General features: G+C 43.7%; 1 protein-coding gene across 4 annotated transcripts; it reads right to left on the reverse strand.

The window, feature by feature from the left end:
• Positions 1–18,586: 18,586 nt before the first annotated feature.
• LOC139539489 (lysine-specific demethylase 4B-like) lies at positions 18,587–121,651 on the reverse strand. Of its 4 annotated transcripts, none has more exons than XM_071342490.1 (23): positions 121,509–121,642; positions 118,901–119,116; positions 114,986–115,269; positions 114,611–114,786; positions 114,115–114,229; positions 110,791–110,984; positions 79,371–79,420; positions 76,971–77,074; positions 72,891–73,028; positions 63,282–63,478; positions 62,111–62,376; positions 61,444–61,691; positions 59,062–59,188; positions 58,633–58,793; positions 56,114–56,330; positions 38,633–38,712; positions 38,121–38,176; positions 37,737–37,845; positions 32,965–33,150; positions 23,727–23,897; positions 23,318–23,437; positions 19,742–19,834; positions 18,587–19,389 (listed from the first exon to the last, which is right to left on the reverse strand). In XM_071342490.1, the coding sequence occupies exons 2-23, from the start codon at positions 119,052–119,054 to the stop codon at positions 18,733–18,735; spliced, it is 3,903 nt and encodes a 1,300-aa protein (XP_071198591.1). In that variant the 5' UTR covers positions 119,055–119,116; positions 121,509–121,642; the 3' UTR covers positions 18,587–18,732. The 4 variants fall into 4 exon arrangements, with proteins under 4 accessions (XP_071198591.1, XP_071198590.1, XP_071198593.1 ...); XM_071342489.1 differs by having other exon boundaries at positions 59,062–59,191; XM_071342492.1 differs by lacking the exon at positions 118,901–119,116 and having other exon boundaries at positions 121,509–121,651.
• Positions 121,652–121,896: the final 245 nt, after the last annotated feature.

Raw genomic sequence — 121,896 nt, forward strand, 5'->3', positions numbered from 1 at the left:
GCTATAATTAGAGACCCCCTCAGTATACCAGCTATAATTAGAGACCCCCTCAGTATACCAGCTATAATTAGAGACCCCCTCAGTACACCAGCTATAATTAGAGACCCCCTCAGTACACCAGCTATAATTAGAGACCCCCTCAGTACACCAGCTATAATTAGACCCCCTCAGTACACAGCTATAATTAGAGACCCCCTCAGTACACCAGCTATAATTAAACCCCCTCAGTACACCAGCTATAATTAGACCCCCTCAGTATACCAGCTATAATTAGACCCCCTCAGTACACCAGCTATAATTAGACCCCCCCCCCCCCCCACCACCAGTATACCAGCTATAATTAGAGACTCCCTCAGTATACCAGCTATAATTAGACCCCCTCAGTACACCAGCTATAATTAGACCCCCTCAGTACACCAGCTATAATTAGACCCCCTCCGTACACCAGCTATAATTAGAGACCCCCTCAGTACACCAGCTATAATTAGAGACCCCCTCAGTACACCAGCTATAATTAGACCCCCTCAGTACACCAGCTATAATTAGAGACCCCCTCAGTACACCAGCTATAATTAGAGACCCCCTCAGTACACCAGCTATAATTAGACCCCCTCAGTACACCAGCTATAATTAGACCCCCTCAGTATACCAGCTATAATTAGACCCCCTCAGTACACCAGCTATAATTAGACCCCCCCCCCCCCCACCACCAGTATACCAGCTATAATTAGAGACCCCCTCAGTATACCAGCTATAATTAGACCCCCTCAGTACACCAGCTATAATTAGACCCCCTCAGTACACCAGCTATAATTAGACCCCCTCAGTACACCAGCTATAATTAGAGACCCCCTCAGTACACCAGCTATAATTAGACCCCCTCAGTACACCAGCTATAATTAGAGACCCCCTCAGTACACCAGCTATAATTAGACCCCCTCAGTACACCAGCTATAATTAGACCCCCTCAGTACACCAGCTATAATTAGAGACCCCCTCAGTATACCAGCTATAATTTGACACCCCCTCAGTATACCAGCTATAATTAGAGACCCCCTCAGTATACCAGCTATAATTAGACCCCCTCAGTACACCAGCTATAATTGGAGACCCCCTCAGTACACCAGCTATAATTGGAGACCCCCTCAGTACACCAACTATAATTAGAGACCCCCTCAGTACACCAGCTATAATTAGAGACCCCCTCAGTACACCAACTATAATTAGAGACCCCCTCAGTACACCAGCTATAATTGGAGACCCCCTCAGTACACCAGCTATAATTAGAGACCTCCTCAGTACACCAGCTATAATTAGAGACCTCCTCAGTACACCAGCTATAATTAGAGACCTCCTCAGTACACCAGCTATAATTAGAGACCTCCTCAGTACATCAGCTATAATTAGAGACCCCCTCAGTACACCAGCTATAATTAGAGACTCCCTCAGTACACCAGCTATAATTAGAGACCCCCTCAGTACACCAGCTATAATTAGAGACCTCCTCAGTACACCAGCTATAATTAGAGACCCCCTCAGTACACCAGCTATAGTTAGACCCCCAGCTGTTTTAGAGACCCCCAGTATACCAGCTATAATTAGAGACCCCCACACCTCCAGTACACCAGCTATAATTAGACCCCCTCAGTACACCAACTATAATTAGAGACCCCCACACCTCCAGTACACCAGCTATAATTAGACCCCCTCAGTACACCAGCTATAATTAGAGACCCCCTCAGTACACCAGCTATAATTAGAGACCCCCTCAGTACACCAGCTATAATTAGAGACCCCCTCAGTACACCAGCTATAATTAGAGACCCCCTCAGTACACCAGCTATAATTAGAGACCCCCTCAGTACACCAGCTATAAGTAGAGACCCCCTCAGTACACCAGCTATAATTAGAGACCCCCTCAGTACACCAGCTATAATTAGAGACCCCCTCAGTACACCAGCTATAATTAGAGACCCCCTCAGTACACAGCTATAATTAGAGACCCCCTCAGTACACCAGCTATAATTAGACCCCCTCAGTACACCAGCTATAATTAGACCCCCTCAGTATACCAGCTATAATTAGACCCCCTCAGTACACAGCTATAATTAGAGACCCCCTCAGTATACCAGCTATAATTAGACCCCCCCCCCCCACCACCAGTATACCAGCTATAATTAGAGACCCCCTCAGTACACCAGCTATAATTAGACCCCCTCAGTACACCAGCTATAATTAGACCCCCTCAGTACACCAGCTATAATTAGAGACCCCCTCAGTACACCAGCTATAATTAGAGACCCCCTCAGTACACCAGCTATAATTAGACCCCCTCAGTACACCAGCTATAATTAGACCCCCTCAGTACACCAGCTATAATTAGAGACCCCCTCAATACACCAGCTATAATTGGACACCCCCTCAGTATACCAGCTATAATTAGAGACCCCCTCAGTATACCAGCTATAATTAGAGACCCCCTCAGTACACCAGCTATAATTAGACCCCCTCAGTACACCAGCTATAATTAGACCCCCTCAGTACACCAGCTATAATTAGAGACCCCCAGTACACCAGCTATAATTGGACACCCCCTCAGTATACCAGCTATAATTAGACCCCCTCAGTACATCAGCTATAATTGGAGACCCCCTCAGTACACCAGCTATAATTAGACCCCCTCAGTACACCAGCTATAATTAGACACCCCCTCAGTACACCAGCTATAATTAGAGACCCCCTCAGTACACCAGCTATAATTAGACCCCCTCAGTACAAAGCTATAATTAGAGACCCCCTCAGTACACCAGCTATAATTAGACCCCCTCAGTACACCAGCTATAATTAGACCCCCTCAGTATACCAGCTATAATTAGACCCCCTCAGTACACCAGCTACAATTAGACCCCCCACCCCCCCCCACCACCAGCATACCAGCTATAATTAGAGACCCCCTCAGTATACCAGCTATAATTAGACCCCCTCAGTACACCAGCTATAATTAGAGACCCCCTCAGTACACCAGCTATAATTAGATCCCCCCCACCCCCAGTATACCAGCTATAATTAGATCCCCCCCCACCCCTCAGTACACCAGCTATAATTAGATCCCCCCCCACCCCCAGTTTACCAGCTATAATTAGATCCCCCCACCCTCAGTACACCAGCTATAATTAGATCCCCCCCCACCCTCAGTATACCAGCTATAATTAGACCCCCTCAGTACACCAGCTATAATTGGAGACCCCTCAGTACACCAGCTATAATTAGACCCCCTCAGTACACCAGCTATAATTAGAGACCTCCTCAGTACACCAGCTATAATTGGAGACTTCCTCAGTACACCAGCTATAATTAGAGACCCCCTCAGTACACCAGCTATAATTAGAGACCCCCTCAGTACACCAGCTATAATTGGAGACCCCCTCAGTACACCAACTATAATTAGAGACTCCCTCAGTACACCAGCTATAATTAGACCCCCAGCTGTTTTAGAGACCCCCAGTATACCAGCTATAATTAGAGACCCCCACACCTCCAGTACACCAGCTATAATTAGACCCCCTCAGTACACCAGCTATAATTAGAGACCCCCTCAGTACACCAGCTATAATTAGACCCCCTCAGTACACCAGCTATAATTAGACCCCCTCAGTACACCAGCTATAATTAGAGACCCCCTCAGTATACCAGCTATAATTAGAGACCCCCTCAGTATACCAGCTATAATTAGAGACCCCCTCAGTACACCAGCTATAATTAGAGACCCCCTCAGTATACCAGCTATAATTAGAGACCCCCTCAGTACACCAGCTATAATTAGAGACCCCCTCAGTATACCAGCTATAATTAGAGACCCCCTCAGTATACCAGCTATAATTAGAGACCCCCTCAGTATACCAGCTATAATTAGAGACCCCCTCAGTACACCAGCTATAATTAGAGACACCCTCAGTATACCAGCTATAATTAGAGACCCCCTCAGTATACCAGCTATAATTAGAGACCCCCTCAGTACACCAGCTATAATTAGAGACCACCTCAGTACACCAGCTATAATTAGAGACCCCCTCAGTACACCAGCTATAATTAGACCCCCTCAGTACACAGCTATAATTAGAGACCCCCTCAGTACACCAGCTATAATTAGACCCCCTCAGTACACCAGCTATAATTAGACCCCCTCAGTATACCAGCTATAATTAGACCCCCTCAGTACACCAGCTATAATTAGACCCCCCCCCCCCCACCACCAGTATACCAACTATAATTAGAGACCCCCTCAGTATACCAGCTATAATTAGACTCCCTCAGTACACCAGCTATAATTAGACCCCCTCAGTACACCAGCTATAATTAGACCCCCTCCGTACACCAGCTATAATTAGAGACCCCCTCAGTACACCAGCTATAATTAGAGACCCCCTCAGTACACCAGCTATAATTAGACCCCCTCAGTACACCAGCTATAATTAGACCCCCTCAGTACACCAGCTATAATTAGAGACCCCCTCAGTACACCAGCTATAATTAGACCCCCCCCCCCACCATCAGTACACCAGCTATAATTAGAGACCCCCTCAGTATACCAGCTATAATTAGACCCCCTCAGTACACCAGCTATAATTAGACCCCCTCCCCCCCCACCACCACCAGTACACCAGCTATAATTAGAGACCCCCTCAGTATACCAGCTATAATTAGACCCCCTCAGTACACCAGCTATAATTAGACCCCCTCAGTACACCAACTATAATCAGAGACCCCCACACCTCCAGTACACCAGCTATAATTAGACCCCCTCAGTACACCAGCTATAATTAGAGACCCCCTCAGTACACCAGCTATAATTAGAGACCCCCTCAGTACACCAGCTATAATTAGAGACCCCCTCAGTACACCAGCTATAATTAGACCCCCTCAGTACACCAGCTATAATTAGAGACCCCCTCAGTACACCAGCTATAATTAGACCCCCTCAGTACACCAGCTATAATTAGAGACCCCCTCAGTACACCAGCTATAATTAGACCCCCTCAGTACACCAGCTATAATTAGACCCCCTCAGTACACCAGCTATAATTAGAGACCCCCTCAGTATACCAGCTATAATTGGACACCCCCTCAGTATACCAGCTATAATTAGAGACCCCCTCAGTATACCAGCTATAATTAGACCCCCTCAGTACACCAGCTATAATTGGAGACCCCCTCAGTACACCAGCTATAATTGGAGACTCCCTCAGTACACCAACTATAATTAGAGACCCCCTCAGTACACCAGCTATAATTAGAGACTCCCTCAGTACACCAGCTATAATTAGAGACCCCCTCAGTACACCAACTATAATTGGAGACCCCCTCAGTACACCAGCTATAATTAGAGACCTCCTCAGTACACCAGCTATAATTAGAGACCTCCTCAGTACACCAGCTATAATTAGAGACCCCCTCAGTACACCAGCTATAATTAGAGACCCCCTCAGTACACCAGCTATAATTCGAGACCTCCTCAGTACACCAGCTATAATTAGAGACCCCCTCAGTACACCAGCTATAATTAGAGACCCCCTCAGTACACCAGCTATAATTAGAGACCTCCTCAGTACACCAGCTATAATTAGAGACCCCCTCAGTACACCAGCTATAGTTAGACCCCCAGCTGTTTTAGAGACCCCCAGTATACCAGCTATAATTAGAGACCCCCACACCTCCAGTACACCAGCTATAATTAGACCCCCTCAGTACACCAACTATAATTAGAGACCCCCACACCTCCAGTACACCAGCTATAATTAGACCCCCTCAGTACACCAGCTATAATTAGAGACCCCCTCAGTACACCAGCTATAATTAGAGACCCCCTCAGTACACCAGCTATAATTAGAGACCCCCTCAGTACACCAGCTATAATTAGAGACCCCCTCAGTATACCAGCTGTAATTAGAGACCCCCTCAGTACACCAGCTATAATTAGAGACCCCCTCAGTACACCAGCTATAATTAGAGACCCCCTCAGTACACCAGCTATAATTAGAGACCCCCTCAGTACACCAGCTATAATTAGAGACCCCCTCAGTACACAGCTATAATTAGACCCCCTCAGTACACCAGCTATAATTAGACCCCCTCAGTACACCAGCTATAATTAGACCCCCTCAGTATACCAGCTATAATTAGACCCCCTCAGTACACAGCTATAATTAGAGACCCCCTCAGTATACCAGCTATAATTAGACCCCCCCCCCCCCCCACCACCAGTATACCAGCTATAATTAGAGACCCCCTCAGTACACCAGCTATAATTAGACCCCCTCAGTACACCAGCTATAATTAGACCCCCTCAGTACACCAGCTATAATTAGAGACCCCCTCAGTACACCAGCTATAATTAGAGACCCCCTCAGTACACCAGCTATAATTAGACCCCCTCAGTACACCAGCTATAATTGGAGACCCCCTCAGTACACCAGCTATAATTAGAGACCCCCTCAGTACACCAGCTATAATTGGACACCCCCTCAGTATACCAGCTATAATTAGAGACCCCCTCAGTATACCAGCTATAATTAGAGACCCCCTCAGTACACCAGCTATAATTAGACCCCCTCAGTACACCAGCTATAATTAGAGACCCCCTCAGTATACCAGCTATAATTGGACACCCCCTCAGTATACCAGCTATAATTAGAGACCCCCTCAGTATACCAGCTATAATTAGACCCCCTCAGTACACCAGCTATAATTGGAGACCCCCTCAGTACACCAGCTATAATTGGAGACCCCCTCAGTACACCAACTATAATTAGAGACCCTCAGTACACAGCTATAATTAGAGACCCCCTCAGTATACCAGCTATAATTAGACCCCCCCCCCCCCCACCACCAGTATACCAGCTATAATTAGAGACCCCCTCAGTACACCAGCTATAATTAGACCCCCTCAGTACACCAGCTATAATTAGACCCCCTCAGTACACCAGCTATAATTAGAGACCCCCTCAGTACACCAGCTATAATTAGAGACCCCCTCAGTACACCAGCTATAATTAGACCCCCTCAGTACACCAGCTATAATTAGAGACCCCCTCAGTACACCAGCTATAATTAGAGACCCCCTCAGTACACCAGCTATAATTGGACACCCCCTCAGTATACCAGCTATAATTAGAGACCCCCTCAGTATACCAGCTATAATTAGAGACCCCCTCAGTACACCAGCTATAATTAGACCCCCTCAGTACACCAGCTATAATTAGACACCCCCTCAGTACACCAGCTATAATTAGAGACCCCCTCAGTACACCAGCTATAATTAGACCCCCTCAGTACAAAGCTATAATTAGAGACCCCCTCAGTACACCAGCTATAATTAGACCCCCTCAGTACACCAGCTATAATTAGACCCCCTCAGTATACCAGCTATAATTAGACCCCCTCAGTACACCAGCTATAATTAGACCCCCCCCCCACCACCAGTATACCAGCTATAATTAGAGACCCCCTCAGTATACCAGCTATAATTAGACCCCCTCAGTACACCAGCTATAATTAGAGACCCCCTCAGTACACCAGCTATAATTAGATCCCCCCCCACCCCCAGTATACCAGCTATAATTAGATCCCCCCACCCCTCAGTACACCAGCTATAATTAGATCCCCCCCCACCCCCAGTATACCAGCTATAATTAGATCCCCCCACCCTCAGTACACCAGCTATAATTAGAGACCCCCTCAGTACACCAGCTATAATTAGATCCCCCCACCCCCAGTATACCAGCTATAATTAGATCCCCCCCACCCCCAGTATACCAGCTATAATTAGATCCCCCCACCCCCAGTATACCAGCTATAATTAGATCCCCCCACCCCCAGTATACCAGCTATAATTAGACCCCCCCACCCCCAGTATACCAGCTATAATTAGATCCCCCCCACCCCCAGTATACCAGCTATAATTAGATCCCCCCCCACCCCCAGTATACCAGCTATAATTAGATCCCCCCACCCCCAGTATACCAGCTATAATTAGACCCCCCCACCCCCAGTATACCAGCTATAATTAGATCCCCCCCCACCCCCAGTATACCAGCTATAATTAAACCCCCTCAGTACACCAGCTATAATTAGACTTGGCTCACATCAAACAACTACAATCCCCCTCACCCCCTACAACCCCCATCATCCCCTGCCTGTCAGAGAGAGGGGTCACTCTGCACAGTGGAGACTTCGGCCCCTTTGACAGTCGGCCAGCTTTCATCTAGCAACTTCAAAACAAGTTTCTTTCTGTGTAATGCCAGATGAGCAGGGCAGTACGAGGAAAACAACCTTCCAGCCAGACAAAGGCTTCAAAAGATCAGGGCAAAAAAAAATCCTTTGGTCGCAGGGCTAGATGTGGTGGAGAGGAGAAACACAACAGTCCCTGCACTAGCATTTTCTTCAGGTTTCTGATCCCCACTGCAGTTGCACTTCCTATTCACATTCATTTACACTTCAACACTAGGACGATAATGAGGATTTGGCACAGACCAAAGGCTTCTGATTTAGCTCGACATGATTAGCACAGAGACTGATAGGGTGAGGGACACAGAAAATATCATAATATCTAAACAAAGACCATACACCCCTCCCCTCTGTCATATTGACCCATTTCCAGGCCGCATCATGAAGTTGTGAGCGCAGTTCGTCATTAGAAACCTATTTGTTTACCTAGCAGTGGATACAATCGCATGCAACTTCAAATGCAGCTTGTGCAAGTTAACAAACACGTGATCAGATGGTTATCTTCTACAACATCACATACATCATCAGAAGATTGATTACCTAGCAAGCCAGTGAGGCAAGGTAAAATATCACAAATAAAGCTAGATAAAGCCAGAAGAATAATATACTGTTTTAACATAGATATAGGCACCAGTCTTGCGTGTTTTCATGGTCATCACTCACTCACTCACTGTTGAGTTTGTCAAGGTCCGGACGTCAGTGTTAGCTATCCTGCTACAGAGATGTTTGATGTCGGGATGAGTGCGCATCACTTCAACGTGACGTTTGATGGTAAACAAAAAAAATGTCTTCATACCCTCTAAACCGAGGTTCCCCGGGAATCCTGCTTTAGAGGGTATAGATCATTAAAAAATATATATTTCAGCTCCAAGTGATTTAAATTGTGGAAACCTTTCCCGAAGTATTCCCACACATAAGAGATATGTGATTGTATACTTTGGATGTAAGCAAGGTTTGAAATGATTATGGTTCTAGCCCCCTGACCATCCGTTTAACTTTTTAAAAATTGTCCCGCAGCTGAATCTAGTTGATAATCCCTGCCCTAAAGTGTGTAGGGTAGTGGTCACCAACCGGTTGATCCCGATCGACTGGTCGATCTATAATGTATTCCTAGTCATCACCAAACATTTCTGTAAAAAACCCAATGATAAAGCCTTGCGTTGGTATTTATTTGTATTCTTCTCCCGCTGTTGGCGGTAGGTGCAGCTGCCCAGTGTTCCCATTTTGAACCATTTCATGCACCTGAAGGTACAAACTCTTTCCAGCGGGCCCAGAGAGCAAATCAAGTATACTATAGGCCTACCGCTGGCCAATCGGATGGCTCAGATTACCGTGTCTGCAGTAACATAGCAGGCATAAAAGAAAGCTACAGCAAAGTTGACGCTGAGATTTCAAAACGTTTAAAACCATGACTAGAAAGAGACTGTCAACAAATACAGCAAAGAGCTGCTGTTTTGATGAGTGAGTTCATGTTTAAGTTCTTACTCAGCACTGTCAACACTTTTTATTCAACACTTTTATAAACCATTTTTTTTTGTTCTTCCTACTTTCACTCAGCGCTACAACCAGCACTGCAGCTGTAATGAATGAGTAGGAAAGAGCATCGGTAGACTTGCGTTGTTATTATTAGTGCGGTGTGACTACAGTTTTGCTATTAGCTGGAAGGTGTCTCTTTTTGGTCAGTGTCAGTGGAGGAACGTTGAGAGGTGGACCCTCAATCCTCATTACCCATAAGCATTATTTTACATTGCGCCAGATGTCATGCATTTCAAATGGGGACGTCCACAACGGAGTGGAAACGCAACGCCCCCTGCGGATGAAGGCTCCATTGCGAGATGGACGCTGCATACTTAGACATTTTTCTAACTTTGCGTCGTGTTCAGTCCAACCAGAGTCTATCGAAGAACAGGAAGTTACCAAACTACAGAAGATGAAAATACGTGGTTTTAGGTGCTGGCTTTATGGGATAGCTACCAACTTGTAAACAATGATCCATTCCTATAAGCCAGTACAATTTTTGTTGTTGATTTTTACCCCCTTTTTCTCCCCAATTTCAATCTTGTCTCATCGCTGCAACTCCCCAACGGGCTCGGGTGGCGAAGGTCGAGCCTATTTTAATAGTAATGTTAAATAATACACATTGGCTTTTAAGCCAATTATATTATGACTTTTGCCTCCTGTTTAAGGTTTTGATGGTAATAACGTTTGTTTTTTATGATAATTATTAGGTGATCGCTAGCGACAATGGTATCTTCAACATAGCCTAGTTTTGAGCTAGCTAGCTGCTCTGCAGTGCAAACTAGCTTGACTTGTTATGTAGTTAGAGAAAAAGTAACTAAACAAAACATGTTTTATTATCACCTGAAACAGTATATTTATCCTGTCTTGAATGAAAATGTCATATGTTGCAATCTCCCCAAAATAAATGTGATCTCTGATGAGAGACAGGCTCCTCCATCTTGCATTACAAACACTACACGTGTCCATTCAGTAGCAGGGCAAGACTCCGTGAAGATGACGTAGGACGTAATGAGATACATCACGATGTAAAGGGGGGAATCCATCTGCTGCCATTTCCCTCCGCTGAGACTGACCATCAGATGCAGGCACCATCAGCCCAGTAAAATAAAAAACACATTATTTAAAATGTAGCTGTGCCTCACAAGCAATACAACTTATATATTACCGGTGTGATCATGTAGCCTACAGCAATTTATTTTTTATGTACATTTTTTTTTAAATGATCTGAACAATGCTTTGGCAGGGCAATTCAAGCCAATATGCAGTGATAATGTATTGGGCTTATAGCCTACTGCACAAACCTCATTGCTACAGTACTGTTTTTAATTATTTAACGTTGCAAAGGGTTACGTTTCTGAAGTCAAGTAAAAAAAATAATAATAATAATAAATCTGAGCGATAGATCTCTGCTTGCATTTTGACTCAGAAAGTGATCTTGACCAGGAAAAGGTTGGTGACCACTGGTGTAGGGGGTAACAAACCAGGGGCAAGGTTTTTGTTTTGGTATTTGCTGTGTTGTGATGAGAATGAACATACAGTACATTTTACATTTGACATTTCCAGCAGCAATCAGGGTTAATTGCCTTGCTCAAGGGCACATCAACAGATGTTTCACCTAGTCGGCTTGGGGATTTGAACCAGCAACCTTCTGGTTACTGACCAAACGCTCTTAACCGCTAGGCTACATACAGGCAGCATGGCATCTTGTAAGATCATAATATGCATGTTCCATTAACAAAAACACCTCTATATGAGTCACATCTCAGGGAACGCTATGAGCAGATTTATGTACCAACCACACATGCTAATAATAATATTCATAAATCCAGCTCTACACAGCAAGTCTCATCTAATAGGAACACCACATTGTTTATGCATTCGGCCTACATTCCCAACAAATGACGTGCGAAGATCAGCAATAATACCAGCGCTCGTGTTTACATTAGCGTTAGGAGGAAAAGCATTCACAATCAATTCTTTAGCAAGGTAGATGGAAATGACTACCGAGTGCGGCCCTTTAATAACCTCTACACGAAATACATTTCTCCTCAGTGTCCCTGAAACGATAACATCTCACGTTATTAAGGGCCATGCTTGTTGAAAAGTTTATATAAATTAACACATTTGAGGGGCAAGAAAGACCTTCAATAACCATTCAATATTCCGGCGCCGAAAAGAGATGGCCGCCTCGCTTCGCGTTCCTTGGAAAATATGCAGTATTTTGTTTTTTTATGTGTTATTTCTTACATCGGTACCCCAGGTAATCTTAGGTTTCATTACATACAGTCGGGAGGAACTACTGAATATACGATTAACGTCAACTCATCATCGTTCCTACCAGGAATATGACTTTCCCGAAACGGATCCAGTGTTTTGCCTTCCACCCAATACAATGGATCTGATCCCAGCCGGCGACCCTGTGCGACGCCGAAAACGGGGCAAACGAGGCGGTCTCGTGGTCACGCTTCGGAGACGGGCACATCGCGCTCCACTCCCTAGCATACTACTCGCCAATGTCCAGTCTCTTGACAATAAGGTTGATGAAATCCGAGCACGGGTAGCATTCCAGAGAGACATCAGGGATTGCAACGTGCTCTGCTTCACGGAAACATGGCTAACTCAAGAGACGCTAACGGAGTCGGTGCAGCCAGCTGGTTTCTTCATGCATCGCGCCGACAGAAACAAACATCTTTCCGGTAAGAAGAGGGGCGGGGGGGTATGCCTTATGATTAACGAGACGTGGTGTGATCATCATAACAACACACAGGAACTCAAGTCATTCTGTTCACCTGATCTAGAACTCCTCACAATCAAATGTCGACCGCATTATCTACCAAGGGAATTCTCTTCAATCATAATCACAGCCGTATATATTCCCCCCCAAGCAGACACATCGATGGCCCTGAACGAACTTTATCTGACTCTTTGTAAACTGGAAACCACACACCCTGAGGCTGCATTCATCGTAGCTGGGGATTTTAACAAGGCTAATCTAAAAACAAAACTCCCTAAATTCTATCAGCATATCGATTGTGCTACCAGGGCTGGAAAAACCCTAGATCATTGTTATACTAATTTCCGCGACGCATATAAGGCCCTCCCCCGCCCCCCTTTCGGAAAAGCTGACCACGACTCCATTTTGTTGATTCCAGCCTACAAACAGAAACTCAAACAACAAGCTCCCGCGCTCAGGTCTGTTCAACGCTGGTCCGACCAATCTGAATCCACGCTTCAAGACTGCTTCGATCACGCGGATTGGAATATGTTCCGCATTGCGTCCAACAACAATATTGACGAATATGCTGATTCGGTGAGCGAGTTCATTAGGAAGTGCATTGACGATGTCGTACCCACAGCAACGATTAAAACATTCCCAAACCAGAAACCGTGGATTGACGGCAGCATTCGCGTGAAACTGAAAGCGCGAACCACTGCTTTTAACCAGGGCAAGGTGACCGGAAGCATGACCGAATACAAACAGTGTAGCTATTCTCTCCGCAAGGCAATCAAACAGGCTAAGTCCCAGTACAGAGACAAAATCGAGTCGCAATTCAACAGCTCAGACACAAGAGGTATGTGGCAGGGTCTACAGTCAATCACGGATTACAAAAAGAAAACCAGCCCCGTCGCGGACCAGGATGTCTTGCTCCCAGACAGGCTAAACAACTTTTTTGCCCGCTTTGAGGACAATACAGTGCCACTGACACGGCCCCCTACCAAAACCTGCGGGCTCTCCTTCACTGCAGCCGAGGTGAGTAAAACATTTAAACGTGTTAACCCTCGCAAGGCTGCAGGCCCAGACGGCATTCCCAGCCGCGTCCTCAGAGCATGCGCAGACCAGCTGGCTGGTGTGTTTACGGACATATTCAATCAATCCTTATCCCAGTCTGCTGTTCCCACATGCTTCAAGAGGGCCACCATTGTTCCTGTTCCCAAGAAAGCTAAGGTAACTGAGCTAAACGACTACCGCCCCGTAGCACTCACTTCCGTCATCATGAAGTGCTTTGAGAGACTAGTCAAGGACCATATCACCTCCACCCTACCGGACACCCTAGACCCACTCCAATTTGCTTACCGACCCAATAGGTCCACAGACGACGCAATCGCAACCACACTGCACACTGCCCTAACCCATCTGGACAAGAGGAATACCCATGTGAGAATGCTGTTCATCGATTACAGCTCAGCATTTAACACCATAGTACCCTCCAAACTCGTCATCAAGCTCGAGACCCTGGGTCTCGACCCCGCCCTGTGCAACTGGGTCCTGGACTTCCTGACGGGCCGCCCCCAGGTGGTGAGGGTAGGTAACAACATCTCCACCCCGCTGATCCTCAACACTGGGGCCCCACAAGGGTGCGTTCTGAGCCCTCTCCTGTACTCCCTGTTCACCCACGACTGCGTGGCCATGCACGCCTCCAACTCAATCATCAAGTTTGCGGATGACACTACAGTGGTAGGCTTGATTACCAACAACGACGAGACGGCCTACAGGGAGGAGGTGAGGGCCCTCGGAGTGTGGTGTCAGGAAAATAACCTCACACTCAACGTCAACAAAACAAAGGAGATGATTGTGGACTTCAGGAAACAGCAGAGGGAGCACCCCCCTATCCACATCGACGGGTCAGTAGTGGAGAAGGTGGAAAGTTTTAAGTTCCTCGGTGTACACATCACGGACAAACTGAATTGGTCCACCCACACAGACAGCGTTGTGAAGAAGGCGCAGCAGCGCCTCTTCAACCTCAGGAGGCTGAAGAAATTCGGCTTGTCACCAAAAGCACTCACAAACTTCTACAGATGCACAATCGAGAGCATCCTGTCGGGCTGTATCACCGCCTGGTACGGCAACTGCTCCGCCCACAACCGTAAGGCTCTCCAGAGGGTAGTGAGGTCTGCAGAACGCATCACCGGGGGCAAACTACCTGCCCTCCAGGACACCTACACCACCCGATGTCACAGGAAGGCCATAAAGATCATCAAGGACAACAACCACCCAAGCCACTGCCTGTTCACCCCGCTATCATCCAGAAGGCGAGGTCAGTACAGGTGCATCAAAGCAGGGACCGAGAGACTGAAAAACAGCTTCTATCTCAATTTTATGGCAAGAACAGCTCAAATAAGCAAAGAGAAACAACAGTCCATTACTTTAAGACATGAAGGTCAGTCAATCTGGAAAATGTCAAGAACGTTGAAAGTTTCTTCAAGTGCAGTCGCAAAAACCATCAAGCACTATGATGAAACTGGCTCTCATGAGGACCATCACAGGAAAGGAAGACCCAGAGTTACCTCTGCTGCAGAGGATAAGTTCATTAGAGTTAACTGCACTTCAGATCGCAGCCCAGATACTTGAACTCTGAAGCATTTAACAGACACATCAACATCAACTGTTCAGAGGAGACTGTGTGGATCAGGCCTTCATTGTCACGGATTCCCCCGGTACTGCTGCTCATTCCGTTCACCAGCTCCGGAGGTCTACGTCACTGGCCTTCTAGGCGTCACTGAACTGGATCATCACCACCAACCCCGGACTGTCTTGTCTCATTATGCACACCTGGTTCCCATTCCCCCTGATTAGTATGTGCCCTCTGTTCCCCATTGTCCTGGTCGGTTATTGCTATCATGTCCGTTGGTTCTGTGAGTACCTGTGCTATTGTGTTGGCTTCAATGCTACGTGTTATTGTGCACTTGTTTTACGGGTCTCGTCCCATGTACTATTTAGATGTTTACGCATCGCTCTTTTGTTTGGATGGAGAAAATAAAATCCCTATCATGTATTCCTGCATTTGCCTCCTATCATTACACAGCATGACATTCATGGTCGAATTGTTGCAAAGAAACCACTACCAAAGGACACCAATAACAAGGAGAGACTTGCTTGGGCCAAGAAACACGAGCAATGGACATTTAGAACGGTGGAAATCTGTCCTTTGGTCTGACGAGTCCAAATTTGAGATTTTGTGTTCCATCTGCGTGTCATTGTGCCTACTTTGCAAGGCACAACAGCGCAGATGGTTTTTAAACACAGCTTCAGGGTAAAGTATAGGGCTGTAGGTCCAAAAACTACTGGCGCTTCTCCTGAACGCATTTAATAGGTGAACTTAAATCTTTTTTTGTGACCAACATCACAAGGCGTTACTATGACATATGAAGTATGGGTATGCCACTTTTTAAAATAGAAATTGTGTGAGCAATAATAGGACCAAAGTGTAGTTTACATTGTTTAAGGGATATATCAGTAAAGACCACCTCTTCCAGGGAAATAAGAGACACCATATTTTTCTGTCTAAACCAATTGAAGATGTGGCGAAATGCTAACGCCTGGCAATACAATCTAAAGTTAACAATGGATAGTCCTCCTACGTGTTTCCCTCTTTGAAAATGTGTTAATTTTATCTGGGCCCGTTTTACCTTCCCATATACATTTTGAACACAATTTTATCCCAATAGCCAGAACAAAGTTTTCAGCGGAACACAGATAAACTGACAAGCCTCTATTGAATTTCCCGCCATTAGGCTAATTACCTGTAGTCCATCACCAAAGACAGTAGGCTCTGTGCTATCACGTGCTGCACAAACTGTATGCCTGCAGGAGGTGGTCTATAGCAAGGTTATCGAAATGCGGTCCTGCTTTGGGAAACCCTGGTTTACAGGGGGTGGTCTAGGGGTAGATAAAAAATAAAAATAAACTAATAAAACAAACAAATCTATATCGCCTTCTACGTTGTGATTTGCCGATGTTGAGTAAACTTACCATGTGGTAGCTAAAAGGCTGTACATTTTGGGACTACAATAAAAATAAAATAAAAATGTTGTCACATACACTGGATAGGAGTAGTGAAATGTGTTGGTAGTACAGCGCCCCTGGAGAAAATGAGGGTTTAGTGCACAGACATATTTAGCTTGTCAGCTCGGCTATTCAAACCATCGACCTTTCGGTTACTGGCCCAACGCTCTAACCGCTAGGTTACCTGTCACATACAATTAAACAAAATTATTGTTGACTACAATAAACTCATCGTTCCACTAGTTTCAATTCACAATTTAATAAAACTGAATTACATTTGTAATCTACTATATTCATTAAGTGTTGCTTTATTGGGTTCATATTTTGTATAATAACAAAATTATTGCAATCTGAAATAAATATAGATATTTTAATCCACTCTTCAAACTTCATTGCTGAAGAGAGCATCAACACCAACTAGATTTTCTTTTTCACATTTTATCCAAGTCAAGACACAGGGGTTTAAAGGCATTGGATTGGGGCACAAATATGGTTGGAGGGAGTTTTCACCATATTCTTCACATCAGTCCATTACTTAAAAGCCACGAAGGGGAATGTATGAGCGCACAGTTTTAGAGAAGGGTAGAGAATTCGACGGCAAGATACACTTGGCAGATGAAGAGAAATACACTTAAGGGCAGTAAAAATCAAATGGTGACCCCCTATGGGCTTTGGAACACTTTCCCCCTCCTTTAAAACACGAGCCTCTTTGGGATTCTGCTTGTGTTGTTGCCAGAGAACAGGGGAGCAGTAACAGCCGTAGTTATACCTCCGCTGAGCTCAAACCGCATTGGCCTGCAGGGAATGAGCAAGGACAGACAGACGACGGAGGAGGAGAGCGGGATAAGAGATGGGTTATAAACAAGCAAAAGTAAAGGAACACTACACAAGCTGGCTATAACAACTCAGTTTAATTCCTATGAAATAAAGCCTCTTCACAGTTGGTTTCCACATAGGAACATTGATCTGTCATGACATTCTATTGTAATAACAGTTCAATTACATGGCTAGTATGACATTAACAGATTTGATTCACACACAAGGCTTGCACTATGTATAATGTGACTGTGGGTATGAGAAACATGCTTCCTCAGTCATCCAGGATAGCACCTCTATAAAGATAGTTAACATACCATTTGAAAATGCAGGTTTTGTTTACCGGAGTAGAAATTCAATTTACGCCTCTAAAATCTCAAAAAAATAAGGATAATAATTTCATAATCAAAGCATTTTCTCAGATCACCTCGTGAGGTTAATATATTCACAAAATAAACAAAGAATAGTCATACGAACATACAACGTCGAATAGTAACATTGATTTTACGAAGAATGCTACAAAACAAGCCCAGAGAAGTTCTGGAGTTGGAAAAAGTGAGCCATGTGAACATTATGGTTTTGGGTTTGTTCGATACAGGGACACATTCAGAACTACTGCAACACATCTTCACAAAATTCAATGGTTCTGCAGACAAGATTACAAAGTGTAACTACCATGGTTGCATTCCCCTCCAAAAAACGTTTTCTTTGTACAAGGATTTTATATCAATATATGAATAAGACATTTAAATACTTGTCAACCCCCCTGTAATACATCCCCACCCTTTTCCCAGGACCTCTCACAAACAAAAATACATTATTGAAACTGTACACAAATATTCTGTCCATATGCTGTTCTGTTTCATTGTAAGCAGTTGGTATAGCTTCTATTAAAAAATAGTTCTTGCTGGTTTCATAGATGAACACAAAAAAGCTGACGCACGTAGACTGCTGACGTCACCGTTCTGTAAAAGCGGGTAAAGTGGGTAAATAAATGGATAGAAAGAGGTACGGTGTTGATGCTTGTGAGTCTATTCATGTCTATACATTTTGCGTTTTGCACAATGGCAGAGACACACAGAAGTGGAAAAGAAGCCTCCTCTTCTGCTGCAGTTCTAGGAACAGCCCATAACCACACCACAGCAGTGAGAACCACCCCACCCACCCGAAAAAAAAAAAAGACATGCAACTGAGGAGTGCTTTATCTGCATTCTGTAGCAGATGCTACTGTCTATCACTTAGCCTCCTTTAGCATAGATTACATTATCTTTCCTAGTGTTAGCTTAGCTCCTGTTAGCCTAGCTATCACGGCAGAGTGGTGCGTCTCATTAAAACAGGGGCCCGGGGCCATCTTCCTGAGGGGGGAAGTGTGTATTGAGCAGCGTCTCCATGTAGGACACGTAGCTGGAGCTGGGCGTGTATCCTTCACCTTGGTTCTGGAAGGGCACGGACCTGGCTGTGTAAGCTTCACCCTGGTCCTGGAAGGGCACGGACCTGACTGTGTAAGCTTCACCCTGGTCCTGGAAGGGCACGGACCTGACTGTGTAAGCTTCACCCTGGTCCTGGAAGGGCACGGACCTGACTGTGTAAGCTTCACCCTGGTTCTGGAAGGGCACGGACCTGGCTGTGTAAGCTTCACCCTGGTCCTGGAAGGGCACGGCTGGGGAAAGGGGCAGCAGAGGGGCGGCTAGGGCCGACGGTGCTGGGAGAGGATCAGTGAGAGTTGGCATTGGGGTGAGGGTGGGCTCGGAGATGGGTATTGCCAGAGCCTGGGTGAGGGTAAGGGCGCTGATATCAGTGTTGGAGGGACCAGGAGCATGGCTGGGTGTGTGAGGTGTAATACTGTGAGGTACAGGGCCTGTAGCTGGGGGTTGGCATCCGGGGTCCATGGGGACTTGAGGTGTGGGGTGAGGGGCGGGGAGGCGAGGCCTCTTGGCTGCCTGTGGTTCGTCGCCTGACAGAAGGGCTTCCTGGGTTGGTATTGCCTAGACAGGAAAAGACAGCTGATGGTAAAAATAGTGGCATGACATCCACATGATCACTTCTTTCCTATGTTGCGCTCCTACACCCTTCAAACCCCTACAACCAGACAGTAAGGATGGATATTTCAGGAGCATCACATAAAATATGCATTTGATAAAAGGGCTCAACACAGCCATGACTGACAACACCATAATGTAGTGTGGAATAACATGATGAATCTCCTCTCCCCTGCCCACCCCTGCCTCCCTCCCTCCCCAGCCCACCCCTGCCTCCCTCCCCAGCCCACCCCTGCCTCCCTCCCTCCCTCCCCAGCCCACCCCTGCCCTAGTGGGTGGGCGTCAGGTGGTCTCGTACCAGGCGAGTGCAGACTCTCTTGGGCAGGTCCTGCTCCAGCGAATGGATCTCTGTTTGCTTCAGTAACAGCTGGGACGCATCTTGGAACTCCACCTGAAAAGGGGAGAGAGATGGAAAGAGAGAACGAGTGGGAGAGTTAACTAAGGGTCATACTCAAAACAACACAAAAAACAACAAAGCCCAGGATTGTCAGGAGGACAAAATCCAGTAACAGAATTTGAAGACACCCTTTGTGCCATGTTGTCTTGGTGTCGTGTGACTCTGTCGTGTGGCTCTGCCGTGTCGTGTGACTCTGTCGTGTGGCTCTGCCGTGTCGTGTGGCTCTGCCGTGTCTTGCGGCTCTGTCGTGCATACAAATGTGTATGTGAGAGAGAGCAGGTGATTAGCCAGCATCATTAGCATGAGAGAGAGTGGGAGTGAGTGAGAGAGCGATGGAGAGAGAACACATACAAGCACAGTGAAACTCTGAGATTAGCGCGCACACAGACACACACATCCTCCTCCCCAGTCCCATCCTGTGATTAGAAACACATACACACAGAGGCATAACCATATAGTCACATGCATACTACATCCAGTCAGAGCGACACACATACAATGACATTCTACATGATTCTGTGCTTCTAACTTTGTGGCAACAGTTTGGGGAAGGCCCTTTCCTGTTTCAACATGACAATGCCCCCGTGCACAGAGCGAGGTCCATACAGAAATGGTATGCTGAGATCGGTGTGGAAGAACTTGACTGGCCTGTACAGAGCCCTGACCTCAAACTGACTGAACACTGACTGCGAGACACACCTAATCGCCCAACATCAGTTGCCTGACCTCACTACTGCTCTTGTGGCTGACTAGAAGCAAGTCCCCGCAGCAATGTTCCAACATCTAGAGGAAAGCCTTCCCAGAAGAGTGGAGGCTGTTATAGCAGCAAAGGGGGGGGACCAACTCCATATTAATGCCCATGATTTTGGAAAGAGATGTTGGACGAACCATGTAGTGTATGTGGGTGTGTGCCATGTGTCTTGTCATATCACGCATCGCCCAGGCTGAGAGTGTGGAAGAGCTCACAAGGCTCTGTGTGTGTGGTGTACACACACCATGTGTGTTCAGAGGAGTTGTGTTCCTCCAGTACCAGGGACCTCTCCTCTAAGCTTTATACCTCGTAAGCACTCTGTGCGTCGCACCATAAATCCTCCACACGCACCTGCAATGCTAACACTCTCGACTACGTTTGAATGTCCGCTGCAGCAAGATACTCTGCCATAATCTACAAGAGTGCCATCATTTTCAGATAAACACTGTGCTGGAAACAGTCAGATAAACACTGTGCTGGAAACAGTCAGATAAACACTGTGCTGGAAACAGATAAACACTGTGCTGGAAACAGATAAACACTGTGCTGGAAACAGATAAACACTGTGCTGGAAACAGTCAGATAAACACTGTGCTGGAAACAGTCAGATAAACACTGTGCTGGAAACAGATAAACACTGTGCTGGAAACAGATAAACACTGTGCTGGAAACAGTCAGATAAACACTGTGCTGGAAACAGTCAGATAAACACTCAGATAAACACTGTGCTGGAAACAGTCAGATAAACACTGTGCTGGAAATACTCAGAAAACACTCAGATAAACACTGTGCTGGAAAGTCAAAGTCATCTAAGTTTTGGTGTAAAAAAGGCTTCCGCTGTAGAACCAACTTGGTGCAGGGCTGGGGGTTCAATGTAGATGGAGTGGGACATTATAAAGACTGCCTAAAGTTGTCATAAGGACATTTTAAGGGAAATAAATAGTTCTTAACCCATCCATGCATCCTAGAATATATAATGAAAATATACAGTGGCACCACCTTTTTATTTATTTAAAATATATATTTCACCTTTATTTAACCAGGTAGGCCAGTTGAGAACAAGTTCTCATTTACAACTGCAACATGACCAAGATAAAGCAAAGCAGTGCGACACACAACCCAGAGTTACACATAAACAAACGTACAGTCAACACAATAGAAAAGAAAAATCTATGTACAGTGTGTGCAAATGTAGAAGAGTAGGGAGGTCGGCAATACATAGGCCGTAGAGGCGAGAATAATTACAATGTAGCATTAATACTGGAGTGATAGATGTGCAGATGATGACGTGCAAGTAGAGATACTGGGGTGCAAAAGAGCAAGAGGGTAGGTAATAATATGGGGATGAGGTAGTTGGGTGTGCTATTTACAGATTGACTGTGTACAGGTACAGTGATCGGTAAGCTGCTCTGACAGCTGATGCTTAAAGTTAGTGAGGGAGATATAAGACTCCAGCTTCAGAGATTTTTGCAATTCGTTCCAGTCATTGGCAGCAGAGAACCGGAAGGAAAGGCGGCCAAAGGAAGTGTTGGCTTTGGGGATGACCAGTGAAATATACCTGCTGGAGCGCTGCTACGGGTGGGTGTTGCTATGGTGACCAGTGAGCTGAGAGAAGGCAGGGCTTTACCCAGCAAAGACTTATAGATGACCTGGAGACAGTGGGTTTGGCGACGAATATGAAGCGTGGGCCAGCCAACGAGAGCATACAGGTCACAGTGGTGGGTAGTATATGGGGCTTTGGTGACAAAACGGATGGCACTGTGATAGACTACATCCAATTTGCTGAGTAGAGTGTTGGAGGCTATATTATAAATGACATCGTCGAGGATCGGTAGGATAGTCAGTTTTACGAGGGTATGTTTGGCAGCATGAGTGAAGGATGCTTTGTTGCGAAATAAGAAGCCGATTCCAGATTTAATTTTGGATTGGAGATGCTTCATGTGAGTCTTGAAGGAGAGTTTACAATCTTACCAGACACCTAGATATTTGTAGTTGTCTACATATTCTAAGTCCGAACCGTCCAGAGTAGTGATGCTAGTCGGGCGGGCGGGTGCGGGCGGGCAGCGATCGGTTGAAGAGCATGCACTTAAAATAACACCTAGCCTTCTGATATGCACTGTTGACTTTCTGATCGCCTAAATCTGTCATGTGTTTTCAAACCTCCAACGTAGTCTCATGTGGAGATGAGCTACATTGATTTGAACCCATTTACATAACCAGTCCTTTCACATCTACAAGGAAGTACACAGGGTGTGCAGGCACTAACATCCCCGGATTCAACCAATCAACTTGACCTTAGTGAACATCTAGTCAAATGTCTATCCAGACTATTTGTATTGCCCCCCCCCCACTCCCCACTCTCTGTTGTCATCTATGCATAGTCACATTAATTAACTCTACCTACATGTACATACTACCTCAACTAACCGGTGCCCCTGCACATTGACTCTGTACCGTCACCCCCCTGTATATATTGTTGTTTTTTACTGCTGTTCTTTAAATGACCTGTTACTTTTATTTCTTATCTGTATTCTTTGAAACTGCACTGTTGGTTAGAGGCTCGTAAGTAAGCATTTCACTGTAAGGTCTACACCTGTTGTATTCGGCGCATGTGACTAATACGATTTGATTTAGTACTGGAACACAGGGCTAATGGGCTAGTTGGTTGACAAGGTAGAGTGAAGGGAGTGTACGGGCGGGGGGGGGGGGGGCAACGCTCCTCTCACCTGGTAGTACTTGTGCACGTGATCCTTGACGTAGGAGGCGTTGAGTGCCTGGCCCTCCATGTTGTGGACCAACATCAGCTCGCTGGTCTCTGGGGGGCCGTTACGAAGACAGTCGTGACTCTGGAGGGAGGGAGAGAACGGAGTGATTGATTTGAGGAACAGGTTAGGATTTGATGCATCTAACATTCACTAGATATATGTCATTCTATAGCCACTGCTTTGATTTGTCAGTTGTCACTATGTCAACACATATCATGGTCACCTCACCATGGCTAAGATCGACAGACGTGTAGAGAGAGGCTAACAGACGGAGAGAGCGAGAGGCTGAGAGAGCGAGAGGCTGAGAGAGCGAGAGGCTGAGAGAGCGAGAGGCTGAGAGAGCGAGAGGCTGGCTGACAGAGGGACTCACCACAACGTTCTCGGGGAAGATGTTGTCACAGTAGGAGCCGTCATCATAGTTGACCTCGTAGAAGGTTTGTGAGGTCATGCCAATGATGGTGCAGGGGTAGAACCAGCCATCGATGTTCCGACCAATTACCTTCTGGCCAAGAGAAAACTCCCCCCTTGGCCCCGCCCTTGCCTAGAGAGAGGGAGGAGTGTGAAAATAGAAACTATTTGAATTTAATCTATAGTCATTTTATTTCTATGGTGTTAGAGCAGTTATAAAAGACAGTGTTATATATTTCATGGCACATAGTGGACAAAACATCAAGAACACCTGCTCTTTCCATGACGAAGATTGTCCACATGAATGCTATGATCCCTTATTGATGTCACTTGTTAAATCCACTTCAAATCAGTGTAGATGAAGGAGAGGAGGCAGGTTAAAGAAGGATTTTCAAGCCTTGAGACATGGATTGTGTATGTGTGTCATTCAAAGGGTGAATTGGCAAGACAAAATATTTAAGTGCCTTTGAACGGGGGGGGGGGGGGGGTATGATAGTGGGTGTCAGGCGCAGCGGTTTGTGTCAAGAACTGCAACGCTGCTGGGTTTTTCACGCTCAACAGTTTACCGTGTATCAAGAATGATCGACCACCCCAAATACATCCAGCCAACTTGACAACTGTGGGAAGCATTGGAGCCAACATGGGCCACCATCCTTGTGAAACGCTTTTGACACCTTATAGAGTCCATGCCCCGACAAATTGAAGCTGTTCTGGGGGCAAAACTCAATATTAGGAAGCTGTTCTTAATGTTTTGTACACTCAGTGTGTGCGTGTGATTATATACAGTACCGGTCGAAAGTTTGGAATATTTTGGACTACTCATTCAAGGGATTTTCTTAATTTTCCCCCTATTTTCTACATTGTAGAATAAAGACATAACAACACATATGGAATCATGTAGTAACCAAAAAAAAGTGATAAACAACTCAAAATATATTTTATCTTTGAGATTCTTCAAAGTAGCCCCCCTTTGCTTTGATGACATCTTTGCACACTCTTGGCATTCTCTCAACCAGCTTCATGAGTTAATCAACCGGAATGCATTTCAATTAACCGGTGTGCCTTGTTAATTTGTGGAATTTTTCTTTCTTAATGAGTTTGAGCCAATCAGTTGTGTTGTGACAAGGTAGGGGTGGTATACAGAATATAGCCCTATTTGGTAAAAGACCAAGAACAGCTCAAATAAGCAAAAAGAAACGACAGTCCATCATTACTTTAAACACATGGTCAGTCAATCTGGAAAATGTCAAGAAATGTAAAAGTTTCTTCAAGTACAATCGCAAAACCCATCAAGCGCTATGATGAAACTGGCTCACATGAGGACCGCCACAGGAAAGGAAGACCCAGAGTTACCTCTGCTGCAGAGGATAAGTTCATTAGAGTTACCAGCCTCAGAAATTGCAGCCAAAAAAAATGCTTCACGGAGTTCAAGTAACAGACACATCAACTGTTCAGAGGAGACTGTGTGAATCAGGCCTTCATTGTCAAATTGTTGTGAAGAAACCACTACTGAAGGACACCAATAAGAAGAAGAGACTTGCTTGGGCCAAGAAATATGAGCAATGGAAATTAGACCGGTGGAAATCTGTCCTTTGGTCTGATGAGTCCAAATTTGAGAATTTTGGTTCCAACTGCTGTGCCTTTGTGAGACGCAGAGTAGGTGAACAGATGATCTCTGCATGTGGAGGCCAGGTCATCTGTGGAGGCCAGATGACCTGGCCTCCACAATCACCCGACCTCAACCCAATTGAGGATGATCTCTGCATGTGTGGTTCCCACTGTGAAGCATGGAGGAGGAGGTGTGATGGTGGTTTGCTGGTGACACTGGTATTTATTTAGAATTCAAGGCACACTGAACCAGCATGGCTACCACAGCATTCTGCAGCGATACGCCATCCCATCTGGTTTGCGCTTAGTGGAACTATCATTTGTATTTCAACAAGACAATGACCCAACACATCTCCAGGCTGTGTAAGGGCTATTTGATCAAGAAGGAGAGTGATGGAGTGCTGTATCAGATGCGCTGGCCTCCACAATCACCCAACCTCAATTGAGATGAGGTTGGGTGATTGTGATCTACTACACATCGACGCTACTCCAACGAATCCAGTGACCACCAGAGACATTCTTCAAAGGACAGAGGTCTCAGGTTGGCGATACGGTCGTCCATCTACCACCAACCTACTGAAGCGCAGCTCAGAGTAAATATTTATTGCATTTTCCTTTTTCAAATGGGCGGTAATTTAGAATGCATAAGATACTGTATTTGCGATAACACAGCTTCGCCTATGTTCCAGTCTCCCGCTCTTTCACTAAAACCCAGCCCCCCCCTTTCCTTTGTGTAACAAGCTGTCATGTCTATTCCGCCCGCTAGGGACGTTTGCCTTTATGACGGCAAGTTTGTGATTCAAGTTATGATTTAATTGGATATGTGTGATTCTGTGTGATTAGTTAGGTATTTAGTAAATAAATAATTAAACCCAATTTTGTATTGCTGATTCAACTTGTTAGCCAGGATTCTTGCAGATAACCAAGGATTTACCACTTTCAGATGAGACTGAATAAAATGACGATTAATGTGACTGCTATGGATGTAAAATATTACTAAATCTTTAAGAGTTTATTCGGAAGATAACAGCTCTATAAATATTATTTTGTGGTGTCCCTCTCTAGTTAATTACGTTTACATGATTAGCTCAATCAGGTAATATTAATTACGGAGAAATTATTTTATAGAATAGAATGTCAAAGCAATTAATCTGGCATAGTCAAAGACACGACAATGTGTAGACTTTACCGTGAAATGCTTCCTCACGAGCCCCTTTCCCAACAACGCAGAGTTAAAAAGTAACAAAAATTTGCTAAAGATTTATAAATAAATAGTTACACAATAAAATAACAACAAGGCTTTATACACAACGAGTACCAGTACCGAGTCAATGTGCAATGGTACAAGGTAGTGTAGTTGAAGTAACATGTACATGAAGGGTCAAAGTGACCGGGCAATCAGGAGAGATAATAAAGTAGAAGCAGTGTGAAAGTGTCTATAAGTGCGTGTGTGGCGTCAATATGCATGTGTGTGTTTTGTGTGTGTGTGTGTGAGCGTATGTAGTGTGTGCGTTGAAAAGGCATTGGTGAGTTAGTCTCCAACATTTCGCTACACTCGCATTAACATCTGCTAACCATGTGTATGTGACAAATAACATTTTATTTGATTCGTTGGAGTGTCAGTGTAGCGTTTGTGTATATATATATATATATATATATATATATATATATATATATATATATATATATATATATATATATATATATATATATATATATATACAGTGGGGAGAACAAGTATTTGATACACTGACGATTTTGCAGGTTTTCCTACTTACAAAGCATGTAGAGGTCTGTAATTTTTATCATAGGTACACTTCAACTGTGAGAGACGGAATCTAAAACAAAAATCCAGAAAATCACATTGTATGATTTTTAAGTAATTAATTTGCATTTTATTGCATGACATAAGTATTTGATACATCAGAAAAGCAGAACTTAATATTTGGTACAGAAACCTTTGTTTGCAATTACAGAGATCATACGTTTCCTGTAGTTCTTGACTAGGTTTGCACACACTGCAGCAGGGATTTTGGCCCACTCCTCCCTACAGATCTTCTCCAGATCCTTCAGGTTTCGGGGCTGTCGCTGGGCAATACGGACTTTCAGCTCCCTCCAAAGATTTTCTATTGGGTTCAGGTCTGGAGACTGGCTAGGCCACTCCAGGACCTTGAGATGCTTCTTACGGAGCCACTCCTTAGTTGCCATGGCTGTGTGCTTCGTGTCGTTGTCATGCTGGAAGACCCAGCCACGACCCATCTTCAATGCTCTTACTGAGGGAAGGAGGTTGTTGGCCAAGATCTCGCGATACATGGCCCCATCCATCCTCCCCTCAATACGGTGCAGTCGTCCTGTCCCCTTTGCAGAAAAGCATCCCGAAAGAATGATGTTTCCACCTCCATGCTTCACGGTTGGGATGGTGTTCTTGAGGTTGTACTCATACTTCTTCTTCCTCCAAACACGGCGAGTGGAGTTAGACCAAAAAGCTCTATTTTTGTCTCATCAGACCACATGACCTTCTCCCATTCCTCCTCTGGATCATCCAGATGGTCATTGGCAAACTTCAGACAGGCCTGGACATGCACTGGCTTAAGCAGGGGGACCTTGCGTGCGCTGCAGGATTTTAATCCATGACGGCGTAGTGTGTTACTAATGGTTTTCTTTGAGACTGTGGTCCCAGCTCTCTTCAGGTCATTGACCAGGTCCTGCCGTGTAGTTCTGGGCTGATCCCTCACCTTCCTCATGATCATTGATGCCCCACGAGGTGAAATCTTGCATGGAGCCCCAGACCGAGGGTGATTGACCGTCATCTTGAACTTCTTCCATTTTCTAATAATTGCGCCAACAGTTGTTTCCTTCTCACCAAGCTGCTTGCCTATTGTCCTGTAGCCCATCCCAGCCTTGTGCAGGTCTACAATTTTATCCCTGATGTCCTTACACAGCTCTCTGGTCTTGGCCATTGTGGAGAGGTTGGAATCTGTTTGATTGAGTGTGTGGACAGGTGTCTTTTATACAGGTAACGAGTTCAAACAGGTGCAGTTAATACAGGTAATGAGTGGAGAACAGGAGGGCTTCTTAAAGAAAAACTAACAGGTCTGTGAGAGCCGGAATTCTTACTGGTTGGTAGGTGATCAAATACTTATGTCATGCAATAAAATGCAAATTAATTATTTAAAAATCATACAATGTGAGTTTCTGGATTTTTGTTTTAGATTCCGTCTCTCACAGTTGAAGTGTACCTATGATAAAAATTACAGACCTCTACATGCTTTGTAAGTAGGAAACACTGCCGATTTTGCAGGTTATCAAATACTTGTTCTCCCCACTGTATGTATGTACAGTGGCTTGCGAAAGTATTCACCCCCCTTGACATTTTCCTATTTTGTTGCCTTACAACCTGGAATTAAAATAGATTTTGGTGGGGATTTGTATCATTTGATTTACACAACATGCCTACCACTTTAAAGATGCAAAATATATTTTTTTGTGAAACAAAAACAAAGAAGAAATAAGACAGAAAAACAGAACTTGAGCTTGCATAACTATTCACCCTTATAAAGTCAATACTTTGTTGAGCCACCTTTTGCAGCAATTACAGCTGCAAGTCTCTTAGGATATGTTCTTTATAAGCTTGGCACATCTAGCCACTGGGATTTCTGCCTTTTCTTCAAGACAAAACTGCTCCCGCTCCTTCAAGTTGGATGGGTTCTGCTGGTGTACAGCAATCTTTAAGTCATACCACAGATTCTCAATTGGATTGAGGTCTAAGCTTTGACTAGGCCATTCCAAGACATGTAAATGTTTCCCCTTAAAACCACTCGAGTGTTGCTTTAGCAGTATGCTTAGGGTCATTGTCCTGCTGCAAGGTGAACCTCCGTCCCAGTCTCAAGTCTCTGGAAGTCTGAAACAGGTTTCCCTCAAGCATTTCCCCGTATTTAGTGCCATACACCATTCCTTCAATTCTGAACAGTTTCCCAGTTCCTGCCGATGAAAAACATACCCACAGCATGATGCTGCCACCACCATGCTTCACTGGGGGGATGGGGTTTTCGGGGTGATGAGAGGTGTTGAGTTTGCGCCAGCCGTAGGGTTTTCCTTGATGGCCAAAAAGCTCAATTTTAGTCTCATCTGAACAGAGTACCTTCTTCCATGTGTTTGGGGAGTCCCCCACATACCTTTTGGCAAACACAAAACGTGTTTGCTTATTTTTTTCTTTAAGACATGTCTTTTTTCTGGCCACTCTTCTGTAAAGCCCAGCTCTGTGGCGTGTACGGCTTAAAGTGGTCTTATGGACAGATACTCCAATCTCTGCTGTGGAGCTTTGCAGCTCCTTCAGGTTTATCTTTGGTCTCTTTGTTGCCTCTCTGATTAATGCCCTCCTTGCCTGGTCCGTGAGTTTTGGTGGACGGCCCTCTCTTGGCAGGTTTGTTGAGGTGCCATATTCTTTCCATGTTTTAATAATGGATTTAGTGGTGCTCTGTGGGATGTTCAAAGTTTCTGATATTTTTTCATAACCCAACCCTGATCTGTAGTTCTCCACAACTTTGTCCCTGACCTGTTTGGAGAGCTCCTTGGTCTTCATGGTGCAATCTTCATGGAGATCATGTGACAAATAAAGTTCACCTGTGTGCAATCTAATTATGTGACTTCTGAAGGTAATTGGTTGCACCAGATCATATTTAGGGGCTTCATAGCAAAGGGGGTGAATACATATGCATGTACCACTTTTCTGTTTTTTTATTTTTTGAAACAAGTTATTTTTTTAATTTCACTTCACCAATTTGGACTATTTTGTGTATGTCCATTACATGAAATCCAAATAATAATCCATTTAAAGTTAGATTGTAATGCAACAATAGGAAAAACGCCAAGGGGGATGAATACTTTTGCAAGGCACTGTACATTCAGAATATAATTCTCAGATAAAAAGGAACCAAGTTGTACATTTACCAAAGATTCAAGAATCTTTGCTAGACAAGAAATCCAAGACATGGCATGATAATGATGAATAACACTAGTGTCCCCAACCTTATGGAGTAGCAGCCACTGTCATAGGAGCTCAATCGCACAAGTGAATGAATCTTTGCAGATTTCACTCGTTGCTTTGAAAATACAGTATTTGTCAAATAAATACAAAAGTTATTTATTTGAGTTCATGTTGGAATTGCAGAAGCTTTTCTACATATACAGTGCATTCGGAAAGTATTCAGACCCCTTGACTTTTTCCTCATTTTGTTACAGCCTTATTCTAAAAGGGATTACATTGAGGGGAAAAACAATCTACACACAATACCCCATACTGACAAAGCAAAAACAGGTTTAGACATTTTTGCTAATTAATAAAAAACAAAATCACATTTACACAAGTATTCAGACCCTTTACTCTGTACTTTGTTGAAGCACCTTTCGCATCGATTACACCCTCGAGTCTTCTTGGGTATGATGCTATAAGCTTGGCACACCTGTATTTGGGGAGTTTCTCCCATTCTTCTCAACAGATAATCTCAAGCTCTGTCAGGTTGGATGGGGAGTGTCGCTGCACAGCTATTTTCAGGTCTCTCCAGAGATGTTCGATTGGGTTCAAGTCCGGGCTCTGGCTGGACCACTCAAGGATATTCAGACTTTTCCCGAAGCTACTCCTGCATTGTCCTGTTGGAAGGCTAACCATTGCCCTAGTCGGAGGTCCTGAGCGCTCTGGAGCAGGTTTTCATCAAGGATCTCCCTGTACTTTGCTCCGTTCATCTTTCCCTGTGAGTGAGAGGTGCTTCTGAGCACTCAGGGAGTAGGGAAAAACGGCCACTGGCAGCAAAAGGCATGGATTTGTTGGGGGTGCATTACAGCCACACAAAGGGGATGCCGCTGGGAAATGTGAGGCGTTATCATGTGCAAAGCTCATGCTTTTCAAATCATCATTAGAGTCGCATCATGCAGCCTTAAAATGTATAACAAATCTAAACATATAGCCCAACATTAGTAAAACAACTAAAGTTACATTAATAACGTTAAATGAATCATATAGGAGTACCTATTTCTTTGTTAACCGCTCAACACAGAATATCTACATGCGCCTACTCCCTCAAATCATTGAGAAAATATCCTTTCTATTTTATTCAGCTTTGGTCAATTGTATTCTTCATACTATAAAATAATGCCATGGAATCTAACCAAATCTTATCTGCTCAATGAACTAGTGTAGCCCACAGCCATATGGCATAGCATAACATAAGAGTACGCTATTCTGTTCTTCTGAAATAGACTACATTTTCTTCATATCATGCTTCTTTAGACCTGTCTAAAATAAATAATGGATTCATTGTGAAGGTGTAGGCTATATAACAAGGATTTATTAGATATTTTAAAATGTAGACGTTCCAAAGGTCTGCATCAGTGGCTTGTAGGAAGCCAGGCGACGCTAAATGTGTTTGTCAATTACCGTGAGAACGACAGTAATTTGCTTGACAATCACCGGCTGACGATATTTCGTGGCCGCCACAGTCCTATTTCCTATTTCCTCCAGACGTGACGCTTGGCATTCAGGCCAAAGAGTTCAATCTTGGTTTCATCAGACCAGAGAATCTTGTTTCTCATGGTCGGAGATTCTTTAGGTGCCTTTTTGGCAAACTCCAAGCGGCTGTCATGTGCCTTTTACTGAGGAGTGGCTTCCATCTGGCCACTCTACCATGAAGGCCTGATTGGGGGAGTGGTGGAGTGCTGCAGAGATGTTTGTCTAACTTTATTAGCCAGCTAATTTTCACAACATAAACTCAATGATTTGATCAGTTAAGTTGACTGTTGCTCAACATTTCTCTGGCTAGCTAACGGAGAATTAATTCCAGCTAGCAAGATATTTAACAACGCTAACAATGCTTGTTCCACCACACTTTTTCCCTCACCTCAAACTTTCCAAATGCCAGTAGTTTTTTGGTTACAGCTCATGAAGTACGCTTCATCACCTTCTCACCCCAGTCTCCGCGGTCAGGCTTCTCGCCTACCTCTTCGTTATCGTTCAGGGGAGGCGCTGCTGTAACTGGCAAACTGCCTTTCCACTCTCCTGCTGTCTTGGTACCTTATAGACAGGTGTGCCTTTTCAAATCTTTTCCAAACAACTGAATTTAACACAAGTGGACTCCAATCAAGTTGTAGAAATGTAAATAAGGGATATTCTTTTTAATACATTTGCAAACATTTCTAAAAAAACGTTTCTCACCGTCAACAATATGGGTTATTGTGTGTAGATCGATGAGAAAGAAAATACATTTAATCCATTTTAGAATAAGGCTGTAACGTAAGAAAATATGGAAAAAGGGAAAGGTCTGAATACTTTCCAAATGCACTGTACATAGTACAGACCCCTGGCCATTGCATAGATAGAAGGCTTCATCAGAAAATCATACAGCTTAACAGTGCAGTTAATACTTATCTTGATATCATACATCATTACTATACAGATTATTATTTTGCTGCTGTTTAACGTTGCATGTAGAAATGTGGCGAATAGACAGAAGTTTTCATTCTACATGCCAGAGAAGCATGCATGTTCTGCATAACCTATGAATACCTGAACATTATACAATGTTGTGCCCCTACTGTACCTTGTGATTGGTCTTCTTATGCTTGTGGCAGGTGACAGACACCACGTAGGGCCAATCGGCTGGCTTCATGAGCACACCGGCGATGTGGGCGCAGGTGACGTGGAAGGAGGTGGAGCAGTTGTCGTGGGAACACTGGATACACGCGCCACACATCTGCTTGGTGTTCTTGTGGCAGTACACACACTTCTGCAACACCAGAGAGGTGTGGTAGAATCAACACATTAGATTAGTCTGTGTCTAAAGGCAATATCACTTTTCTATACACTATTGTCAGATAAAAAAACTAAAATTTCAGGAGTAGGTTTGTAAAAATCAGTTGGTTAACTTTGAGATATTTGATACAGTATGAACAGTTTACTCGTTGCAGTGTTTCCCCTATATGCATTAGCAGCGGCGTTGCTCCCTCTGCATCAATCCATCTCATTCTCTGTCGGTCCTTCTTCAGTTGTTTTAATCTTCCTTCCGCCCACCTCTCCTTCACTTTCAATTAGATTTTTCTAACTCCTCTCTCTATTTCTCACCATCCCTCCTTTCCTTTTCCCTACTCTTTCAACCCCTTCCTGCAGGTCTCTCCGCCTCAAAGCCCCCCATAGGGCCCTGGCTCTGAGGTATGTCAGCGGCCCCACAGTCTCCCGATTTTAATATTCCACTGGCCAGAATCACGAGATGGACTCCACAGACGGAACAACCAAAGGGTAGCACGGGGGGGAGATTTATTTATCTGTTTGCTAATTTCCCTTTTTTCCTTCAGACATTGCCCTGGGGTAAAGCCATTACATAACATTTCCTCCGAGTTTTTTTGTTTCAATTGTAAAGTCAACTTTATAAAAAATTAAAACAAACGCGGCAGACAGAATTCTCAAAAATGTTAGGGTTGGGGCCAAACATTCTAGAAAGTTTTTTGTAGCTAAGGAGCATAAATTGGAGTAGAAGTGCTCACCAGTCTCTGCACTAATGAATGAATCGACGCAAAGTGTCCCATTCGACTTGGGATATATAGTGACTATTTTACATGAGGAAAAACTAAAAAAGGTACCGTGGTGTTCTTTGAGGGTTTGTGCTGCGTTCCAATTAGTTTAAACCCTTCCATGTATCCCAGAACTTTTAAAAAGGAGGACAGACTCTGAATCACTTTTCTGAATAAAAGCAAATATCAACGGGTTAGGACAAAACATGTACCACAGAGACAGGCCCAGTCATCCAATCATTAAGAGGGTGGGACGATTTTTCACAGCCTTTGGAAACGCGGCTTTGACAGCGGGTGGATGTAAATTATTCAAAAGACAGTCCTCACTTCCTTTCATAGATTACAACAGTACTTGTAGATTTGTGACAATGCCACTGCAAAGGCTGTGCAATTGACTCTGAAGTCTATTTGGATTAAGCGAGGGATAAAAGTAGGGAAGAAAGCAGTTTGTTCAGCAGCGCGGCAGCGATGGGAAATTGCCTCCTGCCAGCAGGATCAATGCAGATCATTTAGCGCAGTGAGAAATTACTCCTGATTTATTCAGACAGTTTTGCATCTATTATTCACCAAAGTTCTCCTGCTCCTCGGACCGCAAACACACAATCCATCCAGGAGGAGGAGAGGGACAGAACAGATGGAGGGTAGAAAACGGAGTGACAGAGAGAGAGGGAGAGAGAGGACAGACGATAGAACGAGCGATAGAGAATGAGCACGAGAGAGCGAGACGGAGAATGAGAAAGCGAGAAGAGACACCAAGAAGGAGAAAGGAGAGAGAAGAGGTACACTCAGAACCAATAAAGTCAAGCAGCAGACACTAACTGAGGAGTCCATAAACACAAACAACTTCTGGCAAAATGTAAATAAATAAAAATCTAAACGAGGAATTAGCGATACAAAATGGTGACATATGGACAGCCCATTTTAACACACTACAACACCATTCAAATGGATGCAAACGCAGAACAATGCCAAATTCATGAGAAGTTGAATGGCGCAACAAAGGACAATCAAAATCCATTGGACTCCTCAATTCCTGACCAGGAGCTCTATAAGAAACTTCAGGCCTGACGGCATCCTAAATGAGATGCTCGAATTCACTAGTGCGAAATGGCTATATTAAAACGGTTTAATTTGATACTGAGTGTAGGTTACTTCCTTGACATCAAGGACACACAACCCCAATCTTTAAGAACAGAGACAAATTTGACCCTAACAATTAGAGGCATTTGTGTTAACAGTAACCTGGAAAGTATTATAGTAGTATTATAAATGTAAGAGTTGTAAAATGTCTTTAAAAACACCATGTCTTGAGTAAAAGCCAAATTGGATTTATACCAAAACATCGCACGACCGATCATACAGTCGGAAGTTTACATACACCTTAGCCAAATACATTTAAACTCAGTTTCTCACAATTCCTGACATTTAATACTAGTAAAAATTCCCTGTTTTAGGTCAGTTAGGATCACCACTTTATTTTAAGAATGTGAAATGTCAGAATAATAGTAGTGATTTATTTCTTTCATCACATTCCCAGTGGGTCAGAAGTTTACATACACTCAATTAGTATTTCGTAGCATTGCTTTTAAAATGTTTAACTTGGGTCAAATGTTTCAGGTAGCCTTCCACAAGCTTCCCACAATAAGTTGGGTGAATTTTGGCCCATTCCTCCTGACAGAGCTGGTGTAACTGAGTCAGGTTTGTAGGCCTCCTTGCTCGCCCACAAATTTTCCATAGGATTTGAGGTCAGGGCTTCGTGATGGCCACTCCAAAACCTTGACTTTGTTGTCCTTATCCATTTTGCCACAACTTTGGGAGTATGCTTGGGGTCATTGTCCATTCGGAAGACCCATTTGCGACCAAGCTTTAACGTCTTGAGATGTTGCGTCAATATATCCACACTTTTCCTCCCTCATGATGCCATCTATTTTGTGAAGTGCACCAGTCCCTCCTACAGCAAAGCACCCCCACAACATGATGCTGCCACCCCCGTGCTTCACAGTTGGGATGGTGTTCTTCGGCTTGCAAGCCTCCCCTTTTTCCACCAAACATGACAATGGTCATTATGGCCAAACAGTTCTATTTTTGTTTCATCAGACCAGAGGACATTTCTCCAAAAGGTACGATCTTTGTCCCCATGTGCAGTTGCAAACCGTAGTCTGGCTTTTTTTATGGCGGTTTTAGAGCAGTGGCTTCTTCCTTGCTGATTGGCCTTTCAGGTTATGTCGATATAGGACTCGTTTTACTGTACGGTACTTTTGTACCCGTTTTCTCCAGCATCTTCACAAGGTCCTTTGCTGTTGTTCTGGGATTGATTTGCACTTTTCCCATCAGAGTACGTTCATCTCTAGGAGACAAAATGCGACTCCTTCCTGAGCGGTATGACGGCTGCATGGTCCCATGTTGTTTATACTTGCGTACTATTGTTTGTACAGATGAACGTGGTATCTTCAGGCGTTTGGAAATTGCTCCCAAGGATGAACCAGATTTATTTTGATTTTTTTGAATTTTGATTTTCCCATGATGTAAGCATGGTAGGCCTTGAAGGTAGGCCTTGAAATACATCCACAGGTACACCTCCAATTGACTGATGTCAATGATGTCAATTAGCCTATCAGAACTTCTAAAGCCATGACATTATTTTCTGGAACTTTCCAAGCTGTTTAAAAGGCACAGTCAACTTAGTGTATGTAAACTTCTGACCCACTGGAATTGTGATACAGTGAAATAATCTGTCTGTAAACAATTGTTGGAAAAATTACTTGTCATGCACAAAGTAGTAGAGTCCTAACCGACTTGCCAAAAGTATAGTTTGTTAACAAGACATTTGTGGAGTGGTTGAAAAACGAGTTAATGACTCCAACCTAAGTGTATCAATGTATACTGGCAATACATGCAGCAACCCTTCGCCAGGGTTGCAATCTGAGCCCTGCACTCTTCAATATTTACATCAACGAATTGGCCACTATTCTAGAAAACTCCTCAGCCCCTGGTGTTAGTCTTCACAAGTCAGAGGTTAAATGTCTGCTCTTCGCAGATAACCTGTGCCTGCTGTCACTCACAGCAGAGCCTGGACCTGCTGGAGCAGTACTGCCAGACCTGGGCCCTGGCCATAAACCCCAAAAAGACTAAAACAATGATTTTCCAGATCTCAGGGAATTAGATCAAAGTTCTCAATTGGTACAAAATATATAGAGTACTGCACTCACTACAATTACTTAGGTTTAAAAATAAACTCAACTGGATACCTAAATGAGGAAGTGAATGAACTGAGAGCGATGCACTGAGGGCATTCTACGCCATTAAAAAACAAATTCAATGTGTCATAGAGAGAGAGAAGTGACCAAAGAAAGTGAGACAGTGAGAGAGAAAGAGGGAGAATGAGATATGGGAGTGGGAGAAGATAGGTAAGCATGTGATGGAAAGAGTGTGAGACCAGGGAGAGTAGTTACAGTTTAGGAGCATGTTAGGGGGTGCATAGGCCTAATCCTAGCCAATCCAGCCTCCTGGCTGGCATTTTGAGGCTCCTCAATACAAGGGAGGGTTGTGTGTCAATACAAAGGTTTTTGTGTGTCTGGCTGAAATGACTGTGTTAACGCGTCGACAATATAAAACACAACACAAAAAAACAATGGACCAGGGCGCTGTTCATTAGGGAAAACATTTTAAAAAGATTCACAAAAAAAAAAAGAAAAAAATCTTATTGGACAACTCCAGGTAGTCCCTCGGCATTAGTTATTTTGTCTACTGTTTGGTATGTAATAAACATGACCCAGTGAGTTTGCCTCCCTCCCTCTCCACTCACCAGACTCTTCCTGCTATCGGGGATGGCGCTGATGTCCACCGGCTCCCTTGCGATGGCGTTGACGAAGCGAGCCTCCGCCACGGCGATGGCACAGATCACATGGACCCACCTGGTAGAGAGGAGAGGACACACAAATCGACGTGCGCCCCCGACTGTTCTCAACACCTAGGGTCACGATGCCAGTATCAAGTAGGGCTATGATGATGATAGACTGTTTTTTTGGGAAAGGGGGGGATAGTCCCAGTGTCGCCCAGAGTCTCGTGTTTATTTCTGAGCTACACACTATGATACTGGTATGGTGACAACACTACACACAGTGAATGTCATAAGTAATGCATTTTAAAGTAACATAGCGGTATTAAGAAGGTAGGAAAGGCCACTGACCGGTTGTCTGTGGTCATCTTCAGAGCCCCTCCCCGTAAGTTACACAGACAGCAGTCCTGTGAGAACACAAACACAGAGGTCAGGATGTGGGTAGGCAGTGGGCACAGACCCGGGGGGATTCACAAAATGTGCGACTTAAGATATCCTCAGCCAAAATGAATGACAGACTTGAGTTATTTTAGATTAATTCGGACTATTCTGAGGAAGTGTGTACTGGCTTCAAAATTCTCAAAATTGACAAACGGTACTATTGCTGCCTTTTCCTCGTTTTTAAGGGAAGGTCCCTACTGTTGACCAATCACAGACGAAAGGACGTACTGTTGACCAATCACAGACGAAAGGACGTACTGTTGACCAATCACAGACGAAAGGACGTACTGTTTCAGAGTGACCGATGTTCCCACATATACGTTTCCAAAACGTTGAACAGATGGTCAATAGAGAAAGCCCAGCGGTTTCAGTCTGTAGGAACTTGTTTCAGGTGAAGGCATTGTGTTGAGTGAGGGACTCACCGCTGTCCAGGCGAGCGCTGTACATCGCGAACACATCCAGGGCTGATTGTGTACCGTGTCCAGACTAACACCATAACAACCTGGAGAGAGAGAGAGAGAGGAGAGAAGTGAAGAGAGAGGAGAAGTGAAGAGGGAGGAGAGAGAGGAGAATGTAACTTAACTAGGCAAGTCAGTTAAGAACAAGATAAAATAAATCAACAGATAAAATGAATCTTCTGGTCTGCCTTCTACACTTAGTGGTACTGAATCTACTGAGCCATGGGAAAAGGACTCCATTAATGAAAGCACATCCTCCATTCTCATACAAAAATATCTTCTTAAAAATCCTCACATCTACATGTCATTGGTTGTTCTGCAGTAGTCCCTTATTAGGCACCAAAATATATTATTTATTTCATAGCATTTACATCAACTACGCACAACCTTCCATTTTATTGCATGACATAAGTATTTGATCACCTACCAACCAACCAAGAATTCCGGCTCTCACAGACCTGTTAGTTTTTCTTTAAGAAGCCCTCCTGTTCTCCACTCATTACCTGTATTAACTGCACCTGTTTGAACTCGTTACCTGTATAAAAGACACCTGTCCACACACTCAATCAAACAGACTCCAACCTCTCCACAATGGCCAAGACCAGAGAGCTGTGTAAGGACATCAGGGATAAATTGTAGACCTGCACAAGGCTGGGATGGGCTACAGGACAATAGGCAAGCAGCTTGGTGAGAAGGCAACAACTGTTGGTGCAATTATTAGAAAATGGAAGAAGTTCAAGATGACGGTCAATCACCCTCGGTCTGGGGCTCCATGCAAGATCTCACCTCGTGGGGCATCAATGATCATGAGGAAGGTGAGGGATCAGCCCAGAACTACACGGCAGGACCTGGTCAATGACCTGAAGAGAGCTGGGACCACAGTCTCAAAGAAAACCATTAGTAACACACTACGCCGTCATGGATTAAAATCCTGCAGCGCACGCAAGGTCCCCCTGCTCAAGCCAGCGCATGTCCAGGCCCGTCAGAAGTTTGCCAATGACCATCTGGATGATCCAGAGGAGGAATGGGAGAAGGTCATGTGGTCTGATGAGACAAAAATAGAGCTTTTTGGTCTAAACTCCACTCACTGTGTTTGGAGGAAGAAGAAGGATGAGTACAACCCCAAGAACACCATCCCAACCGTGAAGCATGGAGGTGGAAACCTCATTCTTTGGGGATGCTTTTCTGCAAAGGGGACAGGACGACTGCACCGTATTGAGGGGAGGATGGATGGGGCCATGTATCGCGAGATCTTGGCCAACAACCTCCTTCCCTCAGTAAGAGCATTGAAGATGGGTCGTGGCTGGGTCTTCCAGCATGACAACGACCCGAAACACACAGCCAGGGCAACTAAGGAGTGGCTCCGTAAGAAGCATCTCAAGGTCCTGGAGTGGCCTAGCCAGTCTCCAGACCTGAACCCAATAGAAAATCTTTGGAAGGAGCTGAAAGTCCGTATTGCCCAGCGACAGCCCCTAAACCTGAAGGATCTGGAGAACGTCTGTATGGAGGAGTGGGCCAAAATCCCTGCTGCAGTGTGTGCAAACCTGGTCAAGAACTACAGGAAACGTATGATCTCTGTAATTGCAAACAAAGGTTTCTGTACCAAATATTAACTTCTGCTTTTCTGATGTATCAAATACTTATGTCATGCAATAAAATGCAAATTAATTACTTAAAAATCATACAATGTAATTTTCTGGATTTTTGTTTTAGATTCCACCTCTCACAGTTGAAGTGTACCTATGATAAAAATTACAGACCTCTACATGCTTTGTAAGTAGGAAAACCTGCAAATATCGGCAGTGTATCAAATACTTCTTCTCCCCACTGTATATATATTTTTACACTTATTTAATATTTATTTAACTAGGCAAGTCAGTTAAGAACATATTCTTATTTTCAATGACCTTACAGTTAACTAGTCCAACGCTCTAACCACCTGATTACATTGCACTCCACGAGGAGCCTGCCTGTTACGCGAATGCAGTAGAAGCCAAGGTAAGTTGCTAGCTAGCATTAAACTTATCTTATAAAAAACAATCAATCAATCATAATCACTAGTTAACTACACATGGTTGATGATATTACTAGTTTATCTAGCGTGTCCTGCGTTGCATATAATCGATGCTGTGCGTATCGTTGCTCCAATGTGTACCTAACCATAAACATCAATGCCTTTCTTAAAATCAATACACAGAAGTATATATTTTTTTAAACCTGCATATTTAGCTAAAAGAAATCCAGGTTAGCAGGCAATATTAACCAGGTGAAATTGTGTCACTTCTCTTGCGTTCATTGCACGCAGAGTCAGTGTATATGCAACAGTTTGGGCCGCCTAATTTGCCAGAATTTTACGTAATTATGACATAACATTGAAGGTTGTGCAATGTAACAGGAATATTTTGACTTATGGATGCCACCCGTTAGATAAAATACGGAACGGTTCCGTATTTCACTGAAAGAATAAACGTCTTGTTTTCGAGATGATAGTTTCCGGATTCGACCATATTAATGACCTAAGGCTCGTATTTCTGTATGTTATTATGTTATAACTAAGTCTATGATTTGATAGAGCAGTCTGACTGAGCAGTGGTAGGCAGCAGCAGGCTCGTAAGCATTCATTCAAACAGCACTTTTGTGCGTTTTGCCAGAAGCTCTTTGCTGTGCTTTAAGCCTATCAACTCCCGAGATTAGGCTGGTGTAACCGATGTGAAATGGCTAGCTAGTTAGCGGGGTGCGCGCTAATAGCGTTTCAAACGTCACTCGCTCTGAGATTTGGAGTAGTTATTCCCCTTGCTCTGCATGGGTAACGCTGCTTCGAGGATGGCTGTTGTCGATGTGTTCCTGGTTCGAGCCCAGGTAGGGGCGAGGAGAGGGACGGAAGCTATACTGTTACATTGGCAATACTAAAGTGCCTATAAGAACATCCAATAGTCAAAGGTATATGAAATACAGATGGTATAGAGACTACAATAATATAATAACTACAACCTAAAACTTCTTACCTGGGAATATTGAAGACTCATGTTAAAAGGAACCACCAGCTGTCATATGTTCTCATGTTCTGAGCAAGGAACTTAAACGTTAGCTTTCTTACATGGCACATATTGCACTTTTACTTTCTTCTCCAACACTTTGTTTTTGCATTATTTAAACCAAATTGAACATGTTTCATTATTTATTTGAGGCTAAATTGATTTTATTTATGTATTATATTAAGTTAATATAAGTGTTCATTCAGTAATGTAATTGTCAAAAAAAATATTTATTTTAATTTAAAAAAATTAAAATAAAAACATCAGCAGATTAATCGGTATCGGCTTTTTTTGGTCCTCCGATAATTGGTATCGAAAAATCATAATCGGTCAACCTCTACTCTAGAGACAGCAGGAGCGGTAGAGATACTCTCAATGATCGGCTATGAAAAGCCAACTGACATTTACTCCTGAGGTGCTGACCTGTTGCACCCTCGACAACTACTGTGATTATTATTATTTGACCATGCTGGTCATCTATGAACATTTGAACATCTTGGCCATGTTCTATTTTAATCTCCACCCGGCACAGCCAGAAGAGGACTGGCCACCCCTCATAGCCTGGTTCCTCTCTAGGTTTCTTCCTAGGTTTTGGCCTTTCTAGGGAGTTTTTCCTAGCCACCGTGCTTCTACACCTGCATTGCCTGCTGTTTGGGGTTTCAGGCTGGGTTTCTGTACAGCACTTTGAGATATCAGCTGATGTAAGAAGGGCTTTATAAATACATTTGATTTGAGAGTGGGGGGGGTGAGAGGAGTGAGATGAGAGCGTGGGGGGTGAAATGAGAGCGTGGGGGGGTGAGATGAGAGGAGAGCGTGGGGGGGTGAGATGAGAGAGTGGGGGTGAGAAGAGAGAGTGGGGGGGTGTGAGATGAGGAGAGTGGGGGGGGGGGTGAGAGGAGAGTAGAGTGGGGGGGGGGGGGGGTGAGAGGAGAGGGGGGGGGGGGGTGTGAGAGTGGGGGGGGTGAGAGGAGAGAGTGGGGGGGGGTGAGAAGAGAGAGTGGGGGGGGTGAGAGGAGAGTGGGGGGGAGAGAGGAGAGTGGGGGGGAGAGAGGAGAGTGGGGGGAGAGAGGAGAGTGGGGGGGGGGGTGAGAGTGGGGGGGGGGGGGTGAGAGTGGGGGGTGAGAGGAGAGGGGGGGTGAGAGGAGAGAGGGGGGGTGAGAGGAGAGAGGGGGGGTGAGAGGAGAGTGAGGGGGGGTGAGAGGAGAGTGAGGGGGGGTGAGAGGAGAGTGAGGGGGTGAGAGAGGAGAGTGAGGGGGGGTGAGAGGAGAGTGAGGGGGTGAGAGAGGAGAGTGGGGGGGGAGAGAGGAGAGTGGGGGGGGGGAGAGAGGAGAGTGGGGGGGGGGGAGAGAGGAGAGTGGGGGGGGGAGAGAGTGGGGGGGGGAGAGGGGGGGGTGAGAGTGGGGGGGTGGGGAGAGGAGAGGGGGGGGTGAGAGGAGAGAGTGTGGGGGGGGGGGGGTGGGGGGGGGGGGGTGAGAGGAGAGGATTTTGTTCTGGCACTCTACAGCCCTGTCTTCCTCACCCTCCTCAGGGGACCTAGGGTACAAAGAGATGTGTGGTGATAGGCATTGGTGAGTTGGTCTCCACAGCATGTCCGTACCTGACCTCTGCTGACCTCCGCAGCTGGTGAGGGCCGAACGTAGCCCCGGCACGGGGGCGGCCGAAACGGGTCAGACAGCTGCTGGGGAGGTGTGTGTGTACACATGGTAAGATCGTACTGTAATTAAATTCAACCAAAGCTGGGGAAATAGTCCAATTTGGAGTAATTTGTTGGCAGTAAGCCATATTTATCATGGTCAAAGAAGAATGAGATTTTTGGAGGGTTGAAAATCAGCAAATTAATTGTACAGTGGACAGTACTATGGAACTCAACTAATACTTCTCACTGTCTATGATATGGATTCTGTTGGTTGCAGCCAGGTTTTGCAGCCAATATTCACAATTGATGTCCTGGTTAAATGAAAATAAAAATGCCACGTAGCTCTAATGCAAAGTTTTCCAAGACCGTTCTGCAGTAATCAGAGTGGCGTCACTTAGCTGGCTGCACAGTCACACACTAACCTCTCCCTGTGTGTCGCAAGCTAATACATGTTGTCATGACCCAACTTGTAAGTCGCTCTGGATAAGAGCGTCTGCTAAATGACTTAAATGTAAATGTAAAATGACGTTGGCCTAGGGGTAGGTTTATGACAGTCATAAATACCTCTTTCCCCCCTTTTCCCTCTCCCTACTATAACTGATGTGACATAAGAAAACCCCTTGGTTAACATAGAGATTCTGGGAACATCAGAAGTGGGGGGAAATGAACTATATTCTGGTAATCCGACCAACTGAACATATGCGGTGGTACTTAAGGTATATTATGTCAGTTCGGTTGCCCTCTGACACATTCTCATCAATGATAGAATGACAAACTCTACTGTGGAAAGTCTAAACGTCAGAGGTATCGGATTCACATGGAATTGTTGTTTAATTCAAATGTTTGAATATGAAATTATTTGTGAAGAGATTAAATGTAATTTTAGCTTCCAAATGAGAGATTTGGATTTTCATAAATTTGGGCTTCTGCTCAACTAGGGGCCCGCCCCTGTGAAGAGACATGGGTTATAAACTTTTCAGACACACCCCTCTCCCTCCACTATAAAAGCCATTGACAAAAATATAACTTCCTGTTCCGGGTACATTTAGGATGACGATCCGATGTCAGAATGGTTCAGATAATAACTACAGAACTAAGCCAACATCAGCATGGACTTTGGTTGTAAATGGTATGAACTTTGAACTCGTATTCACTACAGAAGTGATACCTCCTAGCCGTTGAGTTAGCAACAGCTGCTACAAATGCAGGTTAGGAAGGACAGTCAGAGTATCCCGTCTACTACACATCGACGCTACTCCAACGAATCCAGTGACCACCAGAGACATTCTTCAAAGGACAGAGGTCTCAGGTTGGCGATACGGTCGTCCATCTACCACCAACCTACTGAAGCGCAGCTCAGAGTAAATATTTATTGCATTTTCCTTTTTCAAATGGGCGGTAATTTAGAATGCATAAGATACTGTATTTGCGATAACACAGCTTCGCCTATGTTCCAGTCTCCCGCTCTTTCACTAAAACCCAGCCCCCCCCTTTCCTTTGTGTAACAAGCTGTCATGTCTATTCCGCCCGCTAGGGACGTTTGCCTTTATGACGGCAAGTTTGTGATTCAAGTTATGATTTAATTGGATATGTGTGATTCTGTGTGATTAGTTAGGTATTTAGTAAATAAATAATTAAACCCAATTTTGTATTGCTGATTCAACTTGTTAGCCAGGATTCTTGCAGATAACCAAGGATTTACCACTTTCAGATGAGACTGAATAAAATGACGATTAATGTGACTGCTATGGATGTAAAATATTACTAAATCTTTAAGAGTTTATTCGGAAGATAACAGCTCTATAAATATTATTTCATGGTGTCCCTCTCTAGTTAATTACGTTTACATGATTAGCTCAATCAGGTAATATTAATTACGGAGAAATTATTTTATAGAATAGAATGTCAAAGCAATTAATCTGGCATAGTCAAAGACACGACAATGTGTAGACTTTACCGTGAAATGCTTCCTCACGAGCCCCTTTCCCAACAACGCAGAGTTAAAAAGTAACAAAAATTTGCTAAAGATTTATAAATAAATAGTTACACAATAAAATAACAACAAGGCTTTATACACAACGAGTACCAGTACCGAGTCAATGTGCAATGGTACAAGGTAGTGTAGTTGAAGTAACATGTACATGAAGGGTCAAAGTGACCGGGCAATCAGGAGAGATAATAAAGTAGAAGCAGTGTGAAAGTGTCTATAAGTGCGTGTGTGGCGTCAATATGCATGTGTGTGTTTTGTGTGTGTGTGTGTGAGCGTATGTAGTGTGTGCGTTGAAAAGGCATTGGTGAGTTGGTCTCCAACATTTCGCTACACTCGCATTAACATCTGCTAACCATGTGTATGTGACAAATAACATTTTATTTGATTCGTTGGAGTGTCAGTGTAGCGTTTGTGTATATATATATATATATATATATATATATATATATATACACAGTGGGGAGAACAAGTATTTGATACACTGCCGATTTTGCAGGTTTTCCTACTTACAAAGCATGTAGAGGTCTGTAATTTTTATCATAGGTACACTTCAACTGTGAGAGAAGGAATCTAAAACAAAAACCCAGAAAATCACATTGTATGATTTTTAAGTAATTAATTTGCATTTTATTGCATGACATAAGTATTTGATACATCAGAAATTCAGAACTTAATATTTGGTACAGAAACCTTTGTTTGCAATTACAGAGATCATACGTTTCCTGTAGTTCTTGACTAGGTTTGCACACACTGCAGCAGGGATTTTGGCCCACTCCTCCCTACAGATCTTCTCCAGATCCTTCAGGTTTCGGGGCTGTCGCTGGGCAATACGGAGTTTCGGCTCCCTCCAAAGATTTTCTATTGGGTTCAGGTCTGGAGACTGGCTAGGCCACTCCAGGACCTTGAGATGCTTCTTACGGAGCCACTCCTTAGTTGCCCTGGCTGTGTGCTTCGTGTCGTTGTCATGCTGGAAGACCCAGCCACGACCCATCTTCAATGCTCTTACTGAGGGAAGGAGGTTGTTGGTGTAGATCTCGCGATACATGGCCCCATCCATCCTCCCCTCAATACAGTGCAGTCGTCCTGTCCCCTTTGCAGAAAAGCATCCCCAAAGAATGATGTTTCCACCTCCATGCTTCACGGTTGGGATGGTGTTCTTGGGGTTGTACTCATCCTTCTATTCCTCCAAACACGGCGAGTGGAGTTTAGAGCAAAAAGCTCTATTTTTGTCTCATCAGACCACATGACCTTCTCCCATTCCTCCTCTGGATCATCCAGATGGTCATTGGCAAACTTCAGACGGGCCTGGACATGCGCTGGCTTGAGCAGGGGGACCTTGCGTGCGCTGCAGGATTTTAATCCATGACGGCGTAGTGTGTTACTAATGGTTTTCTTTGAGACTGTGGTCCCAGCTCTCTTCAGGTCATTGACCAGGTCCTGCCGTGTAGTTCTGGGCTGATCCCTCACATTCCTCATGATCATTGATGCCCCACGAGGTGAGATCTTGCATGGAGCCCCAGACCGAGGGTGATTGACCGTCATCTTGAACTTCTTCCATTTTCTAATAATTGTGCCAACAGTTGTTGCCTTCTCACCAAGCTGCTTGCCTATTGTCCTGTAGCCCATCCCAGCCTTGTACAGGTCTACAATTTATCCCTGATGTCCTTACACAGCTCTCTGGTCTTGGCCATTGTGGAGAGGTTGGAGTCTGTTTGATTGAGTGTGTGGACAGGTGTCTTTTATACAGGTAACGAGTTCAAACAGGTGCAGTTAATACAGGTAATGAGTGGAGAACAGGAGGGCTTCTTAAAGAAAAACTAACAGGTCTGTGAGAGCCGGAATTCTTACTGGTTGGTAGGTGATCAAATACTAATGTCATGCAATAAAATGCAAATTAATTACTTAAAAATCATACAATGTGATTTTCTGGACTTTTGTTTTAGATTCCGTCTCTCACAGTTGAAGTGTACCTATGATAAAAATGACAGACCTCTACATGCTTTGTAAGTAGGAAAACCTGCAAAATCGGCAGTGTATCAAATACTTGTTCTCCCCACTGTATATATGTGTATAGAGTCGGTACAAAAAAAACTAGCAGGGGGGGGGGGGGGGTCAATGCAAATAGTCCAAGTAGATATTTGATTATAAGACTGTTCGGCAGTCTCGCGACTTGGGGGTGGAAGCTGTTCGGCAGTCTCGCGACTTGGGGGTGGAAGCTGTTCGGCAGTCTCGCGACTTGGGGGTGGAAGCTGTTCAGGACCCTTTTGGTCCCAGAGTTGGTGCTCCGGTATCTCTTGCCATGCGTTAGCAGAGAGAACAATCTATGATTTGGGTGTCTGGAGTCTGACCATTTTTAAGGCTTTCCTCTGACTGGTATCCAAGAATGGCGTAGCAGTCGGATGTGTCTTTGTCCTGTCTTGTCCCGTGTAAATAGTATTCGTATTTTTCGTATACATTTCGTATTTATTTTAATTTCACTTTCCATCTAGGAACTGAATATACATTCCTACATTCCGCCTCACCCAATGTGGTACGGACCTGCTATTTTTTATATACTTTTGAACCGTAACCCCAATCAGAAGCTAGCCAGATAACTAGCTACTAGCTAGTAGTCAGTTAGCCACTGCTGCGGTCTTCGCCCTTAACTCGGACACAGCCAGCTTCAATACCGGGCCGATACCTGCCAGTCTGCAAGCGCGATATCAACCCAGAGCATATAGGACTGCTTTTTCTCTACCACATCACCGGATTCCTGACGCAAGCTCTGGACAATTACACCGTATTATCACAGCTAGCTAGCTGCAACCGAGTGGCTACTACTGGCTAACACCTCTGTCCCGAAGCAAGCACCAGTTAGCCTTGAGCTAGCCTCGAGCTAGGCCCATCTGCCGGCTAGCTGCAGCGCGATATCAACCCAGAGCATATAGGACTGCTTTTTCTCTACCACATCACCGGATTCCTGACGCAAGCTCTGGACAATTACACCGTATCATCACAGCTAGCTAGCTGCAACCGAGTGGCTACTACTGGCTAACACCTCTGTCCCGAAGCAAGCACCAGTTAGCCTTGAGCTAGCCTCGAGCTAGGCCCATCTGCCGGCTAGCTGCAAGCGCGATATCAACCCAGAGCATATAGGACTGCTTTTTCTCTACCACATCACCGGATTCCTGACGCAAGCTCTGGACAATTACACCGTATCATCACAGCTAGCTAGCTGCAACCGAGTGGCTACTACTGGCTAACACCTCTGTCCCGAAGCAAGCACCAGTTAGCCTTGAGCTAGCCTCGAGCTAGGCCCATCTGCCGGCTAGCTGAAGAGCTAGTGCCACTGCCACTGCCACGAAGCTAGCACCAGTTAGCAAACACTATTCTACAATTCACAACCTCTCTTTCGCCATCGCCATCTGGCTTGGATTCTCTGTCGACACAACCACGTCTGAGCAGACCCCCTCCGTCTGAGCAGACCACCCCCCGGGCTACTAACTTTACACGCCGCGTGCTAGCTTAGTGGAGGCCTCCTCTGCTCCATCTACGGCTGCCCCCTGGACACTATGATCACTTGGCTACATAGCTGATGCATGCTTGACTGTCCATTAATTCACGGTACTCCATTCTGTTTATTTGTGTCTTATCTGTCGGCTCTGTGCTTTAACTCAGGATCTGTGTGTAGTTAATCCGACCCTCTCTGCCTAGTCATCGCCATTTTTTACCTGTTGTTGCTGTGTCAGACTAGCACCCTGTTATTGCTGCTGTTATCTTACCTGTTGTTTTAGCTAGCTCTCCCAATCAAGACCTGCAATCACTTTATGCCTTATTGTATGTCTCTCTCAAATATCAATATGCCTTGCATACTGTTGTTCAGGCTAGTTTTCATTGTCATTGTTTTGGTTTGCAATGGACCCTGTAGTTCCACTCTCCGTACCTCTGATACCCCCTTTGTCCCACCCCCCACACATGCGGTGACCTCACCCATTGAGACCAGCATGTCCAGAGATACAACCTCTCTTATCATCACCCAGTGCCTGGGCTTGCCTCCGCTGTACCCGCGCCCCTCCATACCCCTGTCTGCACATTATGCCCAGAATCTATTCTACCACGCCCATAAATCTGCTCCTTTTATTCTTTGTCCCCAACGCTCTAGGCGACCAGTTTTGATAGCCTTTAGCCGCACCCTCATCCTACTACTCCTCTGTTCCTCGGGTGATGTGGAGGTAAACCCAGGCCCTGCATGTCCCCAGTCACCCTCATTTGTTGACTTCTGCGATCGAAAAAGCCTTGGCCTCATGCATGTCAACATCAGAAGCCTGTTTGAGTAAGTTTGCCTTACTCACCGCTTTAGCACACTCTGCCAATCCTGATGTCCTTGCCGTGTCCGAATCCTGGCTTAGGAAGGCCACCAAAAATTCTGAGATTTCCATACCCAACTATAACACTTTCCGTCAAGATAGAACTGCCAAAGGGGGAGGAGTTGCAATCTACTGCAGAGATAGCCTGCAAAGTTCTGTCATACTTTCCAGGTCTATGCCCAAACAGTTCGAACTTCTAATTTTAAAAATTAATCTCTCCAGAAATAAGTCTCTCACTGTTGCCGCCTGCTACCGACCCCCCTCAGCTCCCAGCTGTGCCCTGGACACCATCTGTGAATTGATCGCTCCCCATCTAGCTTCAGAGTTTGTTCTGTTAGGTGACCTAAACTGGGATATGCTTAACACCCCGGCAGTCCTACAATCCAAGCTTGATGCCCTCAATCTCACACAAATCATCAAGGAACCCACCAGGTACAACCCTAAATCCGTAAACATGGGCACCCTAATAGACATTATCCTGACCAACCTGCCCTCCAAATACACCTCTGCTGTCTTCAATCAAGATCTCAGCGATCACTGCCTCATTGCCTGTATCCGCCACGGGTCTGCGGTCAAACGACCACCCCTCATCACTGTCAAACGCTCCCTAAAACACTTCTGCGAGCAGGCCTTTCTAATCGACCTGGCCCGGGTACCCTGGAAGGATATTGACCTCATCCCGTCAGTTGAGGATGCCTGGTCATTCTTTAAATGTTACTTCCTCACCATATTAGACAAGCATGCTCCGTTCAAAAAATGCAGAACCAAGAACAGATATAGCCCTTGGTTCACTCCAGACCTGACTGCCCTCGACCAGCACAAAAACATCCTGTGGCGAACTGCAATAGCATCGAATAGCCCCCGCGATATGCAACTGTTCAGGGAAGTCAGGAACCAATACACGCAGTCAGTCAGGAAAGCAAAGGCCAGCTTTTTCAAGCAGAAATTCGCATCCTGTAGCTCTAACTCCAAAAAGTTCTGGGATACTGTAAAGTCCATGGAGAACAAGAGCACCTCCTCCCAGCTGCCCACTGCACTGAGGCTAGGTAACACGGTCACCACCGATAAATCCGTGATAATCGAAGACTTCAACAAGCATTTCTCAATGGCTGGCCATGCCTTCTTCCTGGCGACTCCAACCTTGGCCAACAGCCCCGCCCCCCCCCGCTGCTACTCGCCCAAGCCTCCCCAGCTTCTCCTTTACCCAAATCCAGATAGCAGATGTTCTGAAAGAGCTGGAAAACCTGGACCCATACAAATCAGCTGGGCTTGACAATCTGGACCCCCTATTTCTGAAACTGTCCGCCGCCATTGTCGCACCCCCTATTACCAGCCTGTTCAACCTCTCCTTCGTATCATCTGAGATCCCCAAGGATTGGAAAGCTGCCGCGGTCATCCCCCTCTTCAAAGGGGGAGACACCCTGGACCCAAACTGTTACAGACCTATATCCATCCTGCCCTGCCTATCTAAGGTCTTCGAAAGCCAAGTCAACAAACAGATCACTGACCATCTCGAATCCCACCGTACCTTCTCCGCTGTGCAATCCGGTTTCCGAGCCGGTCACGGATGCACCTCAGCCACGCTCAAGGTACTAAACGACATCATAACCGCCATCGATAAAAGACATTACTGTGCAGCCGTCTTCATCGACCTGGCCAAGGCTTTCGACTCTGTCAATCACCATATTCTTATCGGCAGACTCAGTAGCCTCGGTTTTTCTAATGACTGCCTTGCCTGGTTCACCAACTACTTTGCAGACAGAGTTCAGTGTGTCAAATCGGAGGGCATGTTGTCCGGTCCTCTGGCAGTCTCTATGGGGGTACCACAGGGTTCAATTCTCGGGCCGACTCTTTTCTCTGTATACATCAATGATGTTGCTCTTGCTGCGGGCGATTCCCTGATCCACCTCTACGCAGACGACACCATTCTATATACTTCCGGCCCTTCCTTGGACACTGTGCTATCTAACCTCCAAACGAGCTTCAATGCCATACAACACTCCTTCCGTGGCCTCCAACTGCTCTTAAACGCTAGTAAAACCAAATGCATGCTTTTCAACCGTTCGCTGCCTGCACCCGCACGCCCGACTAGCATCACCACCCTGGACGGTTCCGACCTAGAATATGTGGACATCTATAAGTACCTAGGTGTCTGGCTAGACTGCAAACTCTCCTTCCAGACTCATATCAAACATCTCCAATCCAAAATCAAATCAAGAATCGGCTTTCTATTCCGCAACAAAGCCTCCTTCACTCACGCCGCCAAACTTACCCTAGTAAAACTGACTATCCTGCCGATCCTCGACTTCGGCGATGTCATCTACAAAATAGCTTCCAACACTCTACTCAGCAAACTGGATGCAGTTTATCACAGTGCCATTCGTTTTGTTACTAAAGCACCTTATACGACCCACCACTGCGACCTGTATGCCCTAGTCGGCTGGCCCTCGCTACATGTTCGTCGTCAGACCCACTGGCTCCAGGTCATCTACAAGGCTATGCTAGGTAAAGTGCCGCCTTATCTCAGTTCACTGGTCACGATGGCTACACCCACCCGCAGCACGCGCTCCAGCAGGTGTATCTCACTGATCATCCCTAAAGCTAAAACCTCATTTGGACGCCTTTCCTTCCAGTTCTCTGCTGCCTGCGACTGGAACGAATTGCAAAAATCTCTGAAGTTGGAGACTTTTATCTCCCTCAACAACTTTAAAAATCTGCTATCCGAGCAGCTAACCGATCGCTGCAGCTGTACATAGTCCATCTGTAAACTACCCACCCAATTTACCTACCTCACCCCCCATACTGCTTTTATTTATTTACTTTTCTGCTCTTTTGCACACCAGTACCAATATCTCTTCTTGCACATGATCATCTGATGATTTATCACTCCAGTGTTAATCTGCTAAATTGTAATTATTCGATTTATTGCCTACCTCATGCCTTTTGCACACATTGTATATAGATTCTCTTTTTTTCTACCATGTTATTGACTTGTTTATTGTTTACTCCATGTGTAACTCTGTGTTGTCTGTTCACACTGCTATGCTTTATCTTGGCCAGGTCGCAGTTGCAAATGAGAACTTGTTCTCAACTAGCCTACCTGGTTAAATAAAGGTGAAAAAAAATAAAAAAATAAAAAAATGAAGGACGGCAGGGAGCCCGGCCCCAGTGATGTACTGGGCCAGATTCACTACCATCTGTAGCGCCTTATGGTGGGATCCCAAATAGTTGCCATACCAAGCAGTGATGCAGCCAGTCAAGATGCTCTCAATCATGCGTAGCGGAAGTGTTGTTGCCTACTCGTTAGAAAGTCCAGGATCCAGTTGCAGAGGGAGGTGTTTAGTCCCAGGGTCCTTAGCTTAGTGATGAGCTTTGTGGGCACTATGGTGTTGAACACTGAGTTGTAGTCAATGAACAGCATTCTCACGTAGTGTTCTTTTTGTCCAGGTGGGAAAGGGAAGTGTGGAGTGCAATAGATAGAGATTGCATCATCTGTGGATCTGTATGCCAATTGGACTGGGTCCAGGGTCTCTGGGATGATGGTGTTGATGTGAGCCATGACCAGCCTTTCACAGCATTACACGGCTACAGATGTGAGTGCTAAGGGGCAATGGTCATTTAGACCGGTTACATTGGTGTTCTAAGGCACAGGGACTATGATGGTCTACTTGAAACATGTAGGTATTATAGACTGGGTCAGGGAGAGTTTGAAAATGTCAGTGAAGATACTGGTCAGCCCTGTGGCCTTGTGAATGTTAACCTGTTTAAAGGTTTTACTGATATCGGTTACGGAGAGCTGTTCTCCTGCATGGTTCACTGTTGCTTGCCTCAAAGCGAACATAGAAGGTATTTAGCTCGTCTGGTAGGCTCGCGTCACTGGGCAGCTCTCGGCTGGGTTTCCCTTTGTAATCCGTAATAGTTTGCAAGCCGTGCCACATCTACACCGGCTCTGACGCTCATCAGTAGGATTCGATCTTAGTCCTGTATTGACGCTTTGCCTGTTTGATGGTTCGTCGGACGGCATAGCTGGATTTCTTATTAGTGTTCCGCTCCTTGAAAGTGGCAGCCTGAGCCTTTAGCTCAGTTTTGATGTTGCCTGTAATCCATGGCTTCTGGTTGGGATATGTACGTATGGTCACTGTGGGGACGACGTCATCGATGCACTTATTAATGAAGCTGGTGACTGATTTGTTAAACTTCGATGCCATCAGATGATTCCCGGAAGATATTCCAGTCTGTGTTAGCAAAACAGACCTGTAGCTTAGCGTCCGCTTCATCTGACCATTTCCACATTGAGTGCGTCACTAGTACTTCCTGCTTGAGTTTTTGCTTGTAAGCAGGAATCAGGAGGATAGAGTTATGGTCAGATTTGCCAAATGGAGGGCGAGGGAGAGCTTTGTATGAGTGTGTGTGGATTAAAGGTGAATTGTAGTTGTTTTGTTTTGCCTCTAGTTGCACAGATGATATGTTGGTAGAAATGAAGTAAAATGGATTTCAGTTTTCCTGCATTAAAATCACCGGCCACTAGGAGTGCAGCCTCTGGATAAGCATTTTCTTGCTTATGGCCTTATACAGCTCGTTGAGTGGGGTCTTAGTGCCAGCTTCAGTTTGTGGTGGTAAATAGACAGCTACGAAAAATATAAATAAATCTTGGTAAATAGTATGGTCTACAGCTTATCATGAGGTATTCTAAGTCAGGCGAGCAGAACCTTGAGACTTCCTTATTAATATAGAGATTGTGCACCAGCTGTTAACAAAAGACACTGCCGTTCTGTTCTGCTTATGTATAGAAATAAACAGCTAGATGTATATTTTCCATGTCCTTGTTCAGCCATGACTCAGAGAAACATAGGATATTACAGTTCTTCAGACCACGCTGATAGGATAGTGTCGAACGGCGCTCGTCCAGTTTATTTTCCAGTGATTGCACGTTCGCCAATAGAACAGAGGGTAGAAGCGGTTGATCCACTCGCCGTCGTAGTCTCGTCATGTATCCCCGCACGCTGGCTTTTAATGCTGACTCTTCCTTTTTTACGAGTGTCAGAGATTTGGGCCTGGTCCAGGTTGAGCAGTATGTCCTTCGCCGCAGGCTTATTGAAATCGAGGTTAGTGACCACTGTTCGCCATTCTAGTCTAACCGCTCCCTGTGTGTTGCATGCTAACCCCTCCCCACCATACAGAGGCTAGCCTAATTGGCTACGCAGCCTAGGCTGGGCGAGTAGAGAAAGAGGCGCAAAACTACTTCCTTTATCTCTTTTTGGGCAAGGGAACAGTTTTGGGAGACACTGGCACAACAATCCTGGGAAGTTCAGGGTGAGCGGCAGTAAATTAGCTAGAACAATTTGATTGGCATTTTGATCCTTGTGGAGAGAAAAATCCCCGCTTTGGGCCCAAGGGGGTGAAAATACATAATGGGAATTTAGATAAATACGCCGTGCAAACACTACAGACCATTAGCTTTGTGAATAAAAACCAGACAGGAAAACAAACACAGTAAATATCCTCTTAGGTAAACATGGAGGGAGACTTGACTGACTGGTATTGACTGGCTGGTACAGAATGGGAAGAACACAGTAAATATCCTCTTAGGTAAACATGGAGGGAGACTTGACTGGCTGGTACAGACTGGGGAGAACACAGTAAATATCCTCTTTGGTAAACACGGAGGGAGACTTGACTGGCTGGTACAGACTGGGGAGAACACAGTAAATATCCTCTTAGGTAAACATGGAGGGAGACTTGACTGGCTGGTACAGACTGGGGAGAACACAGTAAATATCCTCTTAGGTAAACATGGAGGGAGACTTGACTGGCTGGTACAGACTGGGGAGAACACAGTAAATATCCTCTTTGGTAAACACGGAGGGAGACTTGACTGGCTGGTATTGACTGGCTGGTACAGACTGGGGAGAACACAGTAAATATCCTCTTAGGTAAACACGGAGGGAGACTTGAATGGCTGGTACAGACTGGCTGCCTGGAACTGATTTGTTTGTTTGGTGAGGGCCTGGTTGAAAATATAGACTGTTTTTGTCTGGCTAGTAGTTGACTAAAGTAAACATATTATTTTGTCTGGCTGGTGCTGATCTATAGAAGACAATGCAATTGTTTTGACCGACTGATCTATAGAAGACAATACGATTGTTTTGACCGACTGATCTATAGAAGACAATACGATTGTTTTGACTGACTGATCTATAGAAGACAATGCAATTGTTTTGACCGACTGATCTATAGAAGACAATACGATTGTTTTGACCGACTGATCTATAGAAGACAATGCAATTATTTTGACCGACTGATCTAATGAAGACAATGCAATTGTTTTGACCGACTGATAAACAGACTGCCTGGCTTTCTACCCATCTATCCGTCCATCTGCCTGCCTGCCTGTATTAGTCAATATCAATGTGTCTATCTTTCTGTGGGCCTACTTACTGGAGTGGACCTGCAGGCTGCAGGAGGAGCAGGAGATCAGCGGGCTGGTGCAGTCTTCTCCCGTGTGGGAGTTGGAGGGCAGCGGCTCCGTGTTGTCCGGCCCGGCGCTGAAGCACATCTCTGGGACCAGCGGGTGGGTGCGGCTGCCGCAGCGGGGAGTGTGAGGGTGGTTGGGGGAACTGGGGCTGTCGGATGGGTACAGAGAGTCCTTCTGGGGCTGGATGGAACAGAGGAAGAGGTTACATATATTCTGGGGCTGGATGAAACAGGGGAAGGAGGTTACATATAATTCTGGGGCTGGATGAAACAGGGGAAGGAGGTTACATATATTCTGGGGCTGGATGAAACAGGGGAAGGAGGTTACATATATTCTGGGGCTGGATGAAACAGGGGAAGGAGGTTATAATATATTCTGGGGCTGGATGAAACAGGGGAAGGAGGTTACATATATTCTGGGGCTGGATGAAACAGAGGAAGGGGGTTACATATATTCTGTGGCTGGATGAAACAGAGGAAGGAGATTACATATATTCTGTGGCTGGATGAAACAGGGGAAGGAGGTTACATATATTCTGGGGCTGGATGAAACAGGGGAAGAGGTTACATATATTCTGGGGCTGGATGAAACAGGGGAAGAGGTTACATATATTCTGGGGCTGGATGAAACAGGGGAAGGAGGTTACATATATTCTGGGGCTGGATGAAACAGGGGAAGGAGGTTACATATATTCTGGGGCTGGATGAAACAGGGGAAGGAGGTTACATATATTCTAGGGCTGGATGAAACAGGGGAAGAGGTTACATATATTCTGGGGCTGGATGAAACAGGGGAAGGAGGTTACACTGGGTGGAGTTTAGAACTGTCACATTTCCCCCCAAAATCTATATTGAACACGGGACCACTCCCACAAATGTGTCCAGATTACATTCATCTGAAACATTTCCATCAGAAGTCTTAGTCAAAACTGATGGCAGTCATAGTTGGTGGTCTAATGGTCTGATGCCTCTATATCTACTAATATGTATTAACTAGCAGCTTAAACACCAACTTTTCATTCTCTCTGTTCATTCATGCATCTGTTGCCCATTTAGCGTATGCAGCATGGTTAACATGACTCTCTGTAATCTGCAGACTCAGCCCTGTGTCCAAGACCACTGTTGTCCGATTGTAACATTCACTGTGTTTGTGGCATAGAGACATGTTATAATATATACAGTACCTCCCCAGCTGTGTCCATGGTTTGTACCCCCTACCTGTGTGTCCATGGTTTGTACCCCCTACCTGTGTGTCCATGGTTTGTACCCCCTACCTGTGTGTCCATGGTTTGTACCCCCTACCTGTGTGTCCATGGTTTGTACCCCCTACCTGTGTGTCCATGGTTTGTACCCCCTACCTGTGTGTCCATGGTTTGTACCCCCTACCTGTGTGTCCATGGTTTGTACCCCCTACCTGTGTGTCCATGGTTTGTACCCCCTACCTGTGTGTCCATGGTTTGTACCCCCTACCTGTGTGTCCATGGTTTGTACCCCCTACCTGTGTGTCCATGGTTTGTACCCCCTACCTGTGTGTCCATGGTTTGTACCCCCTACCTGTGTGTCCATGGTTTGTACCCCCTACCTGTGTGTCCATGGTTTGTACCCCCTACCTGTGTGTCCATGGTTTGTACCCCCTACCTGTGTGTCCATGGTTTGTACCCCCTACCTGTGTGTCCATGGTTTGTACCCCCTACCTGTGTGTCCATGGTTTGTACCCCCTACCTGTGTGTCCATGGTTTGTACCCCCTACCTGTGTGTCCATGGTTTGTACCCCCTACCTGTGTGTCCATGGTTTGTACCCCCTACCTGTGTGTCCATGGTTTGTACCCCCTACCCGTGTGTATGGTTTGTACCCCCTACCCGTGTGTCCATGGTTTGTACCCCCCTACCCGTGTGTCCATGGTTTGTACCCCCCTACCTGTGTGTCCATGGTTTGTACCCCCCTACCTGTGTGTCCATGGTTTGTACCCCCCTACCTGTGTGTATGGTTTGTACCCCCCTACCTGTGTGTATGGTTTGTACCCCCCTACCTGTGTGTATGGTTTGTACCCCCCTACCTGTGTGTATGGTTTGTACCCCCCTACCTGTGTGTATGGTTTGTACCCCCCTACCTGTGTGTATGGTTTGTACCCCCCTACCTGTGTGTATGGTTTGTACCCCCCTACCTGTGTGTATGGTTTGTACCCCCCTACCTGTGTGTATGGTTTGTACCCCCCTACCTGTGTGTATGGTTTGTACCCCCCTACCTGTGTGTATGGTTTGTACCCCCCTACCTGTGTGTATGGTTTGTACCCCCCTACCTGTGTGTATGGTTTGTACCCCCCTACCTGTGTGTATGGTTTGTACCCCCCTACCTGTGTGTATGGTTTGTACCCCCCTACCTGTGTGTATGGTTTGTACCCCCCTACCTGTGTGTATGGTTTGTACCCCCCTACCTGTGTGTATGGTTTGTACCCTACCTGTGTGTATGGTTTGTACCCTACCTGTGTGTATGGGCAGAACAGAGTGCATACGGCACAGTAGGGTTCCAGGGTGGCCACGGCCGCATTGAAACTCTTCTCAGCCAGGATGTTGGGAGTGCGGTTCTGCCACAAGTGACCCGCCTTCTTCACATGGCCATCCAGTGGCAAGGGGGAGAACAGCTCTGATTAGGGAGACAGGAGCAAACACACACACGCGTCAGATCAGTCTAGATACACACAGAATGCGCATACAAGCAAGAATATAGGCTGTATCGGGATATAGGCTGTATCGGGATATAGGCTGTATCGGGATATAGGCTGTATCGGGATATAGGCTGTATCGGGCCTGCAATGCATGTAGCACAAGAGCCAGAGGAATCCGCAATAGTGTGTTAGACCAGAACAGAGAGAATACAGACTGTGCTACAATGTCATCCCCTCAGAACCAACCTTCATCGCTGGACATTTCCTGCTTGACGATGGATAGCGGAGAGCGCATAGGCGGCTTGCTGAGGGGGTGCCGGCGACTCTTCTTCACCTCCATCTTAATCTTCAACTGCTTAGAGTAGTACGATGACTGCTGAGGAACCCCAAAAATGAATCAGCAAAATCCTGGGTTTGAATAAACATTTTCCACCGCTGATAATTAGTCCAGCTGTATAAGAGCATCTAAATTAATAACATCTAAAACGTTCAAATGGAGGCGTTGATAACCTGTGTTTTGAAAGCTTGAAGCTAGTGTTTTGGTTGTTCTATGCTCCAGGGTGAAGTTTCCCTTAGGTACAGATCTAGGAGCAGCTTCCTCTATACCAGGTATTCCCAAACTGGGGTATGCGTACATTTGGGGGGTTTCTCGCCTGAGTAGCCTCATTTCACTGCCAAAAATAAAATTAAACCATCTAGTGTTCAGCGAAATAACAACACAATGTCAAATACAGGTAGTTTAGTCAAATAATTAACATCAATTCACATTAATTAACTGTCACTCTCTTGCGGGAATTACACTAACGGTCCGTATATAGCCAAACGTAGCTGCTGCTCATGTTGGCATCTGTACTGATGGCACAAAAGCCATGACAGGGAGACATAGTGGAGTGGTAACGCGTGCAGAAGCAGTTGCTCCCGACGACACTTGGGTACACTGCAGCATCCACCAAGACGCTCTAGCTGAACTCTCGTGTATTTTCTGCATTATGCAATGATATGAGCAGTGACCATGTAAAACTTTTACAACATACAGAAGTGTGCTGGTTATCAAGGGGCAAATAACCATAATTTTCACTTGTCTGACCGCTTGCATGATGATGAGTTTCTCACACGACTGGCCTGTCTGGGCGATGTTTTTTCTCACCTGAATGATCTGAATCTAGGATTACAGGGACTCTCCACAACTATATTAAGTGTGTGGGACAAAATTGAGGCTATGATTAAGAAGTTGGAGCTCTGTCTGCATTAACAAGGACAACACACAGGTCTTTCCATCATTGTATGATTTTTTGGGTACAAAAGAACTAAAGCTTACGGACAATGTCAAATGTGATATAGCGAAGCACCTGAGTGAGTTGGGTGTGCAATTACGCAGGTACTTTCCCAAAACGGATTACACAAACAACTGGATTCGTTATCCCTTTCATGCCTCCAGTCCACTTACCAAAATCTGAACAAGAGAGCCTCATCGAAATTGCAACAAGCAGTTCTGTGAAAATTTAATTTAATCAGAAGCGACTGTCAGATTTCTGGATTGGGCTGCGCTCAGAGTATCCTGCCTTGGCAAATCGCGCTGTTAAGACACTGATGCCCTTTGCAACCACGTACCTATGTGAGAGTGGATTCTAGGCCCTCACTAGAATGAACACTAAATACAGGTACAGACTGTGTGTGGAAAATGATCTAAGACAGACTCTCTCCAAAACAACCCAACATTACAGAGTTATGTGCATCCTTTCAAGCACACCCTTCTCATTAATCTGTGGTGAGTTATTCACAATTTTCAATTAACAAATAAAGTTTTATATGTAAGATGGTTAAATAAAGAGCAAAATTATTGATTATTATTATATGTACCCTGGTCCTATAAGAGCTCTGTCACTTCCCACGAGCCAGATTGTGACAAAAACTCACTCATTCTTATATTTAATAAATGTATCGTATAGTGTGTGTGTGGCAGGCAAAAAACAACATTTGAGAGTGCGCTGACCCTGGTGCTAGAGGGGGTACGCAGCTGGAGGTTGAATGTTTGAAGGGGTACGGGACTACAAAATGTTAGGGAACCATTGCTCTACACCAATCCTAACCTTAACCATTAGTGGGGGAAAATGCAAAAACTGACCCAAGATCAGCGTCTAGAGCAGGGCTCTCCAACCCAATTCCTGGAGAGCTACCTTCCTGTAGGGTTTCACTCCAACCCCAATTGTAACTAACCTGATTCAGCTTATCAACCAGCTAATTATTAGAATCAGGTGTGCTAGAGTAGGGTTGGAGTGAAACCCTACAGGAAGGTAGCTCTCCAGGAACAGGGTTGGAGTGAGAATCTACAGGAAGGTAGCTCTCCAGGTACAGTAGGGTAGCAACCCTACAGGAAGGTAGCTCTCCAGGAACAGTGTTGGAGAGAAACCCTACAGGATGGTAACTCTCCAGGAACAGGGTTAGATTGAAACCCTACAGGAAGGTAGCTCTCCAGGAACAGGGTTGGAGAGAAACCCTGCAGGAAGGTAGCTCTCCAGGAACAGTGTTGGAGAGAAACCCTGCAGGAAGGTAGCTCTCCAGGAACAGTGTTGGAGAGCCCTGGTCTAGAGGCAACGTCATCCTACACCTTGTTCCAGCACTGCTTACCTGCTGCATGCCTTTCACATCAAGCCTGTCCTCTGCTGGTATTTCTGTGTCATTGCTGCCTTGGGGCTCCTTTGGTGTCTGGGGCATGTTGAATGTGGCAAACTTCTCAAACGCTGCTTGGAAGGAGTTTATAGGGGCCAGCGGCAGGGTAGGTTGCTGCTGCTGCTGCTTCTTCCTCTTCTTCTTCTTCTTCTTCTTCTTCTCTCCATTCACCGTCAAGTGCTGTGGGTCTGCCTGGGGGTCGTGTACTGGGTGAGAGAAATAAAAGGGAAATGTGGAACCTCCCAATTCAATAAGGTAAAAAAGAATTATAATAATCGGTGTCCTAATATCTCTGTACCACTTGTTGGTTCTAATAGCCATTTCTTCTGATACCCATTTGATCTGGTACCTTGCGATATCATGTAGCTCACGTCTAACTCACTTTGGAAGTTTGAAACTGGGATATCAATTAAACTCCTTAATTGACCCAAAATTGAAATGGAATTTCATCCAACTGGTGCCTTGTGAAACATCCACCCCCCTCACTCTGACCTCCTGCTCTTCACCCTAACGACCTCCTCCTGACGCTCACGTTCCCCTCCTCCCCTCGGGCCTCAATCCTAAACCAAACAGTAGCAAAGACAATGCAAAACTAATCCAAGCCCCTACTGAGCCCTACACCAACCTCTTGTGGCCTTGGCGGCAACGGCGTCCTGCCTCTCTCGGTCCTGCCTCTCCCGTTCTTCCCTCTCCTGGTCCTCTCTCTCCATGGCCTCCAGGGTCTGAAACGCCTCCCGGGCCATCCTCTCCTCCCTCTCCTGGCGCCGCTGGGCCTCGCGCTCCTCCACCTGACGCTGGTACTCGGCGGCATCCATCTCAATGCCTTCCTCCGCCAGAACCTTGACCTCCTCCAGTTTCAGCCGCCGCAGCTGCTCCTTCTTCTGTAAAGCTCTGGGGACGGAGGGACGGGGCAAACAGGGACATGAGTGAATGATGACACTTACAGTACTTCACTTGTATTTACACATAACTCAGTACCTCGCTCCTTTACCTGTATTTTACTGTTCAAGTTTCCCCTGTAAAACATTCATGCTTTTAAAAGACACAAAGATGGATAGATAGAAATGTAGGACCAAAGAGTGAGAGACCTGAAAGTGAGAGACACTGGGTATAGTGAAAGGGGAGAGAGCCATAGCCTGGTTCCTCTCTAGGTTTCTTCCTAGGTTCTGGCCTTACTAGGCAGTTTTTCCTAGCCACCGTGCTTCTACACCTGCATTGCTTGCTGTTTGGGGTTTTAGGCTGGGTTTCTGTACAGCACTTTGAGATATCAGCTATTGTAAGAAGGGCTTTATAAATACATTTGATTGATTGATTGAGAGGGGAGAGAGCGGAGCGAGTGAGAGGGGAGAGAGTGGGCAGTGTGACTAGCTACACCAATTGGAACACAACCAGAAGCATGGCTGACACTGTTACACAAAAACATTATACACATACAAACACAATCCATGTCTCAATTGTCTCAAGGCTTAAAAATCCTTTAACCTGTCTCCTCCCCTTCATCTACACTGATTGAATTGGATTTAACAAGTGACATCAATAAGGGATCATAGATTTCACCTGGATTCACCTGGTCAGTCTACGTCATAGAAAGAGCAGGTGTTCCTAATGTTTTGTACACTCAGCGTATATTTATATCTTGGTAGTGAATGTGGTAAGCATGTAGGTATACATGTATCAGGTAGTGTGGGGAGGACGTATACAATTATACTCTTGGACAATGATGCCTTTCATCTTGACGGGTCGATGAAATTCAATTGTAAAGCAAGTGTACTGTCATCTCCCTTTCTCCCCCTGACCTCTGAAGCAGTTTCTGGCGGTAGGTGACCCGGTTGGCCCTCCAGTGCTCCAGCTCAGGGCTGGTCAGGGTGGTGGGTCGCTGGTGGTCCAGCACCATGCCGTCCTTTCCCTGTTTCCACTGGACGTAGCGCTCTGGCTGCAGGCAGCGGACAAACACGTCCATGGAGATCTTCACCATGTCCTTACGACATGTACACTGACCGAGAGGAGAGAGAGAGGGCATTGTGAGTACACACACATATATCAGGTCCTGGGGCTCTGTTCACAAACACACCCCACAGAGCCCCAGGACAGCAACACAATTAGACCCAACCAAATCATGAGAAAACAAAAAGATCATTACTTGACACATTGGAAAGAATTAAGAAAAAAAAGAGCAAACTAGAAAGCTATTTGGTCCTAAACAGAGAGTACACAGTGGCAGAATACCTGATCACTGTGACTGAGGAGAGAGCAGTGTGAGTATATCACAGTACACGGGGGTGGGGGCAGTTTGACTAGATACACGTACACTGGGGGAGGGAGAGGAAAAAGAGGGGAGAGGATAAAGGGGAGAGAGAGAGAGAAAATAGGGGAAATGGAAAGAGAGCAAGAGAAGATGAAAATAAAAACTAATTTTCTTTCTGTGCCCCGGTTGGTGTATTACATTTCTGTATTACATTTCTGCTTTATTTCCTGAGCTGTGCTGAGAGGCCTTATGTTCAATTACTGGGAACATTCTTCAGGCACGCTGCGCCTCAGACGGAGCCAGGCAGAACAAGTGGAGGAGACAGATCGAGAGCAAGAGAGAAACAGAGAGGTGAGGTACTAGAGAGACGACGACGGGGGGGGGTTAGTAATAACATCAACAACAAGAGAAAGCCCCTCCCACCGCAAACCAATATCCACACACTACATCTCATCTAGGCAGCACTTGAGGGACGGAATTAAGTGAGGAAGAAACCGGCAGATGAAAGAGTCATCTGGCTACCAGGGTCTGATTGGGGACTTACGTAAAAACATTAACTGGAAGAGGTGAGAGACAGCAAAACACAAACGACCGGGAGATAAATGTGTCTCTTTGCAATGTCGTCTGGGAACAGGGGGCGTGGGAGGGTAGTAGCAGCGCACCAGAGGAAGTAGGAACCAAAAGAAAGTAAATCCCATTTCTGTCCCATAAAACTTAAGGGAAATTGATCAATTTGCCATTCCCGAGACAGGGTGGGGTACTATGCTTAGATGACTTCATTATCAAATGGAAATGTATAAAATGTCTCCAAAACCAACACGTGACCCCCCAAGGCCTTCTAACCAATGAGCCCTATAGCCTACTCACTTCATATCCTAATGAAGTTAAATGATTGTAGGAAAACAAAAGACCTTAGGCGAGGTCGCCCCCTATTAGAAAAATATTCCACGTTAGGGGAGCGCTAAAAATACCGCCATGCGATCTCACTGGCCCCGACCGTCATCCTTCACTAAATAGGTCTAGACTCTCCGTTACCCATTGACGGCGGTGCGTGATAAAGCAATCGTCTTTTAAAACATCGCAACGTGATTGTACAACCTATGTGAGAAAAATAGGCTCACTAGAAAGTCCTGTGGCGCTCAGTTGGCAGAGCATACGAAAAATGTATGCACATGTAAAGGACGTCAGGCTGCTTAACGAGTACCACTTCCTCCTGATTTGACATTTTAGGCTGAGGTGTAAGTTTCACATCCATGTTTTAGACGCGTGAGAGAGTAGAGAAACTGTGGGAAAATCCAGTTTACAACCGTTAATGAGTCTGCTGTACTGCCTGTCCTCTTGTCTGCAGCAATGGGAGTGTGTCCATTATTCTTATATATTGTTTACCTTTATTTAACTAGGCAAGTCAGTTAAGAACAAATTCTTATTTACAACGACGGCCTAGGAACAGGGGCAGAACCTTGTCAGCTCGGGATTCGATCTGGCAACCTTTCGGTTACAGGCCCAACGCTCTAAGCACTAGGCTACCTGCCACCCCAAATAACAGCTAGTGCCATTTGGAGGCTCACAGACACTCCCAGAGAAACAGTAGAAAAACTGGATTCATTTGAACTTCATTTTGAGTTATTGAGCTAAACCGAGCGGGTGGAGGAATTACTGAGGTCCTGAGGACAGCTGCTTAACGAATGCCAACATGTCCATGCATATCGCATAAGGAAGCAGTCAACTGCATTCACACCTGCCACCAAAAAAAAGGATGCAGGTTTACTGAGTATGTCTAACATGGGTGATACACAGGCACACAAAGTGGTGAGGACAGGCATCTGCAATAAGAGGCTTTAGTGGTTGGTTAGGACAGGCATCTGCAATAAGGGGCTTTAGTGGTTGGCTAGGACAGGCATCTGCAATAAGGGGCTTTAGTGGTTAGCTAGGACAGGCCTCTGCAATAAGGGGCTTTAGTGGTTGGCTAGGACAGGCATCTGCAATAAGGGGCTTTAGTGGTTGGCTAGGACAGGCATCTGCAATAAGGGGCTTTAGTGGTTAGCTAGGACAGGCATCTGCAATAAGAGGCTTTAGTGGTTGGCTAGGACAGGCATCTGCAATAAGGGGCTTTAGTGGTTAGCTAGGACAGGCATCTGCAATAAGAGGCTTTAGTGGTTGGCTAGGACAGGCATCTGCAATAAGAGGCTTTAGTGGTCAGCTAGGACAGGCATCTGCAATAAGAGGCTTTAGTGGTTAGCTAGGACAGGCATCTGCAATAAGGGGCTTTAGTGGTTGGCTAGGACAGGCATCTGCAATAAGGGGCTTTAGTGGTTGGCTAGGACAGGCATCTGCAATAAGAGGCTTTAGTGGTTAGCTAGGACAGGCATCTGCAATAAGGGGCTTTAGTGGTTGGCTAGTCATTTCTATCCATGCTATCATGAGCTCATTTCCAGTGAGGGCCACAGCCACCATACATTAACATAGCAGTGTCGTTATTACCGCACAATGAGAAGTGAATTGACAATACTCTTTGTTTAAAGCCTACTCTAGGCCTGTAGCCAATGTTCCCTCAAAATGTTTTCATCACTGAGCAAAATTGCAGGTCTGCTGAGCGCAAACTTGAATGTTGTGAAAATTCTGTGCAACTTCTGGCGAGTATTTACTGTGAACACTGAGGCTGTACCCGCTTTAAGTTAGTTTTCACAGTGGTCAATTAGCCTACTGTGGCTATTTGATCATAATGTAGGCCTACCAGAGTGGCCTACCATCAAAAACAATGGATAAAATGTACCCCATAACATTTTAACATGGAAATAGCTGTTCTATCATTCAGCCTGCAGTAACAGCCAATGTGTGGTGTTCAATGTTGGGCTACATTCCATGAGAAAAAACATGCAGGGCTTGACATTATCCTGTTTATCTACTTGTCCTTCAGACAAGGAGGTGACTGAACATGTTGTTGTTTGATGCAAGAAACCCCTTTACAAAATAAAATGCATTATTAATCTCATACCATTACTACAGAGATTCAGACAAATTATGCTACCTGCTGCCTATTGGCTATTTAGCTTATTCAAGTCTGTCTCAAAATAAAACACTGCCCCTTTATGACAAAACAAAACTCTTCACCTGGACTGTCTTTTAAAAGATGTCTAGAAATACACACATTTTGTGCTCTTGTAGGAAGCAACCACTCCCCTATTGCTGACTACTAGTGATCTATAACTGGGCTAATAACTCACTAACTAGCAAAGGATTTGAACAAAATGTACACACGTCGCTACATGCAGCTCTCGCTTTGATCTCAAAACAAGCTCATCTACTCACGCTGTAAAGTGAATGGCGCAGATCCATATAAGGCAATGGTCTATTAGTGATTATAAACTGGGTGGTTTGAGCCCTGAATGCTTATTGGCTGACAGCCGTGGTATATCAGACTGTATACCACGGGTATGATAAAACATTTATTTTTTACTGCTCTAATTACGGTGGTAACCAGTTTATAATAGCAGTAAGGCACCTCGGGGGTTTGTGGTATCTGGCCAATATACCACGGCTAAGGGATGTATCCAGGCACTCTGCCTTGCGTAAAAACAGCCCTTAGCATATTGGCCATACACCATACCCCCTCAGGCCTTATTGCTTTAATTGGCCTACCGAAGCTCTGATTGGTTAAGGCGCACCGGTCTGTGTAGAGTACAGGCCTGAGTGGTGCCTGTCAACGCAATAGAATCGTACTCCGATGCGTTCTGCCTACAACAAACTCTCTTGCATAGTTAATTTAGTTTCGGTAGGTTGCATTGAAAGTAGCTAATTGCGTTGATTCGATCACAAGTCCCACAGTAAAGGGAAACGTTGAGTGTTAACTAAAGGGGGAATCTCTAGAACGTTCAATCTCGTGCTTCTCTGCATGGGCTGATATTTATTCTGCGAGGCAATCCCAGGGGGAGCCGTGCATGAGGGAAGATTGCCTGTAGCGCCCACACACTCGTGGAATGCACACACACACAATAATAATACCGTAGCCTTCATCATCTTCAGAACTCCTCATCAAAGCCCATCGGCTCTAACCCAAACAAACAAGCGTACACAAACAAATATCACTACTCGGCGAGTGAATCATCTGCAATTCACTTTGATAGATGAAAAGGAAGAGAATTGGGTCTGTGGCTGTGTGGCGTGTCCAGTTCTGAGTCACCAACAGCCAGATGGAATGGAATTGAATCTTCTATTCAGTGTGATGAAAATTCTCTCACAACACCCAATGTTTTGGCCCATACTGAACTGTGAACTGTAATGTACTTTCTCACCTGAAGTATAGCCTAGATCAGTGTTTCTCAACTCCGGTCTTCGAGTATCTCCAATAGCACACATTTTTGTTGTAGCCCCAGACAAACATATACAATTCAACTCATCAAGGGCTTTATGATAAGTTGAGAAGTTGAATCAGATGTGCTTGTCGAAGGCTACGATAAAAATGTGTTCACTCAAGGAGTGGAGTTGAGAAACAATGACCTATCTAGATGACATATTCCTGTGTGCTAGTCAGGGAGGTAAGAGTGGAACAATGTTCAGATATGATGAAAAGCAGTTAGGCACATTACACTTCATAGCATTGTACTACTACATTGTACTACTACAGCAGCATTGTACTACTACTACTGATACTACTACAGCAGCATTGTACTACTACTCCTGATACTACTACAGCAGCATTGTACTACTACTACTACTGATACTACTACAGCAGCATTGTACTACTGCTACAGCATACTACTGCTACTACTGATACTACTACAGCAGCATTGTACTTCTGCTACTAATACTACTACAGCAGCATTGTACTTCTGCTACTAATACTACTACAGCAGCATTGTACTACTACTACAGCATACTACTGCTACTACTGATACTACTACAGCAGCATTGTACTACTACTACTACTGATACTACTACAGCAGCATTGTACTACTGCTACAGCATACTACTGCTACTACTGATACTACTACAGCAGCATTGTACTTCTGCTACTAATACTACTACAGCAGCAGCATTGCATTGTACTACTACTACAGCATACTACTGCTACTACTGATACTACTACAGCAGCATTGTACTTCTGCTACTAATACAGCAGCATTGTACTTCTGCTACTAATACTACTACAGCAGCATTGTACTACTACTACAGCATACTACTGCTACTACTGATACTACTACAGCAGCATTGTACTTCTGCTACTAATACAGCAGCATTGTACTTCTGCTACTAATACTACTACAGCAGCATTGTACTACTACTACTAGAGCACTGTAGTACAACTACTACTAGAGCATTGTACTACTACTACTAGAGCTTTGTACTACTACAGCATTGTACTACTACTACTAGAGCTTTGTACTACTACAGCATTGTACTACTACTACTAGAGCTTTGTACTACTACAGCATTGTACTACTACTACTACAACAGCATTGTACTACTACCAGTGGTGGAAAAAGTACCCAATTGTCATACTTGAGTAAAAGTAAAAATAATTACTCAAGTAAAAGTGAAAGTCACCTATTAAAATTCTACTTGAGTAAAAGTCTAAAAGTATTTGGTTTGAAATATACTTAAGTATCAAATGTAAAAGTATAAATAATTTCAAATTCCTTACATTAAGCAAACTATACCTCATAATTTTATTTTTTACAGATAGCCAGGGGCACTCTCTGACACTTTGACATCCTTTACAAATGAAGCATGTACAGTGGCAAGAAAAAAAATTGTGAACCCTTTGGAATTATCTGGATTTCTGCAAAACATTTGGTCATAAAATTAGATCTGATCTTCATCTAAGTCACAACAACAGACAAACACAGTCTGCTTAAACTAATAACACACACTTTATTGTATTTTTCTTGTCTATATTGAATACATCATTTAAACATTCACAGTGTAGATTGGGAAAAGTATGTGAACCCCTAGGCTAATGACGTCTCCAAAAGCGAATTGGAGTCAGGGGTCAGCTAACCTGGAGTACAATCATTGAGACGCGATTGGAGATGTTGGTTAGAGCTGTCCTGCCCTTTAAAAAAAAAATTCACAAAATTTGAGTTTTCTATTCACAAGAAGCATTGCCTGATTTGAACCATGCCTCGAACAAAAGAGATCTCAGAAGACCCAAGATGAAGAATTGTTGACTTGCATAAAGCTGGAAAGGGTTTCAAAAGTATCTGTAAAAGCCTTGATGTAGACAAATTGTCTATAAAATGGAGAAAGTTCAGCACTGTTGCTACTCTACCTATGAGTGGCCGTCCTGCAAAGATGACTGCAAGAGCACAGAGCAGAATTCTCAATGAGGTTAAGAAGAATCCTAGAGTGTCAGCTAAAGAATTACAGAAATCTCTGGAACATGCCAACATGGGAGGACACCACGGATGAAGCCACCGCTGTCCAAAAAAAACATTGCTGCACATCTGAATTTCACAAAAGAGCATATGGATGTTCCACAGTGCTACTGGCAAAATATTATGTGGACAGATGAAACTAAAGTGGAGTTGTTTGGAAGGAACACACAACACTATGTGTGGAGAAAAAAAGGCACAGCACACCAACATCAAAACCGCATCCCAACTGTAAAGTATGGGGAAGGGAGCATCACGGTTTGGAGCTGCTTTGCTGCCTCAGGGCCTGGACAGCTTGCCATTATCGATGGGAAAAATGAATTCCCAAGTTTATCAAGACATTTTGCAGGAGAATGTAAGGCTATCTGTCCACCAATTGAAGGTCAGCAGAAGTTGGGTGATGCAACAGGACAACGACCCAAAACTACAGAAATAAATCAACAACAGAATGGCTTCAACAGAAGAAAATACGCCTTCTGGAGTGGCCCAGTCAGAGTCCCGACCTCAACCCGATTTAAAATGCTGTGGCATGACTTGGAGAGTGGTTCACACCAGACATCCCAAGAATATTGCTGAACTGAAACAGTTTTGTAAAGAGGAATGGTCCAAAATTCCTCCTGACCATTGTGCAGGTATGATCCGCAACTACAGAAAATGTTTGGTTGAGGTTATTGCTGCCGAAGGAGCATCAACCAGTTATTAAATCCAAGGGTTCACATACTTTTCCCACCCTGCACTGTGAATGTTTACACGGTGTGTTCAATAAAGACATAAAAACGTATAATTGTTTGTGTGTTATTAGTTTAAGCAGACTGTGTTTGTCTATTGTTGTGACTTAGATGAAGATCAGATCAAATTTGATGACCAATTTATGCAGAAATACAGGTAATTCCAAAGGGTTCACATATTTTTTCTTGCCACTGTATTTAGTGAGTCCGTCAGATCAGAAGCAGTAGCGATGACCAGGGATGTTCTCTTGATAAGTGTGGGAATTAGACAATTTTCCTGTTCTGCTAAGCATTCAACATGTAAGTATTTTGGGTGTCAGGGAAAATGTATGGAGTAAAAAAGTACATCATTTTCTTTAGGAATGTAGTGAAGTAAAAGTTGTCAAATATAAATAGTAAAGTACAGATACTCAAAAAAACAACTTAAGTAAAAATACTTGAAAGTATTTCACAGGTTGAAAAGCATTAAACATTTATGGCAATTTAGCTAGCTTGCTTGCAGTTGCTAGCTAATTTGTCCTATTTAGCTAGCTTACTGTTGCTAGCTAATTTGTCCTGGGATATAAACAATAAGTTGGTATTTTACCTGAAATGCACAAGGTCCTCTACTCCACCAATTAATCTACACATAAAACGGTCAACCGAATCAATTCTAGTCATCTCTCCTCCTTCCAGGCTTTTTCCCTCTTTGGACTTTATATGCTGATTAGCATCTAACTTCCATAATAAGGTGTATTACCACAACCGACTGACCTCAGTTCATCTTTCAATCACCCACGTGGGTATAACCAATGAGGAGATGGCACGTGGGTATCTGCTTCAATAAACCAATGAGGAGATGGGAGAGGCAGGACATGCACCGCGTTCAGCGTCACAAATAGAACTGACTTCTTTTTTAGTGCTTGGCAACGCAGACGCTCGTTGGCGAGCATTGTGGGTGCAATGAATGAATATCGTGTACATTTATTTTGCAACGCTCGCACACGCGATGCGAACGGTGTGGTCAGCATGTAAGAGACTGCAGGGGAACAATTGAAAACAAGGAGACCACATCCGTAATTAGTAGGCGTCAGCAGACAGATGTGTCAGCTAATAGAACCTCTGAGCTCTAGTAGACAGGAGACTAGCAACAAGCCACACAGCCCAAAGTGACAGATCCAGCTCAAAGGACCATCTTTCCCTGTGGCATCAAGAGGAAGTGAATAGGGCTTGGCAGAAAGAGGGAGGTTCCCAAGCTGTTCTTTCTTTATTTCCCATTGTCTGGCACTTTCAGGAGCCGCCTGTCAATGTGCTGACACAAAATGGAGGGCAAGCGGCAAAACCAACCAATGAATCTCTGCGATTCAGATAGAACTCTTGAGGGGGAGCTCCCTGGCCAGTGGATTGTGTTCAGACTTGAGAGGGGCAGGGGGCGAGCGGGTTAAACGAAAAACACCCTCATACCAGCTGTATTTCTGTATTTTGAAAGTTCCATATCTTGAAAACTTGATTGCTGACAGGCAAAACATTTTTGGGATTATGTCAACAATGGACTAAATCGTTTTTGGGTGACGTTTTCCTTTAAATGCATCAGAGACTGTGGGAAATAGAGAGGGGCTTCCAGTGGCCCTGAGAGCAGCACACTGAACTGAACAAACTCATAAATCTGACATGCAGCCAAGCAGAGACAGGGTGTGTGCACATGTGTGTTTTTTTGTGTGTCCCTTACAGGTGAAAGGCCTGGTTCAAAAACTATTCACAGCAGTTTGCCCTCCGGGACAGGAGATAAAGACATGAAAAGAAAATGAAGCGGAACACAGACGAGAGGGAGAAACAGGCGACGTGAGACAGCTTAAAAAGACGCAGGTTAACACACAACACGGAACCCCAATGACTTCTTCCTCCAGGCCTAAAACAGTTTGTTTAAGCAAACTGTGGAACTGGTATTCAAAGAATGAGTTGCATGGTTGTGTAAGAGGATATGGGTAGCATGTGTGACCACTGGGTTTAATCTTCGCTATAGTGCTGTGTGTTGGTAGGGGGCACTTGGGTTTCCATATGGTTTAGTGTGCATTGACCCACCTGTGTTGCCATCTTGCCGTAGTCAATCCAGCGCAGGGTGGCAAAATTGGTGGACTCGGCGCAGTTGAAGCCGTGGTTGAAACCGGCGTGGTAGCCATAAGGAAAGGTGACCATAAACTCGCCTTCTTCCTGAGTGATCTGGAGATAGCAAGAGTTCAAAGGTTAAATGTTCCTCTGTGATGTTGTGACAGAGTATCAAATCAACAGGATGCAGTCATATAATCTACACGTTACTTACTGATCAATATCTAAATATTCTGTTTCGGGTTTGGATGACTGACTCTGAATACAGTAAACAGTTGCATAAAAAGTGAAGTCAAACATCATTAAAATGTACATTAACTGACTGGGCATTAATGGTCAACAGAACCAGTGCAGTACAAGCAGTAAGCAAACCTCATCAAGTGTTGTATCTATATTGCATAAGCAAACATTTTTGTTATTAAACCGGCTTTTGATGGGCAGAGATGAGCAAAACTATGCCAAAATGATGAAGTAATTTACATTTAAGGCAATGAAACTCTGCCTCGGATGGAAGGATTTGGCAAAAACAGGGTCTTCGCAACCCCTGAAACCCAGCGATGGGAACAAAAACAGATGCTAGCTCTTAATATCCACAATCATTAAGCACTGATGGGAAGGGTGATTTGCTTTTTTTAACTCACCCTTCCTTCCTCCATCCATCTTTCCCTCACTTGAGCTGCCTGGTGGCTACTTCTCCTAGAGAACCAGTCCCGGCGATACATGCGTAATTAGACAAGCCAGCAAGCATGGCACAAGAAATTAGCCAGTCCGTGCAAATTAAGATTCATTTGATTGCGTTTCGTTCCAAGGCAGAACTAGGGCCATCATTTACTGAGAGCTCGGGAGGGTGAAGACAGTTCACCGGAATTGTCTGCATCTCTTGGATATTAAGCCTGACAAATTATTTGGCGGTTTTTATTTTGACACTCCTAGTTTTCTGTGGCTGCCCCAACATTAAAATGTCTACGTCTATTACGTGAGGTTCATTGGCAATCCCTGACAGAATTATTAAGTCACTAGATTTCTACAGCTGAACTTCAAATACGCTGTACGTGTTGGGCCCTTGATCTGAAGACCCTCTTCATCAAGTCACCTCACCTCTCTAAGAGAGGTGGGTCGGTAGGTAGCCTAGTGGTTAGAGCGTTGGGCCAGTAACTGCTAGATCAATGTAACTAAGACTCAATCCCAATCATAATTTACTGTGAAGTGAAGCTATGGTCTTTAAGTAAAGACGCCATCAATCTCATTATCAACCTTTCAATACTGTGTGTCGTCTGCTCGCTCGTGCTGCGTGTCTGTCCGTTTTCGCTGCGTGTTCACGTCATCATCCCCCCCCTCCATTCACTGCTCCCCTGTCATCAGTCCCAGAGGTTGGTTGGAGAGCAGCCACACTCACAACAACTTCAGCATGTCTACTGACCCAGACTCCATCATCTAAAAGTGCCATTAGCCTCCACTTCAGTCAGCGAAGGCAGGCTGTCATTCACCCCGTTCATTTCTATCAGCGGTCGGTGCTAGAGTCAGCTAGAGTCACAAGGGTGTGTCCCCTATGAGCCCTGGTCAAAAGTAGTGCACTTTTATAGGGAATAGTGTTCCATTTAGGAAGCAGCCATATGCAGCACAGGGCTATCGTCTCCTTTCACCGGTTGAAGGATTTCAATTGTGCTTCAGCAAAGGGTTCCATTCAGAAGGGTTATTACTAAAACTGCCGTTGGTGGTCAAGTGGCTCCTTTCTGAGAGCTGTTAACAGGCTGCCAGTGGTAATGTGATGACAAATGAGTTGAATTGCATTACCGGAAATATCCGTCAAACATAGATGGTTAAAATGAGAAGTGTTAGAGGTCTGTTATTGGTTAAATGTGCATGTATGACATTAATCAAAAGGATGAGGTTACTTCCTTTATTTCCATATATATAATCCCTCACGGAACAGTGTTGCTATTAAAACTTCAGAGCCCTAGGGCTGTATGTGCCAAGCGTCTCAGAGTAGGGTGCTGCAGTGTTCAATTTGGCATCCATTTTAGTCTTTATGACTAACACACCTTTTAGTCTTAGTCACATTTTAGTCATTTCCTCCTTAGTTTTAGCTATTATCACTCGACTAAAACTCTGGACAATTTTTGTCTATTTTTAGTCGCAGTCATTTTAGTCAAATATTAGTCAGTTCATTTCCATGTGCACATTAAGATAGACCTATTTGAACCAGACTATCCACTCATACAGTATAGTTGACACATTGCTATTGTGGCAGATTGTAACCAATGGCAGCCATGATTTACCATATAGGCTACATGTTAAACAATTTAGACATGAAGCGATTTTCTCCCCATCACAACCTTAGGATGGGGGGGATAGGGCTGTGATATAAAATATTGTGATATTTTTTCCATGGCAAAAATGAAAAGATCGGAAAGATCAGAAAGCACAACTGAAAGACGTTAATTCCGCCAATTAAATATTCTGCAAAGGCATGCATGCTTATGATTGGATAAAACATTTGAGAAGAAGCTTCATGTTAAATTTGATGTTCATTAATATCACATGGAATTCTCATCACATTTGTCGAAAATGAAAACTCATTTGTTATTCATCGTTTTTTCCCTTCAGGACATCTCGTCTCATTATTGTCATTCATTTGTGTCAGGAAAAATGGGTTGTTGACTAATATTTTTCATCAGTTATTGTCGACGAAATGAATACTGGGGTGCTGATCGCCACCTGATCCTAGATCAGCACCTCTATTCTGAGTAGGGATGTGACAAATTGACAATTGTTCTTAACGTTTAAACTGCCATTTCTTGATTCTTCTTTAAAACTATAAGACAAATTCATTAAATTGCATATGAATTCCCATTTAATTCCCATTCAACTTCTCAAAGTATTGCCATGCAGGACTTCGCTGCTGTCGCCTGCCTTTCCCTGCCATTTTTCCAACTGTTAACGATTATGACCTGGTGGGTAGAGTCGACTACCAAATAATTGATTGGTCGTGCACTAGGCCTATTTAACAGTATAGACAGGTCAGCCACCAGGCAGACAGTCAGAACCGTGCACTAGGCCTATTTATCAGTATAGACAGGTCAGCCACCAGGCAGACAGTCAGAACCGTGCACTAGGCCTATTTATCAGTATAGACAGGTCAGCCACCAGACAGTCAGTCAGAACCGTGCACTAGGTCTATTTATCAGTATAGACAGGTCAGCCACCAGGCAGACAGTCAGAACCGTGCACTAGGCCTATTTATCAGTATAGACAGGTCAGCCACCAGGCAGACATTCAGAACCGTGCACTAGGCCTATTTATCAGTATAGACAGGTCAGCCACCAGGCAGACAGTCAGAACCGTGCACTAGGCCTATTTATCAGTATAGACAGGTCAGCCACCAGGCAGACAGTCAGAACCGTGCACTAGGCCTATTTATCAGTATAGACAGGTCAGCCACCAGACAGTCAGTCAGAACCGTGCACTAGGTCTATTTATCAGTATAGACAGGTCAGCCACCAGGCAGACAGTCAGAACCGTGCACTAGGCCTATTTATCAGTATAGAGAGGTCAGCCACCAGACAGACAGTCAGAACCGTGCACTAGGCCTATTTATCGACAATCAAAAGCTGGATCTCGCAATGTTTTGGCTTGTAATGTCTCGCAACTTCAGTAAAGCTGAGCACATCATCAAAAAATAGGCTAGGATATTGAGATGAGCAAGATGAAACACTGCATGAGTTTGCGCCATGCTGTTCACAGCGTGGTAGCCAGGGCACCCAAACAACTGATAAGTTGAGCTTCACGCTTGAATGTTCTTAGTTGTTGTCCAACTTAACCCACTATGAGGTTTCCTTTCCGCATCTACCCCAAAAATTAAAAAATATAAAACATTCTTAACGTTAAGGATCCCAATTTCATTTAAAAGTTTTAACGTTCACACCCGTAATACTGAGATGCTTTATAAAAACGGACACAGGCTTTCTCCAGACCTCAGTCCCCCCCAGACCTCAGTCCCCCCCAGACCTCAGCCACCACCCCGGTCTTCCTGCCACTGCTCGTTCTACTACCTACCCTGTCGAAGGGGATGCTGTACTTCTTCAGTATGGACGGGGAGATGAGAGTCATCTTGTGGCGGAGAAAGGCGTCACAGCCCTGGGAACTGCCTGGGAAGAAACCTGCAGGTGGGGGGGAACAACACACAAAAACACCACATTACTAAATTGCCTCCCGTTGCCTGAATCCACCTGTTGTGGCATCCATACTAGTGAAACGTGTTCTGCATGTGAAATGTGGCATGTTTCCCAAGGGAAATTGTAACATTTAAAACCTCAAACAATACACTATAATTTTGTCATCGGCTTCCTGCTTAAAACGACTACATAACCCCACTCCCGGGGAGTGAATAAGCCACAGGAGGGAGGTTTGGCTTCTTACAGACAGAGACATTGCAGTACAGGCTTACGCTCTCCATCCAAAGGGGAGATATAATAGGTGGTTGGGGGTTATCAGTAAAGAGCTCTCCCCTCTGTCAGACGGAAAATTTGGGGTCACAGCGCTCTGAACAACATGCAGTGCACGCCCAGAAAGCCTTTAATTATCATAATTTCCTTGGTTCCACAATCTCTCCCTTCGTGCCGGACCCCGGGTCACCGCCAACGGGTCACCGGGCCAGGCTGCACGACAAGCCAAACTGAAGAGTGAGAAACTTTTGTTGACACATAGGAACATACCTCCGCCGACCAGCGTCAAATGGCGCATGGTGATATCATATAAAGTACTTGAGAGCTTGTGGCAGCTGTGTCATGACACCATTTTCTTTTTTCGAACTTGTGAAAGCATGCGAGTGGGCGGTTATTTTCTGCATCACACCATTTCATCTTTCTTTGTCTTTTTTTTTTTTGTGACTTCTACGGCCCATTTGTCGCCTTTTCTACAGAATTCTCAGGGCGAGAGGTGGCTGTCGCCTAAACAAAAACTAATCTCAATCATGTGCAAAACCCTCACCTCTTTCTTTATCGCCCCTCTTCAGAGGAATACAATTCATTTCACGGCCAGAGCCTCAAAGACCAGAGCCTCCTCTTCAAAAACAAACTAGCGTCTCTCGTATATCATTAGTGTCTGAGGCCTTCAACTTACTAGAAAAGAGGGAAAGAGATCTGTTTCTCTGTCTCTCGCTCTCTCACACCTCTGACGAGCCGTCTGTGCCATGCCTCAAAGAATGGGAGACCGTTTGCCCAGTTAAACTTTAATGTAACTGACAGTATAATCGAGGCCCATTTCAAACTTCATTTTCATTGCATTGTTTCAGAGCCTGTTGGTCTCAGAGGCTCTTTCTGTGGCGGCTGCTGCGTGAGCTGATAAAGGTGAATAATGTGCTGGCGGAGCCCGTGTATTAATCCCCATTAAAATGCAGCTGGCAGTGTGAAACTCTCCCCGGGGCAATATTAACTAAGCTTCATTTTGTCCTTTGAGTTTGAGATGAAGTTCTCTCTCCTAAGTGATTTTTCTAAGCGATTTCAAATGGGGCTTTCTCCATTCTGATTGTTTTATACTGTTCAATCAAACTTCAACCAAAAATATCAATTTCTGCATTCCCTGCACTCATTTGAGATCATTTCCACACTGCCACAGAGCTGCACGATATGGGCAAAAAAAATCTAAGCTTTAAACTTGGGTGAATTGTTGGAATCATGGATGTAGAATGATTATTAATAGTATATGATAGTGGGCACTTTGAACACAGTGTTGTTTGACATGACAACGAAAGAAAAAGCCAGGCAGGAGCTATTGTGACAGGTTTGGAACCAAAGGGTTGGTCAGCGTTTTCTAGGGGACCCTATAACCTTTGCCTACATTGAATGTTCTCTTAGCTATTACATGCAGCTAACATATTCATGCTTCACCTATTCCTCTTTGATTTAGAAGACACTGTTGCACAAACACGCTGATTTAGGTCCACACCATCACTGGTATCAGGCTGCATTAGCTAGCTACGTTTGTGCTGACTCAGAGACAACATAGCTATTAGCATTAGCTAATTAGCAGCTAAAACTATTTATTTTAGCCACAACTTGCTTAGAAAAGACAAACTAGCTGTTTGCAGACAGTAAGATACAAACTAATAGCATAATTATAGAACGGTTGTGGATTTATATTAAGAAGCAAAGTGGAAATCAGCATGTGCTGCATTGACCATGCAGACTGAACGCAAGTTGTATCATGGCCGAGCAACAAAAACTGTGCTGCTTGAGTGACAGTGGGGCAGGCCTCGGTCTGTGTGAAAAGCGGCATGGAAATAGAGATAAACTAAATAAACGGACTCTACACACGGCAGAGTCGCGTATCACATTTAGCAAACCAAACACTAAAATACCATTATAGAATGTAAAGTAAAAACTGAAACCGTTCTGTGACGGTATATCGTAAAACATGGTCAGCCTAAGTGTGCATGAGGATCTGGAGTAGTCTTACCTTGAGCCAGCCTCTCCAGCCTTTTCCCGTGCTCAGGTGGGATGGCATACCTGAATGGAGGGAAAGAGAAAGAGAAAATGAAGTGGATGAAGGGGACTAAAGAAGAGAGAAGGAGAAATTACAGTTTAAGGATCTAAATGCTTAGTACTCTGGTCAAAGTCCTCATTACACACACACACTTAACTGGGCTAATATCCCAAACATGAAAGGTAATTCATCAGACCATCTTTGAGAAATCAAATGACGAGGACTTTGTAGTTGTCTTTGTAGTGCTCTTTCCCCATTTCAAATGAAATCATCAGAAAACAAGGGAAAGAGAGAAGAGCTAAATCTCTCCCTCTGTCCGCATTAGAGAGCCAGAGCTTTTATTGCATTTGTTATTACAACAATTATTTACTCCAGTTTAGAGAACGCTTAACCCCTCAGAGACCTCTGTATGACGCACCATGTACAAAATCTGCACCTCAACCTCCCTCTGGCCAAAAGCTTGTCTAAGTGATCAGAATAGAAAGGCAGATTATGGAGTCTATGGTGACTGAGTGCAGCTGCGTTAGACTGCCACCAGGTGGGCGTAGAGGGGAGTGCATGATCATTAGTTGTAGGTAAAGAAGAAGGCCAACTTGCAGGTTTGTCTCAATATTACAATCTGTGTGTGTGTGTGTGTGTGTGTGTGTGTGTGTGTGTGTGTGTGTGTGTGTGTGTGTGTGTGTGTGTTTGCAGTACCAAAAGTTTTAGAACATCTACTCATTCAAGGGTTTTTCTTTATTTTTACTATTTTCTACATTGTAGAATAATAGAAGATATCAAAACGATAAACACATATGGAGTCATGTAGTACTATATGATGCCATATGTGTTATTTCATAGTTTTGATGTCCTCATTATTATTCTAAAATGTAGAAAATAGTAAAAAATAAAGAAAAACCCTGGAATGAGTAGGTGTTCTAAAACTTTTGACTGGTACTGTTTGTAAATAAGGTATTTCTGTTTTGAATTTTTTTCTAAAAACCGTTTTTGCTTTGTCATTATAGGGTATTGTGTGTAGATTGAGTATTTTTTATTTAATACGTTTTAGAATATTGCTGTAAAGTAACAGAATGTGGAAAAAGGGAAGCGGTCTGAATACTTTCCGAATGCACTGTAGATCAATGTTTTTTCTGTGATCGAATTAACATTATATCCGCCCATTCTCAATGCAACAAACCAAAACAAATCCAACTTTGCCAGATTGAGCCTGTGATTTTTATGAAGGCAGAGCCAGAGCGCAACGCAGTAGAATAATATTGGTGGCGGTAGCCCACAAGCAGTCTTTCAATCAGCCACGAGTGAATACGCTTTTCAAAATCAGGGGACAGAGCCGCACGTGTGCATATTTGTTGATATTATTTGCTAGTTAGTGTAGTAGTAACATAAGACAGCTGAACATTAAAGTAGCGAGCCACATGTTTACGTTGATCATGAGACTGTGGTAATGGAGATATACTAGGGGACGTTCTGGCCCTCTTGTTTTCTCCATTGTGCTGACGGACTGACCAGACACATGGGCGCCTACAGGCAATTGGACACACTAAGGATAGGGGAGACTAGAACAAAGAGTGCATTGATTTAGTGGTGAAGGGAAGGGGCATGGGGTCTGTTGACACACTGGGATAGAGGGTCCGGCCACCATTATAAACTAATTGAAAGCAGATGGTGGTGAATGACTTCATAAGGGATGGACAATACTATGTGGATATAAATATAAAGGACTGGACTTCTGAGTGGGTTCCGCGGGGTGTGTTCCGCGGGGACATGCCAGTTGGCTGTACAGTTGTAATAAAGAGCATGTTTGAATTTACAAGTTCTGATAAGCGTTGTATTTGAAATGATTTTCCACGACATATTTGGCGAGCTTGCCAGGAGGGACAGGGACTGAGGAATGGCGTTCAGGGCTGGAGATAGTTTCTTTGGACAATCTGACAAACAAGGGTGGCCGCCCAACTAGAAGGTAAGCAAGTTCTTACAATAGTTGAAATGTTTGTGTAAGATTGCTTCAGAGATACTGTCTCAGCGAGAGGGGCGCCACGTAAGTCTCTCTTTCAAATTTCCTAAAATGAAACCAGTAAATACAAAAGAACTTTTAAATTCAATGAATTTGCATGTATGTGTAATTTGAGGAATTGTATTAAATATAAATGTATGCGCATGTATAGAGACTGAGTGAATAGGTGCTGTGAACTTTGCTTGTGTTAGATGTAGAGTGAGCATGCATGCGCTCGTTCAGATCAGACCGTTCGAATGTGTAGCTTAAATGATGCAGTTGTTTGCGCATCTGGCTGAGATGGCTGGTTATAATAAGGGACAGCTCATACGGTCAAAACAGATAATGTAGGTAGAAAATCCTGTGATACCTCTTCAATAAAATTAGTAGAAGGAATGCTTGGACAGGTTACTTATGAATAACGGCTCTAAAGATAACAGAGAACTGCATAAATAAGTAGTTAGGAAGCCACGATACCGCTCTTTAAAAAAGGAACATTTTTGAAGAGGTCTGCTTGGGTGGGTTATTCACGTCACGGCAGAAGGGTCTGTTGGTGAATATTTAGTAGTTAAATAAATATTTCATGGTTACCGCCCCAGAACGGGGGACTGAACGGATGAATATTTAGAAGGCAGGAAGAACGTTAGCCCGATTGTGCGGCGTTCAAATGCAAAAGAAATCCTGCGAATAAAAAAAACCGCTGTCTAGCTAACAGGGTTTTGTAATTCAGTAGGTCACGCCACAATACTACTCTAATAATAGAAGAAAATATCAGTATTGGGGGGGTGAATAGGATATGAAGACAAGCTGATCCGATTAGACAGTAGTCTCGTCATATTGTAGAAATCTTAGCAGTCTAGGCTTATGTAGGTGGAAGTGAATTAAGTCAATAAAGACAGACTAAGTTGTTTTGAGGTAAAAACAAAGGGATTGAATGAACAGGTGAAAAATAAAACGGATGAATGAGAATGTTGTAAGAAATGAGTGGATCTGTGTAAAAATAGAAGATTAGGAAGGAAAGACAAGTTGTGTGTGTGTAGGCAGAACGTCCAGAAAAGGGAGCGCGCAGCTCTCCTGTGACAGAGTAGAGTTGATGAAGGGTGCCGTTAACTGCTATTAGGCAGAGGGAAAGAAGTTAAGAAACATCGAAGTAAAATAAGTTATAAGCAAGGATAAAAACACTGATGTGATAAAATGGTAAGAGACCGCAGTAAGAATAACAAAAAGGTGTCAAAACAAATAATAAATAAAAATACTTAAAAAGGCGTTAACCGAATAGTATAAATACGGATAGAAAAGTGTGAAACAAAACAGAAGGTAGGAGCGCCAATAAATTGAAATTATACTATAAAGTTAAAAATGAATCTAGGTTGGTTAAGATAAATAGTGGAATCCAGGACACATTAAGAATTCGCGTACGGTGAAACAAAGAAAGAGGAAAAAACAGGCCGTCAGACATTCTGTGTCTACAGAAGCTACGGTCTAAAAATAGCCTGAAGGGTAGACAGCGGTGCAAAATCGAGTGGCCAGGATAAAAAGGAGAACAGGGGTGGCTTGACTCACTAGTAAATTGACCATAGGATCAAACAATAAGAATATGGAGAAGAGGTAAGAAAGTAGAGACAAAATAAATAAATAAAGGTAAAAGTAAGACGTTAGATAGAGATCTTAACGGAGCGGGCAGTGGACCTGTGTGGTTCAGTTGGTAGAGCATGGCGCTTGCAACGCCAGGGTTGAGGGTTCCATTCCCACGGGGGGACCAGGATGAATATGTATGAACTTTCCAATTTATAAGTCGCTCTGGATAAGAGAGTCTGCTAAATGACTTAAATGTAATGTAAATGTAATCATAAAATTGATTAGAGCTATAAGAATAGACTAAACCAAACGGATAAAATGAATTAATAATGATATCTGTAAAGGGAAAAACACAGTGATATTTGAAGTACTGTACTAGAATAAGACATTAAGTCATCTGTAGTATTCAGAAATAATGTCTGTACTATAAAGAGTAGGCTTTGATAAGAGAAATTAAGTGATGTGACAAATGAATTATTAATTGGAAAGGAGATTAGCTCTACCTCGGAAAAATAATAAATAAAAGGTGTATAATACATGGGAGTATTTAGGAAAAATAAATGAATAAATAGTGGCATGAAAACAAAAATGTTTGTTTCTCCCTAGCATAGAGGGATTTTAAAAAGCCATGGAGTCCCTGAAAGACGCGCACATTAGTTCTACCGACTTCGGATTGAATATGAAAAAACTGGATAATGGGGGACGCCATTACCCGGTAACATTCTATCATCAGAAAATACATTACTATAAAAGACAAATGTGGTTCCACTTGTCCTCGCAGACGTGCGGGTGATTAGTAGAACTATTGACAATATCTAAAAACAAATAAGAAAATAGCTCCCTGTTTTGAATATGGATATAGCGGGTTATGGGGAAAATTAGTGTAAGGTGACACTAGAACTTAGTGCGGTAGCAGGAAATGCCGATATACGAGAGTTTATTTCCTTGTCAAAATAACAAACAACTAATCGGTTTGAGGTTAGTGAGAATGGAATTTTTACTTGGCGGTGTATTGTCTCTGAGCGAACAATGAGTGGTTCATAGAGATTACAGTTTATATGTGGTCAAGAAGAAGTATTAGATCACGTTTTGACTTGACATATAGTAGAGTACAGATGGAATTTTAATTGTTAGACATTCTATACCGTCATGCTCTGAAAAATGTTAAGACGTTTATGGAATAAAAACTATTTGCAGATTAAAAGCTGATGTTGTGAAATTAACGATATGTATACTTTCTTTTCCAGAAAAAAAAAGGGTTTAATCTTCTCTGGTCAAAATATCATTGGAGACTGTATTACGGTGGAAAGCAGTTCGTTAAAGTCAGCTGCTATAAAAATATCTGTATAAGGCTACTACATTGGAGTTCTGGATAAGTGTGTCCAGTCCCTGTGTGCTATTGGCTATGGTTTACTAGTAAGTGCACCATGTACTGGGAATGAATATGCATTAGTAGATTTATTGGAAGGGCTTTTTCCACTTCAGTTTCAATTTGGGTATGCAGAAGGATGGAAATGTTTTTTTAAAAATGTATTTAAGTTGTTCCTAAAGACAGGGGAGTGGAAACATATTAATGGTGTCAAAATGCCCTGAATCCTAAGAATTTCCTGTGAAAGACTGATCACCTTTTACTAGAAATTGTTGGAACAGGTGGGATTTAATTATAAAATGATTAAAAGACACAAGACTGTATTCAAAATGTATTATTACTTTGAAAATCTATTATGTCCCTGGGAAAATTATGAAGAGTTGTAGCCTTAAATTGAATAAGTTATTCAGATAGGTTTATTTTTGTTTTTTGCTATAACATGTGTTCATAGGTAAAATTATCAATTCCTTGGGGTTATGGTCTTTGGGTAAATACACAAATGTGCTTTGTTCATTCTGCATATAAAAAGTGATGTAAGTTACTCCACAGGGTTTATTGGAGTGTGGGTTTCTGTGAGGGTTTTGTTGATAAATACATCATCTGTAATTCATCTGAGAGATCACCAGTAGAATAAGGGAGTTGTCATGAAAGGTGACGTCAGAATGCTTTAAGGCATGGGAGAGAATATCACCACAAGTGGGTGTGGAGCTCATACCCACCCTAATCGACTGAATAGTGAGGGACAACTGTGTCTGATGACCTGTGAACTGTATCAAAAAATAGACATGTTGAAATGATATGGGCCAGGGTGAATTATGAATTAAAGGAATTGGGGTATTGAACTTTTATTACCAGGCCACTCATGAGAGAAAAACTGAGACAAAAAGGCTATTGGGAAAATAGATAATACTGGTAATAAAAGTGTTTAGTATAAATGTTAATTATTGGAGGGATGATGTGTATTGAATAGATAAGGTCAAATTTGAGTTAAAGTAAACACTAAGGATTGTTATCCTGAATATTGGGTTGGATAATGTATTTAAAAAAGAACTGTTTAGTTATTTAGATATAGAACTGTTTAAATTTAATTGGCCTAGGGAAGCTCTGGAAAATACTCCTGAGACAAGGAGGTTGACAACTTACAGAAGATTAGATAAGGTTTTTTGTTTATTTTGTTTTATAATGTCATTGGAATTGTAATGATAAAACTTTTCTAAAATAATGGAATAAAAATGTATTCTGTTGTGCGATGATACCCAATGATGAAGAAGAAAGAGACCAACAATAACTTGGGCATAGAATGACACGGATGGACGTTTTCTCCAGGTTTAATTACATTACAAATAGTGGTAATTTATTGCAAATGTGTAATTATTATTATTATTATTTTTTTTTTTTTCTCGTTTGGTCAATTTATTTTTGTTTTGAGGAACATAAGGTTGTGTATATGTTCCTGTGGAGGGACTGATACTGATATAAATGATATATAAATTGACTTAAGGATGTTTTAAGTATGTATCAAACAATGGCAGTTATGGGTTAGGGGACTCATAAAAGAAGGTAATGGTAGTGAAGGGGTGTTATTTCTAGAAACTATGTATAAAAATAGAGATAATTCACAGAAAAGGAAAGACAGCTGGCTGTGTAAAATATAGGGACAATTCTAAAAGTAAATAGAACAATTCACATATCTAAAGATATGGTAAAAAGAATAAGTGGTGGCATTTTGAACATTAGAGCAAAAGTTTAAGAAACTTATGACTTAGTTTTGTTAGGATTGGATATTAATCCAACTGGAAGACGCTTGAATGATTATATGTTATTTTACAGCAGTTGCTGTAGGGACAATCATTTGACTATCATTATGAATATTTCTGTGGCAGGAGGCCAGGTATTTGAGGCAGAATGTTTACATAGGGCTGTTATTAAAAATTAAGATTTAGTGATCTTGCTATAAGAAGGAAGTCTGTTGTCAGGGAATAACCCATGTGTTAGTGTGTATGTCCTCAGAAAAAAGAAAAAAACAGCCAGAAATGGAAGGGCTTGGGCTGCATTCTGGAGACTGAGTGTACATCAAGATACACCAGGCTGGTGGTATACTTCTTACAACACTGCAGTGGTAAAGATCTTCATGTCTCTCTTTGGTGGGTGCATAAGTCTCACGAGAAGTAAGGTCCAGTTGAATAATGGATGAGCTTGAAAACACCATGACAGAGGATGTGGAATCAGAGAGAGAAAGAGAGAGAGACTAGATTCCACTATAGACATACTGGGTTGAGTTTGGAGGTTACTTGTTTCATTTTTTAATACATCATTTGAAAAAGAATAGATGATAGGATATTATACTCTAAACAAACATGTTAAAGGGATTGATATGAAAGCATATACAGTGTTGAATTAATTCAAGAAGAGATAATGTTAATTGTAAGTTATGCACATGATTATCAGTTGAAATGGAGCAGATGGGAAACTAAGTAAAAATTGACATGATTTGGGAACACCTCTCAGAACCTGGGGCCGAAAGGGGAAGACTGGGTGGAAGCATGAGGAAGCTTTTTAGGGCTTTTATTTTTGTGGAGTCCAGCAGAAAAGTATCCTGGAGGCATAGAGTCAGGTAAAGAGAGAGTGGGAATTGTCATGGTCTCAGATTTCAGTTTGCATGAATATATTTATGCATAACACATAACATTGTCAATGCTGTTATGTTTTGTCTGTTGTTTTCCAAGTCTTATGTTTAGGAAAACAGAAGGAGAGGGGTTCGCCAGCTTCAGCTGGAATGTATGTTTGTTGTGTGATGAGTGATGGAAGTAAGAGGATGTATGGTGTAATCATAGAACAGAGGCTATAAGTCTCTAAGTATGAATGCCTCACAGAAAGAAGGCAGAAACCTGAACCAGGACGAGAGGTTCCGCGTCTGATGATCCAAGGGGACCAGAAGGACCTCTTCCAGTGGTACCAGGAGATCTAGTCTACGTTCGAGTGTTCCGGAGGAAGTGGGATCAACCGAGGAGAGAAGGACCCTACGAGGTGGCAACAGCCACAAAAACAGCAGTCCAAGTGAAAGGAAGCAAGACGTGGTATCATCTAAACCACTGCACACGAGTCCCAACAGAGAGAATGATACAACCACATAGAGATGAGGACACAGAGGATGCTGATTCACCAGGAGGGAGCCCGGAGGGAGCAGGAGCAGCGGAAACGATTGAGACGCCAGGGAGGAGCCAAGAAAACAGCAAATCAAGTGAAGGCCAAAATACGACAAGTGCACCGACTAATGCACCCAGAAGAGGAGGAGAGGCCTCACAAGGCACAGAATGAGAACATCTTTTCCCTAAAAATTGAAACCTTCCAGATGGAAGTTAAGTCCGGCCTGAGGAGGGAGCCTCAGGTGAAGAAAGAGGAGGAAAAGTCCCGCAAGCTGAAGAAAATGGGGATTTCCCCACAATTGACTTTCAAACTTTTGAATGGTCTCCTTTACAGACAATTGAAGTTAGAACAACAAAAGAATAATGACATTGACATAACAGAAGTAACAGTGAATGCTAGTATAGAACCAACAGACTAATGCACAATCAAGAGGTATGGTGGAAGCAGGAAGAGAAGAAAGGAATCAGCCGAACAATCCAAAAAGACTGACAAGGTTAGAATCTCTGTTCCACCTCAACTTATAACAGAAGCTGGAGAACTGAAGTCTATCTCAATCATAAGGATCAAACCCTTACCGGAGATGGCACTCTGTGGATGGACACATCACCAAACAAAGGGACGAGTCGTTTGGGATCCGAAAGGATGTGACCTGACATTAATCAAAGAAAAAGACGAGAGGGTGCTCATCATGAATCAGATTGAACCAGTTGAAGGTGAAGAATTAATAGTTGAAATAACAAGAACAGTGACCGAAGGGAGTAGCACCATGGTCATTAAGATTGATCCTACCCCTGCACCTGAACAGGAAGAACCTGTGACAACAACAAGGGTGGCGGCTGCTGTGACGACCACAGTAGCTACCACTAAGATGACATCGACCTCCCTTACCAAGCAGATCACTGTACCCACAAAGCAACCTGAGACATCAGAGTCAGGAGAGTTTTTTACTGACATTTGGAACTTTCTGATAAACTCTAATGATCTACCTCAAGATAAGAACATTGAAAAAGCGACAGAATTAGATATATCAGAACCACTCAAGGACAGCACACGAGAAGAAGTAGTGAAGAACGAGTGGTACAAATGGGCTAAGTATATGGCAAACAAACACAGAATGGACAATTGTATTTTGTGTAGAAAATCACATTTGTCTGATCTTTTAATAGTTTCTGAACTGTCATCATTTAAAAACTGTGTAAGTTGGACAAAGGACCATTGTACCAATAGAAAGTATTCTATTCCCTTGTGTGACATAGAATATAGGATTGCTCTGGGTAAGCACTAGGGGTATAACTATGTTGAATAAGACCATGTTGGGAGACAATGATTGTGATGCCTATAACATTAGGACTGAATTAACTGTACCTCAATTAGACAGAGGTACCGTGATTGAAGGAAAATATGAATGTTTTTACAGACACCACACCGAAGGAATTGATGTAGGAAACACCACAGTAGAAGTGATACTATTTGGGTGTTAGAGAATGTGGGAGTTCGTAAAAGTAATGATAAAGGGTTGATTATGAATAGAAAAGGGTTGTGTGGTCACATAACTCAGGTTGCACCGTCTCTCACTATGCTAAAGAATCAAGACAGAGGTATTGCGGATAATTTCTGGATGTGTGGAAACAACAAATTGTTGAATGTATTGCCTAATGAATGGATTGGTCTTTGTGTCTTAGTAAGAGCAATTCAACAGGTTACCATTATTAAATCACCCCACGATGACTATGTTAATTCTAGAGTTAAAAGGAAGTATGAGGAAGACCCTGAGGTATACCTTGATGCAATTGGCCAGCCTAGAGGTGTACCTCGAGAGTTCAAGGCAAGAGATGAAGTTAAATCAGGATTTGAATCTATGTTTTTGTGGATAACACCAAATAAAAATTTAGAGTGGATTAATTATATATATTATAACCAACAGATGTTCATTAACTATACTGATTCGGCTCCAACGGCGTTGGGGGAACAGGTACAGGCTACCAGTAAAATGACTTGGCGAAATAGACAGGCTCTCCATTGGCTCTTAGCGGAGAAGGGTGGAGTTTGTGTCATGTTTGGGGATGACTGTTGCACCTTTATTCCCAATATTGCTATGGACAAACTCAAAGGATTATGAGCAGAAGTAAAGGCTAATGCTGGTTTAGACTCCCTTGTATGGGATTGGTTAGACTTAGCGTTAGGTAAGTGGGGAGCCATTTTTGCTAGGATGGCCATCGTGTTGGAAGGAGGGTTATTGACTCTGGGTATTGCAGTTTGTTGTGTTATACCCCTGGTAAAGTTAATTGTGGTTCAGACAACAGTTAAACAGATGTCTGTAATGAGAGATGACTCTCCTGTGGTGATTGATCTTGTACCAGGAAGCCCAGGCAATTATACCAATAAGTATGGAAAGCCTTGCAATGCGGTTGGAGGACCTCTTGACTGCCCCTTTGGTAACCCTAACTGTCTCTATGAAGTGATTGGGGGGTTGGTCATGCGTGTCACGATTTTCGTAAGGATGATTTCCATGTATATGTTCAATTACCCAGTTCAGATATATGTTTACTTATACATGTCCACAAAAAGTGTCATTTGCGTCACTATTGCAAGTGGTGTACAAAAATTCATGAGGATGGTCATAACCATCACCCAGAACCTTTTTTCTGTGCCAAGTGTTAAAGAGGAGATTGTCTTACTTGTAAGGATGAGGACTGTGCTCCTAGATAATGGGGTTTTAGCATTTTTATTTGGCCTGATGCTTTGTGTTCTTTGTATGTTTCTTTGAATTTTTTGATATATATCGATGAACATATATATATTTTCTTTTCCTTTCAATTAGTTTTGCCTTTTAAAATTAGGATAATTTTACAAACACATGTTAAGTAACAGAGGGTATTCCGGTTACAAGTGTCTATGGACCATGTCTTTAATCATTTCACAAAGGTTGGTAGGTGTCTGCAAGGGAGGATATTGTTGAAATGTTTGGTCTAGTTAGGTTTTCTTTAATGTTTCTGATTGGATCTTTTACTCTTATGAATATTGGAGATGTTAGGTCTAGTTGGTTTATATGCTTCACTTTGTTTTTATTTTTTGTATTTTCTTGTTTATCATAGGTCTTTTCATTTACTATCCCAAAGTCTTATTTGTATCATTTATGTGGCTTAATAGCCCCAGAGGGGGGATTGTAGTAGTAACATAAGACAGCTGAACATTAAAGTAGCGAGCCACATGTTTACGTTGATCATGAGACTGTGGTAATGGAGATATACTAGGGGACGTTCTGGCCCTCTTGTTTTCTCCATTGTGCTGACGGACTGACCAGACACATGGGCGCCTACAGGCAATTGGACACACTAAGGATAGGGGAGACTAGAACAAAGAGTGCATTGATTTAGTGGTGAAGGGAAGGGGCATGGGGTCTGTTGACACACTGGGATAGAGGGTCCGGCCACCATTATAAACTAATTGAAAGCAGATGGTGGTGAATGACTTCATAAGGGATGGACAATACTATGTGGATATAAATATAAAGGACTGGACTTCTGAGTGGGTTCCGCGGGGTGTGTTCCGCGGGGACATGCCAGTTGGCTGTACAGTTGTAATAAAGAGCATGTTTGAATTTACAAGTTCTGATAAGCGTTGTATTTGAAATGATTTTCCACGACATTAGCGAGTTACCAGCCCAGTTATAGATAAGTATAGGTCAGCAAATGGGGGGTTACTGCTTCCTACAAGAGCACAAAACGTGTAGGCTACATTTCAAGGTGTCTTTGAAAAGCCAGTCCTGTAAAAATCTTATGTCTTAAAGGGGCAGTGTTGTATTTTGAGACGGGCTTGATATGCAAATATGCAGAGGGATAGTCTAATTATCTGTAATGTTCATGGTTTTGGTTCAATTTGTAACAAAGAGGGAATTTTCATAGACTGACTTGAAAGCCAGATTAGTGACTATTGCAACAACAACAAATCCGGGTTCAACTATTTTGATGAAAATAATTAAATTATTAGTCGGTCTTATAGTTGTGAAAGACTTGCATTTACACCAAGTATGAATTTTATAAGCCATGAATTCATTAGATTATTCGTGACTGTTTGAAATGTGGTGTGTTGACCTTTAATTGTGCAACAAAGCTTAGAGTAAATTGTAAAAAAAATATATAAATAATCAAGATAAGATTGTTTTATTCACTGCTTTAGCACACTGCCCACCCGGATGTCCTAGCCGTGTCTTAATCCTGGCTTAGGAAGGCCACCAAAAACCCTGAAATGTCCATCCCTAACTATAACATTTTCCACCAAGATAGAACTGCCAAAGGGGGCGGAGTTGCAATCTACTGCAGAGATAGCCTGTAGAGTTCTGTCTTACTATCCAGGTCTGTACCCAAACAATTCGAGCTTCTACTTTTAAAACTTCACCTTTCCAGAAACAAGTCTCTCACTGTTGCCGCTTGCTATAGACCACCTTCTGCCCTGGACACCATATGTCAATTGATTGACTCCCATCTATCTTCAGAGCTCGTGCTGCTAGGTGACCTAAACTGGGACATGCTTAACTTCTAAGATAGGGGGCAGCATTTTCACGTTTGGATGAAAAGCATACCCAAATTCAACTGCTAGCTACTCATCCCCAGAAGATAATATATGCATATTATTAGTAGATTTGGATAGAAAACACTCTGACGTTCCTAAAACTGTTTGAATCATGTCTATGAGTATAACAGAACTTATTTAGCAGGCGAAACCCCGAGGACAAACCATTCAGATTTTTTTTTTTTGAGGTCACTCTCTTCAATGAGATTTCATTGGGAATCCAGAATTCTAAGGAACTTTCTTGCAGTTCCTACCGCTTCCACTGGATGTCAACAGTCTTTAGAAATTGGTTGAGGGTTTTTCCTTTGTGTAATGAAGAAGTAGCCCTGTTCAGAACGAGGGTTGAGTGAAGTGTACTGTTTGTTAGAGACGCGTGACCAGAACGCTAGCTACAGTTTGTTTTAATCCTGTATTGAACACAGATCGTCCTGTCTTCAATTTGATCGATTATTTATGTTAAAAAATACCTATAGTTGTATTACAAAAGTAGTTTGAAATGTTTTGGCAAAGTTTACAGGTAACCTTCGAGATATTTTGTAGTCACGTTGAGCAAGTAGGAACCGGTGTTTTTCTGGATCAAATGCGCCAAATAAAATGGACATTTTGGACATATATAGATGGAATTAAATCGAACAAAAGGACCATTTGTGATGTTTATGGGACATATTGGAGTGCCAACAACAGAAGCTCGTCAAAGGTAAGGCATGAATGATATTTTTATTTCTGCATTTTGTGTCGCGCCTGCAGGGTTGAAATATGCTTCTCTCTCTCTGTTTACTATGTTGCTATCCTCAGTTAGTAGCATCATTTGCTTTCGCCGAAAAGCCTACTTGAATTCTGACACGTTGGCTCGATTCACAACCAGTGTAGCTTTAATTTGGTATCTTTCATGTGTGATTTAATGAAAGTTTGATTTTTATAGTAATTTATTTGAATTTGGCGCTCTGCATTTTCTCTGGCTTTTGGCCAAGTGAGACAGTAGCGTCCCGCCTAAACTCAGATTTTTGGATATAAATATGAACTTTACCGAACAAAACATACATGTATTGTGTAACATGAAGCCCTATGAGCATCATCTGATGAAGATCATCAAAGATTAGTGATTAATTTGATCTTTTTTTTTTTTTACTCCTCTCTTTGGCTGGAAAAATGGCTGTGTTTTTCTGTGGCTATGTACTGACTTAACATAATCACAAGGTGTGCTTTCGCCGTAAATCCTTTTTGAAATCAGACACTGTGGCTGGATTAACGAGAAGTCCATCTTTAAAATGGTGTATAATACTTGTATGATTGAGGAAATTTAATTATGAGATTTGTTGTTTTGAATTTGGCGCCCTGCAATTTCACTGGCTGTTGGTTAGGTGGGACGCTACCGTCCCACATATCCCAGAGAAGTTAACACCCCGGCCATCCTACAATCTAAGCTTGATGCCCTCAAATCTCAAACAAATTATCAATGAACCTACCAGGTACAACCCCAAATCCGTAAACACGAGCACCCTCATAGATATCATTCTAACCAACCTGCCCTCTAAATACACCTCTGCTGTTTTCAACCAAGATCTCAGCGATCACTGCCTCATTGCCTGCATCCGTAATGGGTCTGCGTTCAAACGACCACCCCTCATCACTGTCAAAAGCTCCCTAAAACACTTCAGCAAGCAGGCCTTTCTAATCAACCTGGACGGGGTATTGCATTATCATCGAATAGCCCCCGTGATATGCAACTTTTCAGGGAAGTTAGGAACCAATATACACAGGCAGTTAGGAAAGCTAAGGCTAGCTTTTTCAAACATAAATTTGCATCCTGTAGCACAAACTCAAAAAGGTTCTGGGACACTACAAAGTCCATGGAGAATAAGAGCACCTCCTCCCAACTGCCCACTGCACTGAGGCTAGGAAACACTGTCAACACCGATAAATCCACTATAATTGGGAATTTCAATAAGCATTTTTCTACGGCTGGCCATGCTTTCCACCTGGCTACCCCTACCCCGGTCAACTGCCCGGCACCCCTCACAGCAACTCGCCCAAGCCTCCCTCATTTCTCCTTCACCCAAATCCAGATAGCTGATGTTCTGAAAGAGCAGCAAAATCTGGACCCCTACAAATCAGCCGGGCTAGACAATCTGGACCCTCTCTTTCTTAAATGATCCACTGCAATTGTTGCATCCCCTATTACTAACCTGTTCAACCTCTCTTTTGTATCGTTTGAGATTCCCAAAGATTGGAAAGCTGCTGCGATCATCCCCCTCTTCAAAGGGGGAGACACTCTAGACCCAAACTGCTACAGACCTATATCCATCCTACCCTGTTAACAAACAGACTACCGACCATTTCGAATCCAACCGTAAATTCTCCGCTACGCAATCTGGTTTCAGAGCTGGTCATGGGTGCACCTCAGCCACGCTCAAGGTCCTAAACAATATCATAACCACCATCGATAAGAGACAATACTGTGCAGCTGTATTCATTGTCCTGGCCAAGGCTTTCGACTCTGTCAATTACCACATCCTCATCGGCAGACTAAACAGCCTTGGTTTCTCAAATAACTGCCTCGCCTGGTTCACCAACTACTTCTCTGATAGAGTTCAGTGTGTCAAATCGGAGGGTCTGTTGTCCGGGCCTCTGGCAGTCTCTATGGGGGTGCCACAGGGTTCAATTCTTAGACCGACTCTCTTCTCTGTATACATCAATGACGTCGCTCTTGCTGCTGGTGAGTCTCTGATCCACCTCTACGCAGACGACACCATTCTGTATACTTCTGGCCCTTCTTTGGACACTGTGTTAACAACCCTCCAGACGAGCTTCAATGCCATACAACTCTCCTTCCGTGGCCTCCAATTGCTCTTAAATACAAGTAAAACTAAATGCATGCTCTTCAACCGATCACTGCCTGCACCTGCCCGCCCGTCCAACATTACTACTCTGGACGGGTCTGACTTAGAATATGTGGACAACTACAAATACCTAGGTGTCTGGTTAGACTGTAAACTCTCCTTCCAGACTCACATTAAGCATCTCCAAACCAAAATTAAATCTAGAATCGGCGTCCTATATCACAACAAAGCATTCTTCACTCATGCTGCCAAACATACCCTCGTAAAACTGACCATCCTACCGATCCTCGACTTCGGCGATGTCATTTACAAAATAGCCTCCAACACTCTACTCAACAAATTGGATGCAGTCTATCACAGTGCCATCCGTTTTGTCACCAAAGCCCCATATACTACCCACCATTGCAACCTGTACGCTCTCGTTGGCTGGCCATCGCTTCATACTCGTCACCAAACCCACTGGCTCCAGGTCATCTCCAACTCTCTGCTAGGTAAAGCCCCGCCTTATCTCAGCTCCCTGGTCACCATAGCAGCACCCACCCGTAGCATGAGCTCAAGCAGATATATCTCATGAGTCACCCCCAAAGCCAACTCCTCCTTCGGCCGCCTTTCCTTCCAGTTCTCTGCTGCCAATGACTGGAACGAACTGCAAAAATCACTGAAGCTGGAGACTCATATCTCCCTCACTAGCTTTAAGCACCAGCTGTCAGAGCAGCTCACAGATCACTGGACCAGTACATAGCCCATCTGTAATATAGCCCATCCCACTACCTCATCCCCATACTGTATTTATTTATTTATCTTGCTCCTTTGCACCCCAGTATCTCTACTTGCACATTCTTCTGCACCTCAATCACTCCAGTGTTTAATTGGTATAGTGTAATTACTTAGCCACTATGGCCTATTTATTGCCTTACCTCCCTTATCTTACATTTGCACACACTGTATATAGATTTTTTCTACTGTATTATTGACTGTATGTTTGTTTTACTCCATGTTTAACTCTGTGTTGTTGTATGTGTCGAACTGCTTTGCTTTATTCTTGGCCAGGTTGCAGTTGTAAATGAGAACTTGTTCTCAACTAGCCTACCTGGTTAAATAAAGGTGAAATAAAAAATAAAAATATAATAAAATAAACTATAAATACAAAAGTATGTGGAGACCCCTTCAAATATACATGATCAAAAGTATGTGGACACCTGTTCGTCGGGCATTAATATGGATTTAGTCCTGCCTTTGCTACTATAACAGCATCCACTCTTCTGGGAAGGCTTTCCACTTGATGTTGGAGTATTTCTGTGGGCACTTGCTTCCATTCAGCCATGAGCATTAGTGAGGTCTAGCACTGACGTTGGGCGATTAGGCCTGGCTCGCAGTCGGCGTTCCAATTCATCCCAAAGGTGTTCAGTGGGGTTGAGGTCAGGGCTCTGTGCAGGCCAGTCAAGTTCTACCACACTGATCTCGACAAACCATTTCTGTATGGACCTCGCTTTGTGCACAGGAGCATTGTCATGCTGAAACAGGAAAGGGCCTTCCCCAAACTGTTGCCACAATCATCTAGAATGTCATTGTATGCTGTAGCATTAAGATTTCCCCTCACTGGAACTAAGGGGCTTTGCCCGAATCATGAAAAACAGCCCCAGACCATTATTCCTCATCCACCAAACTTTACAGTTGGCACTATGCATTGGGGCAGGTAGCATTCTCCGGGCATCTGCCTAAACCCAGATTTGTCCGTCAGACTGCCAGATGGTGAAGCGTGATTCATCACTCCAGAGAATGTTTTCACTGCTCCAGAGTCCAACGGCGGCCAGCTTTACACCGCTCCAGCCGACGCTTGGCATTGCACATGGTGATCTTAGGCTTGTGTACGGCTGCTCGTCCAAGAAAACCCATTTCATGAAGCTCCTGACAAACAGTTTGTGTGCTGATGTTTCTTTCAGAGGCAGTTTGGGACTCTGTAGTGAGTGTTGCATAACCGTGGGGACTGCAGGTTAGGAGTCAACCCGTGCATCACTACTACATTGACACTCCAACACACACATACAGTGCCTTCAGAAAGTATTCATACCTGCATTCAAAATGTATTAAAATTATTATTTCATCTACACACAATATCCCATAATGACAAAATGAAAACATGTTTTTAGAAATGCATTATTAATTAAATACAGAAATCAAATTTACATAACTATTCACACCCCTGAGTCAATACTTTGTAGAAGAACCTTTGGCAGCGATAACAACAGTGAGTCTTTCTGGGTAAGTCTCTAAGAGCTTTCCACATCTGGATTGTGCAACATTAACTCATTCTTTTCAAAATTCTTCCAGCTCTGTCAAACATTGCTAGACAACCATTTTCATGTCTTGCTCTAGATTTTCCAGCAGATTTAAGTCAAAACTGTAAATCGTCCACTCAGGAACATTCACTGTCTTCTTGGTAAGCAACTCCAGTGTAGATGTGGCCTTGAATTTTAGGTTATTGTCTTGCTGAAAGGTGAATTCATCTCCCAGGATTTTGCCTTTGCTTGTGTATTCCGTTTCTATTTTTTCCTTTTTAATCCTCACTCCTCAACGATTACAAGCATCCCCATAACATGATGCAGCCACCACTATGCTTGAAAATATGGAAAGTGATACTCAGTGATGTGTACAGTTGGATTTGTCCCAAACATAATACTTTCTATTCAGGACAAAAAGTGAATTGCTCTGCCATATTTTTTTGCAGTATTACTTTAGTGCCTTGTTGCAAACAGGATGCATGTTTTGAAATGTGTATTCTGTACAGGATTCCTTCTTTTCAAGCTGTCATTTAGGTTAGTATTGTGGAGGAACTACAATGTTGGTAATACATCCTCAGTTCTCCTATCATAGCCATTAAACTCTGTAACTGGTTTAAAGTCATCATTGTCCTCATGGTGAAATTCCTGAGCGGTTTCCTTCCTCTCCGGCAACTGAGTCAGGAAGGACGCCTGTAGCTTTGTTGTGTCTGGGTGTATTGATACACCATCCAAAGTGTAATTAATAACTTCACCATGCTCAACGGGATATTCAATGTCTGCTTTTAATATTTTTTACCCATCTACCAATAGGTGCCCTTCTTTGCAAGGCAATGGAAAACCTCCCTGGTCTTTGTGGTTAAACCTGTGTTTGAAATTCACCGCTCGACAATTGTATGTGTGGGGTACAGGGATGATGTAGTCATTTAAAAAAAATCATGTTAAACAATATTATTACACACAGAGTGAGTCCATGCAATATATTATGTGACTTGTTAAGCACATGTTTACTCCTGAACTTATTTAGGCTTGTCATAACAAAGGGGTTGAATACTTGACTCAAAAATAAATTACAACAATAATTCCTCTGACATTATGGGGTATTGTGTGTAAGCCAGTGACAAAACATCTACATTTACTCCATTTAAAAGAATTCAGGCTGTAACACAACAAAATGTGGAAAAAGTCAAAGGGGTGTGAATACTTTCTGAAGACATAACATACGCTCACACACAGTTCTGTCACACGCTTCACATACGCTGCTGCTACTCGGTTTATTATTTATCCTGATTACCTAGTCACTTTTACCCCCCCCCCCTACATATTGCCTCAACTACCTCGTACCCCTGCCCATTGACTCTGTACCGGTACTCCTTGTGTATATAGTCTCATTGTTGTTTAATTGTGTTACCGTTTCCTTTTTTGATATTATTTTCTTACTTTTTAACTCAGTATTGTTGGGAAAGGGTTCGTAAGTAAGCATTTTAAAGTCTACACCTGTTGTATTCAGCGCAAAATTAGATTTGAACTACCAGCTCTATTGGCATAGCATCAAATGCGATTTTGTCATGTTGACCAGGGCCGTATGTAGCCAACGTGTCAGAATGAGTGCTGACTGACCATCAGTTTCACCTTTTAGATCAAAATTAATAAGATTGAATGGAAATCTGGGGGGGGAACTGATCCTAGATCAGCCATCCTATTCTGAGATGCTAGTTACATACTTAGACCGCTGCGCCACTAAGGCACTGCATCTCAGTGTAAGAGGCGTCAATGCAGTCTCTGGTTCGAATCCAGGCTTCATCACATCTGGCTGTGATTGGGAGTCCCATAGGGCGGCGCACAATTGGCCCAGTGTCGTCTGGGTTTGGCCGGTGTAGGCCGTCATTGTAAATAAGAATGTTCTTCACTGACTTGCCTAGTTAAATAAAGGTTAAAAATAAAAATAAAAAATAAAAAAACTTTAACTAAATGTTCATATCTATGGCTCTGATATAAAAAAAAAATGGGGTGCTTGTGAATGGCTTAGAGTAGGGAGAATATGGTAAAGGACATATAGAATTGTGTAAGCGACACTTGGAATTTGACCCTAAACTAACTTGCGACACAGCAGGGTTACCAAGGGAACCAAAGTCATGAAAACGTTTAATATCCCAAATCAATATCCTGTTAAATAAACTCTAAATGAATCACAGTACATCAGTGTTTTAATACGGTTGTTCACGGCTGCTCAATTCATCTAGGTTTTGTTGATCTACACAGCCAATTGATGTGTAACACATAGGCTAGTGGTGTTGCGTGTCAACGCAGTCTTCAAGATGTAGATCAATAACACACAGTAGTTTAACAGACAAGACTGGTCATATCATCTCTCTATTCTCTCCTGGTCTTGGTCTCCTGGTTTTGGTTTCCCCCCCCCCAAAAAACACAACCATTTTAACTTTAAGATGATCGTTCGTCAATGGCCTACCAAGATAACCTTAGTGCTAAAAGAGGATCTTTGGGAAACGTACAAGGTCAAGGCCTTCATTAAAAGGTTTCAGATTCACAATGCAAGCGGACGGAAAACATCCATTGACATCAATATAATTGATCAGGCAATTGCCAATTGTCTTCATTCATAAAACACTTCCAATGCAACAATACTGGTGGCACTGACATCTCTTTCCTTCCGGAAGAGACACAAAAACAGCAAGCGTCATCTAATACCTGATAAATCTATAAAATTAAGTGAACAATGAATCCATAATGGACTCTCACTCTGCATAATAAATGGAGTCAATGCAATTTTAAGATGTTCATTTTCAGCAGTTTCTCTTACTCTCTGCAAACCACCGGGCGATGTTTACAGCATCTGACAACAGATTATTTGGGGGGGGGGGGGTAATGACAGATGGCAGCAGAGTTGGAGGGGAATGGAGTTAATTTCACAGTGGCTGCACAGGGGGGGTAACAGCTCCTTGCACATAGTTTAACATACTGTAATTACCCCAAAAGTGAAAATGATTCAATTTCCACAAAAAAAGCAGGGGAAGAAGTGTGTGTGTGTGTACACTGTTTGAATGTTCTCCCCACACATTCACGGTTAAACAGTTGAGGGGTGCATCCAAGTGAGTAAATGTACTTTTAACGAGTGACAAGGGAAGATTACTTTTCCTCACAGGGGCATATGTAAGAGGGAAAGGGAGAAGAATAGGGGATTGAAAGATATCTTGAGAGGGGAGACTTCTGAATCAAAAAGGAAGCAACCGAAGCATGACAACCCTACTCCATTATACCATGGAGAGGCTCTGGATTCGTCTCAAATCACACCCTATTTCCTAGGTATTGACCTACTTTAGACCACAACTCAGGTCAAAAGTAGTGCACTGAATAGAGAATAGGGTGCCCTTTGGGACGTCACTTCTCTGTTTAAGTGCCCAGGCATTAGGGCTTTGGAAAGGCTACATTCTAAAAATGAAAGCAGATTTCTAAAAGAACAAGACAGCCAGTAAACTAAAGGATGGGTCTTTTAGTAGAGTGATGGCTAACGGGACATGCCTCTTGATAGAGCAGTAGAGTGATGGCTAATGTAACATGCCTCTTGATAGAGCAGTAGAGTGATGGCTAACGGGACATGCCTCTTGATAGAGCAGTAGAGTGATGGCTAACGGGACATGCCTCTTGATAGAGCAGTAGAGTGATGGCTAACGGGACATGCCTCTTGATAGAGCAGTAGAGTGATGGCTAACGGGACATGCCTCTTGATAGAGCAGTAGAGTGATGGCTAACGGGACATGCCTCTTGATAGAGCAGTAGAGTGATGGCTAACGGGACATGCCTCTTGATAGAGCAGTAGAGTGATGGCTAACGGGACATGCCTCTTGATAGAGCAGTAGAGTGATGGCTAACGGAACATGCCTCTTGATAGAGCAGTAGAGTGATGGCTAACGGGACATGCCTCTTGATAGAGCAGTAGAGTGATGGCTAACGGGACATGCCTCTTGATAGAGCAGTAGAGTGATGGCTAACGGAACATGCCTCTTGATAGAGCAGTAGAGTGATGGCTAACGGGACATGCCTCTTGATAGAGCAGTAGAGTGATGGCTAACGGGACATGCCTCTTGATAGAGCAGTAGAGTGATGGCTAACGGGACATGCCTCTTGATAGAGCAGTAGAGTGATGGCTAACGGGACATGCCTCTTGATAGAGCAGTAGAGTGATGGCTAACGGGACATGCCTCTTGATAGAGCAGTAGAGTGATGGCTAACGGGACATGCCTCTTGATGGAGCAGTAGAGTAATGGCTAACGGGACATGCCTCTTGATGGAGCAGTAGAGTGATGGCTAACGGGACATGCCTCTTGATGGAGCAGTAGAGTGATGGCTAACGGGACATGCCTCTTGATAGAGCAGTAGAGTGATGGCTAACGGGACATGCCTCTTGATAGAGCAGTAGAGTGATGGCTAACGGGACATGCCTCTTGATAGAGCAGTAGAGTGATGGCTAACGGGACATGCCTCTTGATAGAGCAGTAGAGTGATGGCTAACGGGACATGCCTCTTGATAGAGCAGTAGAGTGATGGCTAACGGGACATGCCTCTTGATAGAGCAGTAGAGTGATGGCTAACGGGACATGCCTCTTGATAGAGCAGTAGAGTGATGGCTAACGGGACATGCCTCTTGATAGAGCAGTAGAGTGATGGCTAACGGGACATGCCTCTTGATGGAGCAGTAGAGTAATGGCTAACGGGACATGCCTCTTGATGGAGCAGTAGAGTGATGGCTAACGGGACATGCCTCTTGATGGAGCAGTAGAGTGATGGCTAACGGGACATGCCTCTTGATAGAGCAGTAGAGTGATGGCTAACGGAACATGCCTCTTGATAGAGCAGTAGAGTGATGGCTAACGGGACATGCCTCTTGATAGAGCAGTAGAGTGATGGCTAACGGGACATGCCTCTTGATAGAGCAGTAGAGTGATGGCTAACGGGACATGCCTCTTGATAGAGCAGTAGAGTGATGGCTAACGGGACATGCCTCTTGATAGAGCAGTAGAGTGATGGCTAACGGGACATGCCTCTTGATAGAGCAGTAGAGTGATGGCTAACGGGACATGCCTCTTGATAGAGCAGTAGAGTGATGGCTAACGGGACATGCCTCTTGATAGAGCAGTAGAGTGATGGCTAACGGGACATGCCTCTTGATAGAGCAGTAGAGTGATGGCTAACGGGACATGCCTCTTGATAGAGCAGTAGAGTGATGGCTAACGTGACATGCCTCTTGATAGAGCAGTAGAGTGATGGCTAACGGGACATGCCTCTTGATAGAGCAGTAGAGTGATGGCTAACGGGACATGCCTCTTGATAGAGCAGTAGAGTGATGGCTAACGGGACATGCCTCTTGATAGAGCAGTAGAGTGATGGCTAACGGGACATGCCTCTTGATAGAGCAGTAGAGTGATGGCTAACGGGACATGCCTCTTGATAGAGCAGTAGAGTGATGGCTAACGGGACATGCCTCTTGATAGAGCAGTAGAGTGATGGCTAATGGGACATGCCTCTTGATAGAGCAGTAGAGTGATGGCTAACGGGACATGCCTCTTGATAGAGCAGTAGAGTAATGGCTAACGGGACATGCCTCTTGATAGAGCAGTAGAGTGATGGCTAACGGGACATGCCTCTTGATGGAGCAGTAGAGTGATGGCTAACGGGACATGCCTCTTGATAGAGCAGTAGAGTGATGGCTAACGGGACATGCCTCTTGATAGAGCAGTAGAGTGATGGCTAACGGAACATGCCTCTTGATAGAGCAGTAGAGTGATGGCTAACGGGACATGCCTCTTGATAGAGCAGTAGAGTGATGGCTAACGGGACATGCCTCTTGATAGAGCAGTAGAGTGATGGCTAACGGGACATGGCTCTTGATGGCTAACGGGACATGGCTCGATGGCTAACGGGACATGGCTCGATGGCTAACGGGACATGGCTCTTGATACAGCAGGGTTAGAACACACCGAGCTGAGCTGATGATTCTAGTGACATCACACTGCAGGGGGAGCAGAGGCACAGGGAAAGGGGGATACCTAGTCAGTTGTACAACTGAATGCATTTAACTCAACCCCTCTGAGGTGAGGGGTGCTGCCTTAATCAACATCCACGTCTTCGGCGCCCGGGGAACAGTAGGTTAACCTGACTGCCCTTAACCAACAGAAAAACATCCTATGGCGTTCTGCATTAGCATCGAACAGCCCCCGTGATATGCAACTTTTCAGGGAAGCTAGAAACCAGTATACACAGGCAGTTAGAAAAGCCAAGGCTAGCTTTTTCAAGCAGAAATTTGCTTCCTGCAACACAAATTCAAAAAAGTTCTGGGACACTGTAAAGTCCATGGAGAATAAGAACACCTCCTCCCAGCTTCCAACTGCTCTGAAGATAGGAAACACTGTCACCACCGACAAATCCACTATAATTGAGAATTTCAATAAGCATTTTTCTACGGCTGGCCATGCTTTCCACCTGGCTACCCCTACCCCGGACAACAGCACTGCCCTCCCCTCTGCTACTCGCCCAAGCCTTCCCCATTTCTCTTTCTCCCAAATACAGTCAGCTGATGTTCTAAAAGAGCTGCAAAATCTGGACCCTTACAAATCAGCCGGGCTAGATAATCTGGACCCTTTCTTTCTAAAACTATCTGCTGAAATTGTTGCCACCCCTATTACTAGCCTTTTCAACCTCTCTTTCGCGTCGTCTGAGATTCCCAAAGATTGGAAAGCAGCTGCGGTTATCCCCCTCTTCAAAGGGGGGGACACTCTTGACCCTAACAGCTACAGACCTATATCTATCCTACCCTGCCTTTCTAAGGTCTTCGAAAGCCAAGTCAACAAACAGATTACCGACCATTTCGAATCCCACCATACCTTCTCCGCTATGCAATCTGGTTTCAGAGCTGGTCATGGGTGCACCTCAGCCACGCTCAAGGTCATAAACGATATCTTAACCGCCATCGATAGGAAACAATACTGTGCAGCCGTATTCATTGACCTGGCCAAGGCTTTTGACTCTGTCAATTACCACATCGGCAGACTCGACAGCCTTGGTTTCTCTAATGATTGCCTCGCCTGGTTCACCAACTACTTCTCTGATCGAGTTCAGTGTGTCAAATCGGAGGGTCTGTTGTCCGGGCCTCTGGCAGTCTCCATGGGGGTGCCACAGGGTTCAATTCTTGGACCGACTCTCTTCTCTGTATACATCAATGATGTCGCTCTTGCTGCTGGTGATTCTCTGATCCACCTCTACGCAGACGACACTATTCTGTATACTTCTGGCCCTTCTTTTGACACTGTGTTAACAATCCTCCAGGCGAGCTTCAATGCCATACAACTCTCCTTCCGTGGCCTCCAATTGCTCTTAAATACAAGTAAAACTAAATGCATGCTCTTCAACCGATCGCTGCCTACACCTGCCCGCCTGTCCAACATCACTACTCTGGACGGCTCTGACCTAGAATATGTGGACAACTACAAATACCTAGGTGTCTGGTTAGACTGTAAACTCTCCTTCCAGACTCACATCAAACATCTCCAATCCAAAGTTAAATCTAGAATTGGCTTCCTATTCCGCAACAAAGCATCCTTCACTCATGCTGCCAAACATACCCTTGTAAAACTGACCATCCTACCAATCCTCGACTTCGGTGATGTCATTTACAAAATAGCCTCCAAAACCCTACTCAATAAATTGAATGCAGTCTATCACAGTGCCATCCGTTTTGTCACCAAAGCCCCATATACTACCCACCACTGCGACCTGTACACTCTCGTTGGCTGGCCCTCGCTTCATACTCGTCGCCAAACCCACTGGTTCCAGGTCATCTACAAGACCCTGCTAGGTAAAGTCCCCCCTTATCTCAGCTCGCTGGTCACCATAGCAACACCTACCTGTAGCACGCGCTCCAGCAGGTTTATCTCTCTGGTCACCCCCAAAACCAATTCTTCCTTTGGCCGCCTCTCCTTCCAGTTCTCTGCTGCCAATGACTGGAACGAACTACAAAAATCTCTGAAACTGGAAACACTTATCTCCCTCACTAGCTTTAAGCACCAGCTGTCAGAGCAGCTCATAGATTACTGCACCTGTACATAGCCCATCTATAATTTAGCCCAAACAACTACCTCTTTACCTACTGTATTTATTTATTTATTTTGCTCCTTTGCACCCCATTATTTCTGTCTCTACTTTGCGCTTTCTTCTACTGCAAACCAACCATTCCAGTGTTTTAAGTTTTATTTTACTTGCTGTGTTGTATTTACTTCGCCACCATGGCCTTTTTATATTTTTATTTATTTATACATATATTTGTTTGCCTTCACCTCCCTTATCTCACCTCACTTGCTCACATTGTATATAGACTTATTTTTTTTTTTCACTGTATCATTGACTATATGTTTGTTTTACTCCATGTGTAACTATGTGTTGTTGTATGTGTCGAACTGCTTTGCTTTATCTTGGCCAGGTCGCAATTGTAAATGAGAACGTGTTCTCAATTTGCCTACCTGGTTAAATAAAGGTTAAATAAATAAAAAATAAAAAAACTGCCTTGGTCGGGGGCAGAACGATAGAGTTTCACCTTGTCAGCTCTGGGATTCGATCCAGCAACCTTGCTGACCCAACGCTCTAACCACAAGGTACACACACACACACACACTACTCTCCCTCTTAAATACACACGAACCACACACACACGGCGCTCACACACACGCGCTCGCCGCTCACACGCGCCGCTCACGCGCACACACACACGCACAGACACTGCGCGCACGCACAGACACACACGCTCACAAATGCAATGCACACACACTTGCCGAGACACACAAATCCAAAGAGACAGACAAATAGGGAGAGTGGAAGTGAGGGCTCAGGTACACACAAACACTGTGATGCTGGTATTGATTGGTACACTCAGAGTCAGTGCAGGTACTACAGGCCACCCACTGAGTGAGGTTTAAAAGGAACGGGAGGGGAGAGACTAAATGAGAGGAGGAAAATAAAGAAAAATAGAATGGTTCCCTCTGAGCTGAAAAGGTATGGTGCAGGGGACTTCCAAGGGAGTGAGGAGGAAGGGACAGAGCAAATCAACAAAGAGAAAGAAACAAAAACAGAAAGCAAGAGGTAGCCAGCAGAGAGAGAGAGAAAAGGATGGGAAGAGGTAGAGGTAGCCAGCAGAGAGAGAGAGAAAAGGATGGGAAGAGGTAGAGGTAGCCAGCAGAGAGAGAGAGAAAAGGATGGGAAGAGGTAGAGGTAGCCAGCAGAGAGAGAGAGAAAAGGATGGGAAGAGGTAGAGGTAGCCAGCAGAGAGAGAGAGAAAAGGATGGGAAGAGGTAGAGGTAGCCAGCAGAGAGAGAGAAAAGGATGGGAAGAGGTAGAGGTAGCCAGCAGTGAGAGAGAAAAGGATAGGAAGAGGTAGAGGTAGCCAGCAGTGAGAGAAAGAGAAAAGCCTGCCTGTGCAGTAATGAGCACAGCAAGTGAGGCCTGGCTCAGTTCAGAGCCCCTTGTTCTCATTCCACCATGAAAACCTCCCTCTACTCCCTACATTATAAATGGCCATTTCTACTTGTCAAATGACAGCACCAGCAACAAAAGGATAGGATATCTTCACATGAAAACTTTTGCTTTAGTAGGCTACTGTATCATAAGACAAGTATTTTAGAAATCAAGCCTGTTCTGGCTGGAGTGTTTTCTAGTTCTAATGGAGGGGAGATGGGGGAAAATACAAACTTGTTTCCTGGGAAATGTGTTATGTGTATGACTACAGCCATATTTGCAGACTTTTATCCACCAATAAAACATATAGCTTAGACCAAGGCTCTCCAACCCTGTTCCTGGAGTGCTTACCCTCCTGTAGGTTCTCACTCCAACCCAGTTCCTGGAGAGCTACCCTCCTGTAGGTTCTCACTCCAACCCTGGAGAGCTACCCTCCTGTAGGTTTTCACTCCAACCCCAGTTGTAACTAACCTGGTTCAGTTCATCAACCAGCTAATTATTAGAATCAGGTGTGCTAGATTAGGGTTGGAGTGAAACCCTACAGGAAGGTAGCTCTCCAGGAACAGGGTTGGAGTGAGAACCTACAGGAAGGTAGCTCTCCAGGAACAGGGTTGGAGTGAAACCCTACAGGACGGTAACTCTCCATGAACAGGGTTGGAGTGAGAACCTACAGGAAGGTAGCTCTCCAGGAACAGGGTTGGAGTGAAAACCTACAGGAAGGTAGCTCTCCAGGAACAGGGTTGGAGTTAAAACCTACAGGAAGGTAGCTCTCCATGAACAGGGTTGGAGTGAGAACCTACAGGTTAAAATAACAATAGAAGATCAATCCTTCTCTGATTGCGGAGTGGGAATTAGTCACCCAGCGAGACCATGGAGAGATTGAAGGCGAGAGAGCGTGAGAGAGAGAAACACACACACGTGCTCTCACCTCGCAGACACAGCTTAAAGATGACGGGCACTGCTCCGGACACCTATACTAGCTGACCCCAAGGACGCCAGGTAAGGTCACCGCCGTTACTGATACTTTGACAAAGCGTCTCCCTCCATTAGCGTTCTGTCGATACCCTTATCTACCACCATTACCTTGCCGCCGTGTGACTCATTTAGCCAGGAGTGGCTGTTAGTTTAAGCCTACGTCCCAAATGGCACCCTGTTCCCTATATATGGCCCATAGGGCTCTGGTCTAAAGTAGTGCACTATATAGGGAATAGGGTGCCATTTGGGATGAACTCCTTGAGTGTGTGATACTGCTGGGCCTATGCAGTAGTGCTGCTTTTCCTATTCGCTTCCAAGTGAAATGGTTGAAGAAAATGATGGAGATGTGTTGACAAATTGAGGCTCTTTATGTGATTCAGTGTTGGGAGAGCTATAAACGTTAAGAAATAGAATTGGATGCCGAGTGAAGGCTTTGGGAATAGAGAGGCTCGACGACGGGGGGGGGGGGGGGGTCGTATTACAAGAGGAATAAGAAAACGACGGGGGAGAGGTGTTTGAAGAGTACTACTGCTACCTAGCGACGAATGATGGGATGGTTGGCCCTGGACAATTTAAAATGGCTTGTAGGACACAGACACACTCATATTCACAGAAAATACACATAGGTGTGGGACTGCAAGAGGAGATGGGGAGAGAGACGACAAACAGCGAACACTATAAAACTGGACTTTACTCACGGCCGAGTGGCGTTTCAAAATAGTGCACACAATATGGATCTCTTGAGATATGGATATTGCACAGATCTATATTGAAATTTGGAAGTGAATTAGATTACAGTTACACACACACACACATACGTTTTTAAGTCATGTTTTTAAAATAAAATCGTAGTGGTAGATCTCAGTTTGCATTTTGACTCAGAAAGCGACCTTGACTCAAAAAAGGTTGGTGACCATCGGTCTAGACTGAATGATCTATTAATTAGGGCCAATTTCAAGTTTTCATAACAATCGGAAATCGGTATTTTTGGACACCGTTTTTTTTTTTTACACCTTTATTTAACAACACATTCTTATTTTCAATGACGGCCTAGGAACGGTGGGTTAACTGGCTTTTTCAGGGGCAGAACGACAGATTTTTTACCTTGTCAGCTCGGGGATTCGTTTTTGCAACCTTCCGGTTACTAGTGCAACGCTCTAACCACCTGCCTTACATTGCACTCCACGAGGAGCCTGCGTGGCAGGCTGACTACCTGTTACACGAGGGCAGCAAGAAGCCACGGTAAGTTGCTAGCTAGCATTAAACTTATAAAAAACAATCAATCTTCACATAATCACTAGTTAACTACACATGGTTGATGATATTACTAGTTTATCTAGCGTGTCCTGCGTTGCATATAATCGATGCGGTGCCTGTTAATTTCTCATCGAATCACAGCCTACTTCGCCAAACGGGTGATGATTTAGCACTGTCGTTGCACCAAACCTAACCAAAAACATCAATGCCTTTCTTTAAAATCAATACACAATTATATATTTTTTAAACCTGCATATTTAGTTAATATTGCCTGCTAACATGAATTTCTTATAATTAGGGAAATTGTGTCACTTCTCTTGCGTTCCGTGCAAGCAGACAGGGTATATGCAGCAGTTTGGGCCACCTGGCTCGTTGTGAACTGTGGGAAGTCCATTTATTCCTAACAAAGACCGCAATTAATTCGCAAGAATTGTACATAATTCTGACATAACATTGATGGTTGTACAATGTAACAGCAATATTTAGACTTAGGGATGCCACCCGTTAGATAAAATACGGAACGGTTCCGTATTTCACTGAAAGAATAAACTTTTTGTTTTCGAAATGATAGTTTCCGGATTCGACCATATTAATGACCAAAGGCTCGTATTTCTGTGTGTTATTATGTTATAATTAAGTCTATGATTTGATATTTGATAGAGCAGTCTGACTGAGCAATGGTAGGCAGCAGCAGGCTCGTAAGCATTCATTCAAACAGCACTTTCGTGTGTTTTTCAGCAGCTCTTCGCTGTGCTTCAAGCATTGAGCTGTTTATGACTTCAAGCCTATCAACTCCCGAGATTAGGCAGGTGTAACCGATGTGAAATGGCTAGCTAGTTAGCGGGGTGCGCGCTAATAGCGTTTCAATCGGTGACGTCACTCGCTCTGAGACTTGGAGTAGTTGTTCCCCTTGCTCTGCAAGGGCCTTGGCTTTTGTGGAGCGATGGGTAAAGATGCTTCGATGGTGGCTGTTGTCGATGTGTTCCTGGTTCGAGCCCAGGTAGGGGCGAGGAGAGGGACGGTAGCTATACTGTTACACTGGCAATACTAATGTGCCTATAAGAACATCCAATAGTCAAAGGTATATGAAATACAAATGGTATAGAGGGAAATAGTCCTATAATAACTACAACCTAAAACTTCTTACCTGGAAATATTGAAGACTCATGTTAAAAGGCACCACCAGCTTTCATATGTTATCATGTTCTGAGCAAAGAACTTAAAACGTGAGCTTTTTTACATGGCACATATTGCACTTTTACTTTCTTCTCCAACACTTTATTTTTGCATTATTTAAACCAAACATGTTTTATTATTTATTTGAGGCTAAATTAATTTTATTGATGTATTATATTAAGTTAAAATAAGTGTTCATTCAGTATTGTTGTAATTGTCATTATTTATTTTTAATTCGGCCGATTAATCGGTATCGGCTTTTTTTGGTCCTCCAATAATCGGTATCGGCGTTGAAAAATCATAATCGGTCGACCTTTAGTCTAGACCGTCCTCCAGTGGCCACCTGTTTAAGTACATGGACAGTCTCCTTAACTCACTTTCAGCTTTACACATGTAGATGATAGATGCTAGGAGAAGCAGCTGCCGAAAGCCTGTCCAGATCCTGAAATCAAGGAGTGATTTCGGCTTGCCATTTTTTTTTATGTAGATGCAATTGCAGCAAAAACTGTCACATAAAATAGAGAACCATGAGGAATGTATTGAAATCCCCCAAAACAAGTGCTAAATGACCTACAGAAGTAATTTTATGTATATTTTGAAATGAGCAGAGATAGTGAGACAGTGAGAGAGAGAAAGTGTGAGAGAGAAAGAGAGACAGAGAACTAAAAAGACAAATCTAGCCACTGACCAGGACTTGGGCTCTCCAAAGTGGAGGTAGTTGATACTGTAGAGATCCATGTCCTCTGTGTGCCAGGCAAAGGTGGTCTTCCACATGCCAAAGTACAGGTAGGGCGTGTTCACCCCCTCGATCACGATGCCACACTCCTGCTCCACCATGTCCAGCAGCGTGTTCAGGTGGCCGATATTCCACTCACTGATCTCCTGGTAACACACAGACAGAGGGGGGGTGAACACGGCGACCCAATTAAAGCATATTGGCTACATTTACCAAATAAATTGAAAGAAAAAAAGTCATGCCTATAGACATGGAGTTGAACTGTTTGTTTGTCACAATTGTACTTCAGCTAGTCTTATACCAGTGAATAACATAGCTATACTACTATGAGGACTAAGATTGCCATTGATGTTCAAGGCCATGTAGTAATACATGTTCACCACCAGATGGTATCAAGGCCACATCACATAAAGACATGATATTTCAGCTGGTATTTTTTTATTAAAACTTCAACAGGTGTTACTGTCGGGTACTTAGTAATTCCACACCATTTCTAACTACAGTGCATTTGTTAAGTATTCAGACCACTTCCCTTTTTCCAAATTTGGTTACGTTACAGCCTTATTCTAAAATGGATTAAATACAAAATGTCCTCCATCTACACACAATACCCCATAATGACGAACCGATAACAGGTTTAGAATTTTTTGCTAATTTAGTAAAAATAAAAAACGGAAAACATTCTTTCTATACATACGTAGTCAGACCATTTGCTAAAGAGACTCAACATTGAGCTCAGCATCCTGTTTCCATTGATCGTACTTGAGATGTTTCTACAACTTCATTGGAGTCCACTTGTGGTAAATTCAATTGATTGGAAATTATTTGGAAAGACACACAGCGGTCTATATAAGGTCCCACAGTTGACAGTGCGTGTCAGAGCAAAAACCAAGCCATCAGGTCGAAGGAATTGTCCGTAGAGCTCTGAGATAGGAATGTGTCGAGCCACAGATCTGGGGAAGGGTACCAAAACATTTCTGCAGCATTGAAGGTCCCCAAGAACACAGTGGCCTCCATCATTCTTAAATGGAAGAAGTTTGGAACCACCAAGACTCTTCCTAGAGCTGGGCGCCCGGCCAAACTGAGCAATCGGGGGAGATGGGCCTGGGTCAGGGAGGTGACCAAGAACCCGATGGTCACTGACAGAGCTCCTCTGTGGAGATCGGAGAACCTTCCAGAAAGACAACCATCTCTGCAGCATTCCACCAAGCAAGACTTTATAATAGAGTGGAAGACACTGCTCAGTAAGAGGCACATGACAGCTCGCTTGGAGTTTGCCAAAAGGCACCTAAAGGACTCTCAGACCATGAGAAACAAGATTCTCTGGTCTGATGAAAGCAAGATTGAACTTTTTGGCCTGAATGCCAAGTGTCATCTCTGGAGGAAATCTGGCACCATCCCTATGGTGAAGCATGGTGGTGGCAGCATCAGGCTGTGGGGATGTTTTTCAGTGGCAGGGAAGGGGAGACTAGTCAGGATTGAGGGAAAGATGAACGGAGCAAAGTACTGAGAGATCCGGCAGGGTAGCCTAGTGGTTAGAGTGTTGGAGTAGTAACTGAAAGGTTGCAAGATCGAATCCCCGAGCTGACAAGGTACAAATGTGTTGTTCTGCCCCTGAAAAAGGCAGTTAACCCACTGTTCCTAGGCCATCTTTGAAATAAGAATTTGTTAACTGACTTGCCTAGTTAAATAAATAAAAAATTTAAATCCTTGATGAAAACCTGCTACAGAGCGCTCAGGACCTGACTGGGGCGAAGGTTCACCTTCCAACAAGACAACGACCCGAAGAACACAGCCAAGACAACGCAGGAGTGGCTTCGGGACAAGTCTCTGAATGTCCATGAGTGGCCCAGCCAGAGTCCGGACTTGAACCTGATCGAACATCTCTGGAGAGACCTGAAAATAGCTGTGCAGCGACGCTCCCCATCCAACCAGACAGAGCTTGAGAGGATCTGCAGAGGAGTATGTGAGAAGCTCTCCAAATACAGGTGTGACAAGTTGGTAGCATCATACCCAAGAAGACTCTAATCGCTGCCAAAGGTGCTTCAACAAAGTACTGAGTAAAAAGAGTCTGAATACTTGCAAACATTTCAACAACAAAAAAACTTTTTGCTTTGTCATTATGGGGTATTGTGTGTAGATTGATGAGTGGCGAAAAAAAACTATTTAATCAATTTTATAATAAGACAGTAACGTAACAAAACGTGGAAAAAGTTAAGGGGTCTGAATACTTTCCGAATGCACTGTATAGCGAAGCCAGGGTCGTGTTCAGAAGGCGTGAAACAGAAGAAAACAGTAACAGCGAGGTAAGCACTATTTGAACTTGTCCCATAAGAAACACGTTGTTACTCATGTTCACGATCCATGTGCAGACCTGCCAACCCTGTCCAACTTTTTAAGAGTACCAGACGCGTGCGGGAAATTGGAGATTCAACTCGATTGGGGTTCTCTCCCCTCCCCCGCACGCTTGTGCGCTGTTTTTGAGTTTGATGGCATTATAGAATTGGTGCAAAGGCATTTTAGAAGCATTGCCTCTATAGCTAATACCGGACACTCATTCATTAACCGCTCCGTCTTCTAAACTCCCGACCCCATTTAATGCCAAGACGTTCATATCTATTTTTTTATTATACTTTTGTAATGCTTTTTGTGACGTGGATAATAATTACAGTTAATCTGGTTGCATGATCCTCGTAATGTTAAGTGGAAAATACAACTAATGGATGCGAAATTAAATGTATATCACACTCGCACAAACACGACCAGTTATTTTTCATATTTACATTTCATTTCTTTCACTAGGAAATGCGAGTGAACTGCTGGCATTTTAGAGCCCACTGAACGTTCATCTTATGTTCCCTAACATTAACTTGAAACAATTAGTGTTTACCTTTGCACAACACACTGAGTCGAAAAGGGATTTGTCCATGTGTTGACCTACAGCTGACAGTGGGCAAACTCAGCATCACAACAAACAGGAGGGGCAGACATGGGGTAGCTCGTCGAATAATTACATATTAACCTCCATGTCCGTTGACACAAACTCTGTACATGTCTGTGTGTTGCAGCTCGAGAATCATGATTAGATTCTCAGTGGATTTATTTTTTATTTAAAAAAATATATATATATAAGCCCATTTTAATTTCTGCGTACTTTTAACTCGGATCTCGTACCTGCATTCATGGCCAGAGAATTGCATATTTGGTACGCAAAATGCATGCATGTTCGCAGGTCTGCATGTCTAATAAGCAAGGCTTGTTCCTGGGCTGACTTACAGAGTCATAGATGGAGCCGCTGACGTCAGCCCCGTAGATTGGAGACACAAAGGTGAGGTTCTTCCAGTACTTCCTCTCCAGGTCGTCAAAGTCCTTGTGTCGGGGGGTACAGTACCTGGGAGTGGAGGGGAGAGTAGAGAGGTCTATAGTTCACCAGACGGATACTAAATGGGAAAGGCAGTGAAACAGGCGAGAACAAAGGCAACCCAATAATATCAATGGAAAAGTGATAAATCAAAGGTTCACAATCGTACTGTGTGTCATTTGTAATGGTCTCAACTCTTCATAACTGTGGTAACCTAAATTGCTGTGATTGGGAAAGAAAACATTTTATATAAAACTTTTTTTTTTTACTACCAAAAGCATAAATTATTCTTTAGTTTTCACTGTGAAAAAAAACAGTCTCTGATCATAACAGTAATGTATCTTCTGCATTATTCTGAATGGGTCTCAATGGGTGTAGAATGTCTGGTAGCTGGGTGATGTGAGGCCCTACTTTCTGCTGTTGGCCAGTTGGCGGTACTCCCCCACAGTCATGGACTTCTTCTGGATGTTGTACTGGGTAAAGAGGCCTGACTGGCCCGTCACCACCTGCATGATGGGAGCAGGGATCGTCATCTCCTCAATGACGTCATATGACTTCCGTGGCTTCCAGCCCTTAGGGGGAATCACCTGCAAGAAGGGCAGGAGGGAGGGAGGGAATGTGAAAGTAAGTGAGTGAGAGAGGATGTGAGGGGGCGAGAGTGAAAGTGAAAGAAAGGGGAAAAAAGAGAGACAACCGTGACCAAGTGAGATGGAGAGGCAATAACAATACAAGGCTGAATTATTAGTGTTAGGCCATTTAAACTAAACTGTCCTGATGTGTGTGTACCTTCGCCAGGCCTGCGCGGTGTGCTCCTTGAGTCTCCATGTAGGCAATGTATTTGGCAAAGTCCTTGAATTCCTCCATGGTGGGCCGGAAGGTCATGATCTTACAAGTTGGATTCATTACTGGGACTGGAGCTGAATCTGCAGCTAGTTCTGGGGCTGTATCTGGTGTTAGCTCAGGGGCTAATTCTGGGGCTGGAGCGGAATCTGCAGCTAGTTCTGGGGATATGTCTGGTGCAGGATCTTTGCCCATGTCTGGTCCTTCCAGCGACATGGTGGCAGGTGGATCTGGAAATAGAAAGAAAAGACAGCGAATAGAATAAAAAAATAAATTTTAATTTATTTTTTACCTTTATTTAACCAGGCAAGTCAGTTAAGAACACATTTTTATTTACAATGACAGCCTACCCCGACAACGCTGGGCCAATTGTGCGCCGCCCTATGGGACTGTCAATCACGGCTGGATGTGATACAGCATGGATTCTAACCAGGGACTGTAGTGACAAACCTTGCACTGAGATGCTGTGCCTTAGACCGCTGTGCCACTCGGGAGCCCAATAAGGCACCAACAGACCTGGGTTCATATGTATCTAGTCTTGAAAACCCCACCCTAGGTAACAGTGACTAGGGCACGGGTTGCCAAACGGCAAATGTTTCCGTTTATTACAAATCAGCCTGACAGTACATTTAAAAGCATTTCAAACTGAAGGAAGTATGGTTTTTGAAATGCATCAGAAAAGGTATTGAGACGTTCAGGCAATAATTTTGTATGATCTTCTTGGCGGGAAATAACAATCAGTAGCTTTCTGTCCTTGGTGACAGATTTATGTGAATATTCTAAAAGCCGCTTAAAAAAATAAAAAATCATTTTTCAACCAGAGATGAGTTTCCATCAAATTGACTTGTTGCTGATACGTTTGTGTGTGATGACGGGGTGCAAAAAAAAAAAAATCCATCGCATTTTCAACTCCATCGGTTGTCACTAAACACGTTGCATTATTAATGTAATGGAGGCTGTTTAACGGGCTCATGACTAGGGCTGTCCCAGACAACAACAAAAAAGTATAGGTCGACCGAGAGCAATCTGTTCTATCGACGAAACAATTGGTCGAAATTTTTAAACGTGTATTTTGCCATATATAGACAGACGCTATGTGTTTAAATAAAATCAACTATACTGGAAAAATATATAAAACGCATCATGTAAAGTGTTGGTCCCATGTTACATGAGCTGAAATAAACAGATGGCAGACATGTTCCATACACACAAAGTGTATTTCTTTCAAATTCTGTGCACAAATGTATTTACATCCCTGTTAGTGAGTATTTGCCAACAACCTAACAGGTGTGGCATATCAAGATGCTGATTAAACAGCATCATCATTACACAGGTGTGCCTTGTTCTGGGGACAATAAAAGGCCACTCTAAAATGTGCAGTTTTGTTACACAACACAATGCCACAGATATCTCAAGTTGAGGGAGTATACAATTGGCATGCTGACTGCAGGCATCTCAACCAGAGCTGTTGCCAGAGAATGAGAATTTAATGTTCATTTATTTACCATGTTTTAGTGAATTTGGCAGTACATCCAACCCGCCTCACAACCGCAGACCACGTGTATGGCGTCGTGTGGGCAAGCGGTTTACGGATGTCAACGTTGTGAACAGCGTGCCCCATGTTGGCGGTGGTGGTAAGGTATACGCAGGCATACGCTACGTGCAATGAACACAGTTGCATTTTATCTATGCCAATTTGAATGCACAGAGATACCGTGACAAGATCATGAGGCCCATTGTCGTGCCATTCATCCGCCCACATCACCTCATGTTTCAGCATGATAATGCACGGCCCCATGTCGCAAGGATCTGTATACAACTCCTGGAAGACGAAAATGTACCAGTTATTCAAATGGCCCGCATACACAGCAGACATGTCGCCCATTGAGCATGTTCGGGATCTTTTCTATCAACGTGGACGTCAGCATATTCCAGTTCCTGACAATATCCAGCAACTTCACACAGCCATTGAAGAGGAGTGGGACAACATTCCACAACCAACTGACTAATTAACTCATGCAAAGGAGATGTGTAACGCTGCATGAGGCAAAAGCTGTCTGTGACAAACAGATGCATATCTGTATTCCCAGGCAAGTGAAATACATAGATTAGGGCCTAATGATTTGTTTTGCAAATGACTGGATTTCCTTATGTACCAAATCAGTAAAATCTTTGAAATTGTTGCGTTTATATTTTTGTTCAGTATGAATGCATGCACTAATCTTGTGCAACACGTTAGGACATAAAACGGATCGCGTTCTTCATTTCACTTGTCACATTATGAAGCTTGCGGTAGTTCTCCAGAACGGTTGAGCCAGTCACGTGTTTGTTTGCAAATAGCACAAAGGGACACAGCGGGAACAGAGTCCAGCGGTGTATTGACATGGGTCGCGTTTTATATTGAAAGTCAACTGTTTTTTGCTTCAATAAAAATTATTCAGGGACGTGCAACTATAGTTTTCCTTCATATAAAATACATTAATGCAAAACAATAGGCAGAAAATTGCTTAATTTTCATCAGATAACAGAAGTGCAACGCTATATGGTTGGTAGCCACACAGAGTAAATAAGCGTGCAATGTTTTTGCATGGCCATCATATTTTTCATGTTTATCATAGAAAGAATGTAGCCAGCTACATGTCCTAACGTTTTTGTTGTTGTTAAAAAGGTTATCTTTAATTTTACCAGAGAAAAGTAGGCTGGCTACACCAAGAAAGGTACAAGAGAAAAGTAGCTACACTTCAGTCAGAGCGCGGTCTGCTGATTGAATGCCTGTTTGTGAATGTGCATCCGAGTGGAGAAATGCAACTGAAGCATGAAATTAGTCTGATGACGAACAGAAATTACAAGAAGCATCTTAGAGCTGCGCTTCCAAACGCAGCAAGTTATTTATTATGAATTTTAAACTTTTTTTAATGCGTGAAAAACAAATATTTCTGCATTAACGCGACCCTTAAGTTTAACTTGATAGTTATCTAAGCATCTGAATGAATGTGACGGGTATCATATAGTGTTCGCTTTGAGGAGTTTGCGAAATTAATGCCCGTTGGATGAGTTGTGTACATCTGCCACTGTTTGATTTCCTTGCGTTTATTTCCTCTCTTCTAACAGAGCAGGCAGGCCCATTGCCCTAGCGACTCCACACAGGCACAACGTGTACACATGCTGCTTCAGAGACAGTACAGTTCTTCCTTCAGAGAAGCATGCGCCAAAACTTTGTTCATTTGCACAATGTCTCTCGTTCACATTCGCTTGTAAAATGTCCAAATTCACCAAAAATGACATTTCGGTAGCTCTTTCCTATACATGTATAACTTTACGAGTTGGATTGGCTACCTTAATTTTGTTTATTTTCGTTTACGCTCATTGGCAGTTTTAGCTAGCAGCCTCCGCGGAAATTCGATATTACGTATGCTAATTTTGTTAGCCTTCTGGTAGACACCCAATGGGTTTATTAGCTGTTTTTGCGACCCTTGTGTAATAAGCCTGTAATACCGTAAATCCAGAGATGAGAGAAGGACGGTATGACAAATTCTGGTTCCCGCCGGGCCCTAATCAGTAGGCTATTAAAGACTCAAACTGGCAACAGGAGCAGGACCTGTCTTATTACTGTAGATATACAGTACCAGTCAAAAGTTTGTACACACCAACTCATTCAAGGGTTTTCCTTTATTTTTACAATTTTCTACATGGTAGAATAATAGTTAAGACATCAAACGATGAAATAACACATGGAATCATGTAGTAACCAATAAAACTGTTAAACAAATCAAAATATATTTTTGATTTTAGATTCTTCAAAATAGCCACACTAACTTTGACAGCTTATCACACTCTTGGCATTCTCTCAACCAGCTTCACCTGGAAACCTTTTCCAACAGTCTTGAAGGAGTTCCCAGATATAATGAGCACTTGTTGGCTGCTTTTCCTTCAATCTGTGGTCCAACTCATCCCAAACCACCTCAATTGGGTTGAGGTCAGGTGATTGTGGAGGCCAGGTCATCTGATGCAGCATTCCATCTCTCCTTCTTGGTCAAATAGCCATTACACAGCCTGGAGGCGTGTTGGGTCATTGTCCTGTTGAAAAACAAATGATGGTCCCACTTAGCGCAAACCAGATGGGATGGCATATCGCGCTGCAGAATGCTGTGGTAGTCATGCTGGTTAACTGTGCTTTGAATTCTAAATAAGTCGGCAACAATGTCACCAGCAAAGCACACCATCACACCCCCTCCTCCATGCTTCACGGTGGTGACTACATATGCAGAGAGCATCCGTTCACCTACTCTGCGTCTCAAAGACATGGCGGTTGGAATCAAAAATCCCAAACCAAAAGGACAGATTCCCACCGGTCTAAATGTCCATTGCTCGTGTTTCTTGGCCAAAGCAAGTCTCTCCTTATTGGTGTCATTTGGTAGTGGTTTCTTTGCAGCAATTTGACCATGAAGGTCTGCTTCACGTAGTCTACTCTGAACAGTTGATGTTGAGGTGTGTCTGTTACTTGAACTCTGAAGCATTTATATGGACCGCAATTTAACTGTGCAATTTCTGAAGCTGGTAACTAATGAACTTATCCTCTGCAGCAGAGGTAACTCTGTCTTCCTTTCCTGTGGTGGTCCTCATGAGAGCCAGTTTCATCATAGAGCTTGATGGTTTTTGCGACTGCACTTGAAGATACTTTCAAAGTTCTTGAAATTTTCCAGATTGACTGACCTTCATGTCTTAAAGTAATTGTGGACTGTTGTTTCCCTTTACTTATTTGAGCTGTTCTTGCCATAAAATGGACTTGGTCTTTCACCAAATAGGGCTATCTTCTGTATACCACCCCTACCTTGTCACAACACAACTGATTGGCCCAAATGCATTAAGGAAAAAAATTCCACAAATGTACTTTTAACAAGGCACATCTGTTAATTGAAATGCATTCCAGGTGACTACCTCATGATCTGGTTGAGAGAATGCCAAGAGTGTGCAAAGCTAGCAAAGGGTGGCTACTTTGAAGAATCTAAAATATATTGAATTTTTATTCCATGTGTTATTTCATAGTTTTGATGTCTTCACTATTATTTTACAATGTAGAAAATAGTAAAAACCCTGGAATGAGTAAGTGTGTCCAAACTTTTGACTGGTACTAATATAATACCTAAAGTTATTAGAAAAACATTTAAAATCCAATATCAAAAACACTTTTCTATCCTGTCAGTTCTTCACACACTGATTTTATTACCTACATTTTAGCATTTTATTCTTAACGTATTTTACTTAGTTTAAAGACACTTGGAGAGGTGAAACAATGAGTAATCAGTGTGTTCTTAAATTCACTCTTTCATACACGTTTCTGAGTGATACATGAAGCTATGGCAGGACGCACGTAGACAGTATACAACTGGCTTTGTCAAAAACACAGACAGGGGAACTTAGCCAGTATCTGACTAGCTAGCCAACTAGCTACACATACTGAAACTAGCAATTGTATTAGTACACTGATAAAACTGGCACATTTATCCCACTAGCTATTCACCGTGTGACTCAGTTGGTAGAACATGGCACTTGTAACGTCAGGGTTGTGGGTTCGATTCCCACTGGGGACTAGTACCAGCAAATAGGAAAATGTATGCACACACTACTGTAAATCACTCTGGATAAGGGTGTCTGCTAAATTACTAAACTGTAAACTCACAGGAATAACGCTCCAGGCATTTGTAGCATACGTTAGCTAGCAAGTATTTCAAGGTAATGTTAGCAAGCACAAAGTGATTTTCGGAGCAGGTTAGGACAGCATTTTCGCTAACCATTTCCCCAACCTTAACCTCAGTATCCTAACCTGCTCCGTAAATTTTCCAAACCTGCTACGAAAAAGTAACTTAGGTAACGAAAAGTGTTTCGCAGCTAAACTAGTTACAGTAACGTTACATACAGTAAGTTAATAGTTCGCGTGCAAGCGTACGCTGACCGTCGTGACACAGGCAGCTAGCAAGCAAACTCGATATTCATAATTAACAGTAGCTACTAAGATAGGAAAATAGTGCATACTATGGATCGATCAAAAAACGATTGTGTAACGTTAGTGTCACTTATGTCAGCAATGCATGCTAGTTATATGGGTGTCCGATGTATGCAATTAAAACTAGCTAAGTTAGTTAGCTCGCGCCTAGAAACGTAACGAAATGTTATGTTATGTTCCTAGGCTCGCCCTAGCAAAGCACGTAGCTAGTTAGTAATAGTTGTATAATAGTTGTAAGCAAACACCAATTTCTACTGTCGAGAATGGCCGTTTTGGGAGTTCATTCGAATTTTGACAGCCAGTACTCCGCTCACAGGCTGCCTTCCCCCATTCCATACAAGTCAACAAAACAGGCACCTTCGCTGGCTAACTAGCTAGCTACAACTGTTTTTGATCACATCGGAAATAACACGTGTATCTAGGTGCACTTGAGCCCCCAAAAATAAGCAAATCATTCAACATTACCTCCTGCAGCAAAATATGTTCCTTTTCTTTATTTTTCTCAATCGATGTTTCTCGTTTTATAAAATCCACACACGATCGATTATCTTTTAGAGCTTTAGCTAGCTGGTTGCACACAGGAGAGCTAGGCCTCACGCCTCCCTCACGAGTTTTAGCTCAGTGATTGGCCAGACTAGGTTTGTAGGCATTCACTGGATACATTCTGTGGATTTGTTTGGATGACCTCGTTGATAGATTGCTATATGAACCAATAAGGCAGAACGAACTGGGCAGCACATATTCCGGTTGCGAAAAAGGTTAACCTCCAGGAAGCGTCATTTTACGATATCAAAACGAAAATGGTACCGAGATGGGTCGTCACTAGTTACCCCAGCCACAAAGTCATAAACCC

The sequence above is a fragment of the Salvelinus alpinus genome, chromosome 15, assembly GCF_045679555.1.
Source record: "Salvelinus alpinus chromosome 15, SLU_Salpinus.1, whole genome shotgun sequence".
In the NCBI taxonomy this organism is placed as follows: Eukaryota; Metazoa; Chordata; class Actinopteri; order Salmoniformes; family Salmonidae; genus Salvelinus; species Salvelinus alpinus.

Excerpts from the sequence above, each read along its gene's own strand:
- LOC139539489 (XM_071342489.1), bottom strand. The coding sequence starts at position 119,054 with ATGCTGCATCAGATGACCTGGCCTCCACAATCACCTGACCTCAACCCA. Across the intron at positions 114,787-114,985 it reads ACCGCGCAGGCCTGGCGAAG|GTGATTCCCCCTAAGGGCTG; the intron begins GTACACACACAT and ends CCCTTCTTGCAG. Across the intron at positions 19,835-23,317 it reads ACGTGCACAAGTACTACCAG|GTGGAGTTCCAAGATGCGTC; the intron begins GTGAGAGGAGCG and ends TCCCCTTTTCAG.